The sequence below is a fragment of the Podarcis bocagei genome (assembly GCF_964188305.1).
Source record: "Podarcis bocagei genome assembly, chromosome: 1".
Classification (NCBI taxonomy): Eukaryota; Metazoa; Chordata; class Lepidosauria; order Squamata; family Lacertidae; genus Podarcis; species Podarcis bocagei.
This window is the reverse complement of record NC_138125.1, coordinates 3,358,939-3,480,834: the sequence shown is the minus strand read 5'-3', so window position 1 is coordinate 3,480,834 and position 121,896 is coordinate 3,358,939. Positions and strand designations below refer to the sequence as shown.

Sequence of the window (121,896 nt, the reverse complement as noted above, 5' to 3'; positions counted from 1 at the left end):
TTTTTGTAGGGTTTTTTTTGGTTTTTGTACTCTATGTTTAAACTTTGAAGTTTTTGATTATTTATGAAACTTTAATACATATTATAATAATAATAATAAAATATTTTTTATTATTGACATTTAATTATTTCGGATGATGGCGATGCGCCTGCCCCGCCCGCCCAGCCAGCCTCCTCCGCAGAGGACCCTTTGGGGGGTGAAGGGAGCGGAGGCGGCGCCGCGGCGGGCCTTCCCTCCTCCCGAAGGGGCCGGGCTGACGAGGGACGAGGAGGCGGCGGCCTGGGCCTTGGCGGGAAAAAACCCCCAAGATGGCGGCGGAGAAGCTGAGGGGCAAAGTGGGCGCCGCCTTCAAGATGCACGGCTTGCTGCTCCGCGCGTGAGTAGCAGGCAAAGAAGGGGGCAGAAACACCCCGGGGTGGGAAGCCAGACGCTGCCCCCCCCAGCCCATGAAGGGGTGGGTGTACACGTGTACGTGTGAACGCAGCCCCAGGCGCGCGCGGGCGCCGGCTCCCCCCTGTGGCTCCTCAGGTGGCTGACAAAGAGATGAGAAAGGGGATGTGCAACGAATGGTTCTTTTTTTCGCCATATCTGAGGACTTGGGGTCGTCTCCTCGTGTGAAATGGACAGGCAACGTCGAAAGCTGGGGCGGCTCACACGGAGCCAAACTCGGCCCTCCAGGTTTTTTGGGGAGGGACTACAACTCCCATCATCCCTAGCTAACAGGAGGAATGGTCAGGGATGATGGGAATTGTAGTCTCAAAAAACATCTGGAGGGCTGAGTTTGCCTATGCTTGCCCTTGGCCATGTGAGCTGATGAGGGTGGAGTCCCACAACATCTGGGAGAAATAAAAAAAATGGTCCAGTAGCACCTTATAGACCAACTATATAATATTAATGATGATGATGATGATGATGATGATGATGATGATGATGATGATGATGATGATGATAATAATAATAATAATAATAATACTTATTATTATTATTATTTATACCCCACCCATCTGGCTGGGCTTCCCCATCCACTCTGGGCGGCTTCCAACAAAATATTAAAATACAGTAATGCATCAAACATTAAAAGCAAAAAACATTAAAATCGTGCATGCACGCGAAAGCTTATACCAGAACAAACTTACTTGGTCTATAAGGTGCCACTGGACAATTTTTTAATTATTATTTTTATTTTGACTGCATCAGACCAACATGGCTACCGACCTTAATCTAACATCTGGAAGGGCTGCCATCAGCCACAGGTTGCAAGGACCGTGGGGAATTCGGTGCTGCAAGATGTGAGAAAGGTTTCTACGTACTAGGTTAGAAAGCTTTTAGAAAAAAAGAGTTAAGCCAGGCATCCCCAAACTCAGCCCTCCAGATGTTTTGGGACTACAATTCCCATCATCCCTGACCACTGGTCCTGTTAGCTAGGGATGATGGGCGTTGTAGTCCCAAAACATCTGGAGGGCCGAGTTTGGGGATGCCTGGTCTATAAGGTGCTACTGGACAATTTTTTATTTTATTTTTATTTCTTCCAGATGTTGTGGGACTCCACCCCATGGCCAAGGGCAAGCATAGGCAAACTCAGCCCTCCAGATGTTTTGAGACTACAATTCCCATCATCCCTGACCACTGGTCCTGTTAGCTAGGGATGATGGGAGTTGTAGTCCAAAAACATCTGGAGGGTCGAGTTTGCCTATGCCTGCTCCAAAGGATTCCTGACAATCATTCCTTCTGATGACAAGCTAGACTTGTCAGTTGTGAAGGAGCCCCCACCCGCTGCCACCAATCCTGGCATCTTCCTTAGACATAGATGTCACTCTTGCAAAACTGCTCCCTCCCAGAAAGCATTGGGTTTGGAGAGGGCTGGTAAAATGGTTTCCCCTGATAATAAGCCAGATATGTCAGTGACAACAGGACAGAGTTTGGGGATGCCTGAGCTAGGCAAATTCAGGACGGAGGAGAGAGGTCCAGCCGATGACTACTTGGCAAAGCAGCTGAATGAAGTCTCTGGAAGAAGTCTCGCTCCAAATCAGGTCACCGGGGCACACGCTCCCACAAAGCCCTTCCTTGGGCACCCCCAGGCAGTGCCAGGTTTACGTATAAGCTAAACTAGCTATAGCTATAGCCCCCCAAAAATTAAAGGAAAAAACCAAACCCGGATGTACATTTCCAAAATATAAGATAAAAAAAAAATAAAACCTACAATTATTATTTCATGTTATAGCAAGTTTCTAGAGACTAGATTATTGCCAAATGCCAAAGTGTTTGTTATGAATAAAAAATCACTTTAACTTGGAGCTTAATAAAAATCTCACTATTAATATACTTAATTGTATTTCACTGTTAATATACTTCTAAATTGTATTTCAGTTCCAACAATTCCTTTGATAAAGTACATATTTTGTTATGTGTAAATGGCTTTAGAAACCTTGTTGTTGTTTAGCCGTTTAGTCGTGTCTGACTCTTTGTGACCCCATGGACCAGAGCACGCCAGGCACTCCTGTCTTCCACTTTAGATACCTGTTAGGTCCATAAATGACCATATAGCATATACTCAACACAAAAAGCAGCGACAATTTGTTGTTGGCAGCTGGACATATAAAGGGCCCCATTACCTTTAGTAGCTTAGGGCCTCATCAAACCTAAATCTGGCCCGGCTTGCAGGTCCCCTCCCTCTGCTGAAATTAGCAATATACAGTCGTACCTTGGTTCCCGAACGCCTTGGTACTTGTACATTTTGGTTCCCGAATACTGCAAACCCGGAAGTGAGCTTTCTGGTTTACGAACTTTTTTGGAAGCCCAACGTCCGACGCGACTTCCGCAGCTTCCAGTTGAGTGCAGGAAGCTCCCGCAGCCAATCGGAAGCTGCGCCTTGGTTTTTGAACGTTTTCGGAAGTCGAACGGACTTCCGGAACGGATTACATTCAAGAACCAAGGTCTGACTGTATTTTAGCTGACAAACTAATGATTCAATGGGGGCCGTTCTCGTGATCAGGTTCACATCTGTTTGCCATCGTCTTGTGCATTATTATGATTCTTTCAATCACATCTTGACTAATTTTGTTCTTTGTTCTTTAATCAGAGAAGCTACCAAGTATCTCACAGAAGCTCTTCAGACAGTTAATGAAGCAGAGCTTGAAGACATGATAGAAAATATAATTGATGCTGTTGAAAAGCAGCCTTGTAAGTAGAGTTTTGGTCATCTTAAATGCTTTGAAGAGAAAAGAAAGTTGGATTCTTATGAGTTTTGTGGCGTCCTTATGTGGATGTGATGCTCATGATAATCAAATGTGTTAAAGTTCTATGGATCTAATAATTGGCACAATAGATGGCAGGGGCAGAACTTTGGGTCAGAAGGCTGCATGTGCAACCAGCAAGTAGAGCATTATGTTCCAGTTAGCTTCTCATTGCTAATAAGATTGCGATTCTATTATGATTTCTCTTGAAGCAAAGGTACCGTATTTTTCGCTCTATAGGACGCACCCAACCATAGGACGCACCTTGTTTTAGAGGGGGAGAACAAGAAAAAAAAAATCTGCTCAGCGCCCCTTCTGCAAAGTGCTCCTTTTGCGCTTTGGAGGCTTCGCGTTGCTGTCGCTGAAGCCAAGGAGTCTGCATTCGCTCCATAGGATGCACACACATTTCCCCTTCATTTTTGGACGGGGAAAAGTGCGTCCTATAGAGCGAAAAATACGGTATTTTAAAATGCTTTGTGAAATACTTCTGTAGCCTGCAGATGCATAGCTTACCATTTTAATCTTTTTTTAAAAAAATTTAGGAATTTAAACAAAACATATTATCTTAAAACATATACTCCTTAATTCCCCCCACAAAACAACCCCCCCTCCCTGCCCCCCCGACTTCCCTCAGTTCCAATCTCTGGTTTCTCTATAAATGCTATTCTCTGCATGTTACAAAACTGTATAAAACCCTAATTTATCCAACTGGTTATTATCAATAATTTGTGAGTGTTTATTCAAAGCCTGCCAAGGAGTCCAATTCGCTTTCTTGGATCTTTAGATACTTTGTAAAAGGTTCCCATTCATCTTTAAAGTCACAGTTATCCTTGCCCCGTAGTTTATGTGTCAATTTTGCCAATTCTGCATAGTCCCTCAGTTTCTCTTGCCATAATTCTTTAGTCGGGATTTCCTCAGTCTTCCATCCTTGTGCTATTAAGACTCTGGCCACCGTTGTCGCAGTCATGAAGATATTTTTCAATTTCTTTGGCAGGTCTTTCCCTACAATCCCTAACAAAAATGCTTCAGGTTTTTTAGCAAATGTTAGATGGAACATTTTCTTCAATTCATTGTATGTCATTTCCCAAAATTTTTAAATTTCATTACAATCCCACCACATATGGTAAAAGGTCACCTCCTTTTCCTTACACTTCCAACACATAATTGAGATAGTTTTGTACATTTTTCCTAACTACACTGGTGTCATATACCATCTATACATCATCTTCATATAATTTTCTTTCAGCAAAGAACAATCTGTAAACCATTTTAATCTTTTGAATTGTTCTCTTCAGTGACATGTAATATGATTGAAAGAGCCATGGTGGAAGCAGCAGTCCTGGAGTGCAGCCAGTCCCTAGATGAGACCATGTAAGTCGGCATCAATTCACATAGAGGAGTAAACAAACCACTGGGAACATTTCTGCCATCAAATTCAGTTAATTGCCATTTGTAGCCCTCCCTGCTGATATTTCAGATTTGAAACTCATTAACGCTAACCCCTTATTTAGACTCTGAGCAATTGTAATCTTGTTCTTACATTAAAATGGCATGTCTAGGGCACTGTGTGGCTTTTACCAGAGATCATTAGCTGATAGCATTGGGAAGAAAATGTTTAAAAGAACGTTTCCTAAAAACCCAGAAGCTTTCCTTCTGGGAATAATAACAACAGAAATCCCACTACATTATGGATGTTTGTGACTACAGCGGCCCGAACTCTGGTAGAACAAACGTGGAGAACAGATGCGGTACCATCACGGAAAGAATGGCACCTTAAAATATTAGATTATTTAGAACTCGCCAGCATGACAAACAGATTAGGAAATAAGGACAATAAGAAACTATAAGAAGATTTGACAATATATATAGGTTATATGGAAAAATACTATAACAAGAAAATAAGTGCAACAGGCTGTATAAATACTCAGCAGTAGACGTGACAAAGTGGGATAGTGTATGGCAATGGAAACAATTTAGTAGAGTAAGAAAATGCAATTTGAAAAGATGCCAGATAGAAAACCAGGGAAAGAGTGAAAGGGGAGTTAATGTCAATGTATATAAGGGTGGAGGAATAAGTTATGTTGCGATTATTGCTCATATACATACGTGTTATATTTAAGTTATTTTTCTTTTCTTATTACCTTGTGCTTGACTGTAACACAGTATGCATTGATGGTGTGATTATACAGAAAAGCAAATAATAAAAAAAAAGAATATATATTTTTTAAAAATCCATGAACTTGACTGTCAGTTATTTAAATGAGATAGAGGACTCAGCTATACAGCCGCAAATAAAAAAGTTTTAAGTGTGTTTTAAGTGCAGTATACAAGGTGACACTAGATCGCGATGATGAGCCTTAAGGAAAATTCAATGTATTTTTAAAAACGCTTTTGAAAAAAGCATTTTCAGGACAGTTTTTATGTGTGTGGATTCTACCTCTGACTCAGTTGAATACAGCCCAGTAAGTCTGGAATGCTCTTTGACTTAAAGTCCTATTCAGATGTTCTACTTGCGTGTAAAATCAATACAAGGGCAGGTAGGAGAGCACTAAGCTTGTAATCTGAACCATAAACTATGGCTCATTTAGCTGTGGTTAGCGAAAGCAAGCCATCTTCATAAACCGTGGCTTAGTTTCACTAACCATCAGTAAGATAAATCACAGTTTGTCCAGGAGTGGACAACTAAACATCCCCTCTGTCAGTCATCACACTGCAACCTGGGGGATATCCAAAGAAGATGAATGTTTGGAAATTTAGGAAGGAGAAAAAGAAAGTCCATACAATGCACACTTAAACTATAGAACTTGCTGCCATAGGAGACAGTAATGGTAATCCACCTGAATGGCTTTAAAGGAGTCTTAGACAAATTCATGGAGGATACTGCTATCAATGGCTACTAGTCAGGGTGGCTGTACAGTCAAACCTCATGTTACGTCTGCTACATGTTACGTTCTTTCAGGTTACGTCCCACGGCGCCCCGGGTGTACTGGAAAGGGTTACTTCCGGGTTTTGCCGCTCGCGCATGCGCAGACTCGCAAAATGACATGCGCAGAAGCGGTGAATCACAACCCGTGCGCCACTGCGGGTTGCGTTCTTTTCATGTTGCGAGCGGGCCTCCGGAACGGATCCTGTTTGCAACCAGAGGTACCACTGTATTGCCTCAGAGGTGGCATGCTCCTGGTCACTTGCTGGGAATCAGAGAGTGCTGTTGTGCTGATAATTCAGTTTGTGTGCTTCGTATATAGGCAGATGGTTTGCTACTGTGAGAAAATAGGCCTTTGCTCTCATGCAACAGGGCTTTTTTGATGTTCTTAGGACGCAACAAACTGGTTAATCAAAAGCATAGGGGAAAGCTTCTGAACTCCTTGAGCTGTGACAGGGGAGTGTTTGAACCCCGAGGGAAGCCGTTTATTTGCATCTGTTGGAATAAATTGAAAATCAAAGTAACTATTCTCGCTGTTCAAGCAAATGTAAAGTGATTTTCTTGTAAATGTGAAAATACATGAATAAGATACAGTAGGATAATGAATCAAATTGTTTTAAAAGTGATTTCCCCCCCTTTAAAATGCATTCATATGTATGTGCCTTACTGTGTATGTCTTTGTTTTAACCCCAAGGGAACATACTTTCAACATTATTGGAGCATTTGATATCCCCAGATACGTTTACAATTCTGAAAGAAAGAAGTTTCTCCCGTAAGTTCTTGCTTTGCAGTTTCGGAAGAGCTGGCATCCCAACAATCCCAAAGTTTCCCCATTTCCTCAGACCAGGTTTGACTTACAATATGCAAAGGTTTCCTAGTTCCCTATTTTAGCACGGAGGCGCAGGTCAATTCTATGTCCAGGGCAGCTGTCTACCAGCTCCACCTGGTACACCAGCTGAGACCCTCCCTGCCCACAGACTGTCTCGCCAGAGTGGTGCATGCTCTGGTTATCTCCTGCTTGGACTACTGCAATGCACTCTACGTGGGGCTACCTTTGAAGGTGACCCGGAAACTGCAACTAATCCAGAATGCGGCAGCTAAACTGGTGACTGGGAGCAGCCGCTGAGACCATATATTTCCGGTCCTAAAGGATCTTCATTGGCTCCCAGTGTGTTTCTGAGCACAATTCAAAGTGTTGCTGCTGATCTTTAAAGCCCTAAATGGCCTCGGTCCAGTATACCTGAAGAAGCGTCTCCACCCCCATCGTTCTGCCCGGACACTGAGGTCCAGCTCCAAGGTCTTCTGCTGGTTCCCTCACTGCGAGAAGCGAAGTTACAGGGAATCAGGCAGAAGGCCTTCTCGGTAGTGGCGCCCGCCCTGTGGAACACCCTTCAGATGTTAAGGAGATAAAGAACTATACAACTTTTAGAAGACATCTGAAGGCAGCCCTGTATCGGGAAGTTTTTAATGTTTGATGCTTTATTATGTTTTATATATTGTGTAAGCCGCTCAGAGCAGCTGGGGAAGCCAGATGGGCAGGGTATTACTACTACTACTACTACTACTATTATTAATAATAAATAAATAATTTTTTATTTATGCCCCGCCCTCCCTGGCCAGAGCCGGGCTCAGGGTGGCTGACACCAGTAAAATTACAATAAAAACATAATGGGAGGGGAGAGAAAAGAAAAGAATAAAACCCAATTTAAAATATGGGTTAAAATACAATTTAAAATGCAGCCTCATTTTAATAGTAGCTCATAGATCAAAACCATAAGGGGAGGGAAACATAAGGGTCAGACTGAGTCCAAACCAAAGGCCAGGCAGAACAGCTCTGTCTTGCAGGCCCTGAGGAAAGATGTCAAGTCCCGCAGGGCCCTGGTCTTTTGGGACAGAGCGTTCCACCAAGTCGGGGCCAGTACTGAAAAGGCCCTGGCCATAGTTGAGACCAGTGGCGTAGCGTGGGGGGTGCAGGGGGGGCCGGCCGCACTGGTCGCAACATCTGGGGGGGGGCGCGCTCACACTCGCAGTGCTAAAATCCATGGATTAGGGGGCGCAAATTACTTGCCTTGCCCCCGCTACGCCACTGGTTGAGACCAACCTAACCACCTTGCAACTTGGGACCTCCATAATGTTGTCATTTGTAGACCTGAAGGTCCTCCGCGGGGCAGACCAGGAGAGGCAGTCCCGTATTCTTATTAGCGCACACTTTTTGTGCTCGCTTAAAATCCACCTTTACACAAGTCTCTGTAAAAATTGATTTCAGCCTCTCAATGACCGGCCATTCGGCTCCAAATTTATTTGGCTCTGCCAGGGATAAAGCAGAACTGTTTCGTGAGCGCTACATCATCTTGCAGCAGGTAAGGTAAAGGGAGAAAGTACTCCATCAGATACATATTAATGCCATAAGTACATGACAAGGGTGCTGCTGAATCGGACTCAAGGACCTATGTAGCCTAGCATTCTATGCCCACAGTGGCCGCTCAGATGTTCCCAATGCCCCCAGAAGGACTTGAGAGCAGTAGCTTTTCTGTGCTGTTTGCCCTCCAGCAACTGATTTTGCAAGGTATGCTTCCCCGTGGGCAAGGAGGTTCCACTTAGCTGCTATGGCTGACAGCTGCTGATAGTTTCCTCTTCCTTCACGAATTTGGCTTATTCCCATCTTAAAACTACAGTCATACCTCAGGATAAATACGCTTCAGGATAAGTATTTTCGGGTTGCGCTCCACTGCGACCCGGAAGTAACAGAGCACATTACTTCCAGGTTTCGCCGCTCGCGCATGCGCAGGCGGTAAAAATGACATCATGCGCGGAAGCGGCGAAACGTGACCCGCGCACACGCAGATGCGCAGTCGTGTCTTACGTTCTGTTCAGGATGCGAACGGGGCTCCAGAATGGATCCCGTTCGCATCCCGAGGTACCACTATATCTGTAATAGTGGCTGCCACCACATGCTGTGGCGGCGAATTCCATGAGTTGATTACCTATATGTTAAGCAAGCAACTGCAGTTTCCTTCCAAATAATTAATTTTGTAGCTGTGGAACATTGTTTCGTTTTACCACCAAGCTTGTAAAGCACATATCCCAACCATAGTAGGCTAGGACCGTGGTTAATGTGGGATAACAGCTTGAGGGCATCATTGCACGGGGGGAAATGTTTTAACCCTAACTGCATGGTGCTTTCCCTTGCTACCTGGCTTGTGTTTCCCACTGTGCAGAGAACGCATAGGCACGAACTGTTCACACCATCTGCTATTGGCGCACCTGCAGAGGAAAGCAGAAGTAAATTCCAGGTAAAATTTAAGATGTTTTCATTTACTTACTTCAATGTTTACAGAATTTATATCCTGCACCTTGCAACACAAAGGCCTTTTGGAGACTTTGGGCATGCGTTTCTCAAACAGCAGCTCCCATTTTTCCTGAGAGCAAACGAAAGGTAAAGGTAAAGGGAACCCTGACTATTAGGTCCAGTCGTGGCCGACTCTGGGGTTGCAGCGCTCATCTCGCTTTATCGGCTGAGGAAGCCGGTGTACAGCTTCCGGGTCATGTGGCCAGCAGGACTAAGACGCTTCTGGCGAACCAGAGCAGCGCACGGAAACGCCGTTTACCTTCCCGCCGGAGCGGTACCTATTTATCTATTTGCACTTCGTGCTTTTGAACTGCTAGGTGGGCAAGAGCAGGGACCGAGCAACGGGAGCTCACCCCGTGGCAGGGATTCGAACCGCTGACCTTATGATCAGCAAGTCCTAGGCTCTGTGGTTTAGACCACAGCGCCACCCGCGTCCCACAAGAGCAAACTAAGGAGTCTTTAAAAACCGCTGTAAGCCGTTTGCAGTAGGGCACCAGGGACTGACATTCAAAGGGGGTAAAGTAGCTCTAAGGGCTGTGTAGCTAATTTTTGAATCTGGGAAACGCAGGCCTTAACTAATTACATTTATTTGTCTCTGATTGTAGCTCAAAACTATAGAAACTCTCTTGGGGAACTCAGCTAAAGTTAAGGAAGTTATCGTTCTGGGGATGATAACCCAGCTGAAAGAGGTAAGCCGGGCCGCAGCAACGGCTCTTTAGATGACTTTGCTGTTCAGTGTTCTGGTGGCGATGCACATGATTTGTGTTAAAATGTGACCAGGGGAATGGTCCAAAATATTCAATTAATATAAGCAGAAGTGGAATTTTTTTTACAGTTGCATGACCTCAAGGGGAGTGTTTTGAAGCTGAATGGCTTGGCCCTAATTTATTTTATCCATATTTTTAAGGGGAAGTTTTTCTTGGAAGATCCAACAGGAGTTTTCCAGCTGGACATTAGTAAAGCAATATCCTTTTACATGCATCCTAAGTAAGAAGAGACTGAACAGTGAGATAAACTCATATTTCCCCTTTTGCATTTCTTTGTGGACTTTCTACTTGTTTTTTCCAATTCTTTTTTCCTACCTGTAGTTTAATCATTGTATAGGGTATAATAATAATAATAATAATAATAATAATAATAATAATAATAATAATAATTTGCCCTTTTTTCTCATCCAGCTGCTACAAAGTTTTCCTTTCTCCAACTCCCTTTTCGTTTTTTTCACATGTTGATTTCTAGTTGTTAACCCTGTGGACTGGGGCATTTCATTCCTGTACAGTACCTAGTCCTCACTTGTCTCCTCTGTTTCAAATGGCCAGACACTGAGTGTTGCTGCTTTTGCAGCCAAACAGCTGGAAAGGTTTAATTAAAAACATAGTTCTTCCCACCCAACAGTGCTTACGCAGCTGTCTTTTTGTCTTTCTAACTATCAACTTGCCATGATCGCACACAGCTGTAGTCATCATAACCGTCTTCCTGGAGATTCACCTAGAAATGGAAGTTTTCTGATCCTGCGCTTGCTACTCAGCTGACAAAAAAACCCAATATTTTTGTATATGAGCTCTCTGCAGGCCCTTCCCAATTTGCAACAGTATGAAGGCCTAAATGTTATTGTCCTGTTTTAACCAACACATGGAAAAATTTAGACTGTTGGCTTTCATGTGGAGAAATGAAGGTGCAAAGAATATTCACAGCCTTGCCTAAAGTCTGTGTTTTGAGCCACAGCTGTTCATTTGCTTTGATTAGAATAATTAGAATCATTTCTATAGTGCTGCCTACGTAGCAAGAATATCTTCCTTAACTGTTTTGTACCAGTTCCACAGTGGCTTATACACAGAGTCATGTTTTGTTTTAACAGAAGGTAAGCCAGATCATTTTTCTTCTTCTCAAGCTTCACTCTTCTCAGTAAGGTCAGACTTGTTCAGCTGATATAACTACTGGCTCTGTTTGCATGATAAATCCAGGGATCTGAACAAATAAGGGTGGGTGGAGAGAAGAGAATTGTATCAGAGGACACTGCCTAGATGTTGCTCTAAGGCTTTGAACAGAACCTACTCATATAGACGTTGTGTACACAATCCATACACTCCAGCAGAATACAGACTGCATCAACAACTTATGTGTTATTATTATTAATTATTATATTATTGGGGACGTGGGTGGTGCTGTAGGTTAACCACAGAGCCTAGGACTTGCTGATCAGAAGGTCGGCAGTTCGAATCCCCAGGACGGGGTGAGCTCCCGTTGCTCGGTCCCTGCTCCTGCCAACCTAGCAGTTCAAAAGCACGTCAAAGTGCAAGTAGATAAATACGTACCGCTCTGGCGGGAAGGTAAACAGCGTTTCCGTGCGCTGCTCTGGTTCGCCAGAAGCGGCTTAGTCATGCTGGCCACATGACTCAGAAGCTGTACGCTGGATCCCTTGGCCAATAAAGCGAGATGAGCGCCGCAACCCCAGAGTCGGTCACGACTGGACCTAATGGTCAGGGGTCCCTTTACCTTTATTATATTATTATTAGTAACCTGCCCTTCATCATGAGATCCCAGGGTGTGTTATGACAATTTAAAAATGCAATATTAAAAATTAAAATGGATTATAATCCAGAGATTAGGGTGGGTCCTAAAATAGACAGGTGACTGGGAGCTGCCTCCGGGACCATATAACACCAGTCCTAAAAGATCTACAAATTTCCCATTTAAATAGATGGTAAAATCTAAGGGCTCTAAATAAATAAATAAAATACACTAGCTTTTCTTCAAAATCCAGGAAAACAGAAATGTTTTTATCTGGCGCTGCAGTGATCGTAAGCAGACCTCTAGGTGGGCCTCCTTGAGTAAGACATTCCTCTAACCAGGTTATTCTCCATGCTTCCAACTTGCTTGTTCTTGTGTGGGAATTTTCCTCTGTCCCATATGGAAAAAACCAAATTTGCTTGCTAAAAGGTACTTAGGGATCAGCTCCTTTATCGCATTTATGAATCAGTAGGCAATTAGCTTGTGGTTTTTCTGTTCGTGTATCATTTACACATTTGAGAACCTGGGAGAAAAATAATGTAAAATATGTTCAGAGAGCCTGGCGTCTTCGGTGGAGGAAGTAGCATCAATGGGAGTGATAAGTTTAAAGCATACCATGTTTTTTTTGAATTTGGAAAAAAACCCATGCTAATCTTATTTCCTAGGCTGGTATGAAGATGAAATATTTCACGTCAATGCGTTTGGCTTCCCCCCTACGGAGCCTTCTACAACAACTAGGTAAAAAACTATAAAACTATTAATTTTCATTCTGCTCCGCTGTTCTGAAGGAAAATATTGGGTGTAACAGTATACAGTTTATTTAATCTCTTGAGGAACTGATGTTGGGATGGATTTTGTAATGTGGATTATTATCAGCAAAAATTTGCATTTCAGAAACTTTATGCAGGTGAGGGGCATAGTGAGCTGGGTTGGGGAGTCAGTGATCAGTGCTGGAAGCTTGCTGCTGTTGTTTAGTCGTTTAGTCGTGTCCGACTCTTCGTGACCCCCTGGACCAGAGCACGCCAGGCCCTCCTGTCTTCCACTGCCTCCTGCAGTTTGGTCAAACTCACGTTCATAGTTTCGAGAACACTGTCCAACCATCTCATCCTTCTCCTTGTGCCCTCCATCTTTCCCAACATCAGGGTCTTTTCCAGGGACTCTTCTCCTGAGGTGGCCAAAGTCTTGGAGCCTCAGCTTCAGGATCTGTCCTTCCAGTGAGCGCTCAGGGCTGATTTCCTTCAGAGTGGATAGTTTTGATCTTCTTGCAGTCCATGGGACTCTCAAGAGTGTCCTCCAGCATGATAATTCAAAAGTATCAATTCTTTGGCGACCAGCCTTCTTTATGGTCCAGCTCTCACTACCATACATCACTACTGGGAAAACCATAGCTTTAACTATACGGACCTTTGTTGGCAAGGTGATGTCTCTACTTTTTAAGATGCTGTCTAGGTTTGTCATTGCTTTTCTCCCAAGAAGCAGGCGTCTTTTAATTTCATGACTGCTGTCACCATCTGCAATGATCATGGAGCCCAAGAAAGTAAAATCTCTCACTGCCTCCATTTCTTCCCCTTCTATTTGCCAGGAGGTGATGTGACCAGTGGCCATGATCTTCGTTTTTTTGATGTTGAGCTTCAGACCTTATTTTGCGCTTTCCTCTTTCAGCTTCATTAAAAGGTTCTTTAATTCCTCCTCACTTTCTGCCATCTATGTTGTGCTGGAAGCTACAGACCCTCATTTAAAGTCAAACTCTTTGCAACCAAAATAAAAAAATTCCTTCCAGTAGCACCTTAAAGACCAACTAAGTTAGTTCTTGGTATGAGCTTCCGTGTGCATGCACACTTCTTCAGAACACGAAAGCTCATACCAAGAACTAACTTAGTTGGTCTTTAAGGTGCTACTGGAAGGAATTTTTTTATTTTGACTATGGCAGACCAACACGGCTACCTATCTGTCTTTGCAACCAACAAGTGACAAACTGAGGACGTGATCTGGGAGAGGAATGAGCTTAACTTCCTTCCCCAGGGCCTGTAAGATGGAGCTATTCCGCCTGGCTTTCAATTTGAACTTAGCCTGATCTTTTATTCCTCTTCCTTCCCTCCCCCTCCCCTTTTTATGAAGATTCCCCGCTCGGGGATCCCACAGCTAATTCTCCCCTGGTCTCCTCACTGGCCCAAATAGGACTAATTTAGCCAGCTAGCCCTGGTGATCATCTAATGTTTATTGGATGCATTTCCCCCCTAAATTGATTTTTGAATTCTGAATTTATTGTTATTCACGTTTTATACTGTATTTTATTGCATTAATTAAGTGTTTTAAATTTGTTGTTTGCCGCCCTGAGCCCAGTTTTCTGAACCGGGAAGGGCGGTGTCAGGGAACTGCCATCAGAGGGAAGAGGAGAGGAAAGTCGCTCCCGTGATGCAGGGGAGGGAACTAGCAAGGAGAGAGAGAGGGTTCCCACGGGGGAAGGAAATCCAGGGGACACCAGGGCGGAGGGGAGGCTCAGAGACTCTTCCAGTGAAATCAGCGGAGAGAGCACAGGACCTCCGCTTGGCACGCCCACACTGCGCAGAAGGCTTCCACGCAGGGAATCTAGGAGGAGACTTGGAGTCAAACAACTCCTATGTTGGCGCAAATTTAGGTCCCGCCCACTGACGGATTCTGCCAGTGACTAAGACAGTCACGTTTCAAGGGCTGTCAACCGGGGGAAAGTTTGACAGCTACACGGCTAGCTTGGAGCAGTTTGCAGTTTACGCACAAGCAACCCCAATTCCCATTACAGGCGGGGTATAAATAAATTATTATTATTATTGTTATTATTATTTTTTATTATTAAATGGAGCCTTCTGGCATTTGCTGTTCATGCTGTAGGGCGTATTATGGAAACACAAACTTCTTTGGAGGGCCTTCTTCGACCTCTGTGAAATCTTCTGCGAAATTGAAACAGCTGGAAGAAGAAAATGAGGACGCCATGTTTGTGTTCCTTTCGGACGTTTGGCTGGACCAAGCAGAAGTTTTGGAGAAGCTGCGTATTATGTTTTCAGGTAGCTCTGTTGACCCATATTTGTCAATTGCTTAAAGGTTTTGGTTGAAATGTGAAGCAAAATGTAAAAACAAAAAAGATGCGTGCTACCAAACCAAAAGTCAGTGACGTTCCTTATTCCTCTAACTAGGTTACTCCTCCATGCCGCCAACTTGCTTCTTCTTCTGTGGGAACTTTTCCTCTGCCCCATACGGAAAAAACCAAATTCAGTCGCTAAAAGGTACTTTGGAGTCAGCTGCTGTATTGCATATTGTGAATAGTTTGTGGTTTTTTCTGTTTGTGTATTATTTAAACATTTGAGAGACCGTTCTGTAGAGAGATCCATGGTGGGAATTTGTCATGAATGGGAGGGCTAAGGCTAATTTTAATAATAATAATAATAATAATAATAATAATAATAATAATAATTTTATTTATACCCCGCCCTCCCTGGCCAAGACCGGGCTCAGGGTGGCTGACACCAAATACAAAATACAGTAAAAACTTTTTAAAAACAAACAAACAGTTGATTAAAATATAGGTTAAAATACTGTTTAAAATACAGCTTAAAATGCAGCCTCGTTTTAGTGGTAGCCCATAAATCAAGATCACAAGGGGAGAAAATGTCAAATATTCACCAGGGCCAACTATCCATGCTGGTCCTACATGGGCCAGCAAAAAGAGCCAAGGGAAAATTTACATACAAAATCCCATATAAGGGGTTCCATCAAAAAATTAAATTAAAATAAAATTAAATAAAATAAATAAATAAATAAATAAATAAGTGACTGGTGCAAACTTGACATGCTTTGAATGAAGCTGGTAGAATGTAATAATAATAATAATAATTTTTTATTTATACCCCGCCCTCCCCAGCCAAGGCCGGGCTCAGAGCGGCTTACAAGCAATAATAAAAACAAGATGAGTGATTACAACTTAAAAACAAAAATAAAATACAACATTAAAATAATGGAACATTAAAATATTAAAATGGAGCCTCATTGCAGGAGAAGGAAAAGAAAAAAGAAAAAGGGGGCGGAGGGAATCAAATTGGCTCCAATCCAAAGGCCAGGCGGAACAACTCTGTCTTACAGGCCCTGCGGAAAGAGATCAGATCCTGCAGGGCCCTGGTCTCATGAGACAGAGCGTTCCACCAAGTTGGGGCCAGTGCTGAAAAGGCCCTGGCTCTGGTTGAAGCCAATCTAACTTCCTTAGGGCCTGGGACCACTAGGGTGTTGTTATTTATGGACCTTGAGGCTCTCCGTGGGGCATACCAGGCGAGGCGGTCCCGTAGGTACGAGGGTCCTAGGCCGTGAAGGGCTTTAAAGGTCAAAAGCAGCACCTTAAATCTGACCCTGTACTCCACCGGGAGCCAGTGCAGCTTGAAAAGCACTGGATGAATATGCTCCCATGGCAGAGACCCTGTGAGGAGCCTCGCTGCAGCATTCTGTACCCGCTGGAGTTTCTGGGACAGCTTCAAGGGCAGCCCCGCGTAGAGCGAGTTACAGTAGTCAAGCCTGGAGATGACTGTTGCATGGATCACTGTGGCCAGGTCGGGGCGGGAAAGGTAAGGGACCAACTGCTTGGTGCGGCGAAGGTGGAAAAATGTCGCCTTGGCTGTTGCTGTGACTTGCGCCTCCATGGAAAGGGAGGCGTCAAGGATTACACCCAAACTCTTAACGGAAGGCAATGGCACTAATTGGGCCCCCGCAAGAGAAGGGAGTTGGTCCCTCATCCCCATGCTATCCCGACCTAGCCATAGGACCTCTGTCTTCGAAGGATTTAGTTTCAATCGGCTCCCACGAAACCATCCAGCCACAGCTTCCAAGCATCTGGTCAGTGTGTAAGGGGCCGAGTTGGTGTGGCCATCCATCAGTAGATAGAGCTGAGTGTCATCAGCATATTGATGACAGCCCAGCCCAAAGCTCCGGATAATCTGGGCAAGAGGGCGCATAAAGATGTTAAAAAGCATTGGGGAGAGAATTGCGCCCTGCGGCACTCCACACACCAAGGAGTGGCGTGATGACATTTCCCTCCCTAGTGCCACCCTCTGTCCCCGACCAGAGATAAAAGAGCACAACCAGTTACGGGCTATGCCCTGTATCCCCACGTCTGCAAGGCGATGGTCCAGAAGATCATGATCGACCATGTCAAAGGCTGCTGACAAATCTAAAAGGATCAGCAGTCCTGACCCGCCTCGATCCAGTTGTCTACGAATATCATCTGTTAGGGCAACCAGAGCCGTCTCCGTCCCAAAACCAGGAGTGGCAACTGAGCTGTTTCCATTATAATATAGTAGTAGTAGTAGTAGTAGTAGTAGTAGTAGTAGTAGTAGTAGTAGTAGTAATAATAATAATAATAATAATAATTTATTATTTATACCCCACCCATCTGGCTGGGCTTCCCCAGCCGCTCTGGGTGGCTTCCAACAAAATATTAAAATACAGTAATGCATCAAACATTAAAAGCTTTCCTAAACGGGGCTGCCTTCAGATGTCTTCTGAAAGTCTGGTAGTTGTTTTTTCCTTTGACATCTTGTGGGAGGGTGTTCCACAGGGCAGGCGCCACCACCAAGAAGGCCCTCTGTCTGGTTCCCTGTAACCTCACATCTTGCAGGGAGAGAACCGACAGAAGGCCCTCGGAGCTGGATCTCAGTGTCCGGGCTGAACGATGGGGGTGGAGATGCACCTTCAGATATACTGGGCCGAGGCCGTTTAGGGCTTTCAAGGTCAGCACCAACACTTTGAATTGTGCTCGGAAACGTACTGGGAGCCAATGTAGGTCTTTCAAGATCGGTGTTATGTGGTCTTGGCAGCCACTCCCAGTTAGAAGAGTTTACCCATTTCAATAGTGATTGAAGCTGGAGGACAGCATATGGCAGCAGGCTCATATCCTAGAGAATACCATGTTTATTAGAATATGCAGAGCCCGCCCCCCTTACTTGGGTTCTCAGTGTGGCTTTTCACCCAGAAGTGGCTGAAATGGAACTACAGTTTTGCCCAGCTATAATTGATATCTCAATTTAAACTTGCTTAGGTTCAGTAATAAAAATACTTGCCTTAGTGATCTTGGCATTGTGAGAAACAGCTTCCACAAAGCCATTTACAATATAACCAACTGGTTTAGTTACTTAAGGTGGGGGAAAATAAGAGGTGTTCTGCATAACTGTTGTTCAGCTGTCAATGTAAGATGCATATTGGTTACCTGTGGATAAGATGAGAAAATGTAGGAATAACTATGCAGTTTCATAGGAAAGCTTTTATGGTTGTACCTTTAGGTTCACTGAAAGCCCTTGCAAATATCATCTGTGAATACCCCAGTATCCATAAGAGGTAGGTGCTGTGTTTTTATTTGCTTGGTGAAAAATCTTACTGAAGAAGATGTTCTTCAGATTTGTCAGTTAGAGAAAACATTCCACCCTGCAGAATGTAGTCCCCCTTAAAGAAAGAAAGAAAAACTGGGTCCATTCACACCAAGTATTGTATTCAGAATTTTGATAACAGCTACTAAAAAGTTCATTCTCCTTTGTTCAGCCACACTTAATATTTTGTTGTTGTTGGCAACTTGTCTGTCTTGGGAGACAATGGGGACTGTACCTTTGTTAGCTAGAAACTCCTAGGTAAAGTGTAAAGGGGACCCCTGACCATTAGGTCCAGTCGTGGCCGACTCTGGGGTTGCGGCGCTCATCTCGCTTTATTGGCCGAGGGAGCACGCATACAGCTTCCAGGTCATGTGGCCAGCAGGACTAAGCCACTTCTGGCAAACCAGCGCATGGAAATGCCGTTTACCTTCCCACCGGAGCGGTACCTATTTATCTACTTGCACTTTAACGTGCTTTCAAACTGCTAGGTTGGCAGGAGCAGGGACCGAGCAACGGGATTTCACCCTGTCGCAGGGATTCAAACCTCCGACCTTCTGATCAGCAAGTCCAAGGCTCTGGGGTTTAACCCACAGCGCCACCTGCATCCCTAGGTAGCTACAAAATCCCCCAAAAGCCTTTCATTCACCTGTCATAATTGGAGGTTTATGTGGCCTGCCATTCTCTTCTAAAACTCTGGTTGTATTTGAGTAATGTTGCCATTTACTTTACTGATGCTTTGATTTTTACCTATCAGTTATGTTAAATGTAGTATATGTATTCAACTATTTATAGCAGTCGATTTGTGTTTGTTCCTGGCTCTGAAGACCCTGGCCCAGGCTCAATTTTGCCAAGGTATGCTTGTGACTTGACAATTAAGGTGATTCATTTAAACATCCAACTTTGAGAATAGACACATTTATTTCTAATACATACCACACAAATTTATTTCAGGCCGCCACTTCCTGAATACATTACTGAAGAGTTCAAACAGCAGGTGCCATTTTCAGTCTTCACTACAAACCCTTGCAGGTAAATGTGCCAATTTAAAAGGGATGTTTTAAATTGAGAGCTTTAATACGTGTCAGATTAATAGTACACATAATACTACATGTGTAGGGTTAATACTCTGGGTATCCGGGGAGAGGTCTGTGTGTGTTTCTGCCTTGCTGATGGTCTTTCCTGGATGCCTGTTTAATCACCCTGAAAAAATAAAATTGCGCTTCTTCCTTCCAGAGTCCAGTATTGCACTCAGGAAATAATAATCTTTAGAGAAGACCTGGTAAATAAGATGTGCCGGAACTGTGTCCGTTTTCCTAACAGCAACTTGGATATTTCTAATCACGTAAGGCAAAAAAAAGCATGAAACATTTGGGGATTATCTTCTGCTGGTTAGGTCGTTACTATTGTTCTAGCATGGTTATTTTTAGTAATAGAGTAAGAAATTGAGGAAGAGATCCAGTGTGATGTGATCGGGCACCTGCTTCTCATTCCTTTCCTTACCTCTGCATCTCCCCCACCTCCACCTGCTCTGAAGGGTGGGGAGGAAGCAGATTTGGAGCATATGGGGAGGGCTGGAGAGGGAAGAAGAGAAAACTGAACTCCTTACAGTATATGCAAGCAGATTTCTTCATTGCTTTTATTTTTTATTCAACTCCTATACTACCCTTCATCCAAGGATCACAGGACCGTTTTAAATAAATGGGCTGTGCAAGTGGACTGCCGCATTTGGATCTCACCCAGAGAAAACCATCTAATAATGTTAATAATAATAATAATAATAATAATAATAATAATAATAATAATAATAATAATTTATTTATTTATTCATTCATTCATTCCGCCCATCTGGCTGGGTTTCCGCATCCACTCTGGGCGGCTTCCAACAAAGATTAAAAATACATTAAAATGTCACACATTAAAAACTTCCCTGAACAGGGCTGTCTTCAGATGTCTTCTAAAAGTCTGGTAGTTGTTTATCTCTTTGACATCTGATGGGAGGGCATTCCACAGGGCGGGTGCCACCACCGAGAAGGCCCTCTGCCTGGTTCACTGTAACTTGGCTTCTCGCAGTGAGGGAACCGCCAGAAGGCCCTCGGTGCTGGACCTCAGCGTCCGGGCAGAATGATGAGGGTGGAGACGCTCCTTCAGGTATACTGAACTGAGGCCGTTTGTGTCTGATTACCAGCGGAGTGGACTCCCACTTGTACTCTGGGTGATATTCAACACTGTGCAAGGAGATTTCTGCTCAAACAATGAGACCTTCCCTTCTCTGCTGCCCCCCACATGCCCTCCCAAATCTGCCGGGGCAGGAGCAGAAGGGGAACTTTGGGTGTCCTGAAGAATGCAGTATGTTTAAAGTGGCTGCCTTATTTTAATCTTCAGACACCCGAAGTTCTTTTCTGTTCCAGTGCATTTCTGTGCAAATAATATGGGACACGTATACAAGAGTTCTACTGAGGGAGTAGTAGTCTTCATTGAAAAGAGAGAGAGGAGCTGAAATTCCATCTTCTTCTGTATATTCTGTAGAAACTTTTTAATATAGTTAATGGAATGTGTGGATGGATTCTGATGACTAAATTGGATTCCAAATGGTTCATCTTCCATACAAGAGGCCTTGCAGCTGCTCTGCTCTGGAAAAGTATAGCTTCCCCAAAGCATGGTCCTCAGAGATCACTTCAGGTGCTGTTGGTAGCATGGGAATTTCATTGGGCCACAGTAGTGTTCCCCAGGGACGCGGGTGGCACTGTGGTCTAAACCACTGAGTCTAGGGCTTGCCAATCAGAAGGTCAGCGGTTCGAATCCCCACGACAGGGTGAGCTCCTGTTGCTCGGTCCCAGCTCCTGCCAGCCTAGCAGTTTGAAAGCACGTCAGAGTGCAAGTAGATAAATAGGTACCACTCCAGCGGGAAGGTAAACCGCATTTCCGTGCGCTGCTCTGGTTCGCCAGAAGTGGCTTAGTCATGCTAGCCACATGACCCGGAAGCTGTATGCTGGCTCCCTTGGCCAATAAAGCGAGATGAGCGCCGCAACCCCAGAGTTGGCCACGACTGGACCTAATGGTCAGGGGTCCCTTTACCTTAGTGTTCCCCAAGTCACCGCACAAGACTGCAGAGATTTGAATGAGTCTCAGTTCTGACTTAGTTTACCAGATTTAGAACTCAAAATGAAGCATATAGTGCTCTTTTTAACATGTGCTAAGCATCAGGAAAGGAAGATGGTTTTGTGATTTATATAGGAGTTTGAAAAACAGGTTTTTGCTTTCAAATGGAAACCAAAGTAATTTGTGTGCCCTTGTTCTTTGCCTTGCAGTTTGTAAAGACTATTTTATCACAAGGGCATCTGACTCCATTGCCCCTTAATGTTAGTCCTGTCTACTGGGCTTATGACTATACATTGAGAATCTACCCTCTGCCGGATCTCATTGTCTTTGCTGACAAATATGACCCGTTCACTGTGACCAACACTGATTGCCTCTGCATAAATCCCGTAAGATCCTATCTCTCTATCCACCCTTTCCTTCCTTCTGTAAGCATGATGAAAAACAGTCTCTAGTAAGAAAAATGTGTTTAATGTATTGTTAGTACACACTCTTAGTTGGCATTGTTCCTACTTAGCACCGCTCATTCTGAACTAAACATTTATTTAGTTTTTCCAAAACAAAAAAATGGCAAGTTAACTGAAAGTTACTGTACGTGAGTTTCATTCCTTCCTTCCGTTATTATTCTTAAATTAAATGCTGCCAGGTGGTGGTGACTAGTACTTACTCTTATGCAAGCAGCGCACTGTTTTGTTAATTTGGAGCTTCAGATTCTACTTTAGTCTGGTGCTAGAACAATGTGTCTTTGAGAAGAGTGGCATGGATCGGCCTCTTGGAGGTGTCCCTGTAAAGCTGAACAAATTTGAGATGCCTTGTGTTACAGGGAAAGCTACTGATTTTGCCTTTCCAGAATCTAAATTAGGTCCTTTTGCAAAGATCCAGGCAGGTACGCAATTGGCGTTTCAAAACAAAAGGCAAGTGTAGAGAGTTCCTGGGACAAGGTGAGGCGATAGCCCAGCCATGGGGCATTACCTGCTCATCAAATCTATTTTATCAAGGTTCTATTGCCGTGGCGACAAGAACACAGGAAGCTGGTTTTACATTGAGTCAGATTTGGTCTGTGTTGTCCATGTTGACTATCAGTGGCTCTCTAGGTTTCAGATGGGATATTCCCAAGCCTTTATAGAGATGCAGAGGACTGAACCTTCTGCATGCAAAGTAGATGATGTACTGCTGAGCTACAGCCCTTCAGAAGTTCTTAAGAAATCCAAATGATGAGCTTTAAAAACTAAAATCCTTTCTTACCCCCTCATTCCAGGGATCTTTCCCAAGAAGTGGCTTTTCATTCAAAGTATTCTACCCATCTAACAAAACAGTGGAGGACAGGTAAGGTCTTGTTTTTTCATATCAAATAGTAAGTGTGAGAGATGTTTTGACCCCCTGCTTTTACAATACAAATTTCACCGTTATTTGGGCTGCTGTTGTAAACTCTTTGTTTGGTGGAACAAAGAGTTTGGTGTTTGACTAGGATAAAAATAAACTGTTCAATATATAAAGCATGACTACAGTGAGCCTGCAACTTAGGCACATTTAATTTGTGCGTATTCAGCTTTATGTGCTTGGCAAAAAAAAAGTAAAAAATTAAGAAGTGGACGGACGTTTGGGTAAGAAGGCTTTGGCAATCCCCGCCCCCCCCCCCCATTGAACCTAGTGTGTCTTAACTATATGAGATTTTGGCTTTTGGTGCATTCCACAGAATGTAACCCCTGCATGAGTTGCGGGGTGACTGTACTCGCAAGGAAAAATCCATACCCAAGAATTTCAGCCCCATAGCACCATAGTGGCTAACAAGGTATCTGAATATAAGGGTTTTTAATACTATTCAAAGGAAGATTGAGATTCAGATAAACCTTTCCAGGGAGGGAATTATGAAGCTTGTCTACCCTCTATATACCAAAAGGAAATGACCCAAAAATGTGCCCTCTCTCCTATTTTGCTCTGCAGGATTTGTGCTTTTGCAAGTGCCACGTCATGCTTGTCCTGCTTTTGTAGGCAACGGGTCCTTTAGTGTTGCACCACCCATTTTTGAGAACTTCCTGCCCATTAATATTTTGCACGTGCCTTCAGTGAATTGTTCTCGGTGCCTGCTAAGAACTTTGTTTCGGCAAGCCCTGCCTAGGCATATAATTCTAGCATTTTAGTTTAACAGGAGTACATTAGCTGTTCACCAGTTTTAAGTCTGTTTTAAACTTTCATGTCACCTGCTTTTAATACTTGTTTTCTGTTGGTGTTTTTGGTATTTTAACTGTTTTGTTGTTAAACTGCTTTGGGGGCTTTTTCTGTTTTGTTCTGGTAAGTGGTAAATACAGTCTTGTTAAATAGAAACAAATAAATCTCAGTTCCTGTTTTGGAACTCTTGCCCTTGGGTAACAACATGAATTTGGACCAGTCTGCCTTGTGAATACATCTGTGTAGAATTCTCAATGAGCATTTTTAGTAAGAGGGTTTTTCATTCATATGTTTTTATTCACAGAATGTAGGCTATAAAAGATGAATATAAAATATAGCCTATATAAAATGTAGATACAAGATATATTAGAATATAAAAGACTGTATGCTTTTTTTTGTATCCTTACCACAAAGCTAAGGCTGAAAGGCAGCAGTGACCCCCTAGCTAGTGCACTCAGTTAAGAGTGGGCATTACAAAATTTGTATTCCCCCCACCTTCCCACATATTTGTAACACAACCCTGAAACCTTAATTCTGCGTAACTGGCAGTTATTCTCTTAGGTACATTTGTGATTTTCAGACCAAGCTATGGCTTTTAAAACCTTTCCTTTATAACTAAGCTAGTAAACTTTCAGCGACCCCAGCCATCTGGAAGACAGCCAAGCTGAGTTTTAAGGGAATTAAATATGGAAGCATTAAGACTCAGCAATCAGAGGCAATCTCGCTAGCCTTCCATGTGAAGTGTAAAGGGTTCCTTTTTTTGTTGTATTAAACAGAACTTAATCCTCAGGGCCTGGGACAAAGCATTACAAATCTGTGTGAAGCGGGCTCTTTGTGTCCCCATCAAGTGCACTAATCTTGGATCTAGAATATTCACGTAACTTTAATCAAATGCGAGGGTTTAATTCTATGTAACCATAGGAACAGAGATATCTTAGTATGGCAAACTCCTTTGAAGTTGCTAGTGCTTATTTTACAAACTTTTAAAAAGCAAGCATTAAGGCCGAAGAAAGAAGATAAGAAGTTAAGTTTCAAGAAGCACCAATGTAGTTATGGTAACTTGATTTTTTTCCCTTCCCCCCAGCAAACTTCAAGATATTTGAATCTCAGGAAATAGCAGTAGATCAAGTATTCTGACCTTAATACCATGGAAGCACCACTTCTGGAATCATGGATTTTATTATATGCTGCTGTTACAGATATTGAACGTCTTGTAAATAAACTTTCAAGCAATGGATGGAATAGGCTTGTGGCGTACTTGCATAAGTCTTACAGCTCTACTTGAAACAGCGATGGCGCAATGGCCCAAGAACTTTTTCTCTTAAGTGATTTTTATTCAGACAAAAAAAATTGCGGCTGGATTCTGACTTGAGAAATGTGTGCCCTTTTGCCTTCAGCTGCCATAACAGTTCAACTATTTGTGGGTGGCTTTTCTGAATTTGGGGGGACGGGGGAACCTCTCCAAAGGGGCTTGAGAACCTTCCAATACGTGAAACATCAGTTCTAAGCAGACAAATGCTCATTTTACATTATCCAAAACTGGGGTCTCTTAACAACTGAAGGGGGTTGGCGTCATATCATGGTCCTACCTAACCACAAACTGGCTGAAATATTTAGCATATCAGGTTTTGGAACTTTGCTGTGGATGGATGTGCGGAGCTCCCATTTATTAGGCAGTTGCTAAGACTAGCTCTCCTGTGCCTATTCTGCTAAAAGCTCTTCTACAGTGGTGCCTCGCAAGACAAAATTAATTCGTTCCGCAAGTTTTTTCTTCTTGCGAGTTTTTCGTCTTGCGAAGCACGGTTTCCCATAGAAATGCATTGAAAATCAATCTATTCGTTCCTATGGAGACCGTCCGGGGACAGAGGGGAAGCGCCGCGCGCCTTCCCCTCTGTCCCCTCTTTTGAAGCAAGGGGCGGAGGGGAGAAGATCGCTTCTCCCCGTTGCCGCCCCTTGGTTCAAAAGGGGTCCGGGGACAGAGGGGAAGGTGCGCGCTCGCCTTCCCCTCTGTCCCCGGAGATTGCGGGGCTGGCAACTGGGAGAAGTGATCTTCTCCCCGCCGCCCCTTGCTTCAAAAGAGGTCCGGGGTGCGGGGGAAAGCTTCGTTTTGCGAAGCAAGCCCATAGGGAAATTCGTCTTGCGAAGCAACTTGAAAACGAAATGTGTACCTATGGCTTGTTCACCATTTTTTATATACATATAATTTATATTTTCTGTTTTACAATTTCAAATAAACATTTTACAAAGTTTATAATGTCCAATTACTTCCCTTCTTCTCTTTCCATGGTTCATTTTACATATCCTACCATTTTTAGTCATCCTGTTTCGTTATGGAACCAGTGTTGATGGCAGCTACCAATCATACCCTCTGCATTTGTTGCTCCAAATGCTTCCGTGTCTTTATACTAAAATAGTGTTTTTATACCCAATACCAAGCATGAGCAACATGCCATTGTGACCAAGTAAGGAAGTCTGTAGCCCTGAAGTTCATGCCCAGGAGCTGTTGCTCTTTTCATCTTGAAATGTTAGAGACTTCAGAATACAGACCAGAATGGAAAAATCCAGGCAGCAATATTTTAATTACAAAAGTTTTATTGACTTTGGTTTATTTGTCAGACAGTGCTCTACCCTGCAACCAGCAGGCTATTCTCCCACAACCACAAGAGCGGTCTAGAACTCGATAGATTTCGACCAATCCTGCAGCTCCCCGGAGGAGCCACATCCAAGTGCGCTGGGCAATGCAGTGAATAAAGAGCCACAGTGGGAGAGTGGGATGCTGTACTGCGGCCAATAGGGTTGGTATGGTTCGGTAGGGTCAGGGCAATAAGACATAGAGCAAGTCAATAAAGAAAATAAGAGAGAAAAGAGAAAGTCTTTGTAACTGTCCTTGTGATGATTAGTTGCAGGATCTCGTTGCCCGTGGCCTAACGCTTTTTCCCTGGTAGCGTCAGACACAAGGTGATGATCAACTTCAGAGGGTCAGCAGGATTTCTCTTGCAAGTCCAGACACCCTTCTTCAGATGCGTGTGATGTACCCAGGGGATCACCTCGACTACTTTCACTGCAGTTGGGGATGAGGGGGTCGCCAGACGCTGTCACCCAGAGGAACTGGTGAACCGGCTCAGCGAGACTGCCGCGGGACTGCAGGTGTACGCTCGAGGGAATACCTGGAAAGGAAGCAAACACACACAACAAACACAGGGATTGCACTTGTTCTTGGGTGATGTGATCTCCCATCTGCCCCAAACTGGCGGGGATGTCTCGGACGAAAGGGGTTGGCCTGCCATATAGAAGTTCAAAGGGTGATAGTCTCAGTCTCTTGGTTGGCGCACAGGGCACATTTTGGGATATAGCAGCAGTTAGTTATAGCAGCAGTTAAGTTGAGATAGAATATTCTCCCAAGGTGTGCTTTTGAACAGCTGGGCCTCCCAAATGGGTGGACTCGTGGTAATTCTTTACAATTGTGCTGGCCAGATGTTGGGGCACAAAAACACGGCTGTCTGGTCCTTCCTGGAGCGTTGCTCCTTCTTGGCTGGTCCACTGCTGTTCATCAAGGGTGTAACGTGGTTCCACATCGTCTGGAGTGAGTTCTGGGATCATTCTTTTGGCATAGCAGGAAATCTGGGCCGCCAGTTGATAAAGGTTGGCTATATACACATACTTCTCCAGCTGCTTGGTTGTGGCATCTGGCCTCATGTGGGTGGATACATAGTATCTGGTTTGTCAGCAGTGCTTAAGATCCCTTCTGGGACCACTGTTCCAATAACTGAGGCGGGGCCGGTTCCCGGGCTGCTTCCTTGGCCACTCTGTCTGCCAATCGATTTCCTCTGGCCACTTCTCCTGGTCCAGTCTTGTGTCCATAACCTCAATGCAATCGTGCGTCTGCTCCTCACCTTCTCCTACCGGCAACAGGGTAGCTGGGTTGAGGGCGGTGGTGACCACTGGTGGAGGTTTCAGAGCTGCCTCACAAGCTGCATTATCTGCTTTCCGGTTGCCTCTAGTGACCATGTCCCAACCTCTATCATGGCCTTTGCAGTGCATTACAGCAATCTCTTTGGGGGCCCATACAGTTTCTAGTAATGTCTCAACTTCTGGAACGTATTTCAGAGCTTTCCCGTGGGCTCCACTCAAGCCCCGCTCTTTCCATAGGGCGCCATGCGCATGCAGGGTTAAGAAGGCATATTTAGAATCAATATAGATGTTAGCCTTGCATCCAGCTGCCAATTGCATGGCAATGCCTTTCGCTGTTGGCCTCCTCAGAACTCTTGGAATGGCTTGCCTGGCCTGCACCCCCCACTTTTGGGTGCTCCATTGCCTGAGGAACAGCTTGCAACTGCCTTTTCAGCCTTTCTCCAACACACAGTGCATCACACAGATGCGTTGAACCGTAGAAACAACTTCCCAAAGCAGCCTCAGCCCCCTCTGGGCTTGGTACTCAGCCCCCTCTGGGCTTGGTACTCTTTCTGGGCATCCTCTAGGCCCCTCTGGTCTGGCTTCCACTGCAGCCTGACATGCCGTCTTCAATCCCTGCCACGCAACCCAGGGCTTCTCTAGAGCATCAGCCACGTCTCCTTCACAAGCCTCCACTGCGCCTGTAAACTTCTTAATGGGCTGGGCAAAGCCTGTTTCAGCCTGTGTACTTTCCCATAGTTGCTTTTCTGCCAGCCAATAATACATGCGTTTTGACCAGGCTTCCCAATTGGCTCCATGCAGCCTTTCACAGGGGTAATTCTTATGGCCTTGCTGTTGCTGAACAGACATCTTCCTCCCCCTTGGCCACGGGTCTCTGAATGGCTACGGCGGACCCCTCGGGTCCCTGGCCTGTGAGCCATTGCTGTGCCTAACACTGCTGCCTTTTCTTTCCTCCACTGCTTTTTCTCCCTCTTCTCAGCCTCTCCTCTTTGTTCAAACACCTTCTGGGCGATGGCCATGATCTGAAATCTGGACATGCCCTGGAACCCAGGCTGTTTTTGGATTTTGGTTCTAATGTCCTTTGCACATTGTCCTATGAGGGAGGCATTTACCATTAACTCATGTGCAGGGAGTTCAAAGTCAAAGGGGGTCCAAATTCTGTATGCCTCCATCAGGCGTTCCAAGAAATTCTAAAGCCTGTGTATTAATTCTCCTTAATTTTGAATTGATCAGTCTTATATTTCTTCAGCCAGGGGGGTGGGGGGGTTTCTCTATTATCACGTGAACCTCTAGAACTTCATCCATGTTCACAAACTCATGCAAGTTAAATGGAGAAAGTTCTTCCTCTTTTAGTTTTATGCAGTTTTTTTGTGTTTTGTTGTTTTTTTAAACTTCTAGTAGTTCTCCCAGCAGACACCTGACCTTGGCTGGTCACACCCTGTGGTCAGTTTCAGGTGTCCGGCTGGTTTGTTTTTTTGTTGTTTGTTTGTTTGTTTTTTCTGTTCCCTCATCCTTTTTCTGTGGCAACTAACTTGTCAACTGTGGTGGCCACAAAGATGCAGGTCTTCTCTTGAGGTTTCTCTGCCTGAGTCTCAAACCAGGGGTCTGCTGCAGTGTTCTCTGAGACACACCTGAGCACTGAGCCATCCAGCTGGTGCCTGGTTAAGGACACCAATTAAATTGCCCTCCCTGTCTCACCTATAACTGCTATAGGTCTAAAACCATTTCGTATTTCCTAGCCATAGACCACCTCTCACTGGTCATCAGAGAAGCTAGGGCACTACTGGTGGTTTCCCTGATGTGTTCCAAACTGCCGCTGGTCACATAGATACCCAGCTCTTCCCTAACTAAGTTCTGGGATTTAGCTTGCCCTCCCTGGTCAAGCTGTACTTACTATAGGGATCAAAACTGTTGGAGGTCTGCAAGGCTCATGTGCTTCCCAGTTCAGTGATGGGCTTTGGAGAAACTAGGAGGCTTGCCTTACTATCAAACTTACAGCTCAGCAGAAAACCCTCCAGCTCTGCCTGGCTGAACTCTTGCCTTCATTGAGGTCCAGAGATCTGAAAGCTTTGTATGCACTCTGGTTCTGTATACTAACTTGGATAACCTAAGGGATCTCTGGAGCGATCCCCTCCATCGCTCCCAAATCTGAATCTGAGTCTGAAACTCTTCTCTAAGTAACTACTCAGCCTCAAAAGATACTCCTTGTTGCCCTGTCCCAACTAGGGCCCCTATGTTTCTTCCCAGTTCAATGCTATGTCCAGTCCAGTTCACACAGAGTGTGTAAGCGTTCTGGCGTCATCACAACGCCATAGTCTCCGCTGAATCCTTTCTTGAAATTGTTCAGCATGCACTTTAGGGGAGTTATTAGACCTTTTGAGCCACTCCCTCCCATATTTAATATGGCCCTTGTGCAGCGTCCCCAAACACCAAACACACACACATGCACTTCCCAATTTTCCTCGCCCAGTCGAGCTCGCGCTGCTGGGAAGCGGAGTACTTATTGGTTCTACCCCAGGGGAATACCCTGGGGTTACACACACACACGCACCAAGTGCCTCTTTCACTGGACGCTGTACCACACACACTAGCCTCCCGGTTCCCCCCCCTTTTCCTTTTTGCCTTCCTTTAAATCCTTAAGCGTGGGTGGGTATCAGGGGCCAATCCTTCCCTTACTGCCACCAAACACGCTTGGGCATGTGATCAGGATGCCCCTTCCCCTTTTTAATTACAAGGGGGTCTCTGTCTTCCTCTGTCCCCAGGGCCCTTTGTCATGTACTCACCAGCCGGCTGGACTCTGCCCTGTCCTGTCAACCTCGGTCCTTCAATCCATTGCCTTCTCTTCCAGGATCCAGCAGAAGGGTCAAATTGGCTTCGCCCTCCTCCAAAGAAAAGCCTCGGTGGCGCCAGGATAAGCGGCCTATTGGCCCTTCCCCTGTGTCCCGCCTAGAAAAGGACAAGGGAGCTGCCTTCTGGTCTTTTTGAGGACTTAAGGTCCCTATCCGAGTCACGCAAGCACCAGAAATGTTAGAGACTTCAGAATACAGACCAGAATGGAAAAATCCAGGCAGCAATATTTTAATTACAAAAGTTTTATTGACTTTGGTTTATTTGTCAGACAAGCAAAGCAAAGGGGTGCATTCAGCTGCCAAAATGAGAGAAAATGCCCCCGAACACCAGGGGCAAACAGTTTTTATCCCCTTAGGCAAAACAATGGTTCAACCCTTGACCCAGCCCTCAAACATTCCCCTTTATGCATATTCATTGAAGCTCAACCAATTAAATAATTGATGTTGGTCTTTCGGTTCCAAACTGCATTATACACTAGGTGGCGCTGCGAGTTTAAAATCTTTCTGACCCCTTTTACTGGTTCCAGTAAATGCTCCTTGACCCCCTCCTCTTTTGTGGTTTTAACAGGTTGCTCGGCTTAGAACCTTGTGGTGGGCTAGACATCCTGGGCAAACGAACAGTTTCTCAGAACAGCTCCAAAATCCCCTGACCGCATCCTCTTGCAAACTCGCTGTGTTGCAAAAATATTGTTTTTGCAAGCAGGGGCAAGCAGGGGAGAGAGAAATGTCTTTTTTAGCTTTCAGCTTATTCCAAAGTGGACCCAGGTGGACCCCTGGTCCTCACTCCTTCAACAAGGCAATTTCATTAGTCTCAAAGGATAGCGGGAGTAAAATTAAAATAATTGGTTTAGCTCTTGCTGCTACACTTCTGAATTAAAGTGCGTACTGCTGAAAGTTCAGACCCATTTGACTTTCCATTAATACCTTACACGTGCTTTAGCAAGCCATGCCCTCTGTCGTTCTCCATGAAGCAACCTTGTGGGAAGTACTTTTGTTCACAGTGGAAGTCTGAATGACTTTAAAATGTTAATGACCAGGAAGGCTGCCCTTGATACATGAGCTTTGTAGGAGATGGGGGAATAACGGTGGTTGCATTTGAAACTTCCTTGCAAGCATTTTCCTCTGGAGAAGGGCCTTGCTGCGGGATCACATTCACCCAGTGCTATACCAACTGCACTGGCTCCCAGTGGAGTACAGGATTAGGTTTAAGGTGCTGGTTTTAACCTTCAAAGCCCTATATGGCCTAGGACCCTCGTACCTCTTCTGATATGCCCCACGGAGGACTTTACAGTCTGCAAACAACACTGAAGATCCTGGGCCCCAGGGAAATCAGACTGGCCTCGACCAGAGCCAGGGCCTTTTTGGCCGTGGCTCCAGCCTTGTGGAACGCTCCCCCACAAGAGACTAGGGCCCTGCGGGATTTGACATCTTTCTGCAGGGCCTGCAAGACGGAGCTGTTCTGCCAGGCCTTTGGCCACGGGGCCAGTCTGACCTATTTTCCTTTGTATAAGAACAAGCATGAAGGAGGCCTCCCAGCCTGTTCACAGGTCCTTGTATGATCAGTGAAAACAGTTGGTCCTGGCAAGTATTAACTACTCTCAATCTTCACCTGATAACTGCCATTTGTCCAGATTTTCATTTGTCTGAATTAATTTTAAGATGTATTTTAATTGATTCCTGTTTTTATGTATACTGTGATATTTGTAGTATGATAGCCGCTCTGTAACCCCCATAGTCGCCTTTGACTGGACTTAACCGTCCAGGGATCCTTTACCTTTGCTTATTGGGTAATCCTGCACTGCAGCAACCTCAGTACCGTGGAGCCCAAACCTCCCCACTACGCATCCCAGAAAGCGATGCCCACCCTTCCCTCTGCACATGGCCAGAGTTTCCAGAGTACATTGTGGACTATGCCATTCTGGGCGCTGCAGGAGGAAAGGAAGCGGCAAGGTTTTGACTGCCAGCCAAGCAGCATCCTGCTTTTCTTCAGCAGATTTATGCTTAAGGATTCGCTATGGTTAGGTTTCTTTTTAAAGAAAAAACCCAACACACACTTGCTGTTTCAGAAATGGTTTTCAACTGAAGACAGAACTGTACCATTAGTTTTAGCAAGTTACTGAAGGGCTTCTGCGGTTTTTATTAAGCTGCTGGGGAAACTTGAGTGTTCATTCTGGTTTATTTGAACAGAGGAGCCTGCAGAATCAGGCCAGAGGTTGCCATTAATTTGATTTGAGCTGGTTTTATAACGAACTGATTTTAAAATGTTGTATTATTTTACTGTTGTTAGCCGCTCTGAGCCCGGCTTCGGCTGGGGAGGGCGGGATATAAATAAATAAATTATTATTATTATTATTAAATGCAAGAGAAAACTTTTGTCCATTGCCTTTTAGGTGCTCAGGGTGGGAAGTCCCATTTGCAGCCCTTTGCCCCAGCACCCGCTCTTGACCTGGCACACCCCATCTGAAAGGCAACAACCATCAACTTGGGGGGCGGCCCCCTCAAATATTTTATTGGGGGGAGAGGAGGGACATTGGCCCCTAGGACTTGGCTCCTCCCCAGTTCCCCGCCTCCAGCGCCTCGGCCAGGAAGGACAGCGAGACGGGGAACGGAAGCTCCTCTCTTTCACACTTCCTTTCCGCTCTAGGACTGGCAGCTCCATTACCGCTGTTAACCCTTTCAGAACGAAGCGGCAGGAACCTCCGGGCCGCTCGGACAGACGCGAGACACTTGCGGGGTGCGCGTCACCCCCAAATATCTCATTGGACGGTGCGAAAATACCTGTCACCTAGGTCGGTAACGCTTCTAGAGCGACTGCGGCCTCCGCCATTTTGCTTGCCGCCGTCTCCACGGCGACGGGCCTCGCCGCCGCCATTTTGCCGAGATCGTTTCTATAGCAACGACGGCCTCCACTATCCCCGCCGCCATTTTGCCTAGGTTATTTCTATAGCAACGGCGGCCTCCGCCATTTTGCCGGGGTCGTTCCTATAGCAACAGCGGCCTCCGCCATTCCGCCGGGGTCGTCTCTATAGCAACGACGGCCTCCGCCCTCCCCGCCGCCATTTTGCCGAGGTTATTTCTATAGCAACAGCGGCCTCCGCCATTCCGCCGGGGTCGTTTCCATAGCAACGGCGCCCTCCGCCCTCCCCGCCTCCATTTTGCCGGCCCCGTCTCCATAGCGACGGGCCTCGCCGCCGCCATCTTGTTAGGCTGGCTTCCATAGCAACGGCCGTCCTATTCCTCCTTCCCCGGCGGCTTTCCGAGGGCCGGCATGGCGGTCCGCTCGAGCCTGGAAGCCCTGGAGCTGACGGGGGACGAGGTGGAGCGGCTGAGCAAGGCCTTCCAGGACGAGGGCTTCCGCAAGCTGTTCGCCGACTACGCGGCCGAGCTGAGCGACCCGGCGCAGCGGGCCGTGTACGAGGCGGAGGTGTCGGCCCTGGAGCGGCAGCGGGGCGTCGAGGCGCGCTTCCTGCACCCGCAGCCCGGCTGGGTGCTGCGGACCAGCCAGGCCGGCTCCCGCCGCTGCTACGTCAACGTCTGCGGCAACGCGCTGGTGGCCAGGCCCGAGGCGAGGCCGGAGCCCGGGGGCAGCCGCTGGACGCTGCCGCACTGCCTGGCGCCGGCCCGGGAGGAGCTGGGCAGCCGGCGCCGGCCCGGGGAGCCTCGCGGCCCGCCGCGCCTGGTCTACGACGTGCTCTTCCACCCGGACGCGCTCCGCCTGGCTGCCCGCTCGGCCCGCTTCCGCCGCCTGGTGAGCGACACGGCCCTGGAGGCGCTGGAGAGCCACTTCTCGCCCGGCCTGGACCGCGCCAACGCCGTGCCGCTAAGGGGCATCAAGTACAAGGGAGTCCCGCAGGCCACGCTGCTCCGGACGCCGCTGCCCGGGGCCGCCCCGGAGGGAAGCGGGGAGGAAGAGAGCCCCTCGTCGCCGCTGCCGCCCTTCCCCACGCCCTACGCCTACCCGCCTCGCCCAGCCCAGCCCCCGAAGCCGGCGCCCGAGCCGGCCCCGGCGGCCACCACGCCGCGCTGGAGCCTCCGGCAGCGCTCCTACGTGGACCTGCAGGACTACCGCTGCTGCCGCGACTCGGCGCCCAGCCCGGTGCCCCGCGAGCTGGTGGTGACGGTGGAGCTGCCCTGCCTGGGCTCGGCCGCCCAGGCGGAGCTGGAGGTCCGCGGGCGGGAGCTGCGGCTGGAGTCGCGGCGCCCCGCCGCCTACAGCCTGCGCCTGCCGCTGCCCTACGCCGTGGACGAGGCCGCCGGCAAGGCCACCTTCAACAAGGCCAAGAGGCAGCTGGTGGTCGTGCTGCCCGTCCTGCCGCCGGCCGGGCAAGAGCAGGGGAGCCCCGGCTGCGGCGAGCAAGGCCGGCCGGAGGAGGAGGAGGAAGAAGGAAAGGAGGAAGAGGAGGAGCCGCCGCCGCTTTCGGAAACCGGAGGCTCGGCTGAACCGCAGCCGGGCTGCGCCCCGATCCAAGCCGCGAGCGACGCGGAGCAAACGCCCCTTGCTGCCCACGTGGAGGCGAGGCCGGGGTGCGCCCCGGAAAGCGCTCCGGCCGCTCCCGAGCCCGGCCTCTCCACGTGTCCGGGTCACAACGATTCCGACGAGCCTCGGAGCCCCGATGCCAGGAGCCCGGAGGATCCCGCGAAAAGCGACCCGGCGGCTGACACGCGTCCGACCGTCCCGACGTGCGCCGGCACTGGCCGCGCCGCGGGTTTGCCTGCTGCGCCGCGCGAAGATCCGTGCGTGGACAGCACCGTGGAGCTACGCGGCCCTGTTGCGGGAGTAAGTCAGGGGCTGCTCTGCGCCGACATGGATCTGAACGAAAGCACCCATGCCACCAGCGACGTGGTGCCCTCCTCGTGCCCCGGTGGCATCGTGGCTCCTCCACATGTGTCCCGCTGTGACGGCCCGGACCATTCCGTGGCAACCCTGTCGGGTCTGGACTGCTCTAGTGTAGATGAGGATCCGATGCCCTCGACAAGAAGCGAGCTTCCTGCGCCACCAGCGTGCCCCACTACCACTAGCGTCGTGCAGATTTCTGCACCTGCCTCTCTGGGTCCTGCAAACATAACCTCTGGTTCTCCTCTGCCGCCCACGGAGGGCCCCACCGTTGATCCAGATTCTGCCAAAAGCCCCGCTAGCTGCCTTGACTCTCCCGTGCCCCCTGCAAGCACAGCCACCCGGTGTCCCCCTTTCCAATGCACTCAGGATGAAAACTCTCTGAGGCTGATCTTGCAGGTGCCAGGCATTGTTCCCCAGAGCCTCAGGGGGGAAGTAGGAACAAATTGCTACAGAGTTAGTTTTGCCAGCAAAGACTTTGCTTCTTATACATTCGTCTTGCAGTTTCCTCCAGAAAATAGACTGAGTCCCCCTGAGTTTGGACTTGATGTGTCCCCCGATAATGCTGTTATTTCCCTCACCAAGTCTCTCGAGACCACTGGACTTTGGAGAAAGATGTATTTTGGCCCAAATGGTGATTCCTTGCAGGTAAAACTACGTTTCATATTACTCTCACCCTCAGGGTGTAGCAGAATCAAGGGTATATTTTTGAGGCCCTTATTTCGTTTTTATTCTGCTCTTCTTCTACTTGGGGCATTGTGGACTCACTTGTTATCCCATACATTCTCACAGCTACACTTTGAAGTTATGCTGAGACTAATAATGTGATAGGCCCCACATCACCAGTGACCCTCATGGCTGAGCAGGATTTGAATGTGGGTCTCCAAAACTTTCCCCACTAGGCTCCTTGCTAAATGTGTGAGCAACAGAAAGGCGTCTGGGTTCACACAGTGCATAGTTAAACGATGGAATGGATGGCCAACAATTTGGATAGCATTAATAGGAGACCAGACAAATATGTGGAGTATAAGGCTATTTCTTATGCCCACTGCCAAGGCAGTGATAAGGAGTGCTGTTGTGCTCATGTTTTGCTGCTGGGCATCTTGTTGACCACTGTGGACAGCAGGATACTGGACTCGATGAGTCTTTGACCTGATCCGGCAAGGTGGTTCTTCCATTCTTAGGATTTGTGGGAGTAGTAAAGCCCTTTAAAGCCATAAACGGCCTCGGTCCTGTATACCTGAAGGAGCGTCTCCACCCCCATCATTCTGCCCAGACACTGAGGTCCAGCGCTGAGGGCCTTCTGGTGGTTCCCTCGCTGCGAGAAGTGAGGTTACAGGGAATGAGGCAGAGGGCCTTCTCGGTGGTGGTGCCTGCCCTGTGGAATGCCTTCCCAGCAGATGTCAAGGCAATAAACAACTATTTTACTTTTAAAAGACAACTGAAAGCGGCCCTGTTTAGGGAAGTTTTTAATGTCCAATGCTGTATTGTTTTTAATGTTCAGTTCGGAAGCCACCCAGAGTGGCTGGGGAAACCCAGCCAGATGGGCGGGTAGAAATAATAATTAATTATTATTATTATTATTATTATTATTATGTGGCTGGGGAAACCCAGCCAGATGGGCAGGTAGAAATTATTATTATTATTATTATTATTATTATTATTATTATTATTATTATTAAAGCAAGTGAGGCCCCAGTTAGTCCTTTACCTGAAGGCCAACTAGATGCTAATAATAATAATAATAATAATAATAATAATAATAATAATAATAATAATAATATCTTTATTGTCATTGCCCCCTTCGGGGACAACGAAATTACTTATGTGATGTTAAGTTGAACATGTGATGTTAAGTTGAAGTGCTGTGGTTGTTTTCTTATTGCCCATAGCTATTGGGGTGTTGGGAACATTTTCCTTCCCTACCACAGTGAGGAAAAGAAAATGACCTCCATAGTAAGTAGTGACTGTTACGTACACCCTTTTAGTATGGCAACCCACTGCTCTCTTCCCATTCTCCTTGCCTCCGAAGGCTTGAGAAGGACCTCTGAGGATGTTTGGCAGTAGTTGAGTAGGCTTGTATGAGAGAGAGAAAAGGTCATTCAGGAACCTAAGTCCCAAACTGTTCAGGGCTTTGCATCAAGATTGCACCTGACCTCCTTTGGGCTGAACTGGAGAAGGTGCTGTCAAAACACAAGCACCTCATAGTACTGAAGTGAATAGTGTGTGCCTAACCCTACACAGTAGAACTTGTCCCCTGAACTTGCTTTGCTACTTGTTTAGTTTTGTTGTTTAGTTGTTTAGTCGTGTCCGCCTCTTCGTGACCCCTGGACCAGAGCACGCCAGGCCCTCCTGTCTTCCACTGCCTCCCTCAGTTTGGACAAACTCATGTTCATACCTTAGAGAACACTGTCCCGCCATCTCGCCCTCTGTCGTCCCCTTCTCCTTGTGCTCTCCATCTTTCCCAACATCAGGGTCTTTTCCAGGGAGTCTTCTCTTCTCATGAGGTGGCCAAAGTATTGAAGCCTCAGCTTCACGATCTGTCCTTCCAGTGAGCACTCAGGGCTGATTTCCTTCAGAATGGAGAGGTTGGATCTTCTTGCAGTCCATGGGACTCTCAAGAGTCTCCTCCAGCACCAGAATTCAAAAGCATCAATTCTTCGGCGATCAGCCTTCTTAATGGTCCAGCTCTCACTTCCATACATCTCTACTGGGAAAACCATGGCTTTAACTATACGGACCTTTGTCGGCAAGGTGATGTCTCTGCTTTTTAAGATTCTGTCTAGGTTTGTCATCGCTTTTCTGCTTTGCTACTTGCCGGTGTGTAATATGCTATAAAGTTTCTCCTAATTGATGTCAGCAGGGGGCTGAAACTGTCATCCTCCTTCTGACACCTGTTTAGTAAACAAATGTGTGGCCATTTGCAGTTTCGTCATCATGTTTGTTTAGAAACTGAAGAGGCAAAGTAAAGTATGCTTCCTCTCTGTTTCAATACTCAAACTAGCTTAATTTGCAGTTCTTCTCCTTGAAGACAGCATTTCTTGTTATAGCTTCCACCTTTGTGAATAAACATTCCAGACCGAATGCTCATGAATCTGTAGAGTGATTCTCTGGAGTTCTGTTGCCTAGAATGTTTCTTTGCATGGGGGAAAAAACCTCATATTAAAATTGCAGAGGGGAGGAAAAAGAGGACCTAGGTTTGGTCTTCTTGCCTGACACTGGGGCTATACATTTTTCCCTGTTGAAGAAAACACACACATTTTTTTACCACTTAATTGGAGCATTGAGTCAGCTCTCATCAACATGAGATACTATTAGAGCAACGGTTGCATTCTGGCAAGGCAGAACCTGTGTATGTCAGGACTCAGTAGCTTCAAAATATCATTTGCATTGACATATAATTAATTATTCAAACTCACATAAATATTAATTATATGCCAGTACAAATGACATATTGAAGCTACTGAGTCCTGTATACTAGCAATGACTAAAATAAGCTCTGTACTTTATATAGGGGTGTTTTGCAGGACCTTTTCACCTGTCAGGCTTGGTCTGCTGGGCTAGAAAGCTTTGCCGCTCCTGAAATAGAAGTTTAAAGTCCTAACCAGCACTTTGATTTGGGTCTGGATACTGGCCAGCCGTCAGTGAAACTCTTGTAATAGTGGAGCCACACGTTCCTGATAACTGGCTCCAGTCAGCAGTCTGGCCACAGCATACTGTGCCAGCTAAAGCATTCAAACAAAAGCTAGTTCAGCTGTAATGCAGGTCGTGAGGTATCCTGGCCAGATCTGACTTTTCTAGGAACAGGCGCACCCAGCGCACCAAGCAAAGTTGTGCAAAGACACTTTGGCCCACAGCCAGCTTCTGAACATCCAGGTTCAGGGTGCAAAACTCAACTTTAAAGTGGGGTGCAATCCAGACTAGCTGCTGCTTGCTTTTGGTTTAGTTGAGAGTAAACTGATCAAATCAAGCCCCTGCTGTTAAATAGAAACATGTCGAAGAAGAGCTTATAAGTATATAGTGACCTGTAAACCATCACCAAGGGACGCGGGTGGCGCTGTGGGTTAAACCACAGAGCCTAGGGCTTGCCGATCAGAAGGTCAGCGGTTCGAATCCCCGCGACGGGGTGAGCTCCTGTTGCTCGGTCCCTGCTCCTGCCAACCTAGCAGTTTGGAAAGCACATCAAAGTGCAAGTAGATAAATAGGTACCGCTCTGGTGGGAAGGTAAACGGCGTTTCTGTGTGCTGCTCTGGTTCGCCAGAAGCGGCTTAGTCCTGCTGGCCACATGACCCAGAAGCTGTACGCTGGCTCCCTCGGCCAGTAAAGCGAGATGAGCGCCGCAACCCCAGAGTCGGCCACGACTGGACCTAAAGGTCAGGGGTCCCTTTACCTTTACCTAAACCATCACCAAACTCCCCTGTGATTTTGCTCTGGTTCTAGAAACAGGTGAGGGCGCTCTGCAACATGTTACTTTTTGGGGATGGTGTTTGGGCTTCTGTCTTCTGGCAACAGATACATCTTTATCCTTTCTCAGGTGTTTCAGTTGTGGCCTTGAGTAATTTCCCTCCTGTTTTGGAGTTCAACCCGCCACTTTGTGGAGGATCTTGTCTTGTGCTGGAGTGCTAGTTGTGTTCACCTTCTGCTCCCATCTTAAATGCACACCCTCGGATTGGAAAACCACGGCAGTTTTTAAAGAAAGAGACTGAGCCCTTGATACGGTTGGACTTTCTCCACTGCTATTCCTCCAAGGGTTGCATCTCTGAGAGAGGTAATGTGACCTTTCGTTCTGAAGTTCCTTAAAGGCCAGCAGTTTGTTAAATAGGGTTTTAACAGATCAAATGCCCTTTCGATTAAAATTTTTAAAATTATATTATCTCATTCAGTATGGATCATTGATGGCAAGGAGGTAAAAAATAACTGTGGCATTTCTCTCAGAGGCTGGTGAAAGGTCATTAATCTAATGCTTTGCAGAAACCATTAACTCTTTATGTCAGGCATTGCCGCTGGCTGGGTGTGAGGACTACGAATGGGAGAAGGTTCAGTTGCAGGTGACTGGTTTCATTTCGTCAGATTTTTTCAGCCAAGTAGTACAGCAAAAGCAAATAAGTTTTCCATCATACAGAACAGCTGACACCTGGAGACTGAAGGTGTGTCCCAGTGACCAAGATCTGTACTGCCAGTGTTGGCTCAGCTGTGCTCATGGGTCTTTGCCTTCCGCAGCCCATGGATGGGGCCTGGTTGCAGTGATACCCCTGCAGTATGGACAACAACTGACCATTTTTTCTCCAGGGAAGATAGAGAGATATAAGAAATAGGCATGCAGGAAAGCATAAATTCCAGACATGAAGCCTTCAGGCAAAGATGCACTGTTTAGAATGAGAAAAACGGGTTTATTTAGTGACATTCTCATGGAGAGAGATTCAAGATTACCCACGTCTTGGTCCAAGAAACCAGATACCTTCTTGTTACAGTATAAACAATTTTAACAGCAGTTCTAGTTTTCCTGTTTCTAGCCTTCCCACATATCTAGATTCTTTTGGAATTAGCCAGTGGAATTAGTTCTTGCTTGACCTCCAGCTAGCAACTGAAAATACTTTCATAGGAGAATGCTTAGAAAAAATAAATATTTTCAGGTTATACACTGACATTGTAGCATCTGGTTAACTGACAGAGGTGTGCTTAAGAATATATGGTGGCTTTATAAGTCATTCTTCCCCCAACCTAGTTTGAACTACAATTCCCATCAGCCCTAGTCAGCACCATTAGTTCCCGAACACCGTAAATCCTGTCCAATAGCTGCCGACTGTAGTTGAAGAACATACTGGAGGTAGTTGAAATGAATGCCAACCCTTGCAAGAAAGGATTAATAACACTAATTATTTAATGCACAGTTGGGAACAATTTGCTCAATATTAGAATGACTCTTGGGAAAATTAGTCTGGATTGTTGTCTCTTCATTCCATAATTCTTGTGCTAATCATGTGTTGATATGTGTATGAGTCAAGAAGGGAAGGGATTCTACTCCTCATAACAGTGGTTCCCAGTTAGCTTAGTACTGCAGACCCCCTGTTTTTCAAAAGACAAGCCATGGAGCCCCTACTTCTGAAAATTTTGATATCTCTATGGTAGGTTTTTTATGTGAATGGTGCCACTGACCCCCCTGGGTGGGTTATGTAGACCCCCTGGGGTCTGCGGACCTCCAATTGGGAACCACTGCCCTACAAGAAACTGATATATTAACTGATTTCAGGCTTCTCATATGCATCTGGTTGGACACTGTGAGAACAGGAAGGCGGACTACATGGATCATTGTCCTGATCCAGGAGGGTCCTCTTACGTTTGTTGTGGGGGAGGGAGGGAAAAGAGAATGTCAGGCACTTTGAGACTCCTTGTTGTTGTTCTTCTTGCAGTCCATGGGACTCTCAAGAGTCTCCTCCAGCAGCATAATTCAAAAGCATTAATTCTTCGGCGATCAGCCTTATTTATGGTCCAGCTCTCACTTCCATACATCACTACTGGGAAAATCATAGCTTTTACTATACGGACCTTTGTTGGCAAGGTGATGTCTCTGCTTTTTAAGATGCTGTCTAGGTTTGTCATTGCTTTCCTCCCAAGAAGCAGGCGTTTTTTAATTTCGTGGCTGCTGTCACCATCTACAGTGATCATGGAGCCCAAGAAGTAAAATCTCTCGCTGCCTCCATTTCTTCCCTTTCTATTTGCCAGGAGGTGATGGGACCAGTGGCCATGATCTTCGTTTTTTTGATGTTGAGCTTCCGACCATATTTTGAGCTCTCCTCTTTCACCCTCATTAAAAGGTTCTTTAATTCTTCCTCACTTTCTGCCATCAAAGTTATGTCATCTGCATATCTGAGGTTGTTGATATTTCTTCTGGCAATCTTAATTCCGGCTAGGGATTCATCTAGCCCAGCCTTTTGCATGATGAATTCTGCATATAAGTTAAATAAGCAGGGAGACAATATATAGCCTTGCCGTACTCCTTTCCCAATTTTGAACCAATCAGTTGTTCCATATCCAGTTCTAACTGTAGCTTCTTGTCCCACATAGAGATTTCTCAGGAGACAGATGAGGTGATCAGGCACTCCCATTTCTTTAAGAACTTGCCATAGTTTGCTGTGGTCGACACAGTCAAAGGCTTTTGCATAGTCAATGAAGCAGAAGTAGATGTCTTTCTGGAACTCTCTAGCTTTCTCCATAACCTTAGGGTAGTTATAAAGCAGGATATCAAATCCAAAATCATCCTCCTCCTCCTCCTCCTCCTCCTCCTCCTCCTCCTCCTCCTCCTCTTCTTCCGTTCACCAGCACCCACAGAGACCTTCCCTTGTGCCTACAGAGTCTCCTCCACCCACTGAAATTAAACTTGAAAGAAGCATTCTCTTGTGCTAGTCAGTGGGATAGGTTGAGCTCTGTCCTTGGTTGCTGTTCGTATTTGGTGCTCACAACAGGTTTAAAAGGTTGATGACGTGTGGTTTAATCAAACAAACCCAATTCTAAACATGGTTTATGAAGCTGACTTGTTTTAGTAAACCATAAATAAGATTAATTACATTTTGTGTTTGGACCTAACGCTAAGCTGTGGTAAATAGAAAATGGAAGTGGAAGCTTCAAATGTCCCCATGATTGTGGAGGCAGAGTGTATAAGCCAGGGCTGGGTGATACCTGGTTTCCAGCATCACAATATACCAATGTATGACAATGTCTGAAATAAGGATGGAGCTAGGTAGAGGCACTGGCTGGCTTCACGGTTTCTCCTGCATCGTGATTTTTGCCTGCGCCTGCTCTTGTAATTCGCTGCCCCCTGCATTACTGTATGATACAATAATCATGACTGCACATCAGCTAAGAAATACAGACTAAAATAAAAGTTTGTGCTAATCTACATGAAAAACTTTATGTAAAATACAACCCATAGAAAAGAAAAACGACCTTTCTCCTAACACCACACTTTTGTGAGTAACATACAGTTGTGGTTTCCAGTATTTCCAAGCTGATACCATTAGCAATAAGCACATAAATAGTTTTATACTCATTTACTTGTATCTTGCATGTTCTAAAATGGCGCACATGTTACTGTGAAATCTCTTGGGTTTCCCCATGCCTTGGTATTTTTCTGTGGTGCTGGGGTTCTTCTGGGATCCTTTGTTTTTGTCAATCCACAGATTACATGTTTGCCTAGTTGTTCCTTTCCAAAACTGAGCAGCTAGTTTCATGTTTTGCTGGCAACAGCGGAAAATTGCCAGTTCTTGATGTTTTCCAAATGAGTGGAGAAATGCCAACTAGAATTGGTTTTGGCACGTGGACATTTAAGGGGATTGCCATGGTGAAACGCGGTTTGCTCTTCAGAGGGGGGAAATTGTTGCTCTCGTCATCACCACCAGCAGATAGGCAGTGGAGTTCCTCGCTCTCTATGTTTCCCCCAAGAAGCAGGGGTTGGTTTTTAGTGCTGTGAGAAGCAACCTACATAAATATTTTAAAGCAGGATTCCTTTTCGCTTACACATGGTGGCACTAACAGACTGGAGACCGTATCTCACTCTTCTTCACCTGGGAGGAATTTCTGTGTGTTTACTCTTCCAGCTGGAACCGAAGGAGGCTCACACATCAGGGTACAACCATAGAATCATAGAATTGAAGTGTTGGAAGGGACCCTGAGGGTCATCTAGTCCAACCCCCTGCAACGCAGGAATATGCAGCTGTCCCATACGGAGAGGCAAACTTGCAATCTTGACATTATCAGCACCAGGCTGTTACCAACTGAACCATCCAGGATCTTATGCAAACCAAACCTTTAGAATGCCAACTGAAAGATATTCAGATTGATTAAAAAAAGATGTTCCTTCCATCTCTTTGTATTTCAGCAATGATGTAATAGGCAAATGGGTTCCAAGCCATTTTGGAAGCCAGGGTGTAAGCAATAAACCCCCCTTAGTTAATAATACACACTTTCCCCATAAAACTATGTCCACAGCGTTAATTCCATTTTAATGCCCAGTTCCCCAAATCAGCTTTAGTCATCTGAATGGATTTGCAGTGGGTTGCTAGGATGGAAGTATTTGGTGGCAGCTTTGCTCTAGGCTAGTCTGTGCTTCAGATAGACAGGAGCATTAGACTCCTGAGTAAGCTTAGCTGTCGTGGGATCAGAGGAGAGGTCCTCTTAAAAGTAAGTAAATGGTTAAGGAACAGGAATCAGAGAGAAGGCATAAACAGACAGCTCTCTCTTTAGCAACACTGGGATGGGGCAATTATGCACAACTTACAAAGGTTTCACGCAGACCTGTATTAAGCAGTTCTTTCCCCCTCTTCTTTTTTCTACAGCAAATTAGTGCAACAAGGAGCAACTCTTAGACAATCACAAAGCAAAAAGCACACCTCTCTTAATGCCATGCCCTTTCCCCAAAATAAATATATTTGTCTAGCTAGTGTCCTCCCTAATGTGGAGCAAAGTAGTCAGTTCTTCCATTTCCTATCCTTTATAAATATCTGATGAAATTAAGTCCACATTTCCACATTTGTCACCAGATTTTATTTGTTCAGTTTATTTCAAAGCTCTTTTAATCCTGCCTTCCTGTTTGAAAATGCTCAGAGCAGCCAACAAACAACTCCCTAAAAGTACACCCCATTAGCACATAAAACTGTTCAAAAACATTGTAAGATGCAAAACAGTGTTTTGAAAAATTTGTGTAAACGAAGCAGTTTTAAAAGTAAAGAAAGGAGCCCCCACATGCTGTTACATACTAATTTTCAGTGGTTTATAGATGTTTGCTTTGGTGCCGTTGTTGACCTTTGCTTTGGAAGTTTCTATTTATCTAAGCATTATTTGTCAAAGCAGAGGCGTAACAAATATAGAACCGGGATTAGAATATTTATTGTAACATGGTATTCGAAAATGGGAATGACAGGAGGAAATGAACCCAGGGCCATTTCAAGCCATTTTGCCGTCTTGATACATCACAGAAACTAGAATAAAGAATAGAGAATACGTTTTGAAAAGAAAAGAAAAATCTACCCATCAAAATTGTTACTGATTTAATCGCTGACAAAAAGCACCATCATTTTCTAGAAGCCATTAATATTTAAGTTTCATTTGCCGCCTTCCTGGTATAGGAAACTTGTGTCACCAAAGTTATTAACCTCTTGATTAAGCTGCCGAAAGCCTTTCTGGAGCTGTCTTAATTCTGGTCATTGCTAATACCTAATACATAGGAGACTCCCCCCTTTGTGGCTTTCATCTTCCATTGCCGTAGAGACTCTGACTTTAGCTGATCTCCTCTGCAGCAGGATTTGCAAAAAGGCAGAGAGGCGCTGAGATCTGAGTTTCTTTTGAACCTGTTTCCTGAATTCACCATAAAGGCACCTTAACTTAATTTAGATCCAGCGCATGACCTACTTTTAAAATGCCTGCAGTCTGCTGGAGAGAAACTTTCAATTCTAATAACTTAGCACTGGGTATTATTGATAAAGGGGCAAAAATGGATCTGTTAGCTTTATTTCTTACCATTGGCAATTGCTCCAAAGACTACTGTGAACCCAAAATGTGCTTTATTAATTGTTTTTATTTAATGCCCTATGAACAACGTGACATAGTGCTGACATATAGTGTTAAGTCCTAGACATACATCGTTATTGTGGTTTTGTGCAATATTCTCAGTATGCCCAGTTGTGTTCAGTGACTTACCTATGAGTGATATTCCATCTTGCCATTGGCCTTCTGATGGTTGATGGATTTGTGTGCTATTTCTGGGCTGGACATCTATTTATTATTGCAGGTTTTGTGTGGGTTTTGTTAACTCTGAAACAGTGGCAACAGTGATGTAAGGTTATGAGAATGAGTCTGGGGGAGCCTCTGGCACCTCACTCTCCTCTGGAAATCCACAAGGAAATGGAAAGCTCTTGCTTCTGTTTTCAGCCAACTGTAGTTACTTATTTTGTCCAAACTGAGGACCATGATCAGTGTTAACTATAGTTAATACACTGCATTTTGAAGGTGGCTTGTTCTCTGAAATATAGTTAACATTCATCACAGTTTCCCCTAGCTTTGGACCTGAGTCACTATGGTTATCTGCAGATGGAAGCAATCACTTCTGATTTCCTCCTCTTGGTTGTCCTGGTGGAGGAGAGGGCAGGGAAGATTGGCAGGGTATAGATAATAAAACTGTTATTGTTATTATTAAACTACAGTTCAGCATTATGTGTGAACCAGGACAGCATGCGGAGCCATCTTTTTCAGTGATGGGCAGACAGGGAACATGGGCAAAAATAACGAAAGTGAAATTCCCTACTAGGCAGTTTGCTTCATCAGTGAACCTGGACATTTTACTTTAGCTTTAAAGGCCAGATCCATAGAGCTCCTTGGGGCATCCATTCCATTTGGTATTTTCTTCTAGCTGGAGCTCTTCAGAGGCTTCTCCCAGCTGTCCCCTGAGATTGAGGAAATGGCGGCTCCAGGACAAAGCACGCATGTACCTGCAATCCAGAAAACAGCTTTGGGCACCGTTGCCTTTGTACTTGCCGTTTCTCTAAACCGAAAAGTCCCAAATGTTGCAACATTTCCTCATAGGGGATCTGCTCTACCTTTTTTTTTACAACTGTATGACAAGCAAAAATTCACTGGCTGAAGATTTTATTGCCACATGGTCCAGTTCATTTACCCCATGTGTAAAAAGCTTCACCTGTTGAATTTCTCCTCGCCGCACAGTTGTACAAGGCGCTGGCGCTTTGCCAGAAAAAAAGGTTGACAAATCTGCATAGCCTCTGTTTCCCTCTCATTGGTGAATGTCTTTTGGGGTTGAGGAATGCAGCACTTTTGCATCTGGATTCTTGCTCAAAGGCCTTTAAAAAATGTCTGCAGCCTAACATAGAATTGGCCTGTTACTGTATACCGTATTTTTCGTCCCATAGGACGCTCCGTCCCATAGGACGCACCTAGTTTTTTGGGGGGGAAATAAAGGAAAAAAATTTTCCCTTTATTTCCCCCCCAAAACCAGGTCGGGGAAACCGAAACAGGTTGAGGAACAGCGGGATGGCGCTGCGCCTCCCTGCTGTCCCCCAAGCTTGTGGGGCTGGCCGATGTCTGCCCGGCGCAGAGCGCCCCTCATGCCGGGCGGCAGGCTGCTATCCACAGTGTGGGGAGCCCTGCGGGGAACTCCTGCAAGGCTCCCCACGCTGCGGATGTCTGCCCCGCGTGAGGGGCGCTCTGCTTCAGGGCGTCTCTCGCGCCGGGCGGCAGGCTGCTATCTGCAGCCTACACAGCCCTGCAGCACGTCCCGCAGGGTTGCCTAGGCTGCGGATGTGTTCCCGAAGTGCCGGGCGCTCTGCTTTCAGCGCGCCCAGCGCTCCGGGAAGCACCTAGACAGCCCTGCGGGACCTCCCGCAGGGTTGCCTAGGCTGCGGATGCGTTCCTGAAGCGCCGGGCGCTCTGGGAAGCAGGCTGCTATCCGCAGCCTAGACAGCCCTGCGGAACCTCTTCCTGAAGCCTGGAGAGCAAGAGGGGTCGGCGCACACAGACCCCTCTCGCTCTCCAAGCTTCAGCGAAAGCCTGCATTCGCCCCATAGGACGCACCCAGATTTCCCCTTCATTTTTGGAGGGGAAAAAGTGCGTCCTATAGGGCGAAAAATACGGTATATTGAATCTTCATCCTGACCTTCAGACCGGTTGGGTGTATACAGCATAAGCACAATAATGAAACAACAGATAAAATGGTTAATCATTAAAATGTACTACACAACGTTAAAATGCTTCTGTGAGCAAAAACACCTTAGCCTGGTGCCGAAAGGACTCTGATGAGGGTGCCAGGGAAACAAGGCTGTGTGTGTTGTTGTTGTTTAGTCGTTCAGTCGTGTCTGACACTTCGTGACCACCTGGACCAGAGCACTCCAGGCACTCCTGTCTTCCACTGCCTCCCGCAGTTTGGTCACACTCATGCTGGTAGCTTCGAGAACAGTGTCCAACCATCTCATCCTCTGTTGTCCCCTTCTCCTTGTGCCCTCCATCTTTCCCAACATCAGGGTCTTTTCCAGGGAGTCTTCTCTTCTCATGAGGTGGCCAAAGTACTGGAGCCTCAGCTTCAGGATCTGTCTGTACTGAGAGCCAGTATGGTGTAGTGGTTAAGAGCGGCGGACTCGTAATCTGGGGAACTGGGTTCGGGTCTCCGCTCCTCCACATGCAGCTGCTGGGTGACCTTGGGCCAGTCACACTTCTCTGAAGTCTCTCAGCCCCACTCACCTCACAGAGTGTTTGTTGTGGGGGAGGAAGGGAAAGGAGAATGTTAGCTGCTTTGAGACTCCTTAAAGGAAGTGAAAGGCGGGATATCAAATCCAAACTCCTCCTCCTCCTCCTCTTCTTCTTCTTCTTCTTCTTCTTCTTCTTCTTCTTCTTCTTCTTCTGTCCTTGCAGTGAGCACTCAGGGCTGATTTCCTTCAGAATGGAGAGGTTGGATCTTCTTGCAGTCCATGGGACTCTCCAGAGTCTCATCCAGCACCATAATTCAAAAGCATCAATTCTTCGGCGATCAGCCTTCTTTATGGTCCAGCTCTCACTTCCATACATCACTACTGGGGAAACCATAGCTTTAACTATACGGACCTTTGTTGGCAAGGTGATGTTTCTGTTTTTTAAGATGCTGTCTAGGTTTGTCATTACTAAAGGTTGTGTGGCAAGGGCATTTGAGAGTTCAGGTGTCACTGCCAAGAAAGACTTTTCTTTTGTTGGAGTTCCATGGCATCCCTCAGACAGATGCTCACAAGGAAGAAGGGCCTTGGCAAAAAGGCTTTAATCAAAGAAAAAGAAAACAAAACCAACCTGGTCTGGCCTGCCCTTGTGCCATTTGCCAGCATATGGAAAAAGCATTATCACCTGCAAGCATGCAGCAGCTCACCATGAAAGGCTTGGCCAAAGGATCTGCTAGAAAATTAGGCAGCTGGATTCTGGTTTTTAGTATAAGTAGATTGCTTGAAAAGGGAGATAGAAATACCTTAAGGAAAGCATCACTTTGTTGACTAGCACGAAGTCTGTCAGCCCACAATAAAATCTACACCTTGTTGCTGATCCATTTGGTTGTGTGTGACTTTCTGATTGAGGGTGCCACAGCTGAAGGTTTCATCCGTTATTTAAGAATGCCAGCTTTAAGGAGAATCAGAGATCTGGGGATTACGGCAGCTTTGGGGTGCCTAAGGGCTGGTGTTTTGTAACCAAAGGGAAAGTTTAATCCTTGCACTTGTTTCTCCCCTTCAGGAAAGGTGGTTTGTCACTGAAGACAATGTGGATGAGTTTCTGGACAGTCTTTCGAGGATGTCCCGTTCCAGCCCATCTGAGATGGAACATCAGCCATTAATTGAAGTGTTGGATGTCTCGGAGGGCAAAAGTCAGATCAGATTAAAGGTAAGGCATTGTTCAGCAGGGCTGCCTTATCATCCATGAACAACACTGGAGTAACCAGTCACTGTCTTACCTGTCTCCAGTTCCATTTGCCCAACGCCTTGCTGCTTGTAAGGATATTTTTACCTGTGCGTTACGGGCGCTCATTGATTCTGAAAACTTCCAAATTAAATGTTCAGCAAACATGGCAACTTGCTATTCCACTTGTATTAAGCTCCCCACCCTGGCATGCGTGTGCTTGGAATGTTCTGTGTTTCAATGAGATTGCCATGCTTGTGCAGAAATCTGCAGATCAGCCAGAATTTGGCTTCAACTCAATGCAGGACGAGCAACATTGAATTTAAACTGCAGAGAGAGATTTAGGATAAGCAAGAATGTTCCTGATGGCCATGAACATGCTCCCAGAACAGACCACACTGTTCCACTGCATTTGGAGAGGATCTTAACTGCATGTCGGAAGTCAGATTTTTCTCATCTTATTGCGGATCTTGTAAGCTTTGTGATTTTGAAGCCCTTTTGGAGAGCATGAAGACTTGTCATCTTGGAAGGAATAGAAATCCAAATTCAAATATAAACAGAGGCAGCTGGCTGGACTGACACCTAATATTTAGAGTCTCTTGAAATTTTAAGAATTTAAGAATTACTTGGTCCTGTGTGGCGGTTTCTCAAATAGCCTGCTGTAACAAACGGTCAGATTCCCATCACAGAATGAGAGTTTCTAGGATGCCACTCCCCTCCCCTCCTCCCAACCTAATCTTGTAATCTTCATTACAAGAACTTCGCAATTTGTAAAATTATAGCATATCCCAAATAATAAATGATTAAAAGTGGCAGCAGATGAGTTGTAATTTCTTCCTGAAATAGACCGAACACGGTGTGGCTCCACATGCTGCATTTGCAAATATTATTTCAATAATCATGTGCCTCAGCCAGCCTGTATCTTGGATCAGACTCTGAAAGTTCAAGGCCACAGTCTGGACTTTGCTCCTGGGGGTGGGTTGCGAGGTGCACTCTCTTTAATTGCCTGCACACAATGAAATGAAATATAAGAGCAGACATCTGTATTTGTAGCCCAGCTCTCCTTACGGACTCTGGGGTTGTTTCTGCTTCCCCTACTGTAAAATAAAAGTGTCTCACACTTTGTATGTGTTGTCAACTTACAGCTTCCATTTAAAGCCTCACAGAGGCTGCCTTGCATTTCTACCTTGGGTCTGGCACCTGTTGTTTGTTAGCTGTTGGAAACTTGCCAACTGCAATGAATATCAATATTTGATTTTCTACATTTAATTATTGAAAGGAGAGCAGAGCTTGATATCGCTTGGATGGCAATTCCAGCCTACACCCAGACCTCTTGGTTGGTATCTACGTGGTGTGTTTTCTCTTATCTGTGCTCTCATTTTTCTCAGTCCTGCACTGGAGCAGAAGAGCTTTTTCCATTAACATTTGCAGCCAGCACCGTGGCACAGACCACCTTGGTGTCCTAGATTGCACAGGGCCAAGAATATTGAAGTTGGCAACCACCTGCTGCTCATATCCAGGCTACTCTGCGAGAGTTTGTGCCTTATTCTGTATCTTAGAGGACTGCTTTATTTGCCAGTGAAAATGAGAGCTGGTGTAAAGTCTTCTGAGCATCACAGGATGTGGCCCGTCCTGCTGCATAGGAACGATTGGAAGAATGTTGACATAGGGACCTGGGCTACCAATCATTGGCTGCTTGTGGGCACTGTCATAGAGGGTCCTTAGAAAGTAGGGTCCTTGGAGGATTTAGATGCAGTCCTCCTCAGCAACAAGGTGTTGAGGCTCAAAACACCCCTTTGCCCTAATTTAGACTACATGCATTGTTTTACACTTGTTTGCACCGAATTGCATTTGCCATTTGACCACCCATTCACCAAGTTTGGTCTTCACAATCTCCTTTTGTTTCATTATCCCTGAACAATTTAACATCACCTGGAAACTGGGCTAGGAAACTAGATTGCTTATGAAGAAGTTAAAAAGCACAGGTCTCAGTATCCATTCTTGGGGGAACGCACTTTCTACATCTCTCCGTTCAGAGAAATGGCCATTTCTTCCTACTCGCCACTTCCTGATACTTAACCAATTCCTGATCTGCAAGAGGATCTCTCCAATTATTCCATGAGCTTACTGAGGTGTCTTTGGTGAGGTTCCTTGTCGAAAGTCCAAGTACACCATGTAATCAGAATAAAACCAATTAGTGCACCACTTATGACTTATGCACATTGAGTCTCCTCAGCTGAAACCATGACTCCTTCTCTGAAATGTGCATGATCCAGATGGCCCCAAGGCTTTGAGTAACTATGGCTCTGTGACAAGCGCAAGGCATCTTGCACAACCCAGCCAGAATCATCCTTCCTGTGAGGAGCACACAGTGGGCAGCCACCTGGCAGAACTCTTGCAACTTTGCCTCTGAGCACATTCCCAGAGCTTTGTAGGTCAGGGTCCACTGCCAGGCCTGCAAAAATCTCCAGCCCTGTTTACTGGAAACATTGCAAGAAGGTATGAACTTAAAAGGGAGACCTGTTTGGGAGGAAGCCCAGGTTGTTCCTGTTTGGTGGCTGAGACCGTTTTCAGCAACACTTCTCTCTACCTTTAGCCTACCACTGTAACAAACAGCTCTCCCCCTTTCTTTTCACAGCCGCTGGAGCAGAACGGCGTTGAGCTCGGTAAAATGCAAGAAGGAGCTGCTCCCAAGGGAGAGGATGGTGAAGAAGAAAATGGCAGTGAACTCTCAGCAGACGCAGAAAGCTGCCCCGCACAAACAGCTCCGCTCACATCCATGGAAACAATGGGCCAAGTTGGCGGGGGACCAGGCCATTGTTTGGAGCTTGACCCCAGCAACCCCAGCTTGGCAAGCCCTGGGAAACAGCAGATAAGGGAGTGCCGTGAGTCAGAACGTGCTTTTGCAAGGGAGGAGGAAAGAGCCACGTCCACACCACAAGCCCAGTTTGACTGGGAGGAGCCTGGCCAGACCAGAGGGGGGAAGGGTGTGCATTCAGAGTCAGCACAGAACAACCAGGGCCAGGGCAGGAGCAGGCCGGCTCCTCCTGTGCTAAAGGAAACAGACATGCGGGATGGAAGTGTGCAGTACATTACCAGCCACACAACGCACTGCGCAGTCGCCTTTCAGAATGCTTTGTTGTATGAACTGGATTAATGTGCTGAGCTCCCAGCCGGGCTCTGCGGCGAGAAAAACCTCAAGTTTTACATTTTGCATTTCCTCCAGAGAGCGCAGGAAAGGGACGGTGCAGAACTCCAACCACAAGTCTTGCGGAAACAAAGCACCGGTCCCATGTGCTCAAAAACGTTCACTTCCATTTGGGAGATTTGAAAGGACTGGACCCCAGGAAGGGGTTACCAACACAGTGCTCTCCAGATCAGCCCCAGCTAAAGGTCAGGAAGGAGAGAAGTGGCTGTGCAGCAACATCTGGAGAGCAGTGCCTTGGCAGCCCTGGGTTTAGACGAGCACTCAGCAAGTTGCTGAATTTCAGAAAGAAACTGGCAGTTCATTAAAGTCAAAATCCCGTTGCTGCGAGTAGTCAGGGGAACATACAGGTCGCGGTCAGGCTACATCTAGGTTTGTTAAACTGAAATAGGAACATGCCTTTTGCCTGTGCACACAACCAGGATTAAACCAGGAAGTCTCTAATCAATTTCCCATTTCCCATTCTGAACTGGGAGACTCTAGTTACTAGCTTTGGAATGAGGATCTTAAACCAGACTTTGAAGTTTCGTTTAGGATCCTGGCTTGTTCTGAAGCCGGTGACTGAAACAGGGAGACTTCTTGGTTGTGACGTCTTGCGCCCTGGAAGGGCAAAGCGAAGAGGCTGTGTGGGCAGAAGGCTAATTCATCTCTCGGCTGAGCCAACTGAGACATGCTCTTGCGCAAGGCCTCGTCACAACTTCAGGGTATCATAATGCCTTGATTCCAACTTCCCCTTCCTCCAGCATTCCCATCTCTTCTCCGCTGATGGGGAAACAACAACCCACTATTTGAAGTGTCCTCCTGTCTCAGAAGCCTCACATTTCACAATGACTTGTGTGCCACAATCACTTTTAGGTGTGAATTTGTATGGCTTGCCTTTGGGGCATCCCTTTTACACTCTGCAAGCACCCTTCAAACAGGTAGATAAAAATGCACCAGCTAGGCAAAAACCAGCTTGCTTGCTTTCATGGTGGATACTAAAACCAGTATACATACCATAAGTTGCTCTCTGTTCATCAAAACCCATGCAAGTCTCCTGAATGTCAAGTGTTGCAACTGTCTTGGGAAATCCCCTGGGTTCTTGCATGAAAACTGTTTTTGGGTGTCATAGCCAGATTGTAAACTGCATTCACAGGAAGATAATACTATTCATTTTAATGGAATTGATTTCAAAGTAAGCATGCCCTCAAGGGACAGGGCTGTACCCAACCGTTGCCAGAGAATAGCACACCCCACAAGCAGCTACTGTACATAGATCTATTTCCAGCTCTACGTTTTACAGCAGAAATGTGAGTCAGGTTTTCTGTCGGCCAAACTAGTTTTCACAGTTCAAAGACTATTTTAGAACTTCTGCTTAATTTGTCTACCATAGCTAGGCTGGATGCTTTTGAAACTGCCTGCATTTTACAGGAAGAGATTTTGTGCCAACTGTTGTTCTAACAAAAGTCATCAATACCCTGGATGTGGCAGGAACCTACAATGAAGCTAAAACTTAGCACATTTTAAATGGAAGAATTGTTCCCCAATGATCTGCATCGGGGCTCAACAGTGCTCAGCTGGAGCAGGATTGTAACCCTCTTCTCAGTCCCACAGATTTCACCAGAACCCACTCTCAATTAAGACCTGCTTGAAAACCCATCAGCACTCTTCAAGCCATTAAATTAGAAGTTCTGTCGACATTAATTAGCATGTTCAAAATTGAAATGGAGCAGGGGAGACTAACCTAATGAAGTCTTTCCTCTCTTGTAACCTGAAGAAACACATTTGCATCCCAGAAAGTCAAGTTCTGGAAAACACTCAGCAGTTAATTATGTTAGACAGAATTCAGTAGTTTCCACTAATTGGATTGTCCTGTAAAATCTAGGAACACACTAAAATTCACCAATAAAGCGTTTTGCTGCAGGTCTAAGGGATGCCTTGGAGATGACTTTGCCATCTTGTTTTCTGCTGCTGCCTGTATTACTGCACCACAATACACAAATGGGCCTTTGTTACATTTTGGGCATGGAAATGGATTTCATCTTCATTGCCTTTTTCCAGAGGCAAGGAAGGGCACAATCCACTGGGAAGTTCTTTCGCACAAGGCCCATTTACTTTACGAAGAACTTGTGCAGGAGAATTTTTTGATGGGATTGCGCTGTAACATTCAATACCTAGTTAAATTAAATCTGTGTTCTTTCATCAAGAAGGGCTTTTGAAGGTTACTGAGCCTCTTAACACAGATGTAGACTAGGCTCTCAATTAGTATATCTCTTCTGCATATGCTGTTACTTTACACTGCTTGGGGCTTTTAGCTCTTGGATGCTCTCCTCTGTTTCTTCACCCAGCCCTATTTTTAATTATTCATTAAGCTGGGCTGCCTACGCAGGAACCTGAATTGTTTCTGTAACAGGAGGTAAATGGTTGTCATTGTTTTCAGTTCAGTTCTTCAAATGTTATGTTGTTAATTTACTTTACTTTGTATCATTGCACTGTGTCGTCATTACCATTGTTGAAGCTGTTCTTTTAATTTGGCGCTATAAAAATTAAAAGGGATTGTTTCGGATCACTGAAAGACTTGTGTTACAAAAAACATGATTTTTTTTTATTTTGGCAGAACTAAAAAAAAAAAAGTTGCATATTTCTACATTTAAGTGAAAAGAAATGGATTTCCAATTTTCTCATAAGCACATAGCAAATAAAATAGAAGGCTTTTGCAGGTATTAAGGTACCAAATTTCAAGCAAGCATGTACAAGATTATGGAATACTGAACGACTGATTCTCTCTAGTAAGATAAGTGGTTGGCAGAGAGAGGGTGAGGGGTTGTTCAGAAAGCGCCAACCAGTTCAGAACTGGGGGGCTCCTGAGTTGCGGACAGGGGGCCCTGGTCATCTTAGGCACTCGCCCAACCCTTTGACACCCAAACTGCAAAAGAAAAACAGAGTTCAGGGTTGTTTGAAAGTGTCACAAACACTTTATAAAAAGGCCTAGGTAAAAACTGTCAATTATTTTTCCAGTAAACAAGTAGCATTTATGTTTATTTTTAACATTCCCCTACAGGACCTTTCTGCCTCAGAAATACTTCTTTTTTCTCTCTCTCTCTCTGTAATAACCACTGTCCCTATTAAAGCAGAAACCAATCAATACATTTTCGCCGCCCCCCCTGTTTCAGGCTCATGCCTGTAATAGATCCCACAGGCCCGACGGGGAAAGGCCATGGCTCCATCCAGGCCCGGCTGGGCTCACTGCAACCTGCGGTAACTTTTGCAGAGCTCGTGGTCCCGAATGTCTCCCCAACCGCCGTTCTTGACGTGGGGGCTCAGCGGGGCCAGCGAGTACCTCTTGCCCACCACCATGGTCTCGGGGAACAGGTGCTGCCGGTTGGCGTCCAGCAAGGCGTCGACTTTGGCACTCTGGGCGGCGGGCTGGCACTGCCTCTTGTGGTGCATGCCGCAGTCGCCCGTGTGGAAGACCCTGGGGATCTCGGGCACCAGCACCTTCCAGAAGCGCGGCAGGCAGCTGACGGTCAGGTGCTGCAGGGTCCAGTCCCAGTTGTAGTCGTCGTAGGTGCAGAAGGCCTCGGCGCAGCCCATCAGCTGCTCGTAGGTGTCCCGCCCAAAGGCCATGCCCATGTTGTGCTCGGTGGACTTCCAGGTCTTCAGCTCCAGCTTGTCGGCCCGTCCGGAGAAGGGTCCCCGGACCGGCGCGTAGGTGCCCAGCGACAGCACCTGGCACTCGGGGCAGTCCCTCTGGCGCGCGGCCCACATGCGCTGCAGCACGTGGTAGAAGTCGGGTGCCAGGTAGTGGTCCTCCTCCAGGAAAAGCACCAGCCCCGGGTGGCGTCGCAGGGCGCGCACCCTCTCCCAGACGAAGTGCAACTTCCACCACCAGTGGTGCTTGGTTTGCGCAAAGGCAGCCTCGCGGTAGTGGCCGAAGGCGTCCGGGTATTGCGCGTTGAGGCAGCCCAGGCGCAGCGCGGCCGCCTGGCCCACGTCCCGGGCACAGTCCCGCGGATCGGTGCCCGGGAACTCGCCCGGGTAGAGCTGCAGGCTGAAGGGGAAGAAGACCTGCAGCACGGCGCAAAAGTCCACCGACGCGGCCAGCGCGTTCAGCTCGGCCGACCACACGTCGTGGCTCAGCACCAGCAGCACCCGGTCGGCGCCCGGAGCGCGGCGCAAAGACGCCAGCAGCAGCCGGAGGTGCTCGGCGCGCTCGTGCACCTGCACCACCACCGCCACCGGCACCGCGTCCGCCCCGTCGCCGCCGCCGCCCTCCGCCCGCCAGCGCTCCTCGTTGCGCACGGGCTGGTCGAAGTTGAGCCGGTAAACCAGCGATCGGTAGTGCAGCGTCCGGTTGGCCGACGCCGCCGCTTCTTCCCCGGGGAGCCACGCCGGAGACGACGCGTTGGGCAGCCGCTGGCCGGACCGGGCGGGGAGGATGCTGCTGCTGCTGCTGCCGGCCGGTACCCCGGGCTGGTCTCCCGGCGGCGGCGGTGGAGGCGGCGGCGCCCGATCGTCCGCCTCCCGCTTCCCTCCGGCTTCTCCGGCGCCTCCCCAAAGCGCCAGGGCGCAGGCGGCGGCGGCCAGGGCCAGCAGCAGCGCCAGCACTTTGCGCTTGTAGATGCGGAGCCTCATGGCGGCGGCGATCACCGAGGAGCCGGGCCCGGCGCGGCCCTCCCTCCGGGGCGCATCAGCCGAGCGGCCGGGCGGCCAACGGTGCCCTCCGCCGCGCGCGCGGCATCTTCCGTGGGCTCGATCTCCCTGCCTGCCTGCCTTCTTTCTCTCCGGAGGCGGCCAAGGGGCGGGCGGCCAGTCCCCGCGCCCAGGCCGGATGGGGCGTGGGCGGGCGGGCGGAGGAGGAAGAAGGAGGGAGCCGGCCAGCCAGCCAGCCGCCCCGCCCCGGACGCGCCACCAGCCGCCACGCTCCGCTCCGCCGGGGCTGCAGCAGCGGCGACGAGCGCGCCGCCTCCGGATCCTCCTCCTCCTCCTCCTGCCGCCGCTCTCCGCCCTCCACGTGCGGCTTCCGCATCCGGAGCCCCTGGCCGGCCGGGGAGAGGGGAGAGCCGGCGCCGGGGGTGGAGGGCGGCCGGGGCCCCGGCCGAGCGGGAACGGGGAAGTCTCCCACATTTCTCCCCCGAAAAGAGGGACGAAGCATTCGATCACAATAGTTTTATTTGTCACCTGCCCATCTCAATGCGTCGCCCCAGCCACTCTAAGCGGCTTCCAACAAATATGAAACATTTAAAATGCTTTTCCCCTACAGGGCTGCCTTCAGGTGTTTTCTGTTTCCTTGCCTGGGGGGTCGCATAACTCCCTACCCTCTAACATTTCTCCAATGAAAATGTTGTTTAGTCGTGTCCGACTCTTTGTGACCCCATGGACTAAGGACCCCATTAGGTCCAGTCGTGGCCGACTCTGGGGTTGCGGCGCTCATCTCGCTTTACTGGCCGAGGGAGTCGGCGTACAGCTTCCGGGTCATGTGGCCAGCAGGACTAAGCCGCTTCTGGCGAACCAGAGCAGCGCACAGAAACGCCGTTTACCCTCCCGCCGGAGCGGTACCTATTTATCTACTTGCACTTTTTGACGTGCTTTCGAACTGCTAGGCTGGCAGGAGCAGGGACCGAGCAACAGGAGCTCACCCCGTCATTGCGGGGATTCGAACCGCCGACCTTCTGATCGGCAAGTCCTAGGCTCTGTGGTTTAACCCACAGCACCACCCGCGTCCCCAATAAAAATAGGGACATCCTATTCAATAATGATGATGGGCTGCCCATGTAACTGGGTTGCCCCAGCCACTCTGAGCAGCTTCCAATATATATGTATATATATAAACATTAAACATTAAAAAGCTTCCCTCTACAGGGCTTCCTTCAGATGTCTTCTGAAGGTTATGAAGTCGCTTATCTCCTTGGCTCCAGGGTTGCATAACTCCTTACCCTCCAACATTTCTCTGATGAAAATAGCTGTGGGCACTCGCTTCTGTGGCACCAGAAATTGTACCTGCACAGATGTTGAAAATCGCACACACGGTATCCAGCCCACGGAGGGATCTCTGCTGGAGTGAATCGGCCCAGGCAAAGGTAAACCTTGCTGACCCCTGTCCTAAGGAAAAGCAGGACATTCTCGGATCAAATCGGAAACCGGGACAGCTTCTGTAAATCCGGGTATTGTCCCTGGAATACAGGAGCACATCATAGAAGGTCTCAATATTAGACAATTGCCCCTCCTCCTCTGCATTTTTAACCAAGTGTAAGCCCCGCCTCCCCCTTTAACTCAGTGGGGGATGCGGTATCATAGAGCATGTGCAGAGTCTTCAGCCGTGCAAAGAAGGGCAAAAAGAAGGCAGCGTCTCCTCTACCTAGAACTTTTCCTTAACAGCTGGTTGTTAGGAAGAACTGGTACTTGCTTATTTCCTCCTCCCTCTCAACCAGATTTCCTTTTGTGTTGTGCCTTTTTAGGATTGCACACAAGAGGATGCGGGTTGCTGTGATTTGGTTGATCTGCCAAGTCGCAGCATAAACGTTATTTAAATAGAAGAGGAGTTGCTGACACCAGGCTCTGAGATGGGTGCAGCAAGCGTCTTCATTTTAATCCCTCCCTGCTTGGGAATGGTGTGGCCTTGCTTTCCAAGACATCCGCCTGCTGCAGCTGTTGCATGAAGGGCCAGTTGGAACTCAGAAGCAAATGCAAATTACTTGGCAGTTTAAAAACAATCACGTCCAAAAGAAGCGTCTGGCTGGAACTACAAGACTGAAACTACAAGACTGAGTGTCTCCACCTCCATCGTTCTGCCCGGACACTGAGGTCCAGCACCGAGGGCCTTTTGGTGGTTCCCTCACTGCGAGAAGCCAAGTTACAGGGAACCAGACAGAGGTCCTTCTCGGTGGTGGCACCTGCCCTGTGGAACGCCCTCCTACCAGATGTCAAAGAGAACAACAACTACCAGACTTTTAGAAGACATCTAAAGCAGCCCTGTTTAGGGAAGCTTTTAATGTTTGATGTATCACAGTATTTTAATATTCTTTTGGAAGCCGCCCAGAGTGGCTGGGGAAACCCAGCCAGATGGGCGGGGTATAAATAATAAATTATTATTATTATGAAAAAGAAAATGTTTGTGTGTTGCATAGAAGGAACTGGGGAAGGTTGGAGAGTTCAGAAGAGGAATTTTCTGAAACCTTGGTAGCGGCTTTTAATTCTGGAAGAGACCAGCTATACATTACAGCCCCACTATTCCTTTTGACACTTCATTCTGACAAAAAAAAAAAAAGGATCTGTGGAACTCTGAACTTCATGTACAGTATTCTTCTCCCCTCTGCAAACCCAGATATGTCCTTGGTAGTACAGTGGTACCTCAGATTACATACGCTTCAGGTTACAGACTCCGCTAACCCAGAAATAGTACCTCAGGTTAAGAACTTTGCTTCAGGATAAGAACAGAAATCGTGCTTCGTTGGTGTGGCAGCAGTGGGAGGCCCCATTAGCTAAAGTGGTACCTCAGGTTAAGAACAGTTTCAGGTTAAGAATGGACCTCCGGAACGAATTAAGTACTTAACCCGAGGTACCACTGGCCTTGACCATAGAACACCTCTCCTGAAATTCCTGGGTCATTCCATATCAAGTGATCCAACTTCTTTACTTCATGTCATCCAATTTCCTTAACATTTTGTACATTTGTGGAATGATCAAAACTAAGTTCAAATCTAAAATTTTAATTTTTTATCTCTTTCCGTTTGTGAGTTATGAGGGTTTGATATTTCAAAAAATTGACCATTTTGGCCTTTAAACCTTTAAAGCTCAGCCCAGGATTGAGATTTGTCAAAACCAAAAACACCAATCTCTTCAGAACTTCATGGGCTTTAATGTATATGTCACATGATGGGTATACTTTAAATTTGTTACAAAATCTAATACGATTAAAATTTCCCCAAGAAATTTTTGCTTCCTGCAAATTTCACCGTGGGATCTCACTGGGATCACATTGATTTTTATTTTTTGTACATACATGTCTGCCTTATTGGGTTCCATTTAGGATAAACGGGTCTCTCTGGAGTAAAATAAAACAGAATAAAAAAGACTACAACCTATAATATCAGTTACCTCAGGCATTTCTTTAGAACGTTATTCAATTAAAAGATATATGAAAAGCTAGTCAGGCTTTTTAAAAAATGTGTTCCATAGCAGAATGACAGCTTGCTGTTGCATGATACAATAAACACTTTGAAATAATTCTTTAGTACTTAACGAGAATTCTTTCAAGGCGTTAATTCTGTTGGCCGAAGTCTTGTTTACAGTGGTGCCTCGCAAGACGAAATTAATCCGTTCCGCGAGTCTCTTCATCTTGCGGTTTTTTCGTCTTGCGAAGCACGGCTATTAGCGGCTTAGCGGCTGTCAGGGGTACAGGGACGGAGGCACAGGGAAGGCAGGAAATGGAGAGCGATGGAGAGGAATCCCAGGACAGCGAGGAAGAGGATAGCAATGACGCAGGGGATTCCATGAGTCTCTCCAGCGAATCAGAGGATTCCCAGAAGGGGGCGCCCGTGGTCAGGGCAAGGGGAGCCCCAGGGGGAGAGTGTCAGGAGCGGGGGGCCAGCAGGGGACCCCAAAGCGGCAGCTGGGAACCAGGGCCAGTTTCCCCTCCAGAGCGCAGCGAAGGGGGGGGGGAGGTTCCAGTGTGCCAGGGGAAACAGTTCCGGCAGCAGAGAAAGAGGAGGGGTCAGAGCAAGCCATCATCCCGGAAGGGGAGGAGGGCAGTGAAGGGAGTAGCATAACTGTCAAAAGGAAAGTTAGAGGTTGGGCGCACGCGCCAAGTTCAAATGTGCAGGCGTGCGGAAGTACAGGGAGCCCGGAGGAGCAGCCAGGTCCCAAAGCCCGCAGGAGGGGGGAAGAGCAGTCTGGGGATTCAGCGTCAGGGGAATCCAGGAGGAGCGGAACCCCAGCGGGCAGAAAGACCCTGCGGAAAAGGAAGGAGAGAAAGAGGTGGAGCAGCGTAAGCCTCTTAAACTGGTGCAGGGGAGGGACTGATTCAGAGGGGACTTCAACGGTCTAAGGCTTACAGACGTGGGGGCTGCACGCCTCGGAGATGGAACCAACTATGAACTGCAATAAACATCCTTGTATATAAGAACTTGGCGTTGGTCTTTTGTGAGCTGAGACCTGAGGCAGCCCTGACAGCGGCTTTAAGAAAAAGGAAACAAACTCGCAAGAACTTGCAAGACGTTTCGTCTTGTGAAGCAAGCCCATAGGGAAATTCGTCTTGCGGAACGACTCAAAAAACGGAAAACTCTTTCGTCTTGCGCGTTTTTCGTCTTGCGAGGCATTCGTCTTGCGAGGTACCACTGTATTTTAGAGTTGAACTTAGTTTTGATCATTCAAGAAGTGTACAAAATATTAAGAAAATTGGATGACATGAGGTAAAAAAGTTGGGTCACTATATGGAATGACCCTCTTACACTGGGTCCCAGTATGTTACCAAGCACAATTCAAAGTGTTGGTGCTAAACGGCCTCGGGCCAGTATACCTGAAGGAGCGTGTCCACCCCCATCGGCCAGTTTGGACACTGAGGTCCAGCGCCGAGGGCCTTCTGGGAGTTCCCTCACTGGCGCCCGCCCTGTGGAACACCCTCCCAGCAGATGTTGAGAAGATAAAGAACTACTGGTACTCAACTTTTAGAAGACATCTGAAGGCAGCCCTGTACTGAGAAGTTTTTAATGTTTCATGCTTTATTATGTTTTATATATTCTGTAAGCCACACAGGGTGGCTGGGGAAACCCAGCCAGATGGGCAGGGTATAAATAAAATCATCATCATCATCTCCATGGGGCTGGAAAGCAGTACAGCAGCCCCAGAGTTAAAGAGGCCATTCAGTTCTAATGGGCCAAAGGTTTCTATCTGTGCTGTCACTGTATTTTGTGAATTTAGACCCTTCACCATCCTAAAGAGCAGAGACCAGGGAACAGAAATATGCTGGTGCGATCTATGTTGTTTCTAAAGCCCAGCTCCATTTAAGAGTAATGCAAGACTCATTTCACACCATTTCAGACTCTTAAGCATTTATTTATTCTTTTTAAGAAATAAAAGAGGCTTTCAGAAGTTAACTGATGCAAAACTTGCTTCATATGATGCACTCCATAATAATTCTTGCATTTACAGGCAAAATCCAGACTAGCAGGGGCCCAATCCTTTCCCATTCTTGCATCACATACCCCTGTCCTTTCAAACTACAATTTCTGCACGTGGGCACCATTCCCAAAACACTCTGTGCCTGCATCTGGTACTCAGAAAAACCAGTTCCTGCATACAAATTTTAATATATGATGAACTGGCCACCACAATATTTTGTTTTGAAGCACGTTATTTTTGCATCGCTTCTTCAATAGCAACACAACAGGTTGTGTGATCGTGACAAACTTCCTTTTGACAATGGCATGAACGTTAAAAAATCAGCATAAACTCTGTGTTAACTAGTAATACTGTCCTGTTCAGAGCGAACACCATTTCAGGGAACAGATTTTGGGAGACTGATGAAATAACCTGGAGCTTGTCTGAACAAGTCCCATGCCATCCAGAGAGGCTCCACTGCAGCCAAACTTCTAGACACACTTTGAACATGTTCTGCTTTAAATAACAAACAGCTAACTATTTTTGTAGGTAGAACAGTGTCCTTATAATGCACAGGAGAAGGAAATCAGGTTCTTGCTTGGGGGCACGACAAGAAGAGTCCTCCTGCTCAATCATAGCGATGAACAGGAAGGTGAAGGAATATGATATTCACATCTTGAACATAACCTGCCACTCTCAGGCAGGGAGCTTCCCTGATCTATGCAGGCAAGAGAGTTTCATTAAGAACCTGCAGCTTTTGCTAAACTGCATTCTGTTTAGAATGCAAGCCTGCCTCCCTTTCTCCTTCTGGATGATGAAAAAAGGAAAGGCCTGGGAGACAACTGATCTCTTGGCTCTGCTTCCTAGTGTCCCAGCACTGCTTTCGATATCAGACAGCGTCTGCTGCTGAGTGAGGCTTCTCAGACCACACGTGGTTTTCGGTTTCAGGTCATCGGATGCTTTGCAGATGTCTGTCCAGGAACTGAGAGTAGCAAGTCAGAGAGCAGAAGTAGCGGAGGAGGGGGGCCTCTGTGCTCCCCATGTTGTCCACAAGGACAACCGTGTGCGCCACACTGTGGAGATTCATGGTCACGGTCGTCTGAATGAAGCTGCTTAGGCAGGCTCGCCCACAGTGACAGCTCTTGGACATGTCCAGATCGTGACAGAGGTGAGAAGGAAGGACGTGGCAGCTGTACGGGAGCCTGTGAAAAGAGAACAAGGCCTGGATGTGAATACAGTTCGTGCTGAGCAGTTTCATAGAGCCTGGAAGCCTGTCTTGGAAAGAAGCCTGCAAGCATTGTAAATTAACATATTGAATGTATGCACCCCAAACACACTTCTGAGCCAAATACCCTGACTTGCAGAGACTTCCAAGGCTTCCACGCCAGCCAGGCCTCTTTCCCAACCCTACCTGGAACCGTCAGGGATTGACTCCGGGATCTTCTGCGAGTCACTAAATACTGTATTCGTATAGGAAGCCCCACAAATGCACATCAGCACATCATCCTAAGGCCTTTCTGAAATTCTTCCATGAGCTTTACCTACTTTTCCTTCACATTACAATTGTTTCTTACACTCAACAATAATCTTAATACTTTAGGGAAAGTCCTAAAGCGTTGGTATGATTATTGACTGTAAGAAACAATAGGAAGGAAAGGGATGCACCGCTTCTGGCATTCAGAGCCCCCCCCCCAACCCCTTTACCTGTAATTGATCGTTGCTCTAGCTGAATGTTCCCACAAAGACAGTGGTATTTTTAGCTGTATGTCGGGAGCAAGGGGATTGGGCTGCTCAAAAGGATTGCCAAATAAATCCAGGCTCTCGAGGGAGAGTTTTCCAAAGCTGTTGGGTAAAAAGGGGAGCTTGTTCCGAGCCACGGACAAGAAGCGGAGCTGGCTCAGTTGACCGATCTTGAACGGCAGCCTGATCAGATCGTTGTCATCCAACTTCAAGTGAATGAGCTCCCGCAACTGGCAGAACTGGGCTGGAAGCGCTTTGATTTTGTTCTGGCTGAGATCCAGAGACTGGAGCGACTTTCGGAGGGTGGAATTACAGAGGGCCGCGCCAAAGGACTCCAGGAGGTTGCCCTGTAGGCTGAGCTCCTGGAGGGACACGAGATCCCCAATTGTGACTGGCAGCTTCTTGATAAGGTTGTGGCTCAAGTCCAGTTTCCGGAGACTCTTCAGGCCAAGTATGTGCGTATCAATGCGGGGTAATTTGCAGTAAGATGCCTGGAGTTGCTCCAGAGTGTATGGGAAGCTCTGGGTGAAAGGGTAATCCTTCCTGGATGTTATGGTCATCTTTGTCTTTGGCTTCTCAACTTCAGAAGCTTTCGGTGGGGCCAAGGTGGACAGCGGTAAGCTTTCCTCGCTGGTGCCTCGGTCAGCCAGCTTCATTGCAGCGAGGAAAGTCTTCAGGTGGCCGACATTTGCCTGCAGCCAAATAGGACACCAAGATAATAAGCATTTGCAGATTCAACGCTTTTGTCAATGCGCTGGCACTTTCTGAACCATGACACCAACACGTGGGAAAGGATCAGGTGGCAGCCTTTGGAAAGCGAATGGGGAAGAAAGCACAATGCATTTTTGTCTGGCGTTGTCTCTGCCACAATTAACAAACCACATTGTCAACAGGGGCATCGAGGGAGGCTGGGGAAATACTGCTCTAATATTAAGCGGGGCCTGTAAGAACAGGACTAACTATTGAGACAGCAGAAAAAAGCTTCAGCATTGTCACACTGTACAACTTTCATGAATAATCTGGTCCTACAAACCGAAACCTGCATTGTTCTGAAGCACAAAGCTTAAACTTAAAAATCATTCTCAAAACAACGAGAAAATCTCTTATCTACCTCATTTCTAAAATGATGCAAATATAAAACTTGCCAGCCAGAATCAACATTGATGAAAGGTATTTTAAGTTGCAAGATATCTCTCCCAATCTGTTCACTAACTTAAGAAATGAAATATATATGGGGACCATAAGCCCCAATGGCCCTTCTAGTCCAGAATCCTGTTCTCACAGTGGCTAACTAGATGCCTGGGGGAAACCCGCAAGCAGGACCCGAGAGGAACAGCACTCTCCCCACTCCTGGTCCCCAGCAACTGGCGGTTATGTATTTAATATAGATAGAGAGATATACATATAGCTATATATATATATATATATATATATATATATATATATATATGCAGGTTTTGGTGTCTTCGGGTGTCTTCCCGTGTAAGAGTTGGGGTGTCTAGGCGACGTTTCGACGAGGTCTCACTCGTCATCTTCAGGCTGGTGCTTTCGGCTTCTTGTTACTGGAACAGAGCAGGATCTCAGTGTTTGAGTTCCTATAAATACTGTTGAGGGGGTGTGGTGTATAGCCTCCAACGTTCTGGGCAGAGAGGAAGTTCCCAGGTTAGTGTGTCTTTTCTTCTTTTGTTCATTAATTACTTGAGGGATATCTTGAGTGATTTCTTGAGTGATATTCTGAGTACCATTTAGGAGGGTCATTAGGTGTGGATTAGTTGCTAAAGCTTTCGTGTCTTGACCTCTTGAGCTTGTGAAGAGTTTTTTCTGAGAAGATGGCTGTACTGCACTTAGTTGTGCTCTGGCTTGGCTTCGTGTATAGGGGCGAGCTGTGGTTTTGTGCCCTGTGCCAGCCAGATCTGTGTAGGGATTGCAGGGGGGTGCAGCATCCGGAGGTGCCACTATGGTTTGGCTACTGGATGGTGTCTGTAATTTATCTGTGGAGAGGGTCTGGGTTTGGGTCTGGTGTGGTTGATTGGAGATGGCGTTCTGTGTGCCTCTGGTTCTGGTGTCGGTTTTTGTGGGGAGGGCTATTTTCCAGATGTCTGGCAGGCGGGACGTATCGTCACGCTTGTTCATGTTGTGAGGGTGTTTCTCTATCTCGATGGCTTCCATGATTATTCTCTTGTGGTGGTGTTCCATGTTAAAGAGCAATTTGGAATCTGAAAAATTAATTTCGTGTCCTGTTTCTTTCATGTGTTGGTAAAGAGAGGAAGTTTTTTCTTCTTTTTTGACGGCATTCTTGTGTTCTGCGATACGTGCATTTATTCGTCTGTTTGTTTGTCCAATGTACGTGGCTGGGCAGACTTTGCAGGGTATTTCATAGACCCCTTGGTTTTCTAACTGGATTTTATCTTTGGGGTTTCTGAGGATATTGGCTATTTTTTGGTTGGTGCAAAAGGCTGTTTTGATATTGTGTTTATGGAGGATTTTGCTAATTTTATCTGTAGTGCCCTTGATATAAGGAAGGAGGGCCATGCCATTGTTTTCTTCTGTGTCTTGGTTTTTGGGGGGTGTTTCTTTTTGGATTAGCTTCGTAACCCTGTTTTGCTGGTATCCGTTGGCGATTAACAAAGTCTGCCCAGCCACGTACATTGGACAAACAAACAGACGAATAAATGCACGTATCGCAGAACACAAGAATGCCGTCAAAAAAGAAGAAAAAACTTCCTCTCTTTACCAACACATGAAAGAAACAGGACACGAAATTAATTTTTCAGATTCCAAATTGCTCTTTAACATGGAACACCACCACAAGAGAATAATCATGGAAGCCATCGAGATAGAGAAACACCCTCACAACATGAACAAGCGTGACGATACGTCCCGCCTGCCAGACATCTGGAAAATAGCCTTCCCCACAAAAACCGACACCAGAACCAGAGGCACACAGAACGCCATCTCCAATCAACCACACCAGACCCAAACCCAGACCCTCTCCACAGATAAATTACAGACACCATCCAGTAGCCAAACCATAGTGGCACCTCCGGATGCTGCACCCCCCTGCAATCCCTACACAGATCTGGCTGGCACAGGGCACAAAACCACAGCTCGCCCCTATACACGAAGCCAAGCCAGAGCACAACTAAGTGCAGTACAGCCATCTTCTCAGAAAAAACTCTTCACAAGCTCAAGAGGTCAAGACACGAAAGCTTTAGCAACTAATCCACACCTAATGACCCTCCTAAATGGTACTCAGAATATCACTCAAGAAATCACTCAAGATATCCCTCAAGTAATTAATGAACAAAAGAAGAAAAGACACACTAACCTGGGAACTTCCTCTCTGCCCAGAACGTTGGAGGCTATACACCACACCCCCTCAACAGTATTTATAGGAACTCAAACACTGAGATCCTGCTCTGTTCCAGTAACAAGAAGCCGAAAGCACCAGCCTGAAGATGACGAGTGAGACCTCGTCGAAACGTCGCCTAGACACCCCAACTCTTACACGGGAAGACACCCGAAGACACCAAAACCTGCATTCCTGTACCCGTGAAAATCTACGAAAGCATATATATATATATATATATATATATATATATATATATATATATATATATATATAAAATGATATCTACATAACTTAAACAAGTAGAATCATAGAACTGTAGCCTTGGAAGGGACCTCAAGGGTCCTCTAATCCAAGCCCCTGCAATGCCAGAATCTCAACTAGATCATACATGACAGATGGCCATCCAACCTCTGCTTAAAAATCAATGAAGCACATACATTACGATGCATTTTTATTTCTTCACTGTGAGACGGCCAAGATGTCACAAAGCTCCCAACTGCTATTTCTTAACCTTGGAAGATCAAAGGAGAAGCTAACGAGCTTCCTGCTGCATCCAAACTCCTGTGAATCAACCCCAAATTTAATCATTTCAGCAGAGTCAGGTTAGAGGTTGGGGAGGGTGCATGTCTTCCTGTCATCCAAGGAGGGCTACCTAGACACCATCCTAATTTGGCAAGTGAGAACACGTAGTTAGAAGACCATCTGCTGCCCCTGACCTAACGCCATACCTTGCTGAGACAGATGTCCACGGCTGGCTCCTTCAGCCGTACGGTGGCTTTTCCTTCCTCCACGAACTTAGTAAAGAGCTGTTCTATGTTCTCTCTCAGCTGTTTTCAAAAGGAAAAGAGCACAATAGAGCCATGAGCCTGTAAGTAAACATTCCCTGCTGAGAACCCAAAAACAAGCTTCATGTTCAAATTGCCAACCAGATATTCCGGCTTTAAAAATGTGGGAAGGGATTCACAATCTGTTCATTTTATAAAGCCCCTTGTGACTGGACAGTGTCCGAAAGCTGAGCCTGATTCAGCAAAACTCTTCTTAAAATACTGGTGGCACAGCTTCCCACTCCTCTGGAGCAAATGGCACCTTAACCCTCCACTGTTCCCTATTCACCACTGCAACATCCCAGATCTGCCCCATGGCTTTTCAAACCAGGACCAAGGTGATAAGGACTGAAAGCACAAGTTCAGAGCAGGAAGACGGAGGCCGCCGAATAATCATATACAAAGCTAATATTTGACAAAAGCAGCTTTGGAAGGGCTTCTGCTTTCCAAACAACATATTATCTCTAATTTTTAAAGCATTTTACACAGTGGCCAAGTAATTGCCAATTCATTAGTGGAATTAGTATCCGATTTCAGTGTCCTAATCTAGTTCTTCAGCTCCAGGAAGTACTTCACCTTGAGTATCTGGGTACTTCAAGCCTGATAAATTTTTGCTGCCCCTTTACTTGGGCACGTCCTCCAGCTTTGCTAACGTGGCTGTTGCCATGTCGCTCTTTGCTTCTGTTCTCTGCCTCTTAAGGGACCCGCATGTTCTGATCAGAGCTACATATAAATCCAAGTAACTATTAAAGAGTACATTTTCCAATGCTCCAGCAGCCCTCACTGCAGCTTTCTCCCTCAGGTGCCAACCGGGTGACCCTTAGAAATAGCTGTCAATGTTTCCCCTTTTTAAAGGGAAATTCCCTTATTCCGAATAGGATTCCTTGCAAGAAAAGGGAAAAATTGACAGCTATGCCCTTAGAATACCGGTATACCTGAAGGAGTGTCATCACCCCCATCGCGCAGCCTGGACACTGAGATCCAGCGCCGAGGGCCTTCTCGGTGGTGGCGCCCGCCCTGTGGAACACCCTCCCTTCAGATGTGAAGGAAATAAGCAGCTATCCTATCTTTAAAAGACATTTGAAGGCAGCCCTGTTTAGGGAAGTTTTTAATATTTAACGCTGTATTGTTTTTAACATTTGATTGGGAGCCGCCCAGAGTGGCTGGGGAAACTCAGCCAGATGGGCGGGGTATAAATAATAATATATTATTATTATTATTATTATTATTATTATTATTATTATTATTATTATTATTGAAGCTTACAGGCAGGGCATGATGGGAGTTGGCCTCTATTATTCCCTAGGTCCTGCTTGCAGGCTTCCCATAGGCACCTGCTTGGCCGCGGTGAGGCCAAAATAAATGAACGGCACCCTCGTCTTGGTCCTCATTACCTGCAGAGGAGGGGCTGCTGGCAGTTCTGGGCAAGAGTCTCATAAGAGCTTAAGACGAGCTTCCTGGATCATCAGTCCAGTGGCCCATCTAGCCCAGAATCCTCCTCTCACAATCAGAGGAAGCTAAGCCCCAAGCACAATAGCAGTCTTCCCCCTTGCAGTTTCCAGCAAGTGGTACAGTGGTGCCTCGCAAGACGAACGCCTCGCAAGACAAAAAACTCGCTAGACGAAAGGGTTTTCCGTTTTCGATTTGCCTCGCAAGACGAATTTCCCTATGGAAAACGTCTCGCGGCTTTGTTTCCTTTGTCTAAAAACACAGACATGTTTTGTTTATAAAGTTAATTTATTTTCCCTTCAGTTTTTGAACTGCTCTTTACAGTTATGTGTGACTTTAAAGAGCAGTTAATAAACTGTTGTTGTACCAAATTTGGCTTTGTTTGGACTTTTTTTGACCATAGGAACGCATTAATTGATTTTCAGTGCATTCCTATGGGATTTCGTGCTTCGCAAGACGAAAAATTCGCTAGACGGCAAAACTTGCGGAACGAATTAATTTCGTCTTGCGGGGCCACCACTGTATTCGGAAGCATGCTCTCTCCACCTGTGGAGGCCAGAGCGCAGTCATCGTGACTAGTATCCATGAATACCCTCTCCTCTATGCCTTGGCCCAATCCTCCAAGCTTCTATTAGGACAGCAAAAGCTCAAGGACTGCCTCCCCCCACGGGCACGGACCCAGACCCTGCAATCATGATCTGAAGGCCCTTCTTCGTGCGCCTCCTTCATGAGAGGTCCAGAGGGCAGCGACACAAGAACAGGATTATTCTGTGCTGGCTCCTTGCTTGAGGAATGCTCTGCCCAGGGGCGCTCACCTGCCCCCTTTTTACACCTCTTTAGGCACCAGGCAAAAACATTCCTCTTCTCCCAGGCCTTTCTAATAATAATGAATAAACAATATTTTTAAATTTATACCCCACCCTTCCCGTTTCAGAAAACCGGGCTCAGGGTGGCTAACAAGAAATGTAAAGCAACTGTAGAAGCAGCATAAAATACAGTATAAAAACATGAATAACAACAAAATTCAAAGTTCAAGAATCAATCTGGGGGAAATCCATCTAATAAGAATTAGATAGATACCCGGGCTAGGTGGCTGAATTAGTCCTACTTGGGCCAGCGAAGAGGCCAGGGGATAAATAGCTAAGCCGCTTATCCCCAGCCACTCTGGGCGGCTTCCAATCAAGAAGAAGAAGAAGAAGAAGAGTTTGGATTTGATATCCCGCCTTTCACTCCCCTTCAGGAGTCTCAAAGCGGCTAACAATCTCCTTTCCCTTCCTCCCCCACAACAAACACTCTGTGAGGTGAGTGGGGCTGAGAGACTTCAAAGGAGTGTGACTGGCCCAAGGTCACCCAGCAGCTGCATGTGGAGGAGCGGAGACGCGAACCCGGTTACCCAGATTACGTGACTACCGCTCTTAACCACTACACCACACTGGCAATCAAGTGTTAAAAACAATACAACATTAAATATTAAAAACTTCCCTAAACAGGGCTGCCTTCAGATGTCTTTTAAAGATAAGATAGTGCTTATTTCCTTCACATCTGTTGGGAGGGCGTTCCACAGGGCGGGTGCCACCACCGAGAAGGCCCTCTGCCTGGTTCCCTGTAACTTGGCTTCTCGCAGCGAGGGAACCACCAGAAGGCCCTCAGTGCTGGACCTCAGTACAGTGGTACCTCGGGTTAAGTGCTTAATTCGTTCTGGAGGTCCGTCCTTAACCTGAAACTGTTCTTAACCTGAGGTACCACTTTAGCTAATGGGGCCTCCTGCCAAAGCACGATTTCTGTTCTCATCCTGAAGCAAAGTTCTTAACCCGAGGTACTATTGCTGGGTAACCTGAAGCGTATGTAACCCGAGGTACCACTGTAGGACTAATAATATTTAAAATACTTTTATAAGAAACGGGATAAGGCGACCCTCCCGCGGGGCTTCCCAGGAGCGAGGAGCCACCACCGAGGAGGCCCCGAGGGGAGAGAGAGAGAGAGAGAGATCAGGGCCGGGTCGCGGCCTGCCTGCCTGACCTGGTACTTGGCCCCCGGGCGGTGTCGGGCGGTGCTGACCAGGAGCCAGACTCCCCCTCCTCCTCCTCCGGGCGGCTTCCCGAGGGCCAGCACAGCCCTGGCGGCGCGGCCCGGCCCTCGCAGCCCCGCCGAGGGGAGCAGGCGGCTCGCCACCGACACCTCGCACGGCAGACGCATCTCCGCCCGCCCGCCGCCAAAAAACCGCCAAGGCCACCGAGCGCCTTTCCCGCCTCCTGCGCGCGCATCGCGACGCCGGGAAAGGAATCAAACCGCCACACAGCCAAAGCGGGCCTTCCTCACCCGGTCGCTTCCATACTTACGTAACGGCGCGTCCCGGCTGACTACAGCGCTGCCTGCCTGATGAATCCCCGTCTCCCAATCTCTACGCGGCAGCCGCCCCCTGACCCGTTTCTTTTCCCTAGAGTTGTTGCGCGAACTTCGCTTCTCTCTTCTCGCCGCCCCCCCCCCGCCCTCAGAAATCCAAGTGCAGCAGGCGGATTAGGTAGACGCCACATCTTCCTTCAAGGACCCCCAGTGCGAACCCGCCCGTGGGATCAGCGACGTCTGATTCCATAGAGATGGAGAAAGGGTAGAAAGCAACTCTATGGTCTTCTGCCGTCTCTGCTACAGCATCTTCCGGGCAGGCTATAAAAGCCAGTTATCGCCCTCTAGCCGCAGATGATGGTATAGCGTCCAACTCTTAACTTCATCAATCTAATTCTGTTTGGATACGTAAATCTGAAAGGCACATAGGCGCTGCCAGGGGGGGGGGGGTCAGGAGGCAGCTTCCCCCTCCCTCAATTCAAGTAAATAAATAAAAATACTTAACTAACTGACCGAACAGATAGCTTGGTTCTGCTCCCCCCAGCTTGTGGGTTGGACACAATGAGGAGGTTTTCTGGACCAGTTGCGCCATTGGGCTGATCCAAACACAGGACTCTTCTTATAATTTACTAACAGGTGGGAGGCAGAATAATAATTTATAATAATAATTTATTATTTCTACCCCACTTCCAACAAAAGATTAAAAATACATTGAAACATCAGTCATTAAAAACTTCCCTAAACAGAGCTGCCTTCAGGTGTCTTCTAAACGTCAGTTAATTGTTTATTTCTTTGACATCTGGTGGGAGGGTGTTCCACAGGGCGGGCGCCACCACCGAGAAGGCCCTGCCTGGTTCCCTGTAACCTCACTTCTTGCAGGGAGGGAACCGCCAGAAGGCCCTCGGCGCTGGACCACAGGCAGAAATATGGGGGAGGAGACGCTCCTTAAGGAATACTGGGCACTTCACTTCCTCTTTGGGAGCGCGACTGCCCTGGGTAGTGTGGTTAAAGAGAGCCACTGTAGTGTAGCATAGTGGTTAGAGCATTGGACAAAGACCTGGGAGACCAGTGTTCAAATCCCTACTCAGTCATGAAACTCACTGGGTGACCTTGGGCCAGTGACCCAGGGGTCCATAAACTTTTTCAGCAGGGGGTCAATCTACTGTCCCTTAGACCTTGTGGGGGGGGGACTATATTTTTTGGGGGGAAATGAACGAATTCCTATGCCCCAGAAATAACCCAGAGATGCATTTTAAATAGAAGGACACATTATACTTATGTAAAAACACGCTAATTCCCGGACAGCCCGTGGGCCGGATTGAGAAGGCGATTGGGCCAGATCCGGCCCCTGGGCCTTAGTTTGCCTACCCATGGGCTGGTCACTTGCCCTCAGACCAACCTACCTCACAGGGTTGTTGTGAGGGTAATGTGGGGAGGCGGAGAACGAGGTACGCCAGCTTGAGCTCCTTGGATGAACAGTGGGATAGAAATGGGACGAAGGAAGTCAAGTGGAAGAAAAGAAGAACTGAAATATGTTCATTGTCCATTATTTGTTTCGTATTGGTTTTTTGTATTTTCTTTTGAAGTGTTCTTTTCTTTTCCTTTTATTAGTGTTATGTGTGTGTTGCAAAATAAAATAAATTAAAATCAGAAAAGAAAGAAATGGGGGGTGGAGTGCGGAATGAAATAAATAAATGAACTCTCAAATCCAAGCCCCGGATGTGCACTTCACCACCGAGTTATTGTTCTGTACCCTGTCTGCAGCTTCCCACAAATGGTGATGAAACCTCTGGAAGCAATGGCACAATCCTGGATGCATAACTTATCACTGAGAGATGTGTCAGTCATTGCTTCTAGTTGAAATATTGTTTACAGCCCCAAATGTGTGAATGCTGATGTTGATATCTTGACTTCTGCTTCCCTCTTTACGGGACAATAATAGATTGTTGGTCTGCATTACCCTCTGCTGGAATCCCAGGTAAGATCAAAGACAAATTTCCACCCGCAAGCCAGAAGCAACAGAATGACAGAATTGTAGAGTTGGAGGGACCGCAAGGGTCCTCTAGTGCAAATCCTAAAACACCTTTGACACCTGATATGCATGTTTTAGGCCCCATCCTATTCTATTGACTGTAATTCATTTTGTTGTTGTTTAGTCGTTTAGTCGTGTCTGACTCTTCGTGACCCCCTGGACCAGAGCACGCCAGGCACTCCTGTCTTCCACTGCCTCCTGCAGTTTGGTCAAACTCATGCTGGTAGCTTCGAGAACACTGTCCAACCATCTCGTCCTCTGTTGTCCCCTTCTCCTTGTGCATCTTTCCCAGCATCAGAGTCTTTTCCAGGGAGTCTTCTCTTCTCAGGAGGGGGCCAAAGTCTTGGAGCCTCAGCTTCAGGAGCTGTCCTTCCAGTGAGCACTCAGGGCTGAGTTCCTGAAGAATGGAGAGGTTTGTTCTTCTTGCAGTCCATGGGACTCTCAAGAGTCTCCCCCAGCACCAGAATTCAAAAGCATCCATTCTTCGGCGATCAGCCTTCTTTATGGTCCAGCTCTCACTTCCATACATCACTACTGGGAGAACCATAGCTTTAACTATACGGACCTTTGTTGGCAAGGTGATGTCTCTGCTTTTTAGGATGCTGTCTAGGTTTGTCATTGCTTTTCTCCCAAGAAGCAGGCGTCTTTTAATTTCGTGACTGCTGTCACCATTTTATTCATTTTGCACCATTTTAATTCATTTTACACTGTTTTTAATGTCACAAAATTGCTGTAACCTGAGATGGGACCTTATGGTGAAGGGCAGGGAAGAAATGCAAATCAGTAATAACAAGCAGGCGGAGGATAACTTCTTAGTTACCCCACCTAGCAAGACAGGACTTAATTACAGGTGTGGGTCTCTTAGCAAGGAGGTGGAACCGACTGTCTCTCAGGTGCTGTCAAGAGCCATGTCTGACCAAAGGACTTTCAGAGGCACTGGCCATGGGGCTGGAAGCAGGACTGGTAATTTTGCAAATGCTATATCCAGTACTTTCTTCTTCTTCCAGGGGGGCACTCAAGGGTACGCAGTACCGGCACCAACTCTTTTTTTTGGTTAAAAAGTGCAGCACTTACTGTAACAACTTCATGGTGAGAAGCGGCACCTCTTATTCTAGCAAAAAGCACTGGCTCTACTTCGTGCATACCAGCCAGGCTGCTTAACTGCATCCTTTTCTTCAGCCTCTCTTGTGATTGTACCTCGCACTCATTAAAAAGAGACCAGCCCACAACGATGTTTGTCAGCTTTTCCTCTAGTAATGCATAATCATCCTGAAAGCACATTGCGCCTGGCAGATTGGCATCCGGTAGACTAGAGCAAGAGGGATTCTCCCTGTCCGTGCGCAGCTTTTGCGCCTCCGGAGTGCCGGTGCATTTATGTTTCGCATTTATGCTTCACAGGGTGTGAAAGAAGGGCTTTGCGCCTTTATACAATGTGCATGTGTGCTTGGGCCCAGGATCTTTCGCCTCACCATCCCCACTATTGACTCCCTGTTGCTACTCAGCTTCCCCAAAAATAGTGTCCCCGGATTCATTGACAGAAATCTGCCAACCATACCTTAAATTGCTCCCACAAAATCCTGGCAGTCTCTGGAGGCACCAAGGGCCTCCAGGATGCACCACGAAGACCAGGGCCCTGCAAGGGTGATGATCAGGGGTGATGGGACATGTAGTCCCAAACATCTGGAAACCAGTTTAGGGGCAGCTTCAATGGACCGTGTCTGGGAAGTGGAATATACATTGTGGGGGATCACATTTCCCCCCATTTCTAAATAAAGCTCAGCTTGCTCATTTACCCTGTGGTTCCACTTCTGGAAGGGCTTATCTGTTTCTGCAGCTAAAAAATCCTAAAAGCATCTTTCTTCCCACGTTCCTATGCCGAAGCGCTGCTGCGCTGACCCCTGCTGGCGGCTGGGGGAAGTGCGCGCGGCCCGAGCGGCACTTCCTGGCTCTGGCCAGGAGGAGGCGGTCGCGCAGCGCAGGAGCCCATTGGGCTCTGTCCGGTCAGTGGAGAAGTTCTTTGCAGAAATGCAGTCAAGGCTTGCGAGCCGCCGAGCAAACTCCCTTTCCCGGCCAAGAGTCCCTGCAACCCGCTCCCTCCCCGAGATCTCCGCGCCGCGGGGCCCGTCGCTTTTCCTGCGGGCTGAGCAGTTCCTGCAAGCGGCCAGTGACCCTCTGTCTGATCCGGGGGGCAAAGGCAGGGGGCGAGTTCCCTTGATGGAATCTATTATTTTGCACTTGATGGAATAAATGCATTTAGCATTGTTCTTTCTGCAGCGCCTCTCTCCCACTTGCCCTTCTTAATAATAATATTATTATTACTCTTTCAATGAGCAAAAGAGTCTGGGTTTGGCTGTGTTGCCCCCGCGAGGCTGCAGCGCCTCTCTCTCCCAATTGCCCTTAATATTATTATTATTATTATTATTATTATTATTATTATTATTAGATTGCTGCTGAATGCAATAAAAAGACCTCTCCGACTTGCCCTTCATATTATTAATATAATTCTTTCATGAGCAAAAGAGAGTCTGGGTTTCGCTGTGTTTCCCAGGCGCGGCTGCAGCGCCTCTCTCTCTCTCTCTCCCGATTGCCCTTAAAATTATTATTATTAATATTATTATTAATCATTATTCATGAGCAGCAAAAGGAGAGTCTGGGTTTCGCTGTGTTGCCCAGGCGCGGCTGCAGCGGCTATTCACAGGCGCGGTCCCACTACTGATCGGCACGGGAGTTTTGACCTGCTCCGTCTCCGACCTGGGCCGGTTCACCCCTCCTTGGGCAACCTGGCGCGCCTCGGCTCCCCGGGGCTCGCCATATTGATGCCGAACTTAGTGCGGACACCCGATCGGCATAGCCCACAGCAGCCCCGAACTCCTGAGCTCAAGCGATCCGCCAGACTCAGCCTCCAGGAGTAGCTGGATTACAGGCACGCGCCACCGCGCCCGGCTGGCAAAGAGGCGCGCAGGACTGGCTCTTGGCTCGGCGCGGCGTGACGTCAGAGGAGAGGGGCGGAGCTCGGGTCGGCGGGGGCGCGGCGTCAGGGAGAGGGGGCGGGGCCCGGGCCGGCGCGGGGCACCACGGGAGAGACGCGCCCAGGGCAGGCTCTTGGCTCGGCGCGGCGTGACGTCAGGGGGAGGGGGCGGAGCTCGGGCCGGCGCGGGGCACCACGGGAGAGACGCGCGCAGGACAGGCTCTTGGCTCGGCGTGACGTCAGGGGGAGGGGGCGGGGCTGGCGGGGGGGCGTGACGTCAGGGTAGAGGGGCGGGGCTGGCGGGGGCGCGGGGCACCACGGGAGAGGCTCTTCCTCCGCCCGCGCGTGCGCAGTGGGGCGCGGCCTTTCCCTCCTCGCCAGGCGCCGAGCAAGATGGGGCACCAGCAGCTCTACTGGAGCCACCCGAGGAAGTTCGGCCAGGGATCCCGATCCTGGTGGGTGGCGGGCGGGGGAGGGAGCGGGGGAGAAGGATCAGGGCGGGGGGGGGCGGAAGAGGGAAGGAGCGAAGGGAGCCCCGCCGCCACGAGGCGCCTCAGGGAGGGAAAGAGAAGGAGGCCCCGGGGGGGTCTGAGGGGGCGCTTCCTCCGAGGGGGGGGAGTACAGGGAGTGTTGGGTCCCTCCTGCCCTCCAGCTGACCCCAGGCCTCTTCCTCCCCCCCCCCCAGGCACGTGTGAGGGAGGGAGCCCCGCCGCCATGAGGCGCCTCCGGGAGGGAAAGAGAAGGAGGCTCCCCATCCTCTGGGGCTCTAAAAGGGCGGGGGGGGCAGCCAAGCCCGGGGGGGTCTGAGGGGGCGCTTCCTCTGAGAGGAGGGGGGAGTATAGGGAGGAGGGTCCCCTGACCCACAGGCCTCTCTCTTTCTCTCCCCATTCCCCTCTGTGGGAGGGGGTTGAGGGGGCGCTTCCTCCGAGGGGGGAGGGAAAGAGGGGCCCCGTCCCCCCAGCTGACCCCCAGGCCTCTCTCTCTCCCCCCCCCCAAGCCGCGTCTGCTCCAACCGCCACGGCCTGATCCGCAAGTACGGGCTCAACATGTGCCGCCAGTGCTTCCGCCAGTACGCCAAGGACATCGGCTTCATCAAGGTGAGATGGGAGGGGGGGCAAGGGAGGATGGAGGGGCTCTGGGACGGGGGGGGGGCGCTTCTCTAGGGAGAGAGGCCAGCGAGGGCCGCCAGCCCTGCTCCTTGCGCTTCCCTGAGCCTAAAAGGCGGGCAGAAGGGGCGAGTTGCTCCTTCCCAAGAGGAGAGATGCCTAAGAGTAGAAAAAGGGGCCTCTTTGGTTTCGGCAGTCACAAGCCCAGAGGAAGAAGCCACGATTTGGGGGAACTCCAAGAGAAAGTCACACTAAACGTCTTCACTCTTCTCTCTCCCAACTTTACAGCTGGATTAAACATCTGTCCACCTGCAGAGATGGCCGGAAGAGGATGGCAAACATGGAAGCTGCTTCGGCTGGTTGAGACCCTCTTGCCACACATAAGATGCTTTTGTGTACAGAAAAATAAAAAAATAGGGACTTGTTTGCCCAGATTCTCAAACTCTGATGTGATGCGCATGATTTCACATAGTTCTATAGTCAGAGCAAATAGCACCCAAAAGGGGCCTTGTCATCTACCTTGTCATCTTATGGCCCATATCCATGGTATGAGCAAGGATTTGTTCAAGAATCTGTACTTAATTTTTCCATCCCTATTTTTGTTGAAATTACTTGCACAAATTAGATCCATACAGAAATATTACTCATTAACAGGCAGGATCATAAAGACATTGGATCTCCACATACACTGTTAATTTTTAAAGCAAATAGGGTTTCTTTAAAAGCTTAATTCATGGTTTGGTTTATGTTCTCTACAATTAAAACAACTGATTATCGTTCTCCATGCTTCACCTTTGAATTTGTTTTTAGGACACATAGCCTGACCAATTTCATGTTTTCCTTCTAGGAGCCACTTTTTAAAAATGGTTTCCTGTGATGGCATCCAATATTTTTCAAAAGTAAGCCTTCCATTAGATGCCCATTTATAATAAATAATAAGAGTGCTCCCTTATGCAGCAGACATACTAAAATTAAAATGATACAGAAAAGATAGGAATAAACATATTCCTGGTGAAAAATGCAAAACCAGCTAGATTATATCAACAACCATCTTCCAAATAAAATAAAAAAATTCCTTCCAGTAGCACCTTAGAGACCAACTAAGTTTCTTATTACTATGAGCTTTCGTGTGCATGTACACTTCTTCAGATACACACCTCTTCCAAATAATATACTCCCCCCACATGCATAAAGTTCTTTTTATTGTTATGACCAAACCCGCACTCCTCATTATTTGTTTTGTATGCCATATGGGTTGTATCTTACAACTGTTTAAGCAGAGCAGGCCCCTGCTTTGGCAGCAGGACTTTACTGGGCTCTTTTGACAATGTTCCAAAGCTACATGGCTTAGCCATAGAGTATCATATGGCTCCCATGAAACAAAATGGATTTGTAGAAAACATTCTCTGCAAGTGGAATATTCCTGGTTATGTTCCTGGCATCTAATGTTCAAAAAACGATCTTGTATAGAATGGCTCAGAAAAGTAGACTGCTTTTGGAAACCCACTGCAAGTTGGAATGGGCAGGAGCAAGTGAGATGGTCTGAATATAAACGCTCAAATATGTGTTCAGTTTGTAGATGGACACTGCTATAGATCTCACTTTAAATAAATTGTTCTTTGTAATTTAGAATGAAAGTGTGTTTATTCTAGTTTATAGCTGGGAATATAGAAGAGGAAAACACACAACCTAATCAGTAAGAGTAAATAAAGTGATAATTACATAGTTATATACAGGTGTTACAAGGTAATTGGAAGCTTATCGTTAAAACAGCATCAAATGCTCCTAGTTTACAGGTCAAAAAGCTTGGAAACACAACCTTAACTACTGATAAACACAAAAGTTTGTCCCTAAATTCATCTAAACCCAAATCAATATAAAAAAACCGGAAGCCCTGCTGGATCTGACCAGGGGCCCCATCTAGTCCAGCATCCTGTTCTCACAATGAGATTCCTCAGTGGGAAACCTGCAAGCAGCACCTGAGCACAACAGGTGCACAACATTCATTATCCCCACTTGTGGTATCCTCTTTCTGGTCTAGTTTGCCCCTTGCTTCATTGTTCTGTCTTGGAAGCAAAAATTCCCTTTATTTCCTAGGGCTTGCCTCTTTCTGATGGGATGCTATCCAGTTTCCCCTCATTTCTGATCTTCTCTTCACCACCTGCTGGAATAAAGAGAGAAACCCAGTCAGAGCCCAAGGGGGAAAAGAAACACTCAAATCAGTTCACTTCTAAATTATGTGTGTTGATGAGTTGTCTTGGCCTGAGCATTTCTGCCATCAAAAGGGGCAATTCACAGCGTTACCCAAAAGATGCTCTTCTAAGCAGCAAGCTGTGGATCTGTCTATCCATCCTCTTGCCCTTGGATTCTCCTTTAAAAGGATTGCTCCCATGGAATAGGAGTGTTTGTTTTCCTAACTCTTGTATCCGGTGACTCACCAGACTCTTAACTAGCCTCTGCATGCATCTCAGGGTGCCACGGGTCATGGACATAGCCAGGAGGGGGCAGAGGGGGTAGCTGCCCCCCAATCAAGTAAATTAAAATACTTAACTGACCAATTGCATTGCAGATAACTTGGTTTTTTAAATTCCTGGCTACGTCTATGTCAGCAGCCTTATTTTGCATGTATCATAATGGAGGATTCAGTAACCTCTCTGACCATTCTCAGCTCATCAAAGGATCCAAACGCACATTGAAAGAGCTACCTGAAAATTTCTCTCCATCGTCCAGGCCACAGACAATTGCAACTTCTTCCAGGCATGAGAGCTGGTCAAGTTTGGGGAATCTGAAGTCCTTCTTTGGAGGAAACAAATACGTAAACCAGTCATTTCAGCTAATTCCCATTAAAATAAAATGGTCAGTGGTTCCATTCCTGGTTCATTTACCTGGGCTTTGTTGGTGCCTTTGCTCCAGAGATGGGATCACTCAGTTTGTGCTGGACCAATGAAAATGCCCCTTCTGGAGAAGAATCAGCTGTTTTGTAGGAGGCAACGCACAGTCCACCTTGTGATCTAATCCATCACCCTCTTGAGCTCTGGCCCCCCCAGGTGCCCCCTGGGAAGTTCATTCCCATCAGAGAGTGCAATGGGACTTTTCTTCCTGCCCCCACCCCAAAAACTGGCTGGGGTGGTGGTAGGGAGGAGAGATCATCCCATCAGGCAAACAGAAATGCTACTGGAGTGAGCGACCTCCTTAGTTATGCTGAATACATCCCATAGAAATCAATGGACCTACCGTACTTAAGTCCATTAATTTCAATGGGATGGATACTCTGAGAATCAATTGGTTGGACACAAAAATAAATAACTAACTAAATAAATAAATGCACAACCTTCTGCCTCTCCAAGCAACCTTAGGAGATCCCTGTCAACAGAATGCTCAACTTCACATCCTGAAAGCTGCCTGGTAGAGTCAGATACTAGTTCAGTGTCACCTCCCCCCGCGATTTCAGAGAGGGTCTTCTCCAGCCCTCCCTGGAGATGCCATTGGGACTGAACTTGGCTCCTTCTACATGCCGAGTACATGCTTTCTCACTGAGCTAAGGCCCTTTCTCTGCCTAACTCATGAAAACATTGCATTTGCTCCACTGCAATTGCATTGACCGCTGGCTTTGCCTGTTGCTCTCTTCATGTTATTGGTGTGATTCTCTCTCCTTAGCTCAACATGAAAGGGACATGTTTAAACTATAAGCTGCCTCGGCTGAGATTTTGAAGGAAAGGCAGTATTAAAAGAAGAAGAAAAAGTAAGGGGAGTTTTTAAAGAAGGAATGCAACTGAAATTATTTAGTGTTTACATTTGTCTCCTCCCTTTTTTCACATAACATACAATACAGCCCACAATCTTGCCTTGCACTGAGAGCAAGGCCTCACTTCATAGGGAGCCTGTGATGATGGGGAGCAGCCAGCACACTCACAGTAGTGCCCCCCTCACCCCACGGTATCTTACACCTCATCAATGCACCCAGAACAGTTCCAAAAAGTCCTCTGGGATTTCTGGAGTTCATGGAATCAGAATTGTAGGAAGGGACCCTTAGGGTCATCCAGCCCAACCCGCTGCAACACAGGAATTTCTGTGTCCTTTTCCGAAATACTCCTCTGAAAAGTGTTGCTGCACGATCCGGTCTCTTAAGCGGTTTCCTCCTGTGTGCACACAATTTGCACCCACTTTGTGTTTTCAGCTCGTGCTGAAACCCTCCCGGCTTTTCCCGTCCCCCTGGTGGATTCTGTGGTGCTTATTCAAGTTGGCCCTCTGGATGAAGCTCTTCCCGCATTCCGTGCACTCGTACGGCTTCTCCCCGGTGTGGATCCTCTGGTGCCGATTGAGGTTGGAGTTGCTGCCGAACCTCCTTCCACAGACGGGGCACTTGTGAGGCTTCTCTCCTGTGTGGATCCTCTGGTGACGGTACAGGACCGAGCTGGACCTGAACGTCTTCCCACAAGACGAGCATTTGTAGGGCTTCTCCCCCGTGTGGGTCCTCTGGTGGATGATGAGCTTGGAGCCAGAAAGGAAGAACTTCCCACAGACCTGGCATTTGTGGGCTTTGGCTCCCGCTCGGCGGCTCTTGAGCACGCCGGAACCCGGGCTGAAGCTTTTCCCGTAAGCTCGGCAGGCATTCCGCTTCTTCCCTGTGTCCACTCCTGCCTGGACGGTGGTCACAATGAGGGCTGTGTAATCTCCCTCAAAAGGTACAGATGCGTCTCCATCCCCTCCGGAGTATGTCCTCAGCTGGCCCTCAGGCCTCTCCTGACTGGCGGCGGCATTTTCCTGGAAGCGGCACTGGGGAACCACCTCTTCCGCTTTCCACAGGGACACCCCTGCTTGGCCCGAATCTTCCGCTGTGAACGTCTCCCTCTGGTGTGCGGCCAGCCATTCTTTGCCTGCGTAAGAAATGAGAGAATCCCAAATGACTCTTTCCCTGCGCTAGAGAAAAGAAACAAGAGTTTTAAAGCAGGGGAAATATAAAGGGTGGAGATTCAGAACATTAGGGGGAGGCAGTGTGGTGTAATGGTTAGAGTGATGGGGCAAAGGACCTGGGAGACCAGGGTTCAAATTCCCCACCCCACTGGGCCATGAAGCTCACTGGGTGATATTGGGCCAGTCATTCACTCTCAGCCCAAACCCAGCCCACATGGTTGTGGGGATTAAATGGGGGAGAAGATAAGAGCATATGCCACTTTGAGCTCCTTGGGGGGGAGTGATATACAAATTTAATAAGCGAACAAACAATAACATGACCCATTCAGTAGAGGGACCAGCATTAGCAAGCTCACAGAAGAGAGTTGAGAGAGGCTCAAGCAATCTTTAGGTTTTTTACCTAAAGAACTGCTGGACGTTTGGTTTAATGAAGTTTGCCGCAGTACGTCTGAGGTATGTACCATCCTGCAATTAAGTTACCCGCCCCCCAGTTACTCAGAGCAAGGCTTCATGTATGGCTGCTCCTGTTCTGCGGAACAGCTTTCCTGCTGAGATACGACAGGCACCAACTATGTGCACATTCCTAAAACAATTGAAGATATGTTTGTTCCTACAGGCTTTCCCAGTGAATGAATGAACGAATCTCTGCAAGAACGCCTCCTTCTTTGTATTGGGCTTGCTTTGTTTTAAATAGATCTGTTTGCAGTTTTGAAGGCAGCCCTGTTTAGGGAAGCTTTTAATGTTTGATGCATTACGGTATTTTAATATTTTGTTGGAAGCTGCCCAGAGTGGCTGGGGAAGCCCAGCCAGATGGGCGGGGTATAAATAATTTATTATTATTATTATTATTATTATTATTATTATTATTATTATTATTATTATTACACCAGCAATTAATGCATTGGTGAGGATAACAATGGGGGCCACCAGAGAGAAATACTAATTGCATCGAGAGAGTGTTTTTTCTGGGCACTGTCCCCGCCTCCCACCCTTAGAAACCCCAAAGAGCCTGGATATTCTAATGGCAAGAGCATCTCCTAAGCTTTTCTGAAGAGAAACGAGGAACTCAGACCAGCAGGAGGCACCCCCCTCTTACCCAACTTGCTGGCTTCCTGGTCCTCCTCCTCCTGCTTTGCTTCAGCGCACAGGGGCCCCTCCTGCTCCCCACCAGCAGGAGCAGTTTCTACCTCGGAGAAATTCACAGCCACCACCTCAAAGGCCACCTGCAAGAGCAGCAAGGAAGCCTTTCAGAACAGGGGACCCCTAGATCCCAAGGCCCACTTCACTATCCCAGTCTTGACTTAGCAGCCCCATGGCCACATTGGGGGCTCAGATACAGGCTGCCTGTCTCCAGGAATTTGGAGTCTGATTGTCGCTCACCCACAGCAACTGACCCCCAGCCGGAGGGGCAGCTCCAGCAGGACAGAGCGAAGGCACTCCTGGAGGCTTTCTGCCTGGGGCAATTGGCCAGGGGGAGGCCACAGAGGGAAGAGCAGGACCCTCAGTGGGTGCATCTTCTGGCTAATCTGTAGGAGATTCAATGGGGTGATGGGTTTCTGCAGCCTGCTCTGTGGGTGTGACGGAGAGAGATGCCCTTGAGCAGAGAGAGGGAGGAGTGTGCGAGAAAGACAGAGGTACAATATCTGTATGTGTGTTTGTGAGAGAGGCTAATGCTTGCTAGCGGTCTTCACATGCTGCATGTGTGTGTGGGTGAAATCAATATTGTGTGATGCCCACGGTCAGGACCACCAAAACCTGGGTGACTGCATGGCAAGCGTAAGACTGTGGGCGAGAGAAGGAGCAACGACTATATTTTTCTAATTTTGCATTATGCCACATCATGCTCCCCATGGAAGCCCACAGTACTTTCTCAACATTCAAAATGTGCCCACTGGTCCCAAAAAGGTTGGCAACCATGACTGATCAGAGAGCCAGGGTGGTGTAGTGAGAGCCCAGGGTTCAAATCCCCACTCAGCCAGGACGCTCCCTGGGTGACCCTGAGGGAACAGCCACTGCCTCTCAGCCTGATCTACCTCGCAAGGGGGTTGGTGTGGGGATTAATGAGGAGCAGAGCTGTGTACGCTGCCTGGAGCTCCTTGGAGGAAAAGGTGCAATAATTATTTACAGAGGGCCTCCTCGGTGGTGGCACCCACCCTGTGGAACGCCCTCCCATCAGGTGTCAAGGAGATGAGTAACTATATCACCTTTAGAAGAAAATCTGAAGGCTTCCCTGCATTGGGAAGTTTTTAGTGTCTGGTGTTTTATTATGTCTTTATATATGTTTGAAGCCACCTAGAGAGGCAGGGGCAAGCCAATCAGATAGGATACATATAATAAAATTATCATTATTACCCAATAAGGCTTTCCTACCTATATCGGAAGGAAGGGGAAATAGGAATGCAATGCAAACTTGAGCACCTAGATTTCTGGTGTCCTGTTATTTACTCTGTGGGGCAACTGTGAGGGTCAGGCCAGGCTGTGGGCACAGCTGTACCCAAAAACTAGGCCTGGAGGGTGCACTTTCTGGACCCAGATCCTTAAGTCCCACCGCAGAGGAACTTTGCAGAGAAATCACCTGGCTTCCGTCTCTCTCAGCCTCCTGCTGCCTGAGCAAAACGTCTTCGGCCAGGGCCACTGCCTGGGAGCAGGTCTCGGGGCCCCGTTCCCTCACCCAGCCCTGGATCTCGGGCGGCAGGACGGTCAGGAACTGCTCTAGGATCAGGAGCTCCAGGATCTGCTCCTTGGAGTGCCTCTCGACGGCCAGCCACTGGTGGCACAGCTCCTGGAGTCTCCCATGAACGGCCCGAGGCCCCTTGGCCTCCCCATAGCCGAAGCGCCGGAAGTGCTGCCGCCGCCTCTCCCGGCCGAGGGCATCTCTGCGCAAGAGGGCCGCCTTCACCTTCCCGTAGTCCTCTCGGTCGCTGCCCTCCAGCAAGCCAAAGGCCAATGCGGCTTCTCCTCGGAGGGCCGGCAAGAGCCGCGCCACCCACTCCTCCCGGGGCCAGCGGCAGGCGGCGGCCACTTGCTCAAATGAGGCCAGGAAGGCCTTTGTGTCGCCCCACGGCATGGGCTCCTCAGGCTGGGCTTCTGGGCCCTGGCAAGGGGGGTCCACTGTCCTCAGGAAGTCCTGCCACTGGGATTCCCACTGGTGGGAGAAGCCTTCTTCCGGCTCCTCTTTCACCGGCTGCGGGGCTGCTTTCTGAATGGATCTCATAGCTTCTGGGGGCTGCGTTCTGTCCTCCATTTTGGGTTTGCAGTCTACAGTGCCCTGGTCTCTTCCTGCTTCCTCTGGGGCGCCTCCTGTCGCAGCGTCTTCCTCCATCTTCATCTTCGCCAATAACTCCAGCAGCTCAGGAATAAACGACAGAAATCTGGACAGCTGCGCTGAGCTCCTGTCAAGGAAGAGGAAAGGCAGAATTGGAACACTGGAGCTGTCAGCCTCCAGAAGACCCTTCACCTTTTATTTCTAAACAAACTGGCCATACAGCAAATAACATGGACATTGTGCCTGTTTTAGTGGGTTTCCAAAAGATTTTTTAAAAACCCAGCCTATTTATTTTGTAAATGCAGCCAGAACTTTACCTAACTACAGTCTCTTTTCTGCTGTTTGAGCACTCAGAGTGAATTTGAAAGTGAACCATTTCCCAAAACCAGATTCATCATCTTTGGATAGTCAGGTTCAGGAGGGGTCCCAAAAGAGGAGAAAAGGAGGTGAGAATGGCAGTGGTCAGATAGGCCTCCTGTGGATGAAAAGTGAAGAAACCTTCCAGCTCAAATCCCTCAAAATCTTGGCTGCGCAGAATAAGATGGGGAAGATGAGATCATGAAGAAGAGGCCCACCCACAGCAACCAGCTGTTGCCTCTCCAGTTGAGGACTGCAAGGGCAGATGGATGCTCCCACTAGAGTTCTGGGCATGTGTCTCCCCGGAAGAAAGGGCTCTTATCCAGGGAGGGGGACAGGAGGGTGCAGAGGGTGGGTCCTTCTGGGAGCGTGCAAAGCTGCTTTCTGCAGAGTAAAGTCAATGGTCTCCCACCTGGTCTGCTCACGCATCAGCCACCCCCCAACCTTGCCCCTCTCCATGGAGATGCCTCTCTAAACACACACACACACACACACACACAGACCCATCCTCTGCCCTGGCCTTATTTAATTGATTTACATTTCTTTACTGCCACATATCCGTACGTCTTAGGATGGTTCACAAGATAATATCACAGTAGAAAAATATAAAATACATAATAAAAATAGAAACAAGAACCCAATAACCCCCCTCCCCAGGCATCTCCATAGCCAGAGCTAACTAGATACAGAAACAACCCGTCTCTGCCCCCCTCCCTTCCCACCCCAGTGGGGTTCCCAAGGGCCTAGATCCCCTATCCTTGCAAAGCGCCCCCTCCCCAGACAAATTCACTGATGCTGCACAGCTGGCAGCTTACTTGGGGGGGTGTTGCAAGAAGGGATGAATGGTGGGGGGGTGTCTTGCAAGGATCTTGCCACCCTCTGTCCTCCCCCTTTGCAATGCATCTTCTGCATCTCACCTCTACACGTGCCCCCCCTTCCTCCCCGGTCCGGCTCTATCTCAGCTGCTGCTGCTGCGCTATTTAGTAGCAAACCTTCCCCAGCCACTGCTTCGCAGAGATAGCAAAAAGGCTAGAGTCACCGCAGGATTTACTGTATGTATTTCTTTTTGTCTGAGGCTGAACTTCCGGGCTCGTTTCCTTCCTTCGCCCCGGAACGGAAGTGAAATCTTCCCATGGAGAAGAATGGAGAGATCGGAGACGTCTCCATGGCTGCTCTTTGTGAATGAATGAATGAATGAATGAATGAATGAATGAATGAATGAATGGATCTTTATTTGCGTCGGCCATAGCAATAAAGCAACAATACGATATGCAAAGAATGGAAACTTAAAAGTCAGTTATATAAAATACATTTAGGGTTTTGAATCAATAGTCAAATAATGGACCTTATGCTGATTGCCCCGGCTAAAAACCTTGCAAGCTTGCAGAGTCCTCTTTGGCCTGCGAGGGATTTTCCTGCTGTTCTCAACCCTTTGCTCTGATCTCCTGCTGTTTCGTATTATGACGCTCTGTTTATTGCTTCAAATATCTTAACGATACTTTCCTCTTAAAAAATTATTGCGTGCAACTTTGGGACACAGCAGGGCATTTAAATGATCGACATAATTTATTGCCTTGCGCCCAACCGCAAAGGCAACGTAGGATTCTTGAGCTGTGATTCCTGGCATTGCAGCGGGCTGGACTAGATGACCCTCGGGGTCCCAATTCTACGGACATTAATCATGCTCAAAATGGGGCCCGTGGAAATGAAATGAAGGGGTGGCTTAATTGGGTATCACCCAGTAATTTTTAGCACGGCTGGTATCGCACAGTATCACATCCACACAGAAACAAGAGGCAGGAGCTCATGAATGCGAGTTGCTGAGAAGAATCCGGAGCCAGGAGAGATTTGCTGCTGCTCCGGTCCCGCTTGGGGGCTTCTTTCGGTTGGAGTGTCTGACTACTGTCAGAAGAGGATGGATCCAGAAGCCAGACTTCTCTGCTCTTCTCCCCTGCCTGATCATGGGCTAGTCCTGCACATGTCTGCAGCTGTTTCAGCAACCTTCCTTGGCATATTCCATTAATGGCTTCTGGGAAGCCCCTGGATGCTATCTTGACTTGATGCTCTGCCTTTAAATCCATCTCTGGTCCCAGTGAGAGGAGGGTGTAAGGATGGCTTGGAGCTGATAAAGGCATTTATTTCTAGGTGGTTCATAAAGTTGGCACAGGGAGCTATTTTTACCTGGCCAGACACAAACTGATGTTAGAAGAGGAAGTGAATGGAGCACTATTTTCAGAAGCTGAATTTAAAAGTGTTGGATATCAGAGAAAGAGCTTAGGAAACTGAAGCCCCCACCACCAAACCATCATTTACCTATTTATTTATTTATTGCAGTTATATCCCTCTTTTTCTCTCCTATTAATTCTGCACAACAACCCTGCGAGGTAGGGTAAGCTGAGAGAAAGCAATGACCCCTGAGATCACCTAGTGAAGTTCAAAGCTGAGTGGGGGATTTGAACCTTGGTCTCCCAAGTCCCAGTCTGACTCTCCAACCATTAAGCCATACTGGCTCTCAAAAGCACCCCAAAGATCCCAGGGCAGTTCACAAAAGCAAAACACCTAATCAAACAAGAACAAACCAATTACCTCCCTCCCACAGATTTAGCAGGAACATAGAAAGCTGTCTTATACTGAATCAGATAATTCTGGTTTTCAACCTTTTCGATTCCACGGCTCCCTTGACCTACTCCATTCTTTCTGCGGCACCCCTGTGGGGCTCAGGAACCCTATTAGGTCACCCCATTGCCTGCAGAGCTGGCAGCCTCTCACTCTTTTTTGAACACCCTGCCTTGCAGAGTATTCCCTCAACCTCCTCCCCTCTCCTTGCTCCTCTGGGCAACTGCAGCTTCTGCCACTGGTCTTTGAGCTGTTCACCCCACCCCACCCCAAAGAGTGGCACCTCCTCACACTGCCCCACAGGGGCCTGGAAAGCACCCCCTGGCCAGCCCCAGAGGCAGCTTTCACCTGCAGAGCTTGTAGCTAGGGCTGCTGCAACAAACAGCCATGCAAACCTTCGGGAGGCGGAGATGCAAGAGGGCATGAGAGGAGGGAGGGAAGGAAAGAGGGACAGAGGCCAGTGTTGCCCACAGCACCCCTGACCATCCTTCAAGGCACCCCAGGGTGCCACGGCACACAGGTTGAAAACCACTTATTGATTTCTCTAGTGCAGACTGGTGGAAAGCAGCTCTCCAGAGTTTCAGGCAGGGTCCTTCCTCAGCCTACTCGGAGGCCAGGACTTGAACCCAGGACCTTCAGCTTTGCCCCTTCAGCATGTGGATTTGAGAAGACTCCCACCGATCTGTGGTGAGATTGCCCTGGTGAGGTCCCCTGAATGGTATGACATTCAGACTTAGAATTGAAGTGGTTCAACTGGCGTTTCATTGCCTGCTTTACAGTTGCTTTACCCATTCATTTCTGCACCTGCAAAATTTTCCTTGCTACCGACTCCCCACAAGCTTGCATTAGAGAAAATGGCTTCCTTGCTGCCTTGAGCTTCAGCAAATCTCATCGCTACAACTCCACAGCTTAAAAATTCTAGATGTACATACATTTAATAGCAGGTATAATCTCTCTTTCTCCTGCAATCTACTGGCTGTTGCATAGATCACCTTAACAAGTTTCCAACTTATGTCTGGAGGATATAAACCAGCTGGGCAATGTGGCTCTGGCCTATAATTCTAGCTCCTTCGCAGGCTGAGGCTGGTAGATGCCTTGAGCACTGTGGGTCTATGGTCAACCGGCATGCATGCTCAGGCTACCCTTTGGGAACTGAGGGGTACAAGGTTGAAAAAGGAAGGATGAAATCATGGCAGTCAAGAAACTTTGCCACACAAAATGGCAGTCCCATGTGGGGAATGTTATGTATAGTGAAACTGCAAGTGATTCCAACCTCTTTTGATGTAAAAACACCCACAACAAACCCCTGTGGATCATAGAACAAATCTGCTTTGTAAAATTGGCAGCAAATATTTTCCAAAAGAGAAATAAAATATAAACCACAAAACTTGGGAATTTAAACCTTCATTTAGATGGGAGTGTGAAGTTGACTAGAAGACGACAACTTCCACCCCTGCCTGGAGAAAACTGGACATTTGAAACGTATGTCCTGCGCCCAACCTGACATTTTATAAACTTCTGCTCACTTGCTGAGATGACTCTCCTGCTGAAGAACCTAAGAGGGAGTGAGGGCCAAGGAGAGCCGGAGACACCATGCTTCTGAACTCCATTTGCTGGAAACTGCAGGAAGGTCCTGCTTAAAGGATTTCCATAGGTGCCAGGTTGGCCAGTGAGGATTGGGATGCTGCCACTAGCCTGAAGCAGATGCAGGACTCTTTTATGGTGGTATGAGAAGCAACTGGGTACAAAAGAGTCAGGAAACGGAGGAGTCTCTCTGTAACTAAGACTCCTCTTCAGTTAGACCATGGATATGACAAGGCCCCTTTTGGGTGCTGGATCCAACCCCTGCCATCTCCTTCCCAAGCACTATTTGCTCTGACTATAGAACTATGTCAAATCACGAGCATCACATCAAGAGCTTGAGAATCTGGGCAAACAAGTCCCTATTTTTTATTTTTCTGTACACAAAAGCATCTTATGTGCGGCAAGAGGGTCTCATCCGGCTGAAGCAGCTTCCATGTTTGCCGTCCTCTTCAGGCCATCTCTGCAGGTGGACAGATGTTTAATCCAGCTGGAAAGTGGGAGAGAGAAGAGCGAAGACCTTTAGTGTGACTTTCTCTTGGAGTTCCCCCAAACCGTGGCTTCTTCCTCTGGGCTTGTGACTGCCGAAACCCAAGAGGCCCCTTTTTCTACTCTTAGGCAGGAGCAACTCGCTCCTCGCCCCGCCTTTTAGGCTCAGGGAAGCACAAGGAGCAGGGCTGACGGCCCTCGCTGGCCTCTCTCCCTAGAGAAGCGCCCCCCCCCCGTCCCAGAGCCCCTCCATCCTCCCTGCCCCCCCATCTCACCTTGATGAAGCCGATGTCCTTGGCGTACTGGCGGAAGCACTGGCGGCACATGTTGAGCCCGTACTTGCGGATCAGGCCGTGGCGGTTGGAGCAGACGCGGCTGGGAGGGGAAAGGAAGAGGCCTGGGGGTCAGCTGGGGGGCAGGAGGGACCCCCCACTCCCTGTACTCCCCCCTCGGAGGAAGCGCCCCCTCAGCCCCCCCCGGTCTCGGCTGCCTTTCCCCCCCCCGCCCTCTTAGAGCCCCAGAGGAGGGGGGCCTCCTTCTCTTTCCCTCCCTGGGGCGCCTCATGGCGGCGGGGCTCCCTTCCCTTCCCCCCCCTTCCGCCCCCTCCCTGATCCTTTTCCCCCCCTCACCGCCTCCCCCGCTCCCTCCCCCGCCCGCCACCCACCAGGATCGGGACCCCTGGCCGAACTTCCTCGGGTGGCTCCAGTAGAGCTGCTGGTGCCCCATCTTGCTCGGCGCCTGGCGAGGAGGGAAAGGCCGCGCCCCACTGCGCACGCGCGGGCGGAGGAAGAGCCTCTCCCGTCGTGCCCCGCGCCCCCGCCTGCCCCCTCTCCCTGACGCCGCGCCCCCGCCGGCCCGAGCCCCGCCCCCTCCCCCTGACGTCGCGCCCCCGCCTGCCCGAGCTCCGCCCCCTCCCCTGACGTCACGCCGCGCCCCCCCGCCAGCCCGAGCCCCGCCCCCTCTCCTGACATCACGCCCCACCCCCGCCCGCCCGAGCCCCGCCCCTCCCCTGACGTCACGCCGCGCCGAGCCAAGAGCCAGTCCTGCGCGCCTCTTTGCCAGCCGGGCGCGGTGGCGCGTGCCTGTAATCCAGCTACTCCTGGAGGCTGAGTCTGGCGGATCGCTTGAGCTCAGGAGTTCGGGGCTGCTGTGGGCTATGCCGATCGGGTGTCCGCACTAAGTTCGGCATCAATATGGCGAGCCCCGGGGAGCCGAGGCGCGCCAGGTTGCCCAAGGAGGGGTGAACCGGCCCAGGTCGGAGACGGAGCAGGTCAAAACTCCCGTGCCGATCAGTAGTGGGACCGCGCCTGTGAATAGTCGCTGCAGCCGCGCCTGGGCAACACAGCGAAACCCAGACTCGCCTTTTGCTGATTAATGCAACGAAAGAATAATAATAATAGTAGTAGTAATAATAATAATAATATTAAGGGCAATTGGGAGAGAGAGAGGCGCTGCAGCCTCGCCGGGGCAACACAGCGAAACCCAGACTCGCCTTTTGCTGCTCATGAATAATAAATAATATTAATAATAATAATAATAATAATTTTAAGGGCAATCGGGAGAGAGACAGAGGCGCTGCAGCCGCGCCTGGGCAACACAGCCAAACCCAGACTCGCCTTTTGCTGATGAATAATAATATTAAGGGCAAGCGGGAGAGGACTTTTTATTGCATTCAGCAGCAATCAAATAATAATAATAATAATAATAATAATAATAATAATAATAATAATAATAATAATAATAATAATAATAATAATAATAATAATGGCAATTGGGAGAGAAAGGCGCTGCAGCCGCGCCTGGGCAACACAGCGAAACCCAGACTCTTTGGCTGAATTCTAATAATTAATAATAATATTAATAATAAGGGCAATCTGGAGACAGAGAGAGGCGCTGCAGCCTGGCCGGGGCAACACAGCCAAACCCAGACTCTTCGGCTGAATTTAATGCAACAAAATAATAATGATGATAAGTGCAATTCGGAGAGAGACGCTGCAGAAAGAACAATATTAAATGCATTTATTCCATCAAGTGCAAAATAATAGATTCCATCAAGGGAACTCGCCCCCTGCCTTTGCCCCCCGGATCAGACAGGGTCTCTGGCCGCTTGCAGGAATTCTTCAGCCCGCAGGAAAAGCGAGGGGCCCCGCGGGCACCGAGATCTCGGGGAGGGAGCGGGTTGCAGGGAGTGTTGGCCGGGAAAGGGAGTTTGCTCGGCGGCTCGCACGCCCCTTCTCTCCCCGCTGGGCTGCATTTCTCCCAAAATAACTTTTCCATTGACCGGACAGAGCCCAATGGGCTCCTGCGCTGCGCGACCGCCTCCTCCTGGCCAGAGCCAGGAAGTGCCGCTCGGGCCGCGCGCACTTCCCCCAGCCGCCAGCAGGGGTCAGTGCAGCAGCGCACACGGACCGGTGGGAAGAAAGATGCTTTTAGGATTTTTTAGCTGCGGAAACAGATAAGCCCTTCCAGAAGTGGAACCACAGGGTAAATGAGCAAGCTCAGCTTTATTTAGAAATGGGGGGAAATGTGATCCCCCACAATGTATATTCCGATTCCCTGATACGGTCCATTGAAGCTGTCCTTAAACTGGTTTGGGACTACAAGTCCCAAATCCCCTGATCATCACCCTTGCACAACACAAAACACTGTTCTGTAGGTTCTGTTTTATTTTATTTTATTTGCTTTTTATCTTATATTTTGGAAATGTACATCTAGGTGGTTTTTTCCTTTAAATTTTTGGGGCCCCCAAGAGAGTGGGGCCTTAAGCTAGAGCCTGTTTAGGTAAAGGGACCCCTGACCATTAGGTCCAGTCGTGGCCGACTCTGGGGTTGTGGCGCTCATCTCGCTTTATTGGCCGAGGGAGCCGGCGTACAGCTTCCGGGTCATGTGGCCAGCAGGACTAAGCCGCTTCTGGCGAACCAGAGCAGCACACGGAAATGTCGTGTACCTTCCCGCCGGGGTGGTACCTATTTATCTACTTGCACTTCATGCTTTCAAACTGCTAGGTTGTTTAGCTTATACAGTGGTACCTCGACTTAAGTACTTAATTCGTTCCGGAGGTCCATTCTTAACCTGAAACTGTTCTTAACCTGAAGCACCACTTTAGCTAATGGGGCCTCCCGCTGCTGCCACATGATTTCTGTTCTCATCCTGAAGCAAAGTTCTTAACCCGAGGTAATATTTCTGGGTTAGCAGAGTCTGTAACCTGAAGCATCTGTAACCTGAAGTGTTTGTGACACGAGGTACCACTGTACTTAAATCCGGCACTGTTTGGAATACAGTGGTACCTCAGGTCTTCAGGTCAGGATGAGAACAGAAATCACGCAGCTGCGGCAGGAGGTCCCATTAGCTAAAGTGGTGCTTCAGGTTAAGAACAGTTTCAGGTTAAGAACGGACCTCCAGAACGAATTAAGTTCTTAACCCGAGGTACCACTGTATTGTCTACACTGACTGGTAGCAGCTCAGGGCTCTCCCGGTCCTTCTTGGAGATGATGGGAATTGAAGCAGGGACGTTTTTCATGGAAAATAGATGCTCTGCCTCTCAGCAAACCAATTAAAATGGTTTCACAAGCAACAATTTCTGAAAGAGTGTGCATATAAATGTATGATCACAGTGTGTGTTTGTGTGTATATATATAATGTTTCACTTTTATTACAAATGCTATACAGTGGTACCTCGGGTTACAGACGCTTCAGGTTACAGACTCCACTAACCCAGAAATAGTGCTTCAGGTTAAGAACTTTGCTTCAGGATAAGAACAGAAATCGTGCTCCGGCGGCACGGCAGCAGCAGGAGGCCCCATTAGCTAAAGTGGTGCTTCAGGTTAAGAACAGTTTCAAGTTAAGAACGGACCTCTGGAACGAATTAAGCTCTTAACCCGAGGTACCACTGTACCCGTTTCTGAAAACCACAAGAGGGAGGGGGCTCTTGTTTTTGGGTCTTGCTTTGCGGGTTTCAGCCACTATGAAAAGAGGATTCTGAACTAGCCATTGGCCTGTTCCTGTAGGCTCTTCCTATGATTAGGAGGTCCATAGACACTGAAAAAATGGGTTACGTGGAGGCATTTGACAGAAGAAAGAGAAAGACCATCGCATTGTAGAGTTGGGACCCCAGGGAATGGTCCCCTATTCCATCCCCTTGCAATGGCTTCATCCAGGTGTTTGGGGAGACAGTACCAGGCAAAAGGGGTGGCAAGGGAATGAGGCATAGCTGTCAACTTTTCCCTTTTCTTGCGAGGAAACCTATTTGGAATAAGGGAATTTCCCTTAAAAAATGGGAAATGTTGACAGCTCTGGAATGAGGTCGGAATCTTTGGAGGGAACAGGAGACCTCGGAATAACTGGGGGTGGGGGAATGGAGCAGCCAAGGCCATAGCGTGGATCCGACCTTCTAAAATCCCTTTGTTGTTGTTTAGTCGTTTAGTCGTGTCCGCCTCTTCGTGACCCCCTGGACCAGAGCACGCCAGGCACTCCTGTCTTCCACTGCCTCCCGCAGTTTGGTCAAACTCATGCTGGTAGCTTCAAGAACACTGTCCAACCATCTTGTCCTCTGTCGTCCCCTTCTCCTTGTGCCCTCCATCTTTCCCAACATCAGGGTCTTTTCCAGGGAGTCTTCTCTTCTCATGAGGTGGCCAAAGTCTTGGAGCCTCAGCTTCAGGATCTGTCCTTCCAGTGAGCACTCAGGGCTGATTTCCTTCAGAATGGATAGGTGTGATCTTCTTGCAGTCCATGGGACTCTCAAGAGTCTCCTCCAGCACCAGAATTCAAAAGCATCCATTCTTCGGCCATCAGCCTTCTTTATGGTCCAGCTCTCACTTCCATACATCACTACTGGGAAAACCATAGCTTTAACTATACGGACCTTTGTTGGTAAGATGATGTCCCTTACCTGGCCCCATTTGCCATCACCCTCTGATCAATAAAGCCAAGGAATAGTTCTGGGAGGTGCAAACATTCACCCCCCCCCCGCAGCATCTTAAACACTGCTTGGCCCTGGGATCTCGCACGCTCTGCGCTTTTGCGAATCGCTTTCAACAGCCGAATCAATATTCCGTGCAGGGTAGTACAAACAGTGGGCTAATGGTCAAATCACTATTTTAATTTAAAACAGAGGAAAAGGAGACATCTATTATCTGTGGCAATAAATATTCTGCAGCCGCTGCGTGCTGGGTTAATAATCCCACGGACGCATATGTTGAACTGAAATTAAATGAGATCATTTGACGAGGGAGAGTGTTTTGCTCTGATCCTTGTGCCGGATTTCGGAAGGTAGGTGGCAGACTTGTCACGCGACTGAGGATGCTTTTTGGCATCAGCATTTGAGGGGGGCTTAAAAGGGGGGCTTAAAAGGCCAAGGCCTTTGGCCAAGGCACAGCCTGACCCCCTCCTTCGGTAATCCACATAGAAGTCTAGCCCAGTGGTTGCCATTAATTTGATTTTGAATTGATTTTAGAGTGAGTTGATTTTAGAATGCATTTAAATTAATTGATTGTTATTTTATGCAAACTGTGTTACTTTTATTGTTGTTAGCCGCTCTGAGCCCGGCTTCTGCTGGGGAGGGCGGGATATAAATAAATAAATAAATAAATAAATAAATAAATAATAATTACTACTACTACTACTACTACTACTACTACTACTACTACTACTATTATTATTAATCTGGTTGCTGCCCTTCTTGGGGGCCTGCAAATGGATAGCTTCAGGTTCAGTTAAGGGAGCCATAATGATCAAGGCGCTGGAGCAACTCTCCTAGGAGGAAAGGATTCAAGGTTTGGGGCTTTGTAGTTTAGGGAATTAACCTCTTAATGAGGCTGAAAGAGGAGAGCGCAAAATATGGTCTGAAGCTCATCATCAAAAAAACGAAGATTATGGCCACTGGTCCCATCACCTCCCGGCAAATAGAAGGGGAAGAAATGGAGGCAGTGAGAGATTTTACTTTCTTGGGCTCCATGATCACTGCAGATGGTGACAGCAGCCACGAAATTAAAAGACGCCTGCTTCTTGGGAGAAAAGCAATGACAAACCTAGACAGCATCTTAAAAAGCAGAGACATCACCTTCCCAATAAAGGTCCGTATAGTAAAAACTATGGTTTTCCCAGTAGTGATGTATGGAAGTGAGAGCTGGACCATAAAGAAGGCTGATCGGCGAAGAATTGATGCTTTTGAATTCTGGTGCTGGAGGAGACTCTTGAGAGTCCCATGGACTGCAAGAAGATCCAACCTCTCCATTCTGAAGGAAATCAGCCCTGAGTTCTCACTGGAAGGACAGATCCTAAAGCTGAGACTCCAAGACTTTGGCCACCTCATGAGAAGAGAAGACTCCCTGGAAAAGACCCTGATGTTGGGAAAGATGGAGGGCACAAGGAGAAGGGGACAACAGAGGACGAGATGGTGGGACAGTGTTCTCGAAGCTACCAGCATGGGTTTGACCAAACTGCGGGAGGCGGTGGAAGACAGGAGTGCCTGGCGTGCTCTGGTCCAGGGGGTCACAAAGAGTCAGACATGACTAAACAACAACAAGAACAAAGTTTAGGGAATATTAGAACTTTAGTGTTGGAAGGGACCCCAAGGGTCATCTAGTCCAACCCCTGCAATGCAAGAATCTCAGCTGAAGCATCCATGGCAGATGGCCACCCAACCTCTGCTTAAAATCCTCCAAGGATGGAGGGTCCACGTGGGTGATGGAGGACATGGTTGAGGGAGGCGCAATAAATAAAAAGAAAGTGCTTTTTTCCACGTAGCAAAAAGTTAAACTGTGGAACTCTCTCCAACATGAGGGAGTGATGGCCAGCAACTTGGATGCCTTCAAAAGAGGATGAGAATTCATGGAGGTCAGGGCTCTTGAAGGCTAAATAATAATAATAATAATAATAATAATAATAATAATAATAATAATAATAATAAAATTTATTTATACCCTGCCCTCCCCGGCCAGAGGGCGGCTTGTTTCCTGCCTATCAAGATCCCTGATAATGTTTGCTGAATGCCTTATTCTTTTGAAATTCCTGAGTTCTTGCATCCATTGTCCCAGACCTCCCCTATTCTTGTGAGAAGGCTCTTGATTTACAGGCTGTGAAGGATTTTGCAAGTGAAAAGAACTATTGGGAAAGGTTTTCCCAAGATACTTTCTTCTGCTGCAGAGAAAATATCTGGGGTCATTTAAGAGGGCCAAGATTGCTTTGGGATCGCTTTGTGAACTAAAATAAAGTGACTTTTTCTCAGGGAATATTTCCTAATTTTTGAAGGGTGAAAGATTGGTTTTCTGGAGCGTGTGTCCACTGTGTGTGCACCATAATATTTGTGTAACACAATGCCTTAACCGTCTATGTTCTTTCTCAGTTTCCTTTCCCTCTGATTTTGATATTCCGTTCTGCGATCAGGCCTCCACCAAGCCACCCTTACGATTCCAGGAGGCGTGTATTATGAGCAGCAGGCATGGCAGAAGGTGCTAAATTCAGTCCTCGGCACCTGAAGTTAAAAGTATCATAAGTGTGGGAATGTTCAGGGAGGCAGGAGAGGATATATTGTTTATTAATATCCTTCCTAACTTGCGCTAAAAGGTAAAGGTAAAGGTACCCCTGCCCGTACGGGCCAGTCTTGGCAGACTCTAGGGTTGTGCACTCATCTCACTCTAGAGGCCGGGAGCCAGCGCTGTCCGGAGACACTTCCGGGTCACATGGCCAGCGTGACAAGTTGCATCTGGTGAGACAGCACAGCACACGGAACGCCGTTTACCTTTCCGCTGGTAAGCGGTCCCTATTTATCTACTTGCACCCGGGGGTGCTTTCAAACTGCTAGGTTGGCAGGCGCTGGGACCGAACGACGGGAGCGCACCCCGCCGCGGGGATTCGAACCGCCGACCATGCGATTGGCAAGTCCTAACTTGCGCTAGCAAGTTCTATAACTTAGCAGAGTTTTACATTCCCCTTTTAAACACACAGCGGATAGCTGGTTGCAGGCTTGTTTAAGCCTCTCAATATTAGATTCCTGGTAAGTTCCCTTAGATCCCTTTTAAAAGAATAAACACGCCACAGTCTTGTGTAAAGTATATAAAAGAAGTTTACTCACATCATTGGTTCACAGTTGGATCCCTGAAGGCAGACTTATATAATTTGTATATGCATATACTTTGTAACTATGTACATGTGGATCTATCCCATATGGAGATAATCCCAGTGTCCTCTGTGGGCTGAGAGTCAAAAGAGCAATTCTAGCTAAAAGCTGCTCCAACGACAGAGGAAGTCAAAGAGAAAGGGTGTGCTGCCTGACTTGTCCTTTTCTTACCTGGACAGGTAAGGCCACAGATCATTCTATAGTCAGTTCATGCATAAGGTCCATCCGTGTATTAGTGTCTGTTCCACCTGTCTGTTCATAAAGTCCAAACCAGCCACATGAAAGGTTGTTACAGTTCCACAAAATTCTTTCACAGAATCTAGACAAGGATTTCCGGAATCTTGGCTTTGTTTCGCTGTCCTGGGCTTCATCAGTCGTTAAAGCTCTAAGTAATGCAAATACCGTATTTTTCGCCCTATAGGACGCACTTTTCCCCCTCCAAAAATGAATGCAGGCTTTCGCTGAAGCCTGGAGAGCGAGAGGGGTTGGTGCGCACTGACCCCTCTCGCTCTTCAGGCTTCAGGAAGCTATCCGCAAGCCTTGGGAGCCTGCGGGAGTTCCTGCCGGGCTCCCAAGGCTTGCGGAAAGCAGCCTGCAGCCCGAAACCCGGGGAGCACAGTGTAGCGCGCCCCGGGCTTCGGGCAGCTCTCCGCAAGCCGTGGGAGCCCGGTGCGACTGATACAGCAAAAATAATATAAAAACATAAATAACTGTACATACCATATGTGATATTATAGGACAGTGGATCTCACGACATACTAGTAGTTGCAGTAAGCAGCAACTGTTACAAAGTACAGTGATGCCTCGCAAGACGAAATTAATCTGTTCCGCGAGTCTCTTCGTCTTGCGGTTTTTTCGTCTTGTGAAGCACGGCTATTAGCGGCTTAGCGGCTATTAACGGCTTAGCGGCTTTAAGAAAAAGGAAACAAACTCGCAAGAACTCGCAAGACGTTTCGTCTTGCGAAGCAAGCCCATAGGGAAATTCGTCTTGCGGAATGACTCAACAAACGGAAAACTCTTTCGTCTTGCACGTTTTTCGTCTTGCGAGGCATTCGTCCTTCGGGGCACCACTGTATGGTTATATGGACAAGCACAATATTGATTGGGTTACAGGTGTTGGCAATCCACAGATACAGAATATCTTTCTTAAAGTGACTCACATGGCACAGCACAAATAAAACAAACTTAATCCATGTTCAGATGATATACATGTAAACATTAATACAAACTCATACATTAATGTAAACAATTTATGGATCTAAAGTAATAGCAACCCACAGATGCAAAATTAAGTACTCAAAAAAATCCACTTGGCCCACAGAGATGAAACAAACATAGTCCATGCTCGGGTGTGCTACATGCAAACATTAGTACAAATTCACAAAAAACAACTATACAGTGGTGCCTCGCAAGACGAAAAGAATCTGTTCCGCGAGTCTCTTCATCTTGCGGTTTTATCGTCTTGCGAAGCAAGCCCATTAGCGGATTAGTGCTATTAGCGGCTTAGCGGGCTTAGCAGATCAGCTGTTAAGTGGCTTAGTGGATCAGCTGATAAGCGGCTTAGCGGCTTGGGAAAAAGGGGGGGGGGGAAGGAAAAAACCCCCGCAGGAACTCGCAAGACATTTTCGTCTTGCGAAGCAAGCCCATAGGAAATTCGTTTTGCGAAGCACCTCCAAAATGGAAAACCCTTTCGTCTAGCGGGTTTTCCGTCTTGCGAGGCATTTGTCTTGTGGGGCACCACTGTAATCAATTTCAGTATTCAGACCTGAGGGATGTAAGGAATTGGATAAGAAAATGAAAAGATAGGTGGAATAGACTCCACTACATGGATGGACCTTATGCATGAACTGACTATAGAATGATCTGATCCACTGGCTCTTCAGCTTTGGTCATTTGTTGAATTTTATGAGTTACTTCTGTTGAAATTTACAATTTGAGACTATGAATAGTATACCTTATTTATCTAAGAACACATCTGGTTACGTCTCATGTGTTTATTGAGTATGCTTTACGTGACCATAGGTTTGTCTGTTGTTGTTTTATTGATCTGATCACTGCATTTTGGACTGGTGGACATTTCTGAATCGTTTCTGAATTGCCTCCAAGGGCAGCCCCATGTAGAGGGCATTGTAGTAGTCCAGTCTGGAGTCTTGCCAGAGCCTGAATAGTGAACCTTGCTTTGCGGTGCTGAAAGCAGGTTCTCTGAATCCAGCTTCTCCTGGATTGTCCTAAAGGCCTGCCTTCGCCCCACCCTCCCGTAAAATGTGTTGCCTTGATGTGCCTGGATAACAAACTTAAGATAGTAGAATTGGAAAGTCCCCGGTTTGCTGCAGCTTTGCAGCCGGATAACGCCTTTCGGCAAAAATGTTTTTTTTGGTGTGTTTTGCTTCTGGGTTGTCACCAGACATCAGTGAGTCTTTAGTTCTCACGGGTTGTTTGAAAGGGTGTATTCATCCCCGACAACATTTATTTATGGCAGGCAAGAAAACCTACTTAAATCGCATCATTTCCATAACTGAATATTTATGGCAGCAGCGACTGGTTGCCGCTCCTTGATTAAACTGAAAACCCTTCACTCACTTTATATAAATGTTTACTTGTCGGGGACTAAAAATTGTCTTTAAACAAACTTGAAATCAAATTACGGTAGGATTTTTTTTTTTTTTAATGGGTTGGGGGTCGTGTTTCCAAAAGGGACTGGTGGAAAAGAGCGAGCACGATTATGTGCGTGCAAACTGGCCACTAAGCTGCAGTTTATTTTCGTCACGCCGACTGGATAGAGCCTCCATATCCAGGCGCAGTCTACATCCGAATGGCATGGGTCAGGTGAGCTGCGCTGCTTCTGGGCTTCTGGACACAAATAGGCTGGGAGTCTCAGTGGCACGCCTATGGAGGCTTCACCTGGGGCAAAAAACCTGGCTAGCCCCCCCCCCCCCCGGGGTGAAGCAAGGCAATGGGCCTATAGAAAGCACTATTCAGAATAGCGCTTTGCACAACCCACTAAGTCAGGGGTCAGCAAACTTTTTCAGCAGGGGGCCGGCCCACTGGCCCTCAGACCTCGTGAGGGGCCGGACTATATTTTGGAAAAAAAAACTTTGAACGAACTCCTATGCCCCACAAATAACCCAGAGATGCATTTTAAATAAAAGGACACATTCTACTCATGTAAAAACACGCTGATTCCTGGACTGTCCGTGGGGCAGATTTAGAAGGCGATTGGGCTGGATCCAGCCCCCGGGCCTTAGTTTGCCTACCCATGCACTAAGAAATATAACCACACAATAAAATTCAAAACAGCAACCATTAATTGATTGCGCCCTTATTCAACATCCCATTTATAGCTATAGGTTCCCAGAAAAAACTAACTTATAGGCAGGAGGGTGGGACACACAGATGTAAATATATGCTGGGATCTAATCTTCGAGCTAGAAAAAAGAATCTACAGGAAAGAACATTACACGGAAATTGTTTTTACGCATTCTTACTAATGAAACGATAAGGACGAAGGAAAATCATAGCATAAAATATTTGTATATATGAGCACATGCACGAGCACCTGCGGTAACGAATTTGTATGAGAATCAATAGCCGTTACCAATAATTGACTACATTGTGACAACTCAGAACCACAGATACAAACAAACTTGACTCAAGAAAATAGCTCTGAAAGCGATAAATTAAAGAATGAATCTAGCATCAGAACAGTGTAATTTGTACATTTACATTTGTAGGCCTTTGAGAAATATGTGGAATAGGAAAAGGTAACCAAGGACTGTTAATGACAGAGAAACTATAGGGTGCTGATGACAAACATAATTTATTCTAAATATTATTTCAGATTCCCTCCTTTCCTTTCCTCTATTTTCTGTTGCATCTGTCTTCTTTCTCTCTGCCAGCTGGTCCCCATCACATTTTCTTGTAATAAAATAATCAAATTAAAACACAATGAAGCCACAATTAAAATGACACTTGGAACCCATCAGACAATACAGTGGTACCTTGGTTCTCAAACGCCTTGGTTCTCAAATGTCAAAACCCCGGAAGTAAGTGTTCTGATTTTCAAACGTCTTTCGGAAGCTGAACGTCCGATGCGGCTGTTGGCTATTGTTTCTGGGGCGCCTGTACCAATCAGAAACTGTGCCTTGGTTTTTGAACATTTCGGAAGTCAAACAGACTTCTGGAACAGATTAAGTTTGGCGCTTTTGTTTTTGGTATTTATTTTGCGTTTTTGTTTTTGAGGCTTCTTCAGTTAATTTGTATTTGTGACTGTGTGGAACCCAGTTCAGCTATTGATTGATTGATTAATTGATTGATTGTGTGACTGCAGAAATGGATAAAAGCCCCCCATCCAAACAATGACTATAATCAGTGCAGGCCAATTCTGGATCCACACGTCCTTCCACAGTGGGGACATTGGTTTCTTGGCGGGAGTTGATCACGGTGTGGATTTGCCAAGCGTGCCTTCCTCTTAGCGCGTTTCTCCCTTGCGTCCTGAGTTCGAGTGTCTTCAAAGCCCATGAGACCTTTGGAAAAGGCTGTTCTCCAACTGGAGCACTCGCAGGCCAGTGTTTCCCAGTTGTCAGTGTTTATACTACTTTTTTTTAGATTTGCCTTGAGAGAGTCTTTAAACCTCTTTTGTTGACCACCAGCATGACGCTTTCCATTTTTAAGTTCGGAATAGAGTAGTTGCTTTGGATAGACGAGAATCAGGCATCTGCACAACATGACGAGTCCAACGAAGTTGATGTTGAAGAATCATTGCTTTGACATCTTTGCTTCTTCCAGTACACTGGCATTAGTTCGCCTGTCTTCCCAAGTGATGTGAACATTTTTTCGGAGACACCATTGGTGGAATCTTTCGAGGAGTTGGAGATGGCGTTTATAAGTGGTCCATGTTTCACACGCATACAGTAAGGTTGGTAGTACAATGGCTTTGTAAACAAGCATTTTGGTTTCCCTGCGAATGTCCCGGTCATCAAACACTCTGCATAAATTGGGAGTTTCCTGTATAAGTATTCTTAGAAAGTCATTGGGGAGAAGAGGGCACAGTCCAGCCATCTTCAACCTGCCCTCTGCCAGCTCCTCACTTACCTGTTCATGGCCAGTCTAGGAGTGGCCCTCCCTTTCTCCTCCATAGCCTCCAGGCTGCCCTTGCAGATTCAGGAAGGAGAAAACCGGAATTGGTTAGCATCTCATTGCCTCTGCCCCCCCCCCCACTGGGCTCCCTGCCTTCTGCCCTGTGGCACATCAGCCACCTTTCAAATCAGAACCAGTGAAGGCGGTGAAGGTCCTGTGTGAGTGCCTCGAGGCGGTTGGAGGATGGATGGTGGCTAATGGATTGAGGTTGAATCCTGACAAGACAGAAGTACTGTTCTTGGGAGACAGGGGGCGGGCTGGTGTGGGGGATTCCCTGGTCCTGAATGGGGTCACTGTGCCCCTGAAGGACCAGGTGCGCAGCCTGGGAGTCATTCTGGACTCACAGCTGTCCATGGAGGCACAGGCCAATTCTGTGTCCAGGGCAGCTGTCTACCAGCTCCATCTGGTGCACAGGATGAGACCCTCCTTGCCTGCGCACTGTCTCACCAGAGTGGTACATGCTCTGGTTATCTCCCGCTTGGACTACTGCAATGCGCTCTATGTGGGGCTACCTGTGAAGGTGACCCGGAAACTACAACTAATCCAGAATGCGGCAGCTAGACTGGTGACTGGGAGCAGCCGCCCGGACCGTATAACACCAGTCCTGAAAGACCTACATTGGCTCCCAGTATGTTTTCGAGCACAATTCAAAGTGTTGGTGCTGACCTTTAAAGCCCTAAATGGCCTCGGTCCAGGATACCTGAAGGAGCGTCTACACCCCCATCGTTCTGCCCGGACACTGAGGTCCAGCGCCAAGGGCCTTTTAGCGGTTCTCTCACTGCAAGAAGCAAAGCTACAGGGAACCAGGCTGAGGGCCTTCTTGGTGGTGGCACCCTCCCTGTGGAACGCCCTCCCATCAGATGTCAAAGCGATAAGCAAGTACCTGACATTCAGAAGACATCTTAAGGCAGCCTGTTCAGGGAAGTTTTTAATGTGTGACATTTTAATGTATTTTTAATCTTTGTTGGAAGCTGCCCAGAGTGGCTGGGGAAACCCAGCCAGATGGGCAGGGTACAAATAATAAAAGAGTCCCATGGACTGCAAGAAGATCAAACCTCTCCATTCTGAAGGAAATCAGCCCTGAGTGCTCACTGGAAGGACAGATCCTGAAGCTGAGGCTCCAAGACTTTGGCCACCTCATGAGAAGAGAAGACTCCCTGGAAAAGACCCTGATGTTGGGAAAGATGGAGGGCACAAGGAGAAGGGGACGACAGAGGATGAGATGGTGGGACAGTGTTCTCGAAGCTACTAACATGAGTTTGACCAAACTGCAGGAGGCAGTGGAAGACAGGAGTGCCTGGTGTGTTCTGGTCCAGGGAGTCACGAAGAGGCGGACACGACTAAACGACTAAACAACATTACTATTACACCTCTGATCTTCTTCCAGTGACTTCCGGTGACTGGGAACCAGAGCTGGAGAAGGTGTTGCTGCTGTCCTCAGGTTCTGCTTGGGGGCTTCTCATCGGGGCCCCTGGGTCGCCACCACGAGGGCAGGGTACAGGGCTAGATGGGCTCTTTGGCCTCATTCCACAAGGCACTGCTTGGGTTCTTATGGGGGGAAGACGTCTCCATCACGGATCGCGTGTTACAGGCTGGCTTTGAGCTCCCGCAGCTCCAGAGTCAAGTGGGGTATGACTGATGCTTGTCTGAGCTGATTAGGAAGGCTCGTCTGACAGAACATTTGTTGGTTTAATTGCCTGCAGGAAGATTAATCTGACTCTGAAGGAGACATTTGGGGCTTCCAGGCTTATTGACTTGAAATATTGTTATTTGCTTGTTTTCTCTCACAAATCTCATTTGGAAGAGATTTAGGTCCCGTCCCCCCCGAGCTTAATCTCCAGGTCACAGGTGGGCAACTCCTTGTCTGCATCCAGGTGGCTGACGTGATGGAGGAAGCTTTCGGAGGACTAAATCAGAAAAGATCAAAACCAGGCTTTCCCAACCTGGTGCCTTCCTGTTGTTTTGGTCCAGAGGCTGATCTAAATCTTTAGAGTGATGGGTTTTGAGGACTGCTGGTACCAAGCGATGCGCACATCAATTTTTGCAGTTCCCACATCTATAAGGTACTGATCTGTTATCAATAATTATGTTCCAAATCATCGTGTTCTAAATAATAGCTGCAAAACTGCAATCTGAATGCAGCTGCAATATATTGATTAGCGTTCAGAAAACCAAGAAGATATATCACCCTTATTGTGAACATTGGCTGCCCCTAATAGAGCCCATAAGGCTTGAAGTTGCACGAAGTCTTCCAGCGATGGGATGGTCCTTTCTGAAGAATCAAGGAGGCACCATGAACTGCAACACAAGAAACAGAGCCGTCCTGGCTGGCAGCCACTGAAAGTCTTGTCTTCTATGAATTTGTACAAGTAGCCAGGCATCAACACACTCAGAAAGTACCATTTCTCTCTCTCTATAAGACGCACTATCCCCCTCCTAAAAAGTAAGGGGAAATATGTGTGCGTCTTATGGAGCGAATGCAGGCTCCATGGCTTCAGGAATAGCCACCCGAAGCCTCCGGAGCGCAGCGGGAACTCCCGCTGCGCTCCGGAGGCTTCGCTTTGCTTTCGCTGAAGCCAGGAGAGTAAGAGGGACTGGTACGCACCTCTTGCTCTCCTGGCTTCGCTTTGCTGGAGAGACGCTGCACAGCTTTCCCTCTTCTCAGCGCCCCTTCAGAGAAGCGGGAGGAGAAATGGAAGGGGCTCCGTTTTCTCCTGCCGCTTCGCTGAAGGAGCGCTGGGCAGAGAGGGAGATAATTTTTTTTCTTGTTCTCTCCCTCTAAAAGTAGGTGCGTCTTATGGTTGGGTGCGTTCAATAGAGCAAAAAATACGGTACACATGTCCAGTTCTGGGTACCACAATTCAAGAAGGACACTGTCAAACTGGAACGTGTCCAGAGGAGGGCAACCAAAATGGTCAAAGGCCTGGAAACGATGCCTTACGAGGAACGGCTAAGGGAGCTGGGCATGTTTAGCCTGGAGAAGAGGAGGTTAAGGGGTGATATGATAGCCATGTTCAAATATTTAAAAGGATGTCACATAGAGGAGGGAGAAAGGTTGTTTTCTGCTGCTCCAGAGAAGCGGACACGGAGCAATGGATCCAAACTACAAGAAAGAAGATTCCACCTAAACATTAGGAAGAACTTCCTGACAGTAAGAGCTGTTTGACAGTGGAATTTGCTGCCCAGGAGTGTGGTGGAGTCTCCTCCTTTGGAGGTCTTTAAGCAGAGGCTTGACAACCATATGTCAGGAGTGCTCTGATGGTGTTTCCTGCTTCGCAGGGGGTTGGACTCGGTGGCCCTTGTGGTCTATTCCAACTCTATGATTCTATGATTCTATGATTCTATGATTCTATGATTCTATGATTCTATGTCGAGATACTGAAAACTCTGCATTAAAGATTTCTGCAGAGTCCCCAGTCTTCTAGATCAGTGTTTCCCAACCACTGTTCCGCGGCACACTAGTGTGCCGCGAGATGTTGCCTGGTGTGCCGCGAGATGTTGCCTGGAGGGAGGCGGGCGAGTCGGGCGGCGAGAGGCAGGGCGGCGGCGGCGAGGAGAGGCCGCCCAGTGCGGGGCTCTCGCCGTCTGCCTGCCTGGCTGCCTGCGAGCTCGGCGGGCAGCGCCTCCGTCCGCAGCGCCCGCCTTGCAGCTCTCATTCCCTGCCCCTGCCAAAGCTCACCCAGCCAAGCCGCGCTCTCCTTCCTGCCTCGCTTTGCTGCCTCCTCCCCCCCCCACCCCCAAAGCTTGGAGGTTCCCCGGCAAGGGGGAGGAAAAAAAATTGAAACTTACACTTTCATGCGTCCCTCCTGACGTCACGGGGCTGTAATGGTGGTGTGCCTCGAGATTTTTTTCATCAAACAAGTGTGCCTTTGCCCAAAAAAGGTTGGGAAACACTGTTCTAGATCATCAACAGATGCATCATTTTCTTTCTTAAAAAGGAACACTTGGCAAATGCATTCATCACCATCATGATTTTACACACTGCCATTGGCGAAGCAGCCGGATGCTGTGAGGAAGGTTTCAGGGAAACAGTTCAGGTTCGAAAAGAGGAGCTGAAATCTGCCTCTGTTGCCCCACTCTAAAGTGCTTTGTATTTTTCTTAGAATCCTAGAATTGCAGAGTTGGAAGGGACCTTGAGGGTCATCTAGTCCAACCCCCTGCAGTTCAGGAATCTCAGCTAAAGTTTCCATGACAGATGGCCATCCAACCTCTGCTTTAAAAGCTTTAAGGGCAGAGGACCAGCAGTGAAAGCCAAATTTGATTACTTTAAAAAAGAAAGAACTACCACGAAGAAGAAAAGCCTGCTGGAATCAAATAGTCTTTATTTACGAATGAAAAGCAGTGAGGAAGGAGGCCATTTGTCATATGGCAGGTTTTTTTTTAGACACCCCTTATATGATTTAAAAATAAATAAATAAATGGCCTGCGATGCTCATAAGTGCACGCTGCAATTTCCTGTACGTGTAAGAGCAGAGCAAGAGATTCCAGTTAACTGTTAATATTTCTAATGGCATTAATAGTGAATGTTTCAGAGGGGGAGGAAGCGAGAAGCCATATTTCAGGATTATAAAGAACCAGAAAGTTGTTATATTCCTTTTATAGGAGTGGGCTGGTTACAGATATCCTCTATTATGCGTACGGTTTCCTGGGCCAAGGCAGCGAGGACGCAACTTTCATGTGCAATGAGCCAATTTCTCCTTCATCGTGGTGACATGCCGGTTTGGAAGCGAGATCCTGTACCGTTACGAAAACCAGAGCAAGCCTCCTTCCCATCCTTGGCATTAACTTCCTTGATCCATAATTTATGGGTTAGCGGTCAGATTGTCATTTCTGACGGAATGTCAAATAAAGTGGAACAGATTAGATCACAGCTCGTACCTGCTGGGTCGAGCACAATGCGGTTCTGAGGACTGCCAGGCGACGGAGGAATTTTCCGAGGAAATAGGTAATCACTTGCTTTTCAACAGAACCACCTTGTCACTTCTCTTGTGTTCTGAGAAAGGCACTTGGATGCTATTTCTGCATAGAGGAAGAGCTTTGTTTCTCCTGCTCCAGAGGGAAGGAGCCAAAGGGATGGGTTCAAATGGCAAGGAAGGAGATTCTGACTCAACAGCAGGAAGAATCTTAGAATGTACCAATGGAAGGGACCCCGAGGGTCATCCAGTCTAACCCGCTGCCATGACACGGAGAGCGTAGTGTCAGAACATGCCTGGGGGGCACCCACAGCCCCCGGACTGAGACAAACCTCTCTGGGCATCTTCCTTGGGGAGCGTGGCACAGGACGTTCATAAATCTTTGGTCCTGGCACACAGCAGCGACACATATCCAGAGATATGTGAACGCTCAAACAGCAGAATAAAGCAGGAATGCTGTGGTTCTGAGGTGTGGCAATCTAAGTAATTTATTCAGCAATATATACAGGACAAAGCAGGATGCGGGTGGCACTGTGGGTTAAACCACAGAGCCTAGGGCTTGCCGATCAGAAGGTTGGGGGTTCGAATCCCCGCGACGGGGTGAGCTCCCGTTGCTTGGTCCCTGCTCCTGCCCACCTAGCAGTTCGAAAGCACGTCAAAGTGCAAGTAGATAAATAGGTTCCGCTCCAGCGGGAAGGTAAACGGCGTTTCCGTGCGCTGCTCTGGTTCGCCAGAAGCGGCTTAGTCCTGCTGGCCACATGACCCGGAAGCTGTACACTGGCTCCCTCGCCCAATAAAGCAAGATGAGCGCCGCAACCCCAGAGTCGGCCACGACTGGACCTAATGGTCAGGGGTCCCTTTACCTTTACCTTTACACAGTGGCGTAGCGTGGGTTGTCAGCACCCGGGGCAAAGCAAGTAATTTGCGCCCCCTAACCCGTGGATTTGCGCCCCCTAACCCTAACCCCAGATGTTGCACCTGGTGCGGCCGGCCCCTCTGCACCCCCCACGCTACGCCACTGCCTTTACAGGACAAAACAATCATGGCGTCCTCTCACATCTTTTCCAAGAGAGAGAGAGAGAGAGAGAGCAAAGTATAAAAGTACAATACAGTGGAAGAGATAAGACTGGCTTCCGTTCTCACACTTTCCAAGCATGGAATGTAAACACAGACATGTGATAATAATAATAATAATAATAATAATAATAATAATAATAATAATAATAATAATATTTTATTTGTACCCCACCCATTTGGCTGGGTTTCCCCAGTCACTCTGGACTGCTTCCAACAAAGATTAAAAATACATTAAAATCTCACACATTAAAAACTTCCCTGAACAGGGATGCCTTCAGATGTCTTCTGAATGTCAGATAGTTGTTTGTCTCTTTGACATCTGTTGGGAGGGCATTCCACAGGGCGGGCGCCACCACTGAGAAGGCCCTCTGCCTGGTTCCCTGTAACTTGGCTTCTCGCAGGGAGCGAACCGCCAGAAGGCCCTTAGTGCTGGACCTCAGCGTCCGGGCAGAATGATGGGGGTGGAGACGCTCCTTCAGGTTTACTGGACCGAGGCCGTTTAGGGCTTTCAAGGTCAGCACCAACACTCTGAATTGTGCTCAGAAACGTACTGGGAGCCAATGTAGGTATTTCAAGACTGGTGTTATGTGGTCTCCAGCACATCTAGCAACGGGAGAATGAAATATGCTGATATGTAGAAGCGTCAGCAGGCGCAGAAACCTGTTCAGAATCAGGGGCCGAACTAGGGTTCAAAAAGGAGCCAATCCCAGCTGCTTTTGGGCAGGCAGCCCTGGCCTTAATTTGTCACCTGCGTCAAGTGTGTGCCCAGGAAACATCTCTTTCCGGGCAGATGTTCCACAGATGCTCTCCGGGAGGAAAAAGGGTTCCTTTCCCCATCCGCAGCGGCCAGAGCAGATTGATTTATGATTTTTACCAAGCATGGGCAAGTAAGGGAGTCCTGCTGATATGGACTCCGGGAGATGAGAAGTTATTCATCATAATTAAGGCGCCCGAGCTGCTGGTCGGATGCCTGGCTAAGCGATTACACAACTGAGGCAGGAAGCTGTCTCTGCAGCTACTGCGACTCCAGAAATGGTTGGGACGCAGCGCCTGAATACACGAAGCCAGATGGGATGCAAGGATTGTAGCAGCAAGACTCAGGAGTGATGACGGAAGCCAGCATAGAAGGACTGCAGGCTTGTCTTTCCGCACAAAGGTGCCTCACACGGACAGGAAATTCTGGGACGTCTTGGGAGGCAAAACGGAAAATGCTGCCTCCCTACTGCTGCCTCATCCTCTGCAGGTTGAGGACTGTGGGTGTGCTGGGCCCGGGGGTAACCCGTGAAACGCAGTCCAGGACTGGTCCACAATCCGAAGGTTCTGCTAGGAGTCAGTCTGACAGGGTCAAGGCAGGACACGAGGCAGGGAACCAGGCAAGGACAGGTACAGGATCTCAGGCAGGATCTAGCACACAGCAATGTTGCTCCCGTAACCTGGGGTGGGGTCCGATAACCTTTTATCTCTGTTGGGTTAGCGGCTGGTCCTAATCCCCCAGTGACTCACCTCCCTGTTTTGCCTAAAGGTGAGCACTCCTCCTGCAAGTACTCAGGTCTCTCCTTCTCTCAGACCTCAGTCTCTGCAGCTCGGGAGACGTCGGTGGGTTACTAGACCCAGGGGTCGCCTCAGCCTCCCCTGACCCCACTGGTAGTGGAGCAGCTGTAAGTGATGGCCCAGCTGGAGGCAACAAGGTCATCCCCACATCTGGAGCCAGGGCAGGATCAGGCTTCTGACTCGGCCCAGCTGGTGCTTGTTGCAGGGGAACCTGTGCAGACTGGGACTCTTCAGGATCAGGCCCCAGGCTTGGTTCAGGAGCCGCCTGAGGCAAAGGATCCGGTGCGGACTGAGATTCCTCTGGTTCCGAGTCCGAGCCCGAGTCCCAGGCCATCACAGTGGGAATGTTCCGGGTGGCAGTAGAGGACATATTGTTTATTGATATCCTTCCTATCTTGCGCTAGCAAGTCCATTTACTTAGCAGAGTGCATTCCCCTTTACACAATGGATAGCTGGTTGCAGGCTCGTGTGAGCCTCTCACTATTATACAATTCAATCTGTCTCAGACTGAATTGTACATTCTTGGTAAATTCCCTTGAAGCCCTCTTAAAAGACTAAAGACGCCACCATCTTATTCAAAGATAATAAAAGAAGTTTACTCACATCAGCTCACAGTTGGATTCCTGAAGGCAGGCTTAGTCACACATATGTACATGTGGGTCTACCCCATACGGGGGAATAATCCCAGCGCCTCTGCTAGCTGAGAGCTAGCAGAGCAGTCCTAGCTAGAAGCTGGTCAAACAAAGAAGGAAGTCAAAAACAGAGAGAGAGAGTGTGTGCTGCGTGACTCGTCCTTTTATTACCTGGATAGGTGAGATCACGCTCACCTTCTATCACATGCAAAAGGAAGGATGCTCCGGCCAGGAGGAATGGGAAGTTTCGACTGGCTGGACCAAAAATTCCCTCGCATGTCTTCTCTAGCATTTCAAAGAATGTTGTACTTGACCGCTTTTCATGGAGCACATCCCACAAGAACATCTTCTGAGTGTGCACACGTGACATTGTCATCAGTATACTGAAGCTCTGTGATGGACGTTACGGTATCCTTAATAGCCCTAGTTTAGCCAGGTTGTTTTTGCATAGGCTAGCCTAGGAATTCCTCTGCAGCTTGCGTTCTCCCTTCATACCCTAAATAATCAAAATCCTACCATTTATTAATTTCTAGGGGTTAGGGGTGTCCCCCCCTTAAATCTATAACACCATATATGTTTATATTCCCTTGCTTTGATATAAGCTAATTGGATACTAAAGGTAAAGGGACCCCTGACTATTAGGTCCAGTCATGACTGACTCTGGGGTTGCGGCGCTCATTTCGCTATACTGGCCGAGGGAGCTGGCGTACAGCTTCCGGGTCATGTGGCCAGCATGACTAAGCCGCTTCTGGCGAACCAGAGCAGCGCACGGAAACGCCGTTTACCTTCCCGCCAGAGTGGTACCTATTTATCTACTTGCACTTTGGCGTGCTTTTGAACTGCTAGGTTGGCAGGAGCTGGGACCGAACAACGGGAGCTCACCCCGTCGCGGGGATTCGAACCGCCGACCTTCTGATCGGCAAGTCCTAGGCTCTGTGGTTTAACTCCCAGCGCCACCCGCGACCCCTAATTGGATACTAGACCCAAGATTTTTAAGAAATGTGGACTAAAGTTGCTTTTGAGGCCCCTCCGGGATTAGGGACCCTGAAATTTAAGCATCGTTAGTTGCAAAGGAGAGTAAGAGACATTGTCAAAGGACTCCCTCCAGCCAAGAGAATGTATCTTAAGGAGGTCATGGAGCTGTGCCAGTGAGGGGCAATGGTCTTTGGGGTTGGGAGAGTATGGCCAAGGGAAAGTCCTGGGGGGGCCAGGAATAGAGGCCATGGGGGGGGCAAGAGGAGATGAGATCACTAGGTCCTGCACACAGGCTGTGCCTTACAGTCAGTGCCAGATTTACGTATAAGCTAAGCAAGCTCTAGCTTAGGGCCTCACTCTCTTGTGGCTCCCCCAAAAAATTAAAGAAAAAAAAAACCTTGGATGTACATTTCCAAAATATAGGATAAAAAACAAATGAAATAAAACCTACATACAGCAACAGTGTTTTGTGTTGTGTAGGCTCCCATTATGCAAGTCATGGGCCTCGCCTGCTCCCCAAAATATCACTGGTTTGCTCCTTTCTATATATAGGCTGCCTACATAAAATATGTATTTTTTGATGAAAGACATATTTTGTTATGTGCAAATGGCTCTAAATGGGTCCATAAATTACCAGATAGCAGGCATAGGCAAACTCCGGCCCTCCAGATGTTTGGGACTACAATTCCCATCATCCCTGACCACTGATCCTGTTAGCTAGGGATGATGGGAATTGTAGTCCCAAACATCTGGAGGGCCGGAGTTCGCCTCTGCCTGCTGTATAGCATATATTCAACACAAAAAACGGCGACCATTTGTTGTTGACAAAGGACGGCTGAACATATAAAGGGCCCCATGACCTTCAGGAGCTGAGGGCCACATCAAACCTAAATCTGGCCCTGCTTACAGTGCAGTCGGGTTGTGGCAACTTTATCAGGCTGTACCTAGAACAGGAGTCTCCTGTCTGTTTCCGGGATAAATGCGTGTCGTTTGGATCAGGGCCCCGCTGGAAGTTTTGTCGTACAGACCTACGCGGGTAACTTTAAAGATGCATAAATTACGACCGCACGGTCCCCTCCTGCGGACTCGAAAAATCAATCTTTATCGCTGGATATCTTTATAGCTTTGCTTAATTTATTGCAGAGCTCGAAGAACATCGCACTGGAGACGAGGGTTTTCTGAGCCCAGCTTCCTCAAGCGAAGCAAGGACATGAGTTTATGGGGGGTGGGGGTGGGAATTAATGCCACCGACTGACCTCACCCCCAGGAATTGCACCAGGGGGAGGAGGACGGAGGGCAGTGGGGTGGGGGTAGGGCCTGGTCTTGCCCTCCGCTGCTGCTGTTCCTCCTCCAGGTCAGAGGCAAATGGAGTAGTCAGGTCCTTCTGCCTGTGATTTTACTACCTGCCTCCTATCGACCTGGCTATTAACCTCATCATTTATTCTAATAAGGTGTTTTACGCCCACGCTTTCTGGCAAGAGGCTAAGCCTTGCTGAATCGCAGGAGGCCAAAGAAATATGAACTGCGGGCAGCCGAAATCCGCTTTGTCTCCACAGCACCGAGGCCCTCCTGCCTCTTTCTGCTTCTGCAGCAAGCGGCTGCTGTTAAGTTGTGGGTGAACATATCAGACGACACAGCGATTCTTCAAACAGCTCTTGTTTATTCAGAGGCCAGAACAGAACTGACTGAAGGGCTCAGTCAGCCTGCTTATATAGAGCTCCAGTACAACGTTACTGTAGCAACTTTCTAAAACTATCCAATCACTGAACGTCACTTTCGATCCTTCATTTGCATAACTATCTACAGTCTCCCCCTGCTGGCCCAGGGTGAGAACTTCAGTACGTAACAACTGCAACCATCTTGGACATCACTTCTGTGCTCCTCCTTTGCTGACACCCGGCCGAGTCGAGTGGAGTCTGAGCTAAGGTTACCAGATTTTTTTCAAAGAATCCGGGGACCCTTTTTTTTTTTGGAAAAAAGAAAAATAAGTTATTTTTCAAAAATCATTTTTTAAAAGAAATTAAGAAGTAATATCTCCTCTTCTGGGTCTCCTCTGTCGCGTGGACTTCCTCTGGGCCCTGGCCTGATCTCTTGGAGTGCTATCTGCCATGGAGTAGGCTTGGGTTGGGCCTAGGCTCGGCCACGTGTCCTTACCCTCCTGGCTCTCTCCTAGTCCAAGCGGGAGATAACCAGAGCATGCACCACTCTGGCGAGACAGTCTGCGGGCAGGTAGGGTCTCATCCTGCATACCAGATGGAGCTGATAAACAGCTACCCTGGACACAGAATTGACCTGTGCCTCCATGGACAGCTGTGAGTCCGAAATGACTCCTAGGCTGCGCACCTGGTCCTTCAGGGGCACAGTTACCCCATTCAGGACCAGGGAGTCCCCCATACCTGCCCGTCTCCTGTCCCCCCAAAACAGTACTTCTGTCTTGTCAGGATTCAACCTCAATCTGTTAGCCGCCATCCATCCTCCAACCGCCTCCAGGCACTCACACAGGACCTTCACCGCCTTCACTGGTTCCGATTTGAAAGAGAGGTAGAGCTGGGTATCATCCGCATACAGATGAACACCCAGCCCAAACCCCCTGATGATCTCTCCCAGCGGCTTCATATAGATGTTGAAAAGCATGGGGGAGAGCACAGAACCCTGAGGCACCCCACATGTGAGAGCCATGGGGTCTGAACACTCATCCCCCCCCCCACTTTCTGGACACGGCCCAGGAGGAAGGAGCCGAACCACCATATAACAGTGTTCCCAGCTCCCCTGTGTGTGTTCTTTTTTTTGCGGGGTGGGGAAAAACGTGCTTTCAATGTTCTGATGTGTACAGTGTTTATGCAGCCTTAGAGTATTCAACGAGGAAACCAGCTTTAAGAAATATGAAGGGCCATTGATCCTCTACTCCATTGATCCTGCATTTTTGCTCACTAAAATTTATCACTCCGTGTGAAGGACGGCAGCTGATCCAAAACTTCAGATGAAGCATTTGGCATGGAGGGTTGCCAAATTTACACTCATGGCTGGTGTTGGGCTTTTAAATTTACTCGTATTGAGAAAATACACTTAGGTATAAACTCAAATATTGACCGGGAGTTCACATAGACGTGGGGGAACATATCCCATCTACAGGGAGAAATATAATTAATGGGATCATTAATTGAAAGGTTCAGGCTGACCGTTCCGTGCGAGTTTGCTTTGCAATGCTGACAGCGAGGGAGAAAGCTCAATGGCAAATGGATTTCACTGTATTCAGGGGGAAGGAGAAGAAAGAGGAAAGTTCTCAGAAAGGCAAATATTGCACAAAAGCCATGAAGGATGGGCTGGGTGGAAATCAGGGCCAGATTTAGGTTCAATGTGGCCCTCAGCTCCTGAAGGTAATGGGGCCCTTTATCTGCCCAGCTGTCCTTTGTCAACAACAAATTGTCGCTGCTTTTTTGTGTTGAATATATTCTATATGGTAATTTATGGACCTAATAGGTATCAAAAGCCCTTTCCACGTAACAAAATATGTATTTTAATCAAAGGAATTGTTGAACTGAAATACAGTTAAGAAGAAGTATATTAATAAAAACGGAGGTCTTTAAGCAGAGGCTTGACAACCATATGTCAGGAGTGCTCTGATGGTGTTTCCTGCTTGGAAGGGGGTTGGACTCGATGGCCCTTGTGGTCTCTTCCAACTCTATGATTCTATGAATAGTGAAATACAATTAAGAAGTACGATTAAGAAGGGACGCGGGTGGCGCTGTGGGTTAAACCACAGAGCCTAGAACTTGCCGGTCAGAAGGTTGGCAGTTTGAATCCCCACAATGATGGGGTGAGCTCCCGTTGCTCAGTCCCTGCTCCTGCCCACCTAGCAGTTCAAAAGCACCTCAAACTGCAAGTAGATCAATAGGTACCACTCCGGCGGGAAGGTAAACGGCGTTTCCGTGCGCTGCTCTGGTTCTCCAGAAGCGGCTTAGCCATGCTGGCCACATGACCCGGAAGCTGTACGCCGGCTCCCTCGGCAAATAAAGCGAGATGAGCGCCGCAACCCCAGAGTCGGCCACGACTGGACCTAATGGTCAGGGGTCCCTTTACCCTTTACAATTAAGAAGTAGTATATTAATAGTGAAATAATTATTAAGCTCGAACTTAAAATGATTTTTTATTCATAACAAACTTAATAATGCAAACACATTGGCATTTGGCAATAAGAAAAGTTCCTTTAGAAACACAATTTACAAAGACTCATAATCTAGTCTCTAGAAACTTGCTATAACATGAAATAATAATAGCAAATCAGTGATATTTGAGGGAGCGGGCTAGCAGGCGGGGCCCATTACTTAGATCATAGGAGCCACACAACACAAAACACTGTTGCTGTAGGCAGGTTTTATTTTATTTGTTCTTTATCTTATATTTTGGAAATGTACATCCGGTTGTTTTTTTCCTTTTATTTTTTTGGGGGGGCCCCAAGAGAGTGGGGCCCTAAGCTAGAGCTTCTTTAGCTTATACGTAAATCTGGCACTGCAGATATTGCATACCAGACATGAAGGATGGGCTGGCGGGAAATAAACAATGAACAAATAAATAAATTGGCGCCGGGGTGCCCCCACAATTGCCAGGCCTGGGGAGGTTGTGTGGATGCCTCTCCACCTGTGGCCGCTGGCTGCGGACCGCCTGAGATGTCACAAAAGGACCTGGTGGCTGAGGGGAGAAGCTGACTCCACGATCTTCCTGTGAGGAATAAAATAGCTAATCCTAAATCTTTGGGGAAAGGCCAATTTAGCTCAGTGGTGGTGCAGCTGCCTTGCATGCAAACGCTCCCAGATTCAAATCCTGGTGGCACTGCTGGTCAGTGTAGACAGATACTGAGCTATATGGATTTGTGGTCTGACAGCTTCTTATCATAGCTGTCAGCGTTTCCCTTTTTTAAAGGGAAATTCCCTTATTCCGAATAGGATTCCTTGCAAGAAAAGGGAAAAGTTGACAGCTATGCTTCTATGTTTCTGTGACTGTCCATCAAAAGCTATTTTTCTTGCCCTTTGCTAACAAGCATTCGCACACGACACAAGCAGACCTGCTTTTTAGCATCACACGTGAGGATGGTATCCTATAGGGTTTATGTCCTCAACCGCACCTTCCTTCCCCATATGCACTATTGGGGGCCAGAAATCCCTGGCAAGCTTTGGAGCAGGAGTCAGCAAACTTTTTCAGCTGGGGGCCGGTTCATTGTCCCTCAGACCTTGTGGGGGGCCGGACTATATTTTGAAAAATAAAATAAAAACGAACAAATTCCTATGCCCCACAAATAACCCAGAGACACATTTTTAAATAAAAGGAGACATTCTACTCGTGTAAAGACACGCTGATTCCCAAACCGTCCATGGGCCGGATTTAGAAGGCGAGGGGGCCGGATCCAGCCCCCGGGTCTTAGTTTGCCTACCCATGCTTTGGAGCATGTCGAAGCATCTCTGCTGACAATGGGCTGGTAATGTGGAGACGCAGGATCCTTGTAAAATGATGCCTAGGTAAATCGTTCATTAGGACCCATTCACCCGGGCAATAAACTCGTTTGCCGCAGACCCCCCTCCCCACGCCAGTGTTGTTATTCCTCAGGCCCCCCAGCCTTTCAAAAACGGATCACCGTTGCTGCGCTTAAAACTCCTGTTAGGAACCCAAATCAATTCCAAATGGCCCGAACAAGCGCAGGCTCTCGAGTAAATGAGACGCCACTGAAATGACAAGTGCCCATTAACGTCAATGGTCACTACTAATCCGGGATAATAGAAATGTCAAATTCAATTTATTTTCAAGGAACGAACTATTTAAAGCTACCTTGGACACATTCACCGTGATTTGGGTTTCTTTTTCTTTTTCCCCAAATCTCTCTCTCCAGACCGGCGGTTCTCAGTCTGTGGGTCCCCAGATGTTGTTGGACTACAACTCCTATCATCCCTGAGCTCTGTCCTTGCTAGCTGCGGGTGATGGGAGTTGTAGTTCAACAACATCTGGGGACCCACAGGTTGAGAAAGGCTGCTCCAGAGCAAACATAATATGGGTTTAGAGCATGGGTAGGCAAACTAAGGCCCGGGGCCCGGATCTGGCCCAATTGCCTTCTGGATCCAGCCTGAGGACAGTCCGGAATCACCGCGTGGATTGGCGTGGATCTGAACATTCGGGCTGTGCCAGCGTGCAAGTTCAGCAGGGCCTCCTCCCTCCCTCCTCCCGGCTTTTCCCTGCCCTGCCTAGAGAGGAGAGGAAGGGGGTTGGGCTTTGTTGGTGCCAGCAGCAGCAGCGTTGGCGCTCGAGTGGCCGCCATTGTAAGCAGGCTCAATTTGGGGGGTCGCACTCAGAGGTCCGTATACTTAAAGCTATGGTTTTCCCAGTAGTGATGTATGGAAGTGAGAGCTGGACCATAAAGAAGGCTGATCGCCGAAGAATTGATGCTTTTGAATTCTGGTGCTGGAGGAGACTCTTGAGAGTCCCATGGACTGCAAGAAGATCCAACCTCTCCATTTGGAAGGAAATCAGCCCTGAGTGCTTACTGGAAGGACAGATCCTGAAGCTGAGGCTCCAGTGCTTTGGACACCTCATGAGAAAAGAAGACTCCCTGGAAAAGACTCTGATGTTGGGAAAGATGGAGGGCACAAGGAGAAGGGGACAGCAGAGGACAAGATGGTGGGACAGTGTTCTCGAAGCTACCAGCATGAGTTTGACCAAACTGCGGGAGGCAGTGGAAGACAGGAGGGCCTGGCGTGCTATGGTCCAGGGGGCCACGAGGAGTCCGACACGGCTAAATGACTAAACGACTAAACAACATCATACAGGCCTGCCTTCTAAAGGTTTTATATAGTTACTCATCTCCTTGGCTTGGGAGTTGCACAACTCCATACCCTCCAACATTTCTCCGATGAAAATAGAGACTTCCTAAAGAAAAACAGGAGATTCCAGAATCAAATCGGAAAGTGGAATGGCTTCTATAAATCCAGGACTGTCCCTGGAAAATAGGGACATTTGGAGAGTCTGTATTAGAAAGTACAGTGTTACCTGTTATGTACTGAAGTTCTCACCCTAGGCCAGCAGGGGGATGCTGTAGATAGTTTTCATTCAGGTCCACGTATGCAAATAAGGGATTGAAAGTGACGTTCAGTGATTGGATAGTTACAGAAAGTTGTTACTGTTGTGTTGTAGTGGGGCTCTATATAAGCAGGCTGGCTGAACCCTTCAGTTCAGTTCTGTTCTGGCCTGTGAATAAGCAAGAGCTGTATGAAGAATCGCTGTGTCGTCTGATATGTTCACCCACAACTTAACAGAACCTCGTTTTTTGAGCATCTTGGAAGCCAAATGTTTCAGTTTTTGAAAACCCTGCTTCTGTTTTCAAATGCTTTTCAGAAGTCAAACGGCTTCCGCTGAGTCCCCCCCCCCCATTTTCTCCATTGAAATTGCAGACTGCCCTTTGCGCCTCGGTTTTTGGACGTTACAGAAGTTGAATGGTTTTCCGGAACGGATTACGTTTGAAAACCGAGGT

The 121,896-nt window shown here is 47.7% G+C and overlaps 7 protein-coding genes and 4 long non-coding RNA genes across 14 annotated transcripts; 5 read left to right on the top strand and 6 right to left on the bottom strand.

The window, feature by feature from the left end:
- The first annotated feature begins 232 nt into the window (after positions 1 to 232).
- Positions 233 to 24,898, top strand: POLE2 (DNA polymerase epsilon 2, accessory subunit). The gene is made up of 19 exons (XM_081196275.1): positions 233 to 376; positions 3,080 to 3,180; positions 4,529 to 4,604; positions 6,851 to 6,928; positions 8,423 to 8,516; positions 9,375 to 9,449; positions 10,111 to 10,194; positions 10,413 to 10,469; positions 11,318 to 11,366; positions 12,682 to 12,754; positions 14,885 to 15,057; positions 15,187 to 15,276; positions 18,313 to 18,367; positions 19,189 to 19,248; positions 19,348 to 19,425; positions 19,630 to 19,738; positions 21,705 to 21,881; positions 22,751 to 22,818; positions 24,746 to 24,898. The coding sequence occupies exons 1-19, from the start codon at positions 309 to 311 to the stop codon at positions 24,762 to 24,764; spliced, it is 1,584 nt and encodes a 527-aa protein (XP_081052401.1). The 5' UTR covers positions 233 to 308; the 3' UTR covers positions 24,765 to 24,898.
- A 993-nt stretch (positions 24,899 to 25,891) lies between these two features.
- On the top strand, positions 25,892 to 32,735 carry LOC308576369. The gene is made up of 2 exons (XR_014003194.1): positions 25,892 to 26,185; positions 31,219 to 32,735. It is a non-coding gene; the product is annotated as an uncharacterized lncRNA (long non-coding RNA).
- An 895-nt stretch (positions 32,736 to 33,630) lies between these two features.
- Positions 33,631 to 55,424, top strand: DNAAF2 (dynein axonemal assembly factor 2). Its single transcript, XM_081195662.1, has 3 exons — positions 33,631 to 35,904; positions 49,504 to 49,650; positions 52,304 to 55,424. Exons 1-3 carry the CDS (start codon positions 33,691 to 33,693, stop codon positions 52,820 to 52,822), a joined length of 2,880 nt encoding a protein of 959 aa, XP_081051788.1. The 5' UTR covers positions 33,631 to 33,690; the 3' UTR covers positions 52,823 to 55,424.
- Positions 45,120 to 46,038, bottom strand: LOC308588271. The gene is made up of 2 exons (XR_014008613.1): positions 45,769 to 46,038; positions 45,120 to 45,230 (listed from the first exon to the last, which is right to left on the bottom strand). It is a non-coding gene; the product is annotated as an uncharacterized lncRNA (long non-coding RNA).
- A 377-nt stretch (positions 55,425 to 55,801) lies between the features above and the next one.
- MGAT2 (alpha-1,6-mannosyl-glycoprotein 2-beta-N-acetylglucosaminyltransferase) lies at positions 55,802 to 57,499 on the bottom strand. The gene has a single exon (XM_081196322.1). The coding sequence runs from the start codon at positions 57,482 to 57,484 to the stop codon at positions 56,093 to 56,095; it is 1,392 nt and encodes a 463-aa protein (XP_081052448.1). The 5' UTR covers positions 57,485 to 57,499; the 3' UTR covers positions 55,802 to 56,092.
- Positions 57,500 to 62,043: 4,544 nt separating this feature from the next.
- On the top strand, positions 62,044 to 63,715 carry LOC308588229. Its single transcript, XR_014008603.1, has 2 exons — positions 62,044 to 63,388; positions 63,431 to 63,715. It is a non-coding gene; the product is annotated as an uncharacterized lncRNA (long non-coding RNA).
- Positions 62,882 to 72,523, bottom strand: LRR1 (leucine rich repeat protein 1). Of its 3 annotated transcripts, none has more exons than XM_081196429.1 (4): positions 72,332 to 72,523; positions 68,768 to 68,866; positions 64,652 to 65,379; positions 62,882 to 64,149 (listed from the first exon to the last, which is right to left on the bottom strand). In XM_081196429.1, the coding sequence occupies exons 1-4, from the start codon at positions 72,506 to 72,508 to the stop codon at positions 63,897 to 63,899; spliced, it is 1,257 nt and encodes a 418-aa protein (XP_081052555.1). In that variant the 5' UTR covers positions 72,509 to 72,523; the 3' UTR covers positions 62,882 to 63,896. The 3 variants fall into 3 exon arrangements, with proteins under 3 accessions (XP_081052555.1, XP_081052556.1, XP_081052557.1); XM_081196430.1 differs by having other exon boundaries at positions 72,371 to 72,523; XM_081196431.1 differs by lacking the exon at positions 68,768 to 68,866.
- A 5,425-nt stretch (positions 72,524 to 77,948) lies between these two features.
- On the top strand, positions 77,949 to 79,203 carry LOC308588215 (small ribosomal subunit protein uS14). Its single transcript, XM_081196618.1, has 3 exons — positions 77,949 to 78,110; positions 78,653 to 78,752; positions 79,050 to 79,203. The coding sequence occupies exons 1-3, from the start codon at positions 78,049 to 78,051 to the stop codon at positions 79,056 to 79,058; spliced, it is 171 nt and encodes a 56-aa protein (XP_081052744.1). The 5' UTR covers positions 77,949 to 78,048; the 3' UTR covers positions 79,059 to 79,203.
- A 1,438-nt stretch (positions 79,204 to 80,641) lies between these two features.
- Positions 80,642 to 82,641, bottom strand: LOC308588233. Its single transcript, XR_014008604.1, has 2 exons — positions 81,467 to 82,641; positions 80,642 to 80,925 (listed from the first exon to the last, which is right to left on the bottom strand). It is a non-coding gene; the product is annotated as an uncharacterized lncRNA (long non-coding RNA).
- Positions 82,642 to 82,653: 12 nt separating this feature from the next.
- Positions 82,654 to 88,435, bottom strand: LOC308588049 (zinc finger and SCAN domain-containing protein 21-like). Of its 2 annotated transcripts, none has more exons than XM_081196242.1 (4): positions 88,349 to 88,435; positions 86,251 to 87,067; positions 84,772 to 84,898; positions 82,654 to 83,638 (listed from the first exon to the last, which is right to left on the bottom strand). In XM_081196242.1, exons 1-4 carry the CDS (start codon positions 88,429 to 88,431, stop codon positions 82,935 to 82,937), a joined length of 1,731 nt encoding a protein of 576 aa, XP_081052368.1. In that variant the 5' UTR covers positions 88,432 to 88,435; the 3' UTR covers positions 82,654 to 82,934. The 2 variants fall into 2 exon arrangements, with proteins under 2 accessions (XP_081052368.1, XP_081052369.1); XM_081196243.1 differs by lacking the exon at positions 88,349 to 88,435 and adding an exon at positions 88,215 to 88,323.
- A 3,397-nt stretch (positions 88,436 to 91,832) lies between these two features.
- LOC308575901 (small ribosomal subunit protein uS14) lies at positions 91,833 to 92,798 on the bottom strand. The gene is made up of 3 exons (XM_081175035.1): positions 92,648 to 92,798; positions 92,259 to 92,358; positions 91,833 to 91,984 (listed from the first exon to the last, which is right to left on the bottom strand). The coding sequence occupies exons 1-3, from the start codon at positions 92,707 to 92,709 to the stop codon at positions 91,976 to 91,978; spliced, it is 171 nt and encodes a 56-aa protein (XP_081031161.1). The 5' UTR covers positions 92,710 to 92,798; the 3' UTR covers positions 91,833 to 91,975.
- Positions 92,799 to 121,896: the final 29,098 nt, after the last annotated feature.

Excerpts from the sequence above, each read along its gene's own strand:
- POLE2 (XM_081196275.1), top strand. The coding sequence starts at position 309 with ATGGCGGCGGAGAAGCTGAGGGGCAAAGTGGGCGCCGCCTTCAAGATG. Across the intron at positions 12,755-14,884 it reads GAGCCTTCTACAACAACTAG|GGCGTATTATGGAAACACAA; the intron begins GTAAAAAACTAT and ends TTCATGCTGTAG. Across the intron at positions 19,739-21,704 it reads ACTTGGATATTTCTAATCAC|TTTGTAAAGACTATTTTATC; the intron begins GTAAGGCAAAAA and ends TTTGCCTTGCAG.
- DNAAF2 (XM_081195662.1), top strand. The coding sequence starts at position 33,691 with ATGGCGGTCCGCTCGAGCCTGGAAGCCCTGGAGCTGACGGGGGACGAG. Across the intron at positions 35,905-49,503 it reads CAAATGGTGATTCCTTGCAG|GAAAGGTGGTTTGTCACTGA; the intron begins GTAAAACTACGT and ends TCTCCCCTTCAG. Across the intron at positions 49,651-52,303 it reads AAAGTCAGATCAGATTAAAG|CCGCTGGAGCAGAACGGCGT; the intron begins GTAAGGCATTGT and ends TTCTTTTCACAG.
- MGAT2 (XM_081196322.1), bottom strand. The coding sequence starts at position 57,484 with ATGAGGCTCCGCATCTACAAGCGCAAAGTGCTGGCGCTGCTGCTGGCC.
- LRR1 (XM_081196429.1), bottom strand. The coding sequence starts at position 72,508 with ATGCGTCTGCCGTGCGAGGTGTCGGTGGCGAGCCGCCTGCTCCCCTCG. Across the intron at positions 65,380-68,767 it reads TGGACATCTGTCTCAGCAAG|GCAAATGTCGGCCACCTGAA; the intron begins GTATGGCGTTAG and ends ATTTGGCTGCAG. Across the intron at positions 64,150-64,651 it reads AGAGCAACGATCAATTACAG|GCTCCCGTACAGCTGCCACG; the intron begins GTAAAGGGGTTG and ends CTCTTTTCACAG.
- LOC308588215 (XM_081196618.1), top strand. The coding sequence starts at position 78,049 with ATGGGGCACCAGCAGCTCTACTGGAGCCACCCGAGGAAGTTCGGCCAG. Across the intron at positions 78,111-78,652 it reads GGCCAGGGATCCCGATCCTG|CCGCGTCTGCTCCAACCGCC; the intron begins GTGGGTGGCGGG and ends CCCCCCCCCAAG.
- LOC308588049 (XM_081196242.1), bottom strand. The coding sequence starts at position 88,431 with ATGGGAAGATTTCACTTCCGTTCCGGGGCGAAGGAAGGAAACGAGCCC. Across the intron at positions 87,068-88,348 it reads GACAAAAAGAAATACATACA|GAGCTCAGCGCAGCTGTCCA; the intron begins GTAAATCCTGCG and ends CTTCCTTGACAG. Across the intron at positions 84,899-86,250 it reads CTGAGAGAGACGGAAGCCAG|GTGGCCTTTGAGGTGGTGGC; the intron begins GTGATTTCTCTG and ends CTGCTCTTGCAG.
- LOC308575901 (XM_081175035.1), bottom strand. The coding sequence starts at position 92,709 with ATGGGGCACCAGCAGCTCTACTGGAGCCACCCGAGGAAGTTCGGCCAG. Across the intron at positions 92,359-92,647 it reads GGCCAGGGGTCCCGATCCTG|CCGCGTCTGCTCCAACCGCC; the intron begins GTGGGTGGCGGG and ends TTCCCCTCCCAG.